This window comes from Pongo abelii, chromosome 5, assembly GCF_028885655.2.
Source record: "Pongo abelii isolate AG06213 chromosome 5, NHGRI_mPonAbe1-v2.0_pri, whole genome shotgun sequence".
NCBI lineage: Eukaryota > Metazoa > Chordata > Mammalia > Primates > Hominidae > Pongo > Pongo abelii.
In genome coordinates, this window is record NC_071990.2 from 10,666,227 (window position 1) to 10,780,181 (window position 113,955).

At 42.6% G+C, this 113,955-nt stretch overlaps 2 protein-coding genes and 1 long non-coding RNA gene across 20 annotated transcripts; 1 reads left to right on the plus strand and 2 right to left on the minus strand.

Moving 5' to 3' along the window:
* Window positions 1–14,764: 14,764 nt before the first annotated feature.
* LOC129059876 (uncharacterized) lies at window positions 14,765–16,045 on the minus strand. Its single transcript, XR_008525981.2, has 2 exons — window positions 15,787–16,045; window positions 14,765–15,555 (listed from the first exon to the last, which is right to left on the minus strand). It is a non-coding gene; the product is annotated as an uncharacterized LOC129059876 (long non-coding RNA).
* Window positions 16,046–16,067: 22 nt separating this feature from the next.
* Window positions 16,068–41,445, plus strand: TMEM14B (transmembrane protein 14B). Of its 7 annotated transcripts, XR_010140572.1 has the most exons (7): window positions 16,068–16,219; window positions 17,550–17,615; window positions 17,969–18,045; window positions 19,465–19,566; window positions 23,462–23,552; window positions 28,008–28,114; window positions 28,351–35,108. XR_010140572.1 is itself a non-coding variant. In XM_063725335.1 (6 exons), exons 2-6 carry the CDS (start codon window positions 17,593–17,595, stop codon window positions 41,337–41,339), a joined length of 315 nt encoding a protein of 104 aa, XP_063581405.1. In that variant the 5' UTR covers window positions 16,068–16,219; window positions 17,550–17,592; the 3' UTR covers window positions 41,340–41,445. The 7 variants fall into 7 exon arrangements, 6 of the variants coding, with proteins under 6 accessions (XP_063581405.1, XP_024103825.3, XP_054413153.1 ...); XM_063725335.1 differs by lacking the exons at window positions 28,008–28,114; window positions 28,351–35,108 and adding an exon at window positions 41,318–41,445; XM_024248057.3 differs by lacking the exons at window positions 28,008–28,114; window positions 28,351–35,108 and adding an exon at window positions 24,791–25,306.
* MAK (male germ cell associated kinase) lies at window positions 35,435–109,191 on the minus strand. Of its 12 annotated transcripts, none has more exons than XM_024248054.3 (15): window positions 109,065–109,174; window positions 101,064–101,393; window positions 89,259–89,313; window positions 88,226–88,347; window positions 83,997–84,076; window positions 79,221–79,353; window positions 74,112–74,283; window positions 72,281–72,448; window positions 66,446–66,757; window positions 62,064–62,236; window positions 55,664–55,812; window positions 46,559–46,690; window positions 44,304–44,378; window positions 41,352–41,471; window positions 35,435–35,845 (listed from the first exon to the last, which is right to left on the minus strand). In XM_024248054.3, exons 2-15 carry the CDS (start codon window positions 101,162–101,164, stop codon window positions 35,691–35,693), a joined length of 1,947 nt encoding a protein of 648 aa, XP_024103822.3. In that variant the 5' UTR covers window positions 101,165–101,393; window positions 109,065–109,174; the 3' UTR covers window positions 35,435–35,690. The 12 variants fall into 12 exon arrangements, with proteins under 12 accessions (XP_024103822.3, XP_054413154.2, XP_054413155.2 ...); XM_054557179.2 differs by having other exon boundaries at window positions 108,904–109,070; XM_054557180.2 differs by lacking the exon at window positions 44,304–44,378 and having other exon boundaries at window positions 109,065–109,150.
* Window positions 109,192–113,955: the final 4,764 nt, after the last annotated feature.

A 113,955-nucleotide genomic window follows, 5' to 3' on the forward strand; every position in this document is an offset into this window, starting at 1 on the left:
CGGCAGCCACTGAGGATTTCTAAGGTTAGGACTGTGGGCTGGGCACGGTGGCTCATGCCTGTAATCCCCACACTTTGGGAAGCCGAGGCAGGTGGGTCACAAGGTCAGGAGTTCGAGACCAGCATGGCCAATGTGCTAAAACCCCATCTCTACTAAAAATACAAAAATTAGCCAGGTGTGGTGGTGGGCGCCTGTAGTCCCAGCTACCGGAGAGGCTGAGACAGGAGAATCACTTGAACCCGGGAGGCGGAGGTTACAGAGAGCCAAGACCGCACCACTGCACTCCAGCCTGGGCGACGAGACTCTGTCCCAAAAAAAAAAAAAAAAAAACATTAGGACTGTGTACCAAAATTAAAAGGTGATTTTTTGTGTTGTAATTAGTTCATACATAAATGTGAAACTAGAATACCCATCTAGAGCTTGAATCACCTAGTTTGGTGTCTTCGTTGGACACATTAACTGGATACTGGTACTGTTTAAACACGAAGAATTAACTCAATCTGGTAGCCCTTGCTTTAGTTTTCATTCCCTCTTTAAAAAGGAAAACATACCATGTTCTCTACCCTGTTACTGCTTTAGAGTTTAATTCAGGCACTTTATGTATTTGCATAAGCCCCTTGAAAGTGGTCCTAGTTTTCCATCCTTTTTTATAGGACACTCGACAACTAAAGGCACTTGTGTTGCAGTGGTGGAGACATCAGAAAGCCATAGAGCATCCAAACCTACCATCCTCCCAGGCTTCCATAGCTAAGAGTTTGAATCACGATGTTGGCCCTGTCATGTGTCATGCAGTGTTGCCAAAGGGCACACATTTTTGCCACCGTCAGTCCTAGAGGAGGACCTGGCTCCTGAATGACAGGGTTCCCCTGAAGGTGGGATTAGTTTAGGTGCCAAGTAGACTGTGTGACTATTTGGTCCCCAGCAATCAACCTGGAAAATTCTAAGGCTGCCCACAGATGAGAGGCAAGAGGTCTTCATAGCTCTTGCCAAGTCCCCTTGTCCTTGCTTCTCTGCAAAAATCCCTGAATATTTACTATTGTAAGGGTTGTGCTGGGTCCTAGTGTGTCCGAAATTGGTTCCTTCCAGTAGGCTCTTGGTGTCGCCAACTTCAAGAATGAAGCCTTAGACCCTCGAAGTTAAGTGTTACAGTTCCTAAAAGATTGTGAGTCCGGAGTTTGTTCCTTCAGATGTTCAGATGTGTCCGGAGTTTCTTCCTTTTGGTGGGTTCGTGGTCTCGCTGATTTCAGGAGTGAAGCTGCAGACCTTCGCAGTGAGTGTTACAGCTTTTAAACGTGGCGCGACCGGAGTTGTTCATTACTCCCTGGCGGTTTTGTAGTCTCGCTGACTTAAGGAGTGAAGCCGCAAACCTTCAGTGTTACAGCTCTTAAAGGTGGCGTGCCCAGAGTTGTTCGTTCCTCCCAGTGGGTTCGTGGTCTTGCTGACTTCGGGAGTGAAGCCAGACCTTCGCACGGAGTGTTACAACTCTTAAAAGTGGCACGTCTAGAATTGTTTGTTCCTCCCCATGGGTGCGTGGTCTTGCTAACTTCAGGGGTAAAACCACAGGCTTATACGGTGAGTGTTACAGCTCATAAACATAGAGCAGATAAAAAAACTGAGCAACAGCAAGATTTATTACAAAGACCAAAGTCCCCACAGGCAGGGAAGAGTACCCAAGCTGCTGTTGGCTACGGTGACCAGATTTTATTCCCTAATTTGGCCCTGCCCGCCTGCTGCCGATTGGTCCATTTTGCAGAGTGCTGATTGGTCCATTTTTACAGAGTGCTGATCCGTGCGTTTACAAACCTTTAGCTAGACACAGAGTGCTGATTGGTGCGTTTACAAACCTTTAGCTAGGCACAGAGCACTGATTGGGTGTTTACAATGCTTTAGCTAGAGAGAAAAGTTCTGCAAGTCCCCACCAGACCCGGAGACCAGCCGGCTTCACCTCTCACTAGCAGTGCAAAGAACAAGCCATGGTGCTTGCCCTTCTGGAGTCTAGTGGAGGAGGCGGACATCTAAACAAAGGCAGTATAGAAATAAGTGTATAATGGAGGTAGATCCATATTACTGTGGGGATACAAGAAGTGGGCATTTCTGTTTAGGGAGTCAAGGTAGGCTTCACAAAGGAAGCAACAGTTAAACTGAGTCTTGTCAGTTGATTCACGAGTCAGTTGACGTGCACTCCTTTTGTGAGTTGTCTGTGAGGAATTCATAGACAAGGACAGGGCAAATGTCTCAGGTAGAGGGAGCAATATATACTGTGCCTCAAAGGTATGAAACTATATATTACAAATGGGTTCAACCCTTTCCTTAGAGATCTAATTCTTTTTAATGGCTTTTAAGTTGTATGGATGTTTACTATTTAGTTTACCATTCCCCTACTCATAGAAATATGTCTTATTTAATGCCTCTGATAGCCGGGCTCGGTGGCTCATGCCTGTAATCCCAGCACTTTGGGAGGCCGAGGTGGGTGGATCACGAGGTCAAGAGATCGAGACCATCCTGGCCAATATGGTGAAACCCCGTCTCTACTAAAAATACAAAAATTAGCTGGGCGTGGTGGCGTGCACCTGTAGTCCCAGCTACTGGGGAGGCTGAGGCAGGAGAATAACTTGAACCCAGGTGGTGGAGGTTGCAGTGAGAGGAGATCGCGCCACTGCACTCCAGCCTGGTGACAGAGCAAGACTCCATCTCAAAACAAACAAAAAAAAAAACCAGCCGGACACATTGGCTCATGCCTGTAATCCCAGCACTTTGGGAGGCTGAGGAGGGCAGATCACAAGGTTAAGAGATCAAGATCATCCTGGCTAATATGGTGAAATCCCATCTCTACTAAAAATACAAAAAATTAGCCGGGTGTGGTGGCAAGCCCCTGTAGTCCCAGCCACTTGGGAGGCTGAGGCAGGAGAATCGCTTGAACCCTGGAGGCGGAGGTTGCAGTGAGCCAAGATGGCACCACTGCACTCCAGCCTGGGAGACAGAGCGAGACTCCGTGTCAAAAAAAACAAAAAAAAACAAAAAAAACAGATGGTTTGCCAAGGAATATCTTTGGAAATCCCCGTGAACATGTGCAAAGGAATCTGTAGGTTACATTCCTAAATGCTGAGTCAGAGCATCTCAGCAGTTCAAATTGTGATTGCCCTCAGAAGAAAATGCACCAATTTACCCTCCTTCCAGTGGTGGCTAACTTTGTGGAATTGGACTTTTTAAAAATCTTTGACACATGAAGCTAGGAGTCTGCAAACTTTTTCTGTAAAGGGCCAGATATGAATATTTTAGGCTTCGCAGGCCATCTCTGTCCCAGCTGCTCATCTCTGCCTTTGTAGAATGAAAGCGGCCATAGCCAATAGGTAAACAAATAAGGGTGACTGTTCCAATAAAACTGTACTTATGGGCCTTGAAATCTGGATTTCATATGATTTCTACATATTACAAAATAGTAATCTTATTTTTATTTTCTTCATTTAAAAATGCAAAACCGTTCTTAGCTTGCTGTCTGCACAAAAACAGGCAATGGACTAGAGTTGGCTCACTGACCATAGTCATACCACCCCCTGATCGACCCAAAAAATGTTATCTAATGGTTTCAGTGATTTAGTTATGAATTATTACATCTTTCATACATTTATTGACCAGTTATATTTTTTCTGTGAGCAGTCTTTCATCCCTTTTGTCCATGTTTTTGGTTTTTTTATTTTTTAATTGAAAATATTGGATAGTCTGAGACTTTCTATGTAGTATAAAAATGTGTTCCCTATCATATGTATTGAAAATATTTTCCTCTCACTTGTTATTTGTGTCTTGATTTTGTTTATGTGGTTTTTTTTGCTGTTGTACAGAAAGTAAACATTTATGAAACCAAATTTATTATATTTTCTTTACGGTTTTCAGATTGAAACCACTATTGCAATTTTTTTTTTTTTTTTTTTTTTTTTGAGACGGAGTCTTGCTCTGATGCCTAGGCAGGAGTGCAGTGGCGCCATCTCGGCTCACTGCAACCTCTGCCTCCCAGGTTCAAGCAATTCTTCTGCCTCAGCCTCCTGAGTAGCTGGGACTACAGGCATGTGCCACCACGCCTGGCTAATTTTTTGTATTTTTAGTAGAGATGGAGTTTCACCATGTTAGCCAGGATGGTCTCGATCTCCTGACCTTGTGATCCGCCCCGCTCGGCCTCCCAAAGTGCTGGGATTACAGGTGTGAGCCACCGCGCCTAGCCACCATTGCAAAATTATAACTGAGACAGTGAAAGAGATCTGACCTAACCAACGCCATCTTGCTTCTACCGTCCAAGCTGTCCTTGTTCATTCTGGTGTGGGCTGAACTAACTGTGGGAAGAACTTAGTTTATAGTTTATTTATTCATTTTTTTCTGAGTTGGAGTCTTGCTCCATTGCCCAGGCTGGAGTGCAGTGGCACGATCTCAGCTCACTGCAACCTCTGTGTCCTGGGTTCAAGGGATTCGCCTGCTTCAGCCTCCCAAGTAGCTGGGATTACAGGCACATGCCACCATGCCTGGTTAATTTTGTATTTTTAATAAAGATGGGGGTTTCACCATGTTGGCCAGGCTTGTCTTGAACTCTTGACTTCAAGTGGTCCACTCGCCTCGGCCTCCCAAAGTGATGGGATTACAGGCATGAACCACCATACCTGGCCTGAAATTATCTTATTTTCTTCCAACACTTTTATAGTTTTATCTTTTAGGTTTCTATTTTTTAAATTTTTTAATTAACAAATAATTGTCCATATTATGGGGTACAATGTGATGTGATGTTTTAATCTCTGTATGTATTATAGAAAGATTCAATCAAGTTAAGCTGTCATATTACCAAATTACCATTTCTTGTGTGGTGAGAGCACTTCTATTTTTAATGCTACTTTAGAATTTATTTTTGTGTGCGATGGTGCAAATTAGGGATCTGATTATTTTCTCCAAAATATAGCCATTACCTTAATATTATTTATTGAAAAATGTTAATTCCTCATTGCTTTGGAATGCCACTTTTACCATGTGCTGAATTTCTGTATTTGGAATTGATTCTGGGTTTTCTAGCCTCTTCCAGGGATTTCTTTATTTTCTGTCCCAGTGCCAAATTGTATTAACTACTGTAGCTTTGTACCATATGCTGATATTTAGTCGGACAAGTCTGTCGTTGCTTTTCAGATTTTTTCTGACACAGTAACTTTACAAGATAAATCTAGAATTAGCCTTTCTGCTTGTTTGTTTGTTTGTTTGTTTTTCCTTTTTTGTTAGAATTAGCCTTTGAATTTTTAAATTTTACTTGGGATTTTATTATGACACATTGATAGATAATGAAGGAGATTGAAAGCTTTAAAATATTTCCTCTTATCCAGGAACATTGTATGTTCCTTCATTTAATTCAGGTGCTTTGTTTGTTTGTTTGTTTGTTTGTTTGTTTTGAGACAGAGTCTTGGTCTGTTGCCCAGGCTGGAGTGCAGTAGCGTGATCTTGGCTCACTGCAACCTCCGCCTCCTGGGTTCAAGTGATTCTCCTCCCTCAGCCTCCCAAGTAGCTGGGATTACAGGCGTGCACCACCACAGCCAGCTAACTTTTGTATTTTTAGTAGAGACGGGGTTTCACCATGTTGGCCAGGCTGGTCTTGAACTCCCAACCTCAGGCGATCCACCTGCCTCAGCCTCCCAAAGTGCTGGGATTACAGGTGTGAGCCACTGCACCCAGACTTTTTTTTTTTTTTTTTTTTTTGAGACAGTGTCTTGCTCTATCGCCCAGGCTAGAGTGCAGTGGCATGATCTCAGCTCACTGCAACTTCTGCCTCCCAGGTTCAAGCAATTGTCCTGCCTCAGCCTCCCAAATAGCTGGGATTACAGGAGCCTGCCACCACACCTGACTAATTTTTGTGTTTTTAGTAGAGGCAGCATTTCGCCATGTTGGCCAGGCTGGTCTTGAACTCCTGACCTCAGGTGATCTACCCACCTCAGCTGGCAAATGGATTACAGGCGTGAGCCACCACACCCGGCAAGTTCAGGTTTTTTAAAAGATGTCCTAAAACAATATTTTAGAGTTTTATTCACATAGTACTTTACATTTTTAGTAAGATCATGGATTATTTTATAGTTTTGTGGTATTTTGAATTTTTTGTATTATGTAGTATTTTATAGTTTTGTTATTATGAGTGGGTACTTTTTCATGTATTTTCTAACTAGATATCAATCTGAACAAAATGAATTCCTGACATTAATGTTACTGCTTCTGTCACCTCACTCAAGCATATTACTTGCTTTCGGTTTTTATTAGCTACTCTTTATCTGATTCTATGGCTTTATGTTAAAGTTAGAAATAATAGGATGTTTACTATCACTGGCAACATTCAACATAGTTCTAGAGAAATTAGACAAATCAATAAAAAAGATAATTTGAGAGGTATAAATTAATAGTAGAAAATAACTTAAACATTTTTAACAGCTGATAATTATCTATCTGGAAAATCCACGACAAGCAACTAAAAACAGATTGGAACTAACAGAGATCTTTAAAGCAGCAAGAAACAAGATCAACACTGAAAACGAATAGCTTTCTATCAATAGCCATAATCCATTCTCTCCCATACTATTGCTAATATCCAAGTCCAACCCTTTCTTTTACCTGATTATTTAAATAATTTTCTGTAAGGAATACTTCTTTTCATGCTATGGCCCTACAAGTCATTCTTTACCCAGCAGGCAGAGGCATAGCTCAAGTATAATTAGACTCCTAGACTTAAAACTACTCAATGGTCCCTGACTACATTTATATTTCTCTTTTAGCTTTCTATAACATCCTGTTCTTTTTCTTAATAGGACTCATCATAATTTGCAAAGATACATGTTTTTGTGTGTTTATTGAATATCTGCCTCTAGAATAAATGTTGTATAAAGGCAGAAAAACAACACTTTTGTTACTACCATATATACTTAGAACACGGTAGGGAATTTAGTAAGTCTTTGCTGAATACATTGATCAAATCTACTGGGTGTTTGTTTGTTTGTTTGTTTGTTTGTTTGTTTTGAGTCAGAGTCTTGCCCTGTTGCCCAGACTGGGGTGCGATGGCATGATCTTGGCTCCCTGCAACCTCCACCTCCCAGGTTCAAGTGATTCTCGTGCCTCAGCCTCCCAAGTAGCTGAGATTATAGGCACCTGCCACCATGCCTGGCTAATTTTTGTATTTTTAGTAGAGACGGGGTTTCACCATGTTGGCCAGGCTGGTCTTGAACTCCTGACTTCAGGTAATCTGCCCACCTTGGCCTCCCAAAGTGCTGGGATTACAGGCATGAGCCACCGTGCCTGGCCAATGGTAAGTATTGGAACATCTAAACATAATTAAGCACAGAAAAGGGACAGTAAAAATATGGTTTTAAAATCTTATGGTATTCGCATCATAAACGTGGTCTCTCATTGACCAAAAACATAGTTATGTGGCACATGACTATATATTGAGTGATTTCTATTGAATTCTGGACACATTTGTGTTATGTTATGAGACACTGGCTCTTATTTATTTATTTTTTAAGACAGAGTCTCGGCCGGGCGCAGTGGCTCACGCCTCTAATCCCAGCACTTTGGGAGGCCGAGGCAGGCAGATCACGAGGTCAGGAGATCAAGACCATCCTGGCTAACACAGTGAAACTCCGTCTCTACTAAAAATACAAAAAATTAGCCAGGCGTGGTGGCAGGCGCCTGTAGTCCCAGCTACTCCAGGCTGAGGCGGGAGAATGGTGTGAACCTGGGAGGCAGAGCTTGAAGTGAGCCAAGATCGTGCCACTGCACTCCAGCCTGGGCAACAGAGTGAGACTCCATCTCAAAAATAAAAATAAAAAGAGTCTCTCTTTGTCTCCCGGTTTGGAGTGCAGCAGTGTGATCTGGGCACACTGCAACCTCTGCCTCCTGGGTTCAAGCGATTCTTGTGCCTCAGCCTCCCAAGTAACTGGAATTACAGGCGCACACCACCACGCCTAATTTTTGTATTTTTAGTAAAGACGAGGTTTCACCATGTTTACCAGGCTCGTTTCGAACCAACCTCAAGTGATCCGCCTGCCTCGCCTTCCCGAAGTTCTGGGATTACAGGCGTGAGCCCCGGCCTCTGGCTCTTATTTAAACCTTTTGTTTTAACTGATTTTCTCTGACACTGCTGGGGGAAGGGAAGAAGGATGCTACTGCCAGATGGAAGTAGGTGACTTTTGGTGACACACGAGGTTCTCTGCTTGGCCTCCAGTGACACCCAAAGAGTGGGGGCTTATTATTAGTGCCAGGTGGTCTGGGAGCTGTGGCTTTCCCTGTGGTCTCTATTGGCTCCACAATGGGAAGGGGACTTGATACCAGCCACTGGGAATAAAACAACCAGCTCCCTACTTAGTGTCCTGTGGGTATGGTCAGAGTGGGGCTTCAGTTTGATGTGTGGTTTGGCTGCAGCAGAGTGGTCACTGCCTGAAAGTATTGCTAGGCTGCTCCTTGTGTGGTCCTTTGGCTAGAAAGAGCAGGATTTTTGTTCATGCACTTTTTTTAAAATTATTATTTGGTCCATGCCTGTCCATTCTGCTAGGTTTTCTTTTTTTCTTTTTTTTTTCCTTTGAGACTGAGTTTAGCTTTTGTTGTGCAGTGGTGTGATCTCAGCTTACTGCAACCTCTGCCTCCCGGGTTCAAGTGATTCTCTTGCCTCAGCCTCCCGAGTAGCTGGGATTACAGAGGCCCACCACCATGCCCAGCTATTTTTTGTATTTTTAGTAGAGACGGGGTTTCACCATGTTGGCCAGGATGGTCTTGAACTCCTGACCTCAGGTGATCCACGCGCCTCAGCCTCCCAAAGTGCTGGGATTACAGGCATGAGCCACCACGCCTGGCTGGCCATTCTGCTAGGTTTTCATTTTCATTTTTTTTTAAGGCTTTGTCTCGCTGTGTCACCCAGGCTGGAGTGCAGCGGCGTTATCTCTGCTCACTGCAACCTCTGCCTCCCGAGTTCAAGCCATTCTCCTGCCTCAGCCTCCCAGGTAGCTGGGATTACAGGCACCCACCACCATGCCCAGCAAATTTTTTGTATTTTCAGTAGAGACAGGGTTTCACCACATTGAAGTCTTGAACTCCTGACCTCAGGTGATCCACCTGCCTCAGCCTCCCAAAGTGCTGGGATTACAGGCGTGAGCCACTGTGCCCTGTTGGTTTTCACATTTAAGTCTGGGATATATAAGGGAAACAATTTTAGGGAACTTACCATGGCATTCCTGAGTCCCAAGATCCCTGACTGGTCAGACTTTTCTCCACCTTTCAGAGCCTTCTTATGTGTCATCTATATATGATGTCCAGGGTTTTTAGTTGCACTTAGTGAGAGAGGAAAGTAGGTCTACTCTATCATCCCAGAAAAGTAAGTTTCTGAATATGATTTTTAGATGGAATAAAAATGGATACAAATGTAATTCCTCTTATGCCATTCTCCCTAGAATCAATGTAGGATCACCTTATGATAATGAAGTTACTTGAGGCTGGGTGCAGTGGCTCACACCTATAATCCCAGCGCTTTGGGAGGCAGAGGGAGGCGGATCACCTGAGGTCAGAAGTTCAAGACCAGCCTGGTCAACATGGTGAAACCTGGTGTCTACTAAAGATAAACAAAATTAGCTGGTTGTGGTGGCTGGCGCCTGTAATCCCAGCTGCTTGGGAGGCTGAGGCAGGAGAATTACTTGAACCCGGGAGGCAGAGGTTGCAGTGGGCCAAGATGATGCCACTGTACTCCAGCCTGGGCAAGAGTGAGACTCTGTCTCAAAAAAAAAAAAAAAAAAAAAAAGGGACTTGATGAAGCTTCCATGTTATTTACTTCTAGTCAGTTCCTAGGGAATGCATATTACAGCAAGGTTGAGTATAATGCAGGTATTCCTGAGAGGTGAAGCCGGCTGGGCTTCTGGGTCGGGTGGGGACTTGGAGAACTTTTCTGTCTAGCTAAAGGATTATAAACACACCAATCAGCACTCTGTGTTTAGCTAAAGGTTTGCAAATGCACCAGTCAGCGCTCTGTGTCTAGCTAATCAGGTGGGGACTTGGAGAACTTTTGTGTCTAGCTAAAGGATTGTAAATGCATCGGTCAGCACTCTGTGTCTACCTAAAGGATTGTAAATGCACCAATCAGCCCTCTGTAAAACGGATCAATCAGCACTCTGTAAAATGGACCAATCAGCAGGATGAGGGTGGCGCCAAATAAGGGGATAAAAGCAGGCCACCCGACCCAGCAGTGGCAACTCTCCTGTCAGTCCTGTTCCATGGTGTGGCAGCTTTCTTCCTTTTGCACTTTGCAATAGATCTTACTGCTGGTTACTGTTTGGGTCCTCACTGCCTTTACGAGCTGTAGCACTCACCATAAAGGTCTGCAGGTTCACTCCTGACAACTAGCCTAAATGACAAGCCAAGTGGGAGGAACGAACAACTCTGGACGCGCCATCTTTAAGAGCCATAACACTCATTGCAAAGGTCTGCAGCTTCACTCCTGAAGCCAGCAAGACCATGAGCCCACAGGGAGGAATGAACAACTGGACGTTCCGCCTTATGAGCTATATAGCGCTGACTGCAAAGGTCTGCAGCTTCACTTCTGAAGCCAGTGGGACCATGAACCCACAAGGGAGGAATGAACAGCTCTGGATGCACCACCTTTAAAAGCTGTAACACTCAACGGCAAAGGTCTGTGGCTCCACTCCTGAGGCCCGTGCAGACCACTGAACCCAGCGGAAAGAAGAAACTCCAGACATGTCTGAACAGCTGAAGGAACAGACTCTGGACACACTGTTTTTAAGAACTTTAAACACCGCGAGGGTCCGTGGCTTCATTCTTGAAGTCAGCAAGACCAAGAACCCACCAGAAGGAACCAATGTTTGGACACATTCGTATCAGCTGTTTAAAATTCTTGGCGTGGGCGGGGAGCTGTGGCTTACACCTGTAATCCCAGTACTTTGGGAGGCTGAGGTAGGTGGATCACGAAGTCAGGAGTTTGAGAACAGCCTGGCCAACATGCTGAAACGCCTGTCTCTACTAAAAATAAGAAAATTAGAGCATGGTGGCATGTGCCTGTAATCCCAGCTACTAGGGAGGCTGAGGCAGGAGAATCACTTCAACCCGGGAGGCAGAGGTTTCCATGAACCAAGATCGCACCACTGCACTCCAGCGTGGGTGACAGAGCAACACTCAGTCTCAAAACAGAATTCTTCGTGGGACATTTAACTGAAAGGCTTAAACAGGCTGTTTAAGTCTATTTTAAGACACGGGGTCTCTGTCACCCTGTGCAGTGGCATGATTATAGCTCCCTGCAGCCTTGAACTCCTGGGCTCAAGCAATCCTCCTGCCTCAGCCTCCTGAGTAGCTGTGACTATAGGCATCCACCACCACACCCAGCTAATCTTATTTTTTTTGTAGAGTGGGTTTCACCATGTTGGTCAGGCTGGTCTCGAACTCCTGACCTCAAGTGATCTGCTTGCCCTGGCCTCCCAAAATGTTGGGATTACAGGCATGAGCCACTGCGCCCAGCCAGAGGATGTTTTTTTAATGTGGCATTTAAAAATAAAAAGTTGGAATATACATTTGTTTTTGGGAGTATTCAATACTATTAAAGAAGATTAATATGTTTGTGAAATACAGGCGAAAGCTTTTAGTACGAGTTAAGTATAGCAAAATCTTAGTTTTTAAAACATAGGCAGATTTTATTAGATGTGTTAAGTAGTTTGTAAGTAGAACATGTGTTAGATACAGAAAGGAATAGAAAGTCCGGGATACCTAACATTCCTAGCTACCAAGTATACGTGAGACACCTGAGCATGAAATATTTGATACATTAAATGTCCAAGAGGCACTAAATACAGTGCACAAAATATACATAAGCATGAAATAGTCATGCTATTCACTTCTGTGCCCAAGTGTCCTCTGTCCAAGAAACAGTAAAACCCATGGTTGCTCCACAGGCCAAAAGGCAAAGCTCAGCTCTTTGCCAGGCTTGCTTGTACCTGCATCTCGGAGGCACCTTGCCTCTTTGAGTCTCCTTGCTCAAACCTCTCGTCTTCAGCACCACCATCCACGGGAAAGTCAATATCACAGAGAGGGGTGGGAGGTTGGGGCAGGTGGGGGATGGTGGCCCCTAAACATTGTATGAGTTAGGCTTTAGGTAGCAGGCATCTTCCACCAGATTTGCACCGTCTCTTAACAGCGTTTATTTATCCCACCTCTTTCCTCTTGCTTTTCACTGTCTCTTTAAATTGATTTAAATAAACTAAGAGATTCAAGCATTTTAATTTGATCTGTGAGCTTTTCTGCTCACTGATCTCTGAGAAGTAGTATACCTGGAGGCCATCGCATTTCCCACATGAGAACAATTCATATCAAAATACGGAATCCATTTGGGGAGGTCAGGTTGATTGCTTCCCTTTTCCTCCTGAGAATGGATAGTCTGCATATAGTCTTAGCTGTCCATGTGTTGAATGATCAACTTTGCTATTTATGTAGAACAGGTTTTAATCACACATACACTCCTTCCTGATACAATTCCCCATGTGTAAGCATCCACCTCCACGTTCCCTGCTCCATTGTTTATCCGACAGCCATGTAGTGAGTGCTCACCATGTGTGCCAGGTGCTATCCTAGATTCTGAAGGCTAAAAGGAAAACCACAATCCCTTCTGAAAGACACAGCTTTGGTAAATAAATGAATGTATTGAATGCAATGGCCTGGGGCAGTCATGGGCAGCTTGACTGATAACTCTAGTGAAACGTTGAGTTTTTGAATGACACAGGGCACATGATGTTAACTCAATTTTTCATTTTTCTTTTTTTTTTTTGAAATGGATTCTCCCTCTGTCACCCAGGCTGGAGTGCAGTGGCGTGATCTCCGCTTACTACAACCTCTGCCTCCTAGGTTCAAGCGATTCTTCCATCTCAGCCTCCTGAGTAGCTGGGATTACGAGCGTGCACCACCACACCGGGCTATTTTTTTTTTTTTTTTTTTGTATTGTTAGTAGAGACAGTGTTTCACCATGTTGGCCAGGCTGGTCTCGAACTCCCGACCTCAGGTGATCCATGTGCCTCAGCCTCCCAAAGTGATGGGATTACAGGCGTGAGCCACCGCTCACAGCCTATCTCAGATTTTAAAAGACTCTTCACTGCAAGAAACAAATGCAACTCTGGATGTCCTAAACTTCAACAGAGGGCGTGGGGGTAAGTACATGAGAAGGACACAGGTGTATCTGGCTGAGGCCAAGGCAGGAAGAACCAGAGCCAGGGTACAGCCAGGGCAATCTGTACATGTGGCCTTTGTTTTCCTCTCTGCCGACCACCCCTCTCATTTCTCACTCCACATCTACTTGTCCATTCAACACATGTTTGCTGAGTACTGGTTATGGGCCGGGCACTGTGCTAAATGCTGCATAAATATCATCACTCCCATGAAACGAACATGCAAAAAAGGGGGAGGTAGGCTCTACAATGATTAAGCCAGTTACAGAGCAGGTTAGCAGGGAGTTGTCATAGAAGGAAAGAAGCTGTCAGGGGAAATGCAGATGAGTTGAAGTTTTAAATCAGGTGATCAGGGAAGGTGTCTCTGAGAAGTGACATTTGCGTAAAGACAGAAAGGAGGTGAGGGAGTAAACCGGGAGATTGTCTGGGGAGGGGTTCCAGGCAGATGAAGCAGCTGGGAGCAAGAAGGAAACACCAGTGAGGGGGAAAGAGAAGATGCTGATGTCAGGGAGGTGGATGTGTGGGGCTTTGCAAAGCACTGCCTGAGAAAAGGGGTACCACTGGAGGGTTTTGGGGAGAGAAATGGCACAGTCAGACTTATAACGCAAGTGCTCTGGTCACTGTGTTGAGAACAGACTAAGAGACAGAAAAAAGACTCTTCACTGCAAGAAAAAAATGCAGAGTTAGGACAGCTCTGCCATTTGCTGTGTGACCTTGTACTCTGTGCCTCAATTTCTTCCATGTGTAAAAGCAGGAGATAATCATAGTCCTCACTGCACAGAGTTGGTATGAAGTGTAAGTTAGTTAACATACGTAAAGCGCTTCCAACAGTGGCAGATAATAAGCACTGCATATGCTTTTGCTAATATTTTTATGGCTCCAATAAATATGATCTAGAAGTAGATGGCAGATGGGTTAGGTTAAGAAAACAGGCAATTTTTTTTATGATTTCATTTATTTCTTGGGGAAAGAGTTACTGACCTTGCTCTTCAACCAAACCTATAAAATACTCCCAACGATGTAGAAATTGGTATTGTAGACACTTGATAGACATGAATTACCTGGGCAGACTGCAACTTGGGATTTGTTTTTGACGTTTTTGTTCAGGGACTTGTTAATTTGTAAAGTCAACACATTCAGGCTCCAAAAATGATAAACTAATGCTTAAATTGAAGCTCAATTCCCTTTCTTCATGAGCTCTTGTGTTGTGGGAGATGAACTCTACTGCTCTTGCTGTGTGAGTACACACCTGTGTGTGTACCTGTGTTTGTCTACCAGACACAATTCTTACTCAAAGCTTCTTTGTGGGAAAAACAAAACAAAACACCCAAACCTACTGATAGGCCTCAGTGACCAAAGACTAAAAACTTAATGTTCCCTGACATAATCTTGATTACACCCTTTTGACACATTTGTGTTTCAGGGTTGCAATAACTCAGTGGGCCCCCAGTGAAGAGCTAAGCTATCTCCTAACAACGTTAATGCCAACTAGAAACATTCCCAAACACAAATCATTGATTTGATTTACTCTGGTACTAATTGAAATAGAGCAGAAACCAATTTCTTTAATTTATTTTATGACATGTTTTGATGGACTTTACCTACACAGAAGAGCTATGTGTTCTGGTTGAGGAACGACACTACAAGAAGCAGCATATGGTAGAATTAAGGATGCAGGCTTTGGCATTAGATCTTACTTTAAATAATAGCTCCATCAGTGACCAGGACTGTAGGTAATTTAATTCTCTGAGGTTCAGCCTCTTCAAGTATAAGGTGGGGAAGGGCTCGAGGATCATGGTGGATGATCCTAATTAAGGTTTGAGGCTTGCACCTGCATAGGGAAGAATGAGTCCCTAAAGCCATTCCCTGCTGGTTAAGACAAGTCTCATTAATTGTTCAGGAAAGTCTTCAATTAAATTGAAGGTCTGGCATACTGCAATTCCTGCAAGTTCTTAGTTATTATCAGCTTTGGCTGGTTAGAATCAGCTATGATAAACACGGGCTTCAATTTAGCTATCCGGAAGGTAGGCGCTGCTGCAAGTGGAAAGTTTGTCTTTAAGAATATGCGCTGCAATTTGCTTTATTCACTGATGATTATATTGATCGGAGTTGTCTATGTTGATACTTGTAGGGGATGAAGGAGAGGGAAAAGTCAACGATGACAGCAAATTTCAGTGTAGAGCAACTGAGCGAATGGTGGTGCAGGAAACACAGGGAAGAGGAGCGGCTCGGAAGTGGGAATGGAGATATCATACTGTGGACATTCGGAATCCACAGAGCTGCGTGGAAATCAGATTTAAGTTGCTCTCTCTCCACATTTAAGATGCTTCTCAAGTAGCCTCACTCCCTAAAACAAACGGATATTTGGCATTGAGCCACATTATTCTGCAGCCGCCATATTTTCTTGCAGGTGGAAGGCAGGCCCTTCCTGGTGTAAACAAACAAGATCGGGCTAGAGTAACAATCCTCCCTGATGGCCCGCATCTGGTTTATACCCTCTATTAATGAGGTCCTTCAAAATCCTCAGATGCCCTCCTCCCGCAGCGGTGGCCTCCACCTGCCGCCTGGCCCAGCTTACGTGGTCCAGCTTGTGCAAGACCCAATTCCAACTCCGGGTTTCCGGCTTTTGGCCACTCAGGATTGGACCTGGGATTGGAGCTGGTCGGCCCTGCAGGTGCTGGGCCTGGGGATTGAGGAAGCACAGAGATTCCCCGCCCTGTTCCCCGCCATCGGCGCTCGCCGCGATGCCCCGCCCCACTCCCCGCCCCACTCCCCGCCCCCGGGATGCAGGGCGCGTGCTGCTACTCGGCTGCTCAAGCCACGCCCCCACCGTCCCCATTCTCCGCTCATCCTTCTCCAAGGACACTGCGCACGCGCCACGACGCCTCGCCTTTCTCCCCGCCCTGCCGCGCCCCCGGGACGCAGCGCGCACGCAACCGCGTTTCCGGCGAGACCTGGGTGCTGTGTCCCGCGGCTTGCCCTCCATTGTGCACCCTGCGGGCCTTCGGGAGGTCGGTGCGGGTATTTGGGGAGTATTGTTATTATTTTCTGCCACTTTTAACTTTTAGGGATTATTTAGGAGTTTCACGGCCGTCTGCTTTTCGTTCCCCCGATTCAGCGGGCCTTTAGGCTGTGTGGTCGGTGCTTTTCTCGTTGGGTATTCTCTGCTTGTCTTAAAAGAGGCTGTGGATGCGCGGAGCCCCTGAGCTCCTGAGACAAAGGCTTACCCTTGTAGCATAGTGTTGCCTCGTTTCCTGGTGGTTTTGTTGCTCCAGCTCTTTAAAAGCCTCTCTTACTTAGTGCCGCCTCGAGTTAAGAACTGTGGGCAAGATCCCAAGCCCGCTGCCCTTCCCCGTTTTATGGGAAGTTAGTTCTTTCTTTTTTTGGGGGGTGGGGGTTTTCGCTGTGTCGCCCAGCCTGGAGTGCAGTAGCCTGAATATGTCTCATTGCAGCCTCTGCCTCCTGGGCTCAAGCCATCCTCCCACCTCAGCCTCCCAAGTAGCTGGGATTACAGGTGCATGCCACCGTGCCCGATTTGTGTGTGTGTGTGTGTGTGTGTGTGTGTGTGTGTTTTAATAGAATATGGGTTTCACCATGTTGACCAAGCTGTTCTCGAACTCCTAACCTCAGGTGATCCTTCTGCCTGGGCCTCCCAAAGTACTGGGATTAGAAGCGTGAGCCACTTGGCCTGGCCTAATTCTTTTAACAGAATAAACGGGGTATGCATTGCTTTCCATCTTGTTAGGCTCACTGCATACAGAATACTTTTCTGTAAGAAAATAGGAGCTGTTTTTCCGAGGGTGCAATGTCACATGTGATTCTGACTTGAGTTTCCGTGTATTTTACCCCCCCCTTCTGCCCTCCTAACGAGAACTGTGAGTTGGATGCAGAAGTTTCTAAAAAAAAAATTGAGTATTGAAACTGGCTGTTGCATCAGTGAAGAAAAGCAACATCCCTGCCTCCCCTCAAAAGAGACATTAAAGTAGTTGGATTAAGGGCACGGGAGTGTTTGCTTTCCAATTTAGTGATAATGTGAGTGCTTAATGAAGTGACTAACACATTCCCTGATTATAGAGCTGGTCATTGGATCTTGCTGAGTTTCCTGTGGACCTATGTGAAATGATCAGCATCTGTTCAGGGTTTACTATGTGCTAAGCACCTTTACATTGACATCCATTGAATGCTCATAACACCCCCAGGAAATTGGTACCAGTGTTATCCTCATGGTACGGTGAAGGATACTGAAACTTAGGTTGCATAGCCTGCAGGTTGAACACACTTCTTTCTGACTGCTGGGGAGCTGTGGTTTTAATCACCGCTGATCTGGCTTGTTTTCCCCAGATGCAGGCCTGGGTCGTCTCCTTTCTGGACTGAGAAGAGAAGAATGGAGAAGCCCCTCTTCCCATTGTGAGTGGACAGTAAATGGTTAGAGAGTAGCCAGGAGCTTCCAGAAACCAGAGTTCCTTTCCTCAGCCAACAAGAACCCTAAGAGTAGACTGCCTGGGATGGCGTGGGGGATGGGAGGATCACTGAACCTGTGGGCCAGAAACTTGGGTTTGAGTCCCAGCTCTAGCTTTGCTGAGTTGTGTGACTCTCAGAAAGTCATCCAACCTCTGTGGGCCTTATTTTCAGTGATAGTACCTGTGGGCAGATAGGACCTGTGGGGAATGATTACCTTTTAGTCCCATCCTATGACAATATGGTTTGTTTTTAAAGCCAGGTTAGCGCTGACTTCTCACTGACTTCTCTTGTGTTTTCAGAGTGCCTTTGCATTGGTTTGGCTTTGGCTACACAGCGCTGGTTGTTTCTGGTGGGATCGTTGGCTATGTAAAAACAGGTAGGGTTTTGTTGTTACTTAGCCTCTTAACATCTTCACGTTGTTCCAGTGAAATGTGAGTGTCCGTGTCCCTGAGAAGCAATCTCGTTTGACTCAGCTTTGCTGTAGGTCCCCAAGCTGGAGTGCAGGCTTCCTTGTCTGTCTTGCAGCTCCTGCCCTTGCCTTTTGGTTGTCTGGTGAAGCTGAGCCAGGCCTCTTGTGGAATTACTTAATTTTGCCTCTTTATCTAAAGGTAGGCAGGGGTGGTTGTAGTTTGTTATTATCATTGACTACCATTCATCAGCCATGACCCCCAAGTGCCATCTCTGGGCTTAAGTAGGAGGCAACCTCTGGCCTACACAGACTGGTATTTTGAAGTTTCCTCATTAGGCCAGGCAGGGGTGTGTAAGTGGCTGTGCTTGTTTTTGCCCCCTAGTCCTTGCCTGCATTCCCACCCCAATCCCTGCACCAGACTTCTTATTCTCCTGATCTTCTATTTTTTTTTAACTGCCTGACCCTATTTCCCTCTCCTTTTGTGATTTGCTGGAGGTCCTGCCTGTACACAATTCCAGCCCTTCATGGTTAATCAGGCCTGGTTAGAAAGTGTTGTACTTGAGCGAGTTAGAGAAAACACCACACTTTGAGATGAATTAAGAGTCTGTTTATTTAGCTGGGGGCTAAGAGATGGCTAACGCCCAAAGTTCTCTCAGCCTTGAAGAAGGGGCTAAATTTTCTTTTATAACTTTGGTTTAGAAAGGGGAGGGGGGGTGTAGTTAAAACAATTTTACTGAAGTAAAGTAGGCAAAAAAGTTAAAAGGATAAATGGTTACAGGAAAGTAAACAGTTCCAGGTGCAGGGGCTTTAAGACTATTACAAGGTGATAGACGCCAGGCTTTGGGCGTTATCAATCGGATGAATTCCTGGGAGCTGCAGATATAGCTCGCCACAGTGTCTTATCAGTTAATTGCATTCTTGAATGTGCTGGGAGTCAGCTTGCACAAGTTAAGTCCTTGAGGACGGGGCTGCCAGTGAAAGAGCCAAGATGGAGTCTGTCTGGCTCTCTTAGCTAAGGAAGAGTCAATTCACGTGGAAACAAGGCTAGGTGATTAAAGGAAAGGGAGAGTCTAAAAACAAGGTTAGGCATTACAAAAGAAGGCCTAGCCATAGTTCCGTCTAAGGAGGGAAAATGGCCCTCTTTCCTTTCCTTAGATGGAAGTGCCATGCCTATTAGAGGAGAGAAAAATGGAGTGGGAAGACCCTGACTTCTCTGAGAAGATAGCACACTCTCCGTAACGTCTTCCTGCTTGAGTCCACCTTGGCTATGAGCTGCGTTGAGAGTTCTCTGTGCTGTCCTCCTTTGTAGGGCAGGGGGTCTCGTGGATTCCGTTAGTGAAATAAGTGCCTGACATTACAATGCAAGCTGTGTTTGCTTCCCTCTAGGCAGCGTGCCGTCCCTGGCTGCAGGGCTGCTCTTCGGCAGTCTAGCCGGCCTGGGTGCTTACCAGCTGTCTCAGGATCCAAGGAACGTTTGGGGTTTCCTAGGTATGTCTGCTTCAGCATCTCCTTAGGGCAATCATGTATCTGGAATATTCTTTTCCAAAAGACCCTGGTTTGGTGGGATGGAGCGAGTTCTTCCCACTTAATTTACGACAGTTTCACTGCTTCTCCAAGTCCAAGTCCTCAAAGTTTTAAAATAGGAGAAGGGCGATGGGAATTGTCCTGGTTCCTGTTTATCGTTTATGTAGATAATATGGAAAGATTACCATACCTCGTGAATTGTGTGACTCTCAGAAAGTCATCCATCCTCTGTGGGCCTTGTTTTCAGTGTTTACCCAGTAGAATTAGCATCAAACTTGTATTACCCGTATTTACCCAGTAAAGTCAGCATTAAACTTGTATAAGACAAATATGTGTCAACCGTTGAGGTTTTCCACTGAAGACCATTGGCCTCAGCATCACTAAAATATCACATATCTGGGTTAGGTTTGCATCTGCGTTACGTTTTTCCCATTTGAAAATCACCTCTTTAGCAGTCAGCTAAATAAATACATAAGACGTAGGCCATGCTTTCAAGGAGCTTTCAACTGAGTTCACTGGGGAAGTAAGACATGAGCATAGAAGCAGGACTGGAAAGGTACCCTGTGAGCAGCACGGACAGTGAGGACAGTGAGTGGTGTGGGGGACATAAGAGTCCTCCTTATCAGAGTGGCTTTCAGTACATTTCTGTGGGGCTCCACCCATGTGTCAGACACTGCTAGGAGTGTGGGTTCCTTGCGGTCTCTACAAACCCCATGTGAGAATGAGTGCCACGTGGGAGGGAGAAGCTGTGTGATCTGTACACATCAGCTGGGGTTGGGAAGGGAGGTCCGTGATGGCTAATGGGGTGTGCGGGGGAAGGAGACGCGTCCAGGTCCCATCTCTGCCTAACAGCTCCCTCCCTCATGCTCCAGAATGACTTGAGCCTGCATTTTCCCTTTCTCTGATCCTACTCCACTCAGCAAATGACCTCACGCCTATCGTAGAGAAAAAACAGCAGCAATCAGGTGGGGACTCCTGGAGCCTTTAATCTCCAAGCCTCCCCTCGTCCTGTTTCCCTCCTCTCCAACACCAGTGTCTTCCTCTGGGCTTTGGGTGTCTTCTCCCTGACCTTCTCCAGACCTTTACACTGACCAGGATCTTGTATTTGTATTCCTCCTTTTAGGTGGATCCCCGCATTGATATTCAGATGTGCTTGTCTCCTTCCCCTTCATAAACTACTTTTTTTTTTTTTTTTTTTTTTTTTTTTTGAGACGGAGTCTCACTGTGTTGCCCAAGCTAGAGTGCAGTGGCGCGGTCTTGGCTCACTGCAACCTCTGCCTCTTGGATTCAAGCGATTCTCCTGCCTCAGCCTTCTAGGTAGCTGGGATTAAAGGTGTCTTCCACCATGTCAGGCTAATGTTTGCATTTTTAGCAGGTACAGGGGTTTCGCCATGTTGTCTGGGCTGGTTTGGAATGCCTGACCTCAGGTGATCTGCCCGCCTCGGACTCCCGAAGTGCTGGGATTACAGCCATGAGGCAGCACGCCTAGTCAAGAGGGAAAGAGGGAGGGAGTGGGAGGCCAAAAGCCTACAGCACCTGGTATTTCCCCGAAGGTGGGGTGGTAGTCTCCCATCCAAGTACCATGCAGGACCGGACCGACCCTGCTTAGCTTCTGGATCAGACAAGATCGAGCACATTCAGGGTGGTATGGCGGTAGACCACAAACTTCTTAAAGATCATTTATGCAGCTGGGCGCAGTGGCTCACGCCTATAATCCCGGCACTTTGGGAGACCGAGGCAGGCGGCTCACCTGAGGTCAGGAGTTCGAGATCAGTCTGACCAACTTGGAGAAAGCCCCGTCTTTACTAAAAATACAAAATTAGCCGGGCATGGTGGCTGTCACCTGTAATCCCAGCTACTCAGGAGGCTGAGGCAGGAGAATCGCTTGAACCCGGGAGGTGGAGGTTGCGGTGAGCCGAGATGACGCCACTGCACTCCAGCCTGGGCAATAAGAGCGAAACTCCGTTTCAAAAAATAAAGATCATTTATGCTTCCTCTCCCATCACACATGATCAGCCCATTTCAGTGTCCGTTTCTGTCCCTGTGTTTGTGGAATACCTCTCCCTGAGGCTGCCAGTGACCTGTGTTTGTACAAAATCCAATGTACATTTTTCAGTCCTCATTTTACTTGGCGATTTAGCAGTTCTCAGCACGGTTGACCAATCATTTTCCATTCTCCTGGTTTCCCTTTTTATCCTCTCATTCTCTTTTGGCAGCCCATTTTCCTTTTTGGCCACTAGATATTGAAGTTCTTCAGGCTCTTTTTATCTACTCACTTGACAGTTTCATTGAAGCTTATGCCTTTAATTTCCACCGATACACAAATGACACAAATTTCTCTCTCCTCCAGGCTGGACTCTCATGTATTCATCTGCCCACTTTCCTTCAGATGTCTCCAGGAATCTGCCCGAACCTAACCTCATGGCCACACACTCCCCCTGTCTTCCGTTCTCCATTCATTCAGTTCTTAATTGCTCTCTTTCCTTTCCACCACCCCCTTTCTGACTAATTCATCAGCAGGTCTTGTCGACACTACCTCCAGCCCTTATCCTGAGTTGTCCTCTTTTTCATCTTCACAGCCATCGTCCTAGTCCCAGTTATCCCCTCTTTCTTACCTGCATTCCCAAGGACGTTCCTTAGCTGGTATCCCCATGTACCCTCTAGTTTCCCTGAAGTTTGTTCTCTAAAGTATAGCTAGAATTATGCTTTCATAATGCAACTCTGGGCCGGGTGCGGTGGCTCCCGCCTGTAGTCCTAGCACTTTGGGAGGCCAAGGCAGGCGGATTGCCTGAGCTCAGGAGTTCGACACCACCCTGGGCAACATGGTGAAACCCTGTCTCTACTAAAATTAAAAAAGACTTGAGCATTGCTTGAACCCGGGAGGTAGAGGTTGTAGTGAGCTGAGATCATGCCACTGCACTCCAGCGTGTGTTGCAGAGTGAGACTCTGTGTCAAAAAATAATAATAATAATGCAACTCTGTTCATGCATCCCTCTGCTTAGTATCCTTTAATAGCTTCTCGTTGCTCTTATGATGAAAACCCAATCCTTAGTATGGCCTTGAAGGCTCCATGTGGTCTGGCCCCTCTTACTCACAAACTGCATCTTGACTTCTGTGCCACACTGCCCTTTTAGGGTGAATGTGCCATGCTCCCTGTCACCACAGGGCCTCTGCATATACTGTCCCCTCTGCCTGGAAAGGGCATTCCCATCCTTCAGCTTATTAACTCCTGCCGTAATTTCAGATCTCAGTCAGTCTTCACTTCCTTGGCTAAAAGCCTTGCATGATCTCCCTGAATAGGTTGATTGATCCCCCTCTTGAGCTTTTTTGTGTAGCATCAATTATACCTGAAGCACACATTGTACCTTGTTTTTCTTTGTGATTGTTTAAAGTCTGTCCCATCAGACCTGAAGCATTGTAAAAGGGCAAAGACAGTTATGATTACCTTTGTATTCTCCAGCTCCTAGCACAGCGCTTGCCATGTAGTAGGTGCTTTGACAGATACCCAGTGGGAATTGCGTGCAGGGTAGAGGAAATAGTGTCTGCAGGGCGTGAGAAACAACAGCATTTTGGAGAAAACTAACACATTGATGGCTAAAGTATGGGTTTTGCAGAAGACAAGTGGTAAGAGATGAGGCTGGAAGGGCAGGCAGGGCCCAGGCTGTGAAGGGCCCTATTTGGCCAGTATTGGTACTTGGACCCATAGGATGTGGGCAGCTAGTAATCTCCCCTACTTGGGGAAAGAGGAATAAGCATAGGATGAGGCGTGAGCCTTGAGAGATAGGTGGGGCTTGGTCTACTTCTGATTCCTCTGCGTAGAAGACTAATGAGTTTTGACCCTTCTTTGTATCTTTTTCAGCCGCTACATCTGTTACTTTTGTTGGTGTTATGGGAATGAGATCCTACTACTATGGAAAATTCATGCCTGTAGGTTTAATTGCAGGTGCCAGGTACTTTCATTATATTACTCTTCTTTACCATGTAGAGTTCAGTTTATTGCCCAGAATACTTTATGCATTCAAAACCTTACTTGTTTCAGAATATCTGATGCTATGCATCAACTGACGTTTGATTTATACACTAATAGGAGATGCTTCAAAAACAATAGTTGATTTAATGTCAAATGACATGAGTATATGTATTCACTGTGGAGATGGCTTTGTTCTCTGATCCTAGCTCCTTCCTATATGGTGGCAGAAGTTTTAGTGCGAAGCCATGACTGCAGCCTTTTGTGTGACTTGCGGAGGATGTGTGGGGGTCCCATATTTCTTAGATGTGTAGGTCTCTTTTATAGAAAATTTGCTAAAAGGGAATTTTGATTGAATCCTGTTTTCTAATTTTGATTATAATACCTAAACCAAATTGTGGTTTTTAAAAAATTTAGTTGTAGGCCAGGCACGGTGGCTCACACCTGTAATCCCAGCACAGTGGGAGGCCATGGTGGGCATATTACTTGAGGTCAGGAGTTTGAGACCAGCCTGGCCAACATGGTGAAACCCCTCTCTATGAAAAATACAAAAATTAGGTGGGTGCGGTGGTGGACACCTGTAATCCCAGCTACTTGGGAGGTTGAGACAGGAGACTAACTTGAACTGGGGAGGCGGAGGTTGCAGTAAGTTGAAATCGTGCCGCTGCACTGCAGCCTGGGCAACAGAGTGAGTGAAGAGTCCGTCTCAAAAAAAAAAAACTTCAGTTGTTAAGTATGATAAAGACATCCTTAAGGCAGGGGAATTTTAAAAAACCTGTTTTCGAGAAAGATTACATACTCTACTCTGATCATAGTCATGATGCTGCCAGTATAATATTTTATACCTGAAGCAAAAGAGTCAGTATGGAGCAAGGTCTAGAACAGTAAACTGAGAGGCTGGAGAGTCTACCATTAATCAGATCTGCGATGGTGGGGAGGCCTTGCTTTCTCCTGCCTCCATTTCTTCATCTCTTCAAATTATTGGCAGTTGGATTAGGATCCAGCTCATGTGTGCTATTTTAAGACCTCAGTGTGAGACTGTCCCTTGGCTTGCTTTTTCTCTGGTTCCTCCAGGGATGGAAATTTTACCTCTGACCACTCTTGCCTTAGTACCTTCTCCCCCATACAGTTGTGAGGAACCTGCAGAGTTTAGTTCCTTAAAAACATAGTTGCCTGTTCTGTCTTTTACCTGACGTTTTCTATCTTATTCGTTTTAAACAGTTTGCTGATGGCCGCCAAAGTTGGAGTTCGTATGTTGATGACATCTGATTAGCAGAAGTCATGTTCCAGCTTGGACTCATGAAGGATTAAAAATCTGCATCTTCCACTATTTTCAATGTATTAAGAGAAATAAGTGCAGCATTTTTGCATCTGACATTTTACCTAAAAAAAAAAGACACCAAATTTGGCGGAGGGGTGGAAAATCAGTTGTTACCATTATAACCCTACAGAGGTGGTGAGCATGTAACACGAGCTTATTGAGACCCTCATAGAGATCGATTCTTGTATATTGATTTTATCTCTTCTTTCTGTATCTATAGGTAAATCTCAAGGGTAAAATGTTAGGTGTTGACATTGAGAACACTGAAACCCCATTCCCTGCTCAGAGGAACAGTGTGAAAAAAATCTCTCGAGAGATTTAGAATATCTTTTCTTTTGCTCATCTTAGACCACAGACTGACTTTGAAATTATGTTAAGTGAAATATCAATGAAAATAAAGTTTACTATAAATAATATTTCTTATGGTGTCTTCATTGCCAGAGCTAGTCTAGTTCATAGAATGAGATGTTGCTAGATATAGAAACTTGAAAGTATTTTGTTAATATTTAGAAATTACCTATTTTGAGTAATTTAAGGACCAAGGAAAGTTGTTTGATTGTACATTGCATTGAAGCTTGTTTCAAAAATGATCTCTGAGGATTTTTTTTGTTTGCTTTTTAAGAGACAGGGTCTTTGTCACCTAGGCTGGAGGGCAGTGGTACAATCATATCTCACTGTAGCCTCAAACTCTTGGGTTCAGTCATCCCACTTCAGCCTCCTGAATAGCTGGTACTACTGGTGCATACCACCTTGCTAATTTATTTTATTTTTTTGTAGAGGTGCAGTCTTGCTCTGTTGCCCAGGCTGGTATCAAACTCCTGGTCTCATGCGATTCTCTCTCCTTGGCCTCCCAAAGTGCTGGGGTAATGAGCATGAGCCACTGTACCTGGCCACTGAGGATTTCTAAGATTTAGGACTGTGTAGCAAAAAAAGAAAAAAGTGGTTTTTTGGTTAATTAGTTCATACATAATTGTGAAACTAGAAGACCCATCTAGAGCTTGAATCACCTAGTTTGGTCTCTACATTGGACACATTTACTGGATACTGGTACGTTTTTAGTTCACTTTATTCATGTTTCAACATGAAGAATTAACTCAATCTGGTGCTCCTTGCTTTAGTTTTCATTCCCTCTTTAAAAAGGTAAGGAGCCGGGTGCAGTGGCTCACGCCTGTAATGCCAACACTTTGGGAGGCCGAGATGGGTGGATCACCTGAGGTCAGGAGTTTGAGACCAGCCTGGCCAACATGGTGAAACCCTGTCTCTACTAAAAATTCAAAAATTTGCTGGGTGTGGTGGCACATGCCTGTAATCCCAGCTACTCAGGAGGCTGAGGCAGGAGAATTGCTTGAACCCGGGAGGCGGTGGTTACAGCAAGCCGAGATCGCGCCACTGCACTCCAACCTGGGCGACAGGGTGAGCCTCCGTCTCAAGAAAAAAAATGATATTTGCTACTGACTTACCCTAACTGATATTGGTTGAGTTTAGAGTATAATTCAGACATTTTATGTATTTGCATAAGCCTCTTGATGGTGGTCCTAGTTTTCCATCCTTTTTTATAGGACTCTGGACAATTAAGGGCTCTTGTGTTGCAGTGGTAGAGGCATCAGAAGGCCACAGACCATCCAAAGCTACCATCCTCCCAGGCTTCCATAGCTAAGATTTTGAGTCTCAACGTTGGCCATTTTTTCATGTGTCATGGAGTGTTTACAAAGGGCACACATTTTTGCCACCTTCAGTCCTAGAGGAGGACCTGGCTCCTCATGAATGACAAGGTTCCCTGAACATGAGAATTAGTTTAGGTGCCAAGTAGGTCCCCATGTGACTATTTGGTCCCCAGCAATCAGCCTGGAAAATTCTAAGGCTGCCCACAGATGAGAGGCAGGAGGTCTTCATAGCCCTTGCCAAATCCTCTCATCCCTGCTTCTCTGCAAAGATCCCTGAGTACTGCCTAAGGGTTGTGCTGGGTCCTAGCAGTGCAAAGAACAAGCCATGGTGCTTGCCCTTCTGGAGTCTAGTGGAGGAGGTGGACATCTAAACAAAGACAGTATAGAAATAAGTGTATAATGGAGGTAGATCCATATTACTGTGGGGGCACAAGGAGGGGAGTGGGCATTTCTGTTTAGGGAGTCAAGGTAGGCTTCACAAAGGAACCAATAGTTAAGCTGAGTCTTGTCAGTTGATTCATGAGTCAGTTGACATGAACTCCTTTTGTGAGTTGTTTATGAGGAATTCATAGGTAAGGATGGGCAAATGTCTCGGAGCAATATATACAGTGCCTCAAAGGCATGAAACTATGTAGCATAACTGCGTTCAACCCTTTCCTTAGAGATCTAATTCTTTTTTTTGAGATGGAGTATGGCTCTTGTTGCCCAAGCTGGAGTGCAATGGTGCGATCTCAGCTCATTGCAACCTCCACCTCCCGGGTTCAAGTGATTCTCCTGCCTTAGCCTCCTGAGTAGCTGGGATTACAGGTGTGCACCACCACACCCGGCTAATTTTTTGTATTTTTAGTAGAGATGGGGTTTCACCATGTTGGCCAGGCTGGTCTTGAACTGACCTCAGGTGATCCACCCATCTTGCCTCCCAAAGTACTGGAATTACAGGCGTGAGCCACTGCACCAGGCCAAGATCTAATTCTTTTTAATGGCGTTTAAGTTGTACGGATGTTTACTATTTAGTTTACTATTCCGCTACTGATAGAAATATGTCTTGTTTAATGCCTTTGATAGCCGGGAGCAGTGGCTCATGCTTGTAATCCCAACACTTTGGGAGGCTGAGGTGGGCAGATCCCCTGAGGCCTTTGATATTACAAAGGATGGTGTACCAAGAAATATCCTCACGGAAATCCCCGTGAACATGTGCAAAGGAATCTGTAGGTTACATTCCTAAATGCTGAGTCAGAGCATCTCAGCATTTAAAATTGTGATTGCCCTCAGAAGAGGATGCACCAATTTACCCTCCCACTAGTAGTGGCTAACTTTGTGGAATTGGACTTTTTAAAAATCTTTGACACATTAAGCTGGAAGTCTGCAAACTTGTTCTGTAAAGGGCCAGATAGTGAATATTTTAGGCTTCGCAGGCCATCTGTGTCCCAGCTGTTCACCTCTGCCTTTGTAGAATGAAAGCAGCCACAGCCAATCGGTAAACGAGTGTGACTGTTCCAATAAAACTACGTATGGGCCCTGAAATCTGGATTTCATATGATTTCTACATATCACAAAATAGTAAGTCTTATTTTGATTTTTTCAACCATTTCAAAATGCAAATCTATTCTTAGCTTGCTGTCTGCACAAAAACAGGCAATGGACTAGAATCGGCTCACTGACCGTAGTCATACCTGTAAGTTAAAGAAAGAAGAAAGAAACATGAAACGCGGCTTTGCAGTCAAAGACAGGTTTTCTTTAGTTAAAACCTGAGAGGCCTCCTGGCTAATTTCAGTTAGGAGCACTTTCTCTTACAGACCCTATACTTGATGGATCACCTGGCACCGCCCAAATTGATAAACTGGCTCATCTGATCTTGTGGCCCCCACCCGGGAACTGACTCAGTGCAGGAGGACAGCTTGCACTCCCTATAACTTAATCTCCCACCGGACCAATCAGCACTCCTGACTCACTGGCTGCCCCGGCACACCAAGTTACCCTTAAACACTTCGGTCCTTGAATGCTCTGGGAGACTGATTTGAGTACCAGTAAAACTCCAGTCTCCTGCACAGCTGGCTCTGAGTGAATTACTTTCTCTATTGCAATTCCCTGTCTTGATAAATCGGCTCCGTCTAGGCAAAGGGCAAAGTGAACCCATTGGGCCATTACAAGATTTTTGTGTCTTTGGACAGCACTTCACATTTTTATTCTTTTTTTTTTTTTTTTTTTTTTTTTGAGATGGAGTCTTGCTTAGTCACCCAGGCTGGAGTGCAATGGCGCGATCTTGGCTCACCACAACCTCTGGCTCCCAGGTTCAAGCGATTCTCCTGCCTCAGCCTCCCGAGTAGCTGGGATTACAGGCATGTGCCACCACGCCCAGCTAATTTTGTATTTTTAATAGAGACAGGGCTTCTCCATGTTGGTGAGGCTGGTCTCGAACTCCTGACCTCAGGTCGGGACCGCTCGCCCAGACTGGAGTGCTGTGGCACGATCTGGGCTCACTGCAGCCTCCTTCTCCTGGGTTCAAGTGATTCTCCTGTCTCAGCCTCCCGAGTAGCTGGGACTACAGGTGTGTGCCACCACACCGGGCTAATTTTGTATTTTTAGCAGAGACGGTGTTTCACCATGTTGGTCAGGCTGGTCTCAACCTCCTGACCTCAGGTGATCCACCCACCTCGGCCTCTCAAAGTGCTGGGATTATAAGCTTGAGTCACTGCCACACCTGGCCATTCATGCATTCATTCATGCATTCATCTTAGTATGGACTCAATGGATATTTCTTTTTTCTTTGGGTTGTAATACTTATTAATTTTCTTTTTTTTTTTTTTTTTTTTTGAGATGGAGTCTCGCTCTGTCACCCAGGCTGGAGTACAGTGGCATGGTCTTGGCTCACTGCAACCTCCGCCTCCTGGGTTCATGCCATTCTCCTGCCTCAGCCTCCTGAGTAGCTGGGACTACAGGCGCCCGCCACCACGCCTGGCTAATTTTTTGTATTTTTAGTAGAGACAGGGTTTCACCATGTTAGCCAGGATGGTCTCGATCTCCTGACCTCATGAATCACCTGCCTCAGCCTCCCAAAGTGCTGGGATTACAGGCGTGAGCCACCGTGCCCGGCAATACTTAATTTTCTTGCTCAAAGTGTTGCAGCTTTGGCCATTGGAAACTCAGTTGACCTCTGTGTCCCTTTGGCTGTGTGTTTGTAGAACTTCCTTATTGGGCTGGTTTGTGTGTTCGTAGAACTTCCTTATTGTCTGGCACTATAAGACGTTCTAGGCTCATCTTGTATATTTCCTGTCCTAGTACTAGAATCAGCCACTTCTCCAAGTAGCCCTGGCTCCTTTTATTGAACAGTGGTACTGGATACCAATATCTGAGTGCTAGGTATGCTTATTGCTACTGGGCTGAAATCTACTTAAAATTTTTTTTTACGTTGTTATTCTTTTTCTAGCTTCCTAAATTAAATGCTCAAATTTAGCATATTTTCCATGCTCGTTTTTTTTTTTTTTTCCCACAAATAAACCATGTGCATAATTTATTTCTGAGATCTGTTTTGGCTGGATGTTACAAGTTTTAATATAGAGGTGTATTATTGTCCATTTCTAAAAGGTTTTTCATTTCAATTTTGATATTTCCTTTTTGAACATGTATTTATAACAATATTTTTGAATTCTTAAGTGGATAGATTTGGGGGCCATGGCTTTTTATTGTGATATTCCAATTTTATTACACTGTGGAAAGAGATTGTGGCTTGCATATTTCTACATTTGAGAATTTAAGATTTTCTTTGAGGCCTAACAATAGGGTTACATTTTTGTGAATGTTACATGTATTTAAGAAGAATGTGAAGATTTTCCTCGTTGGTCAAAGTTCTATATGCTATACTTTTGAAAAACTTAGTTTACTGTGTTATTATTTCTTTACTTATTTTAGGTCTCTAGATCTTTTTTCTGAGAAAAACCTCTGACTGATCATTTCTGTCTATATTTATAAATCTTTGCTTTATATGTTTATGTTGTTTTAACATTTTATTTTGAAAATTTTCGTATCTATAGGAAAGTTTCAATAATCTTCAGGAGAAGCCATATACCCTTCACCCAGTCTCACTGATTGACCAGTTGTTAGCATTAGGCACATTCTCTCTAAATACACACACAGACACACACACATGAACAGAAATGAAAAAGCCTCTAAAGTATCAGCAAATGAAGTCAAATAAGAAGAAGAGGAATCACACACCACAATCCAGTGGGATTTACATGCGAGGCTGAGTTAGTTGCAAGATTTGAAAATCAATTAATGTAACCATGACAGCCACAGGCTGATGAAGGAAAATCACATGATCACGTCAGTAAACGCAGAGAAAGGATTTGACAAAATCCAACATCCACGTGTAATAAAAACTTCCGGAAAACTAGAGAGAGGAGCTTTCTCAAATTGATAAAGCATATCTATTAAAAAACCCCTACAGCTAACATCATACGTAATAAGGGGAAAAACTAGATGTTTTCCCTTCTAAAACCAGAACAAGGTAAGGCTGTCTACTCTCACCACTCCAGTGTTGTACTGAAGTCCTAGCTAATGCAATAAGACAATAAAAGCAAGTAAAAGGTATACTGATTAGCAGGAGGAAATAAAACTGTTTTGCTTGCAGATGACATGATTGTCTGTACAAAGTCCCAAAGAATCAACAAAGAAACTCCTGGAACTAATAAGTGATTATAGCAGGTATGAGGATATAAGGTTAATATATGAGTAATTTGCTTTCTTATATACCAGCAATGAAAAATTGAAGTTTGAAATTAAAAATACAGTATTGGGGGAAGAAAAAAATTACAGTATAATTTACGTTAGCACCAAAAAACCCTCACATATTTAGCTATAAATCTCACAAAATATGTACAAGATCTATATGAGAAAAACTACAAAACCAATGAAAGACGTCAAAGAAGATACCAGTTCTCCCAGCTTGATCTAGATTCAATGTAATCCCAATCAAAATCCCGGTAAGTTACTTTGTGGATATCGACAGTCTGATTTTAGAGTTTATATGGAGGGGTAAAAGACCCTAATAGTCAACATAATATTGAAGGAGAGAGACAAATCGGAGGACTGACATTACCCAACTTCAAAACTTTTATAAAGCTAAAGTAAATAAGACAGTGTGGTATTGGGAAAGAATAGACAAATAGATCTAGAACAGAATAGAGGACCCAGAAAAAGACCCACGTAAATACAGTCAAATGATCTTTAACAAAGGGAGCAGAGGCAAGTCCATGAAGAAAAAAGGTAGTCTTTTCAACAAATGTGCCGGGCACAGTGGCTCATGCCTGTAATCCCAGCACTTTGGGAGGCTGAGGTGGGTGGATCACTTGAGGTCAGGTGTTCCAGACCAGCCTGGTCAATATGGTGAAACCCCATCTCTACCAAAAATACAAAAATTAGCCAGGCATGGTGGTGGGCACCTGTAATCCCAGCTACTCAGAAGGCTGAGGCAGGAGAATCGCTTGAATCTGGGAGGTGGAGGCTGCACTGAGCCGAGATCGTGCCACTGCACTCCAGCCTGGGTGTCAGAGCAAGACTCTGTCTCAAAAAAAAAAAAAAAAGTGCTGGAATGACAGGACATTAACATGAAAAAAAACTCAAGATACAGAACTTACATCTTTCACAAAAATTAACTGAAAAAGGATCACAGATCTAAATTTAAAATGCAAATTATGAAACTCCTATTAGCTGGTTGTGGTGGTCCATACCTGTAGTCCCAGCTACTTGGAAGGCTGAGGAGGGGAGGAAGCTTGATCCCAGTAAGCTATGATTGTGCCACTGCACTCCAACCTGGACAACAGAGTGAGACCCCATCTCTAAAAAAACTTTTTTTTTTTTTTTAAAGCCTCCTAGGAAATAACCGGATTGGGTTTGGTGATACCTTTTTAGATATGACATCATAAGCACCATTTATGCAAGAAAAAATTAAGTTAGGCTGCATTAAATTTAAAAACTCCTGCTCTTTGAAAGACATTGTCAAGAGAAAGAAAAGACAAGCCACAGATTGGGATAAAATATTTGCAAAAGACATATCCAATAAAGGAATGTTATCCAAAATAGACAAACTCTTAAAACTCAATAGTCAGAAAATAATCCAACTTAAAGGTGGGCAAAAGATCTGAATAGATACCTTACCAAAGAAGATAGACAGATGGCAATGCATATGAAAAGGTGCTCAACATCATGTCATTAGAGTGTGCAAAGTATAATAGCAGTGAGATACCACTACATATTATTATAATGACCAAAATCCAAAACACTGATGACACCAAACACTGGTGTGGATGTGGAGCAACAGGAGCTCTCATTCATTGCTGCAGGAAATACAAAATGGTACAGATACTCTGGAGGACAGTTTGGCAGTTTCTTTTATTTATTTATTTATTTATTTTTGGAGATGGAGTTTCGCTCTTGTTGCCCAGGCTGGAGTGCAATAGCACAATCTTGGCTCCCTGCAACCTCCACCTCCTGGGTTCAAGTGATTCTCCTGTCTCAGCCTCCCAAGTAGCTGGGATTACAGGCATGCACCACCATGGCCAGCTAATGTTTTTGTATTATTAGTGGAGACGGGGTTTCACCATGTTGGCCAGGCTGGTCTCCAACTCCTGACCCCAGGTAATTCTGGAAAAAGAAAAACTGTGGAGACAGTAACAAGGTCGATGGTGGCCAGAGGTTCAGGGCAAGATAGGGAAGGATGAATAGGGAGAGGACAGGATTTTGAGGGAGTAAAACGATTCTTATGAACTATTATGGTGGATACATGTCCTTAGACATTTTGTCAAAATCCATAGTGTACAACACAAGAGTGAACCCTAATATAAACTATGGACTTTAATTAATAACAATATCATTACTGGATTATCAGTTGTAATGAATTATCTACATGAATGCAAGATGTTGATAATAGGGAAAATCGGGGAGGGACAGATGAAGGGGCATATGGGAACTCTACTTTCTGATCAATATTTTCATAAACCTAAAACGGCTTTTTTATTTTTTTGAGACAGAGTCTCGCTCTGTCGCCCAGGCTGGAGTGCAGTGGCACGATCTCACTGCACTGCAACCTCTGCCTCCCAGGTTCAAGCAATTCTCCTACCTCAGCCGCCCAAGTAGCTGGGATTACAGGTGCCCACCACTGTGCCCAGCTAATTTTTGTGCATTTTTAGTAGAGACAGGGTTTCGCCACCTTGGCCAGGCTGGTCTTGAACTCTTGACCTCAAGTGATCCACCCACCTATGACTCCCAAAGTTCTGGGATTACAGGTGTGAGCCACTGTGCCTGGCCCTAAAACTGCTTTTTTAAAAGACTACTAATTAAAACAACAACAACAAATAGAATTCAGGATATAAGGTTTAAAAACATAATGAAAACACACTAGTTAACCATATTTATTTTAATGTCTATTCAGAGTTTAAAAGTTTCCCAGTAACAAAAGACTGCACAGCTTTGAGACATTAATTTAAACTGTACAAATACATATAACCATTATCACTAGGATAAATTACTCTTTAGATTTTAACATTTTTCAACATCTTACATCTGAACAGTTGAATCTTCTATACAAAAATATCATTATTATTTTATAATATGCCTTTGTATAAGCCCACAAGATGACACCTATTACAATAGCAGTTGTTACAAAGTCACAAAATACATAAAAATCTCAGCAGTTGATAACATTATTATTCTTTAAAAATAATTTACATTACTAAGGTCCAGTCCAGAAAGTGGCAAATTTAAAAAGAGTAGCCCAAAGTTCAAAGTGTCTATTTAAAATACCAGTTTGGAAATAAACTAAGAAAATAATATATGTACTATGTGATATCACTGCCCCAGCAGCTGAACGCACTTGCTTCAGAGCAAATGTGAAGGTCAGAGCTGAGTCAGTGGTCAGCAGCATGAGTTGGCTTGGGGGAACCAGCTGGCACGCTTCATCTTTGTGTCTGGTAGGGACACAGAAACAAAGCAATTTGAAAAGTCCAATGAACCAGCATCAAACACAGTTTCTAGAACTTTCTTAATGATGTCCAGCCAAGAGAACCTTGACTTGGTTAATATCGAAGTCATCAAGCCATCAGGCTTGACAGTCACCTTGAATTCATGGGAACTGTGCTGGTCAAGATCAAAACACAGGCTGTCTACTAAAATCAGGTGGCATAACTTTGATATTCTCTATGTTAAAGATAAATTTATTTCTAAAAAAAAAAAAAAAAAAAAAAAGCTGGGCACTCTGGCTCACACCTGTAAGCCCCACAATTTGGGAGGCCGAGGCAGGTGGATCACCTGAGGTCAGGAGTTCGAGACCAGCCTGAGCCTGACCAACATGGTGAAATCCTGTCTCTACTAATACTACAAAAATTAGCCGGGCATGGTGGCACACGCCTCTAATCCCAGCTACTCGGGAGGCTGAGGCAGGAGAATCACTTGAACCCAGGAGGTGGAGGCTGCAGTAAGCCAAGATGGTGCCACTGCCCTCCAGCCTGGACACAAGAGTGAAACATCGCCTCAAAAAAAAAAAAAAAAAAGACATCCTGCTCAAGATTGAAATTAGCATCGCTCCCATAGCTTCAAAGTAGAAAAACAAATAATTGCAATCTTTCTGTCATTGACAAAATGGCAGCGCAGAGCCTTAGTCAAATAAGAACCACAGCTGACAGCCAGCAGAAGTTGGCCCAACTGCTGTACAAAAACAAAAGACAAACCTCGTAAGCCAATCAAAGCAAAGTGAAGAACTACTAAACCATTTGGGCACATACAACAAATGAAAACTAAAACACTCTAAACATTTTCTGGAAGTTTTTTTTTTTTTTTTAAGGGTTCTTATTGGATTTACTATTTATTAAATTGTAGATCAAATACTTCATACTTTGGCAGATAGTTTATTCAATACTTTGTAACATCCTACCCATATATCAACACTGTGGGCAATGATGCTAAGAAAATGCATTTCTTGGAAATAAATAAAATAGGGGATGATTTTTGCTCTTCCAAGTACCCACTTTTGCATATGTCTTCCGGAACTCAGTAGAAATAGACATTTGTAGACATTTCCCAGGGTCAAGGAACTCGCACGTACTCTACGGAGCAATGCTGTGGGGTTTCCCACCACAGACTCCTACCGGTGGCCTCCATACTTGGCCACCCAGTCTGTCCTCCCGTGCACTGCGGGAATGGGCTGTGCACGGTTCACAATATTTAGGTTTTTTGCTGTAGGATTGTAAGTACGTCCTGAAAACTGCCCCCGACCAGTTTTTGTGTTCCAGGTATATTCTGAAAGAAATCAGATTCGGAAAATAGGGTTTTACTCATTTGCTTTTCAAACTCAAAATAAAGAAATTCATCCTCTCATTTGATGGGGAAAATCTGAATTTATATTTTAAAGATTAACTCAGTACTCTCTGAGGCTTCTTAAATGTTAAAACCAAAAATTCTAGTGTAGTATTATGTTGACATCAATTAGAATTTCCAGTAGCTGGTCGGGCGCAGTGGCTCATGCCTGTAATCCCAGCACTTTGGGAGGCTGTGGCGAGTGGATCACCTGAGGTCAGGAGTTCGAGACCAGCCTGGCCAACGTGGTGAAACCCTGTCTCTACTAAAAATATAAAAAAAATCAGCTGAGCGTGGTGGCGGGTGACTGTAATCCCAGCTACTCAGGAGGCTGAGGCAGGAGAATCATTTGAACCCGGGAGGCAGTGGTTGCAGTGAGCCGAGATCGTACCATTGCACACCAGCCTGGGTGACAAGAGTAAAACTCCATCTCAAAAAAAAAAAAAAGAAAAAAAGAATTTTCAGTAGCTGAAGAGCCAATATTCCTGGTTTATAGTACTGACACTGCTGCTATTTTCAATATTTTATGTTTAGATAGGCAACGCCAGGTAAGAAGACCAAGAAAATTTATTGGCTCAAATTCAATGGGTAACACCCACAGTGTTAGTGACTTTGTAATATCACACTGTAGTTACATCTAAATAATAGTGACACAGTATCACTACAGAAAAATGTATTTGGAATTGTGAATCTATAAAACTGTGGCTTCATGGAGAAACACACATGGGGTCCTATAATAGATTTCCTTTTAAACATTAAAATGTGGGTTTTAGAATGAAGTTTTTTTTTTTTTTATGAGGCGGAGTTTCGCCCTTGTTGCCCAGGCTGGAGTGCAATGGAGCGATCTCGGCTCACTGCAACCTCCACCTCCCGGGTTCAAGTGATTCTCCTGCCTCAGCCTTCTGAGCAGCTGGGATTACAGGGACGCATCAACACACCCAGCTAGTTTTTGTATTTTTAGTAGAGATGGGGTTTTGTCATGTTGTCCAGGCTGGTCTGGAACTCCTGACCTAAGGTGATCCACCCACCTCAGCCTTGCCAATGATCCACCCACCTCAGCCTCCCAAAGTGCTAGGATTACAGGTGTGAGCCATCGCACCCAGCCCATACTTCATTTCTCATTGGGAAAATCATGGGTGGGAACACAATTCCCTTAAATGGTAGGATCCTAAACTTTTAATCGCAAGGTTGTTTCATTCATATATCTGACTGTTTAAAAATTTGTGAAAAATTTAAAATTTCTTGAACATTTGTTATCTGAACAATTTATGAGCTAAAACTGCTTCAACATTTCAATGGACAAAGCAGGAGATCATTTTACAGACAACTTTTGATGCCTTCTTCAGTCCCTCCTTCATGCTTTCCTCACCTCGAACTGAGAGCTAAGGTATCACGGGTATTGTATCTGAGGAGGGATGTTTGCTTTTTCCATCTGGGGTTTAAATATCTCTTCACACTGTGTAGTAGCTGCCATTCTTGGATTAAACTCTAAGTGTTAATACCGAAATGAATCTGACCATTTTGTACCCCCCAGCCCTAGCTATCCTATATTTACTGGCATGGTTTGCACAGTTTTTCTTAAATTTTCACTGTAAAACTGGGAGGTAGGAGGGAATTCTGTGAGCACGTGGTCCTGACAAGCTACTGACTTCAGCATGGGTGAACAAGGTATTAAGTATGGACGCTCTGGGTAAGACAGCTGCCTGGCTGCGGTGTAGTTTGGTGGAGGCAGGGAGGCCAAGAACTCCCCACTCCATGGTTTGACAGGTCCTTTCATCCCACTCTTTTACTGGGCTTAAAATTCTCAAAGTCAAAGTCACTAAAAAGCTATCTAACAAAGTCAGGGACAATGTGTCTACAAGGGCCAGTTAGGGCACCATGTTTTCTAGGAAAAGCCCTTTAGTTATAGCTATTGGAATAGAAACGAGCATCTGTCTGCTAAATTAGTGAGCTCACCCATGTGGGCCACAGGTCAAATTGGTAGCAGGGGTAGAAGAGACAGCGTGGGAGGGGAGTAGAGAGCGGGGAGAGAGGCAATAGGCCCCGCTTATTCAGAGAGGGAAAAGGGAACATGGCATTAAGCTAATGGGTGAGGCTCTGAGGGTAAGAAGTGAGAGCTTTGGGGAGTAACAAAAAGAGAAGCCTTTTTCCAGGTCATGATATCACCTAAGTCAAGTCCTAAATGGTTTTAAATGAAATTGTGTCCAGGACAATATTTTGTAAAACTTTCTCAAGAGGGAATCATTTTGCTAAGAAGGGGGTAGTGTTGAGATTTAGGATTCCTTTCCTAGATATACTAGAATTTCAGGACTCAACTACCTTTGGTGAAGAACCTAACAGCTGAGAGGAGTCCAGATCTCGTGGCAGGGCAAGAAATGCTTTTGTGCCTTAGTGGGATCACCCCACACCTCACTGCCCTGCAAGAGTGGGATAGTGAGCCTTGCAATGCTTGTTCTGTGTTTAAAAACTGCATGTGTCCTATCAAGGACATTTAATTTCTTGTAGAAAATCTGTGCTAAAGGAAAGAAGTTTGCCTCTAGTTACGGATTTAATTGATGCCACTATGATATAACTTTTAGCAAGATATAAAATTTGTGTGAGATGCGGATCATAATAGTACCTCCTGGAATACAGCCCTGGGAGGATTAATGAGTTAATGTACACAGAGTGCTTAAAACAGGATCCCGCACTTCTAAAGTGATCCTAAAGGGTGCTGTGTAGAACAGAAGTCACTCCTCGAAGTCCTTGTTGTTAGTTTCAAGGCAGGGGATAAGGAAGTATTAGGGGAAGGAGAGATTACATGGGGAGGAAGACATTGATTTTCCTTCTCAAAACTTGAAGGGTAGAGGCCAGGCGTGGTGGCTCATGCCTGTAATCCCAGCACTTTGAGAGGTCGAGGCAGGCAGATCACAAGGTCAAGAGATTGAGATCATCCTGCCCCGTCTCTACTAAAAATACATAAATTAGCTGGGCGTGGTGGCACGCACCTGTAGTCCCAGCTACTCGGGAGGCTGAGGCAGGAGAATCGCTTGAACCCGGGTGGCAGAGGTTGCAGCAGGGAGCTGAGATCGCGCCACTGCACTCCAGCCTGGTGACAGAGCGAGACTTTGTCTCAAAAAACACAAAAAACAAAAAACAAAACAAAACCAAAAAACTTGAAGGGGAGAAAGAAGAGCAAAGACGAGACTATGCGAGAAGGGGGGAATAGTTGAGTAAATATGGTAATGACCTGGTTTTATTTTCTTGTGAGAAACTGTCACCCAACTGGCATGACTGGAAGACACATCTCTTACAGAACAGTGTTTTTTCTAAGGATTTGCATTGACCACTTGAGAGTGATTAATATTTACTTCATTTTTTACCTTTCCTCCTATCACCATCTGTAGAAAAATCTGATAAGCGGAGTAAAGAAATAAAAAGTTAAGAAAAAGCATTTACTTAAAAAAAATGAAAACAGGAATATGCATGCTAATTGGATAGAATAATTAATATATAAAGGCCTTCAATATCTTACAAAAATATTTTTTAAAAGACCCACTCTTGATTTATAAGAGTAGATACCTAGGTAACAAAATAATTTGAAACATTATGATTTTCTGCTTTTATATTAAAAATATAAAATGTAGCCGGGTGCAGTGGTTCATGCCTGTAATCCCAGCACTTGTGGGAGGCTGAGGCAGGTGGATCATTTGAGGTCAGGAGTTCAAGACCAGCCTGACCAACACAGTGAAACTGCGTCTCTACTAAAAATACAAAAAAAAATTAGCTGGGCATGGTGGTGCATGCCTGTAATCCCAGCTACTTGGGAGGCTGAGGCAGAAGAATCGTTTGAACCCGGGAGGTGGAGGTTGCAGTGAGCTGAGATCACACCACTGCACTCCAGCCTGGGCAACAGAGCAAGACTCCATCTCAAAATAAATAAATAAATAAAATTTTATATTTCATATAAATGAATGGCTCATAAGGCTGGCTTAAATATTTGAGGCTTTATAAAAATCACTGCTGTATATAAAATATTTACTTATTTTGTTTCAGCGAAAAGATAATGAAGCAATTCTTTTCACAGATAAGGTAACTGTAGTACTATTTAAGCAGTTCTATTGCGGCAAGAAATAAAAAAATAAAAAAGTCCAGGCTTTATACGTTTTTAGCTCCAATAGTGTGAACTTTAAAGACTGGCACATCTAATCGGGGTTTTAATATAAGATAGTGGTTAGGATAGGCTGTGAGCACACTTTCAGAGTCAACTTTTAAATGAAACCACAGGCCGGGCATAGTGGCTCACGCCTGTAATCCCAGAGTTGTGGGAGGCCAAGGTGGGAGGACTGCTTGCGTCCACGAGTCAAGATCCAGCTTGGGCAACATAGCAAGACCCTGTCCCTACAAAAAACGTTTTTTTGAATTAGCTGGGCACGGTCGTGTGTGCCTGTAGTCCCATCTACTCAGAAGGCTGAGGCAGGAGGATCACTTGAGCCCAGGAGTTCGAGGCTGCAGTGAACCATGATTGCATCCCTGCACTCCAGCCTGGGTGACAGAGCAAGGCTTTTTCTCTATAAAAAAGAATTAAAATAAATAAAGTAAACTACAATTAGGTATCTTATTAAAGTTTCTAATGATTGGCTTTAATGTTTATTTTTGGTGCTGAATTCAGGATATCTATTTCAGATTACAATGATTTGAAGACCATGGCCAAATCTGATTGGCTTAAGTACAGAATCATCACCCTCCATTTCAAGTGTGTATCCCCACATGTGGCTGTCACATGCCACACCACTGGGGAGCAAGCTTACCTCAGTTAGGCATAATGCTGGAGGGTAGAGGGATAAACCCTTCCCCACTGAATACTATTGCAAAGCAAAAGGCAGGGTGTGAAAGTCCTGCCACCGCTAATTTCTATGCCCTAAGATGGAACTGTAGAGACACAACTCATGTTAACTCATTCATAAATAGAGTGTCAGCATTTATTAAGCTTTCACCCTGTGCCAGGTCCTGGGCAGAGGGCTCTGGAAAAGGCATTTTCTCACATCTCTCTGTGCAGCACAGCACACTCTTTGGAAGTGGATTAAGTTGAGTTTCTATCCCAGCTCCACTAGCTGTGTGACCTCAGGTAAGTTACTTCACCTACATTTCATCATCTGTAAAGAAGAGATCTAGCTACATCATCAGGTTATCATGAGGATTAAATGATACAATCCCAGTAAGCCCTTTACACTGTGCCTGGCAGACAGTCACCACTTAATTAGAGGTAGCTCTTCTTATAATTATTAGACCCTCAAATCCACATTTTTGGAAGAAAAATAGGACATTTCGGTAAAAACAAAAAGAAATGCATTAATGAGGTGAGGCTGACTAAAAGTCTTCGCTTGGGAAAAGTGACTGCATAAACTTAAAAAGGAAAATGTTCCTTTCTGCTAGGAATCTAGAAAACTGTATCTGAAGTTGTTCCTACCTGAAGCCGTTGCATTGAGAGGTGCTAAGTGGATCCTCTGGCCAGCTGACTGCACTTCTTTTTTGAGAAAGGAAGGAATATATCCTGACTGATTGTAAGTAGCATAACTTCCAAGATTTCCTAGTGACATATCATAAAGTTTCCAATCAGAAGGTGAATATTTTAGGCACAGTAGAATAACATTGAATACTACCCCATTACTTCTAAATACTATTTTTCAGCATCTACTATGTTCTAGGCACTGTGCTGCGCTTGTTACAGATATTCTTATTCCATCCGTACAACAGCCTGCTTAGATCACATTATTATCCATATCCAACATCGTGATCCATATCGTGGCTCTCCGATGTTGAGTAACTTGCCTAACTTCTCACAGTTAGTAAGAGACTGAGCTGGGGTCTGAACTCAAGGCCCAGGGGTGTTCAGTTCACCCTGAACATGCCAGGCTTTCTCACGACCCCACTTCTTCACATAGGGGTGTATTTCCCGCTGCGAAGCCCCCATCTCTGAAGTGCTCTCTGTGTCTGTCTTCATTCTGTAAAATGGTTGTAAGTGGACCTATTCTCGTAGGGTTGTTGTAGGGATTGATGAGACTCTTCAGAGCATGTGGCATAGAATCTGTCCGCATTAAATGTCAGCTAGCATCATTGCCATCGTCATCACCATCATCATCATCACTATTGGTGAATGCTCAATCTGGTGTTAGCACAGGGATGCACTGATGAGGAAAAATCTAAAGTCTAGAGACCAGCCAGGAAGTCGCTGCTAAGAGCTGAAATGAGAGAGGATGAGGGTCTGAACCACAACAGTGGCAGAGGGTGAAGAAGAAGGGAACTAAGCAGGTTCACGGGGTGGAGGTGGTAGGGAAAGAGGGAAATATAAACTCCTAAGTTTGCAGCTCAGGTGACTGGGTGCATTGTCCATGAATAGCAACATAGGAGGAGAATCAGGATTGGGGGAAAGACATGGTACCCAGAAGACATTCAAGTTGTGGCAGGCAGAGGGCAAGTGGGCAGGCGTGGAGATTGGTAATGATCAGAGTGTGGTGGTTACAGAGTTGTGGGCTTGGAGGAGCCAGCTCAGAGGCACTGCGAATGTGCAGAGACCTGGAGTAGACCCCCAAGGAACACCAGCATTAAGGGACAGGAGAGAAAAGGAACCCGTAGAGGAAGAGAACAGGTAGAGAGGTGGATGGTAGGAGGAACAGGATATGGAAATCCAAGAGAATACACACTGAGTGTGGAAAAAAGGAATGGGAGATGAGGCAGAGAGCTCGGATAGGACCAGCACTGCTCCTGCACTGGATCTGGCCACTGGGATGTCAAGATGTAGCAGGAGCTGCTGCACTGGCAGGAAGCTGACTGAAGACAAACGACAATAGGAAGCGATAGGTGGAGCTAGCTCTGCAGGAAGGGAGACAGGTTTATCTCTAGAAGGCAAAATGGGGCTCTGATCACCCTCCTGGTTTCAAAGCACTGTTCAGTAAACAGAGTGTTTTCTCCACAGTGTTATCTGTTTACACGTCTCGACACTGGGCTCTGTGTCCCTGTTGTCTCTCACGGCATATCAGGCTTCAACAGATGTCTACTCTTGAAGCAACAAATGTCAAAGCGCAATATTATGTTATCAGCCCCTAAAGGATTGTATACAGTGAGCACATGCTCGCAGTCTATACATGTTTAACCCTACTGAATTTTGTGTAAGTTCAGCTGCCTACTTTAACCTTTTTCCCACCTCAGAAACTCATTCTGAAACAGTAATCAGTTCTTTACTTCAGAAAAATTTTTGGAAGGAAATTCAAAGCAGTGATTGCATTCACTAGCAGCTTCAGTCATGTCGCTTGCTCTCATCTTCATCAGCAGAGCAAACACTTATTAAATGCTTAGCATGTGACAAAATTCCAGGTAGGATTATGTAATACCTAAGGAAATTTCGTCCGTTTTATGGATGGGAAAGCTGGCTTAAACAACTTGTCCCAAACCACAAAAGCTGGTGAGTGACAAAATGGGGATATGTCAGACTCTAGGATTCATGCATTGAATACTTTTATGATGCTTCTTATTGGAGAAAGAAGTTGTTAGGGAAAAAACATGAACAGAAAATTAACTCTTCTTAAATTATTTTGGCTTATTATTTGAAGTACCTTGTATGCTGTGAATTTTCAGATTGGAGCCAGTTGTTAACACTGTTGAAACCAGTGACACTGAACCCCTAGGAAATCCACCATCTCTATTAACCCAGTTAACTTTTTTTTTTTTAATTTTTATTTATTTATTTATTTGAGATGGAGTCTCACTCTGTCGCCAGGCTGGAGTGCAGTGGCACAATCTTGGCTCACTGCAACCTCCTCCTCCTGGGTTCAAGCGATTCTTCTGCCTCAGCCTCCTGAGTAGCTGGGATTACAGGCGCCCGCCACCACACCTGGCTAATTTTTGTGTTTTTAGTAGAGACAGGGGTTTCATGATCTTGGCCAGGATGGTCTCGATCTCTTGATCTCATGATCTGCCCAGCTCGGCCTCCTGAAGTGCTGGGTTTACAGGTGTGAGCCAAGGCTCCTGGCCTAATCTTTTTAAAAAAGTGGTTGTTCATGCTTAAGAAATGAGTTTCAGAACTTTGAAAAAAAAATTCCAGGAATATAGATCACAAAATTAGAAAATACTCTTTTGATTCTTTTCATTAGAATTATTTGCTTGATTTCCTCTATAAATTTCCATAATTAATTTAAGAAGACCAGCATAGAACTTTTTGAGAGCATATTCATCTTAAAATCTCAATTACTGAAGGAAGATATTCTTGATGAGACAGAATGCTTTTCTTTATCCTAGTCCTGATCTGACTTCTAATAGCAGATCATCTTGGCCTTTTATGTCAGGATTAGGGGCAAATGTTGAGAAGAAAATTAGACAAGAGATTCAAAGAACAAATTGCATTCATCTGACACCCAGAAATTACCTTGTGGGTCCTCTAATTTTTCAGGAAAAGTTTCATTGCATGATAGTTTTTCGATTGGTTTAATTATGCTTTCTTCTAAAGAGAAGACAGATGGAAAGAAAGAATAATAGTAAGGAGAATGTTATAGGAAAAGCAGAGAAAAAATGGATTAGATGATTAATGAAAAGACCCAGAAAGAGCCCTTAAAAATTCAAAAATGTCCCCATGTGTTGTCACAACATTTATTTGATGCCAACTGTATATTCCCTTGAGACTCAAAGTTGTTCTACTGTCATTTAATTGAATTTGTGTAACTGGTTGGTTCAGTGAATATTAATTTTAATTATCTGAAGAAAAAAATAAGTAAATTACAGTGCTGCAGTGTATGACACCACAGCGACATTCAATGGATAAACTGAGTGTTTAAAGAATCTGGAAAACTTGTAAAAAGTCCAAATATATTGATGTCACATCAGAATATCTCACTAAACTACTCACTTATAATGGTAATTGTCAGTTTTTTTATCCAATATCACCTACATTACCTCTTCACACACTTTTAAGTTGATATTTAAAATTTTTAATCATAAGTTTAACAGTTGCAAAGGATGTTATTTCTGACATATTGTAACTATAGGCATTTAAAAAATAAAACTATTAGTGAATTTTTTTTTTTTTTTTTTGAGACAGAATCTCCCTCTGTCGCTCAGGCTGGAGTGCAGTGGCGTGATCTTGGCTCACTGCAACCTCCACTTCCTGGGTTCAAGCGATTCTCCTGCCTCAGTCTCCTGAGCAGCTGGGCTTATAGGCGCATGCCACCATGCCTGGATTTTTTTTTTTTTTTTTGTATTTTTAGTAGAGACGGGGTTTCACCATGTTGGTCAGGCTGGTCTCGAACTCCACACCTCATGATTCGCCCACCTTGGCCTCCCAAAGTGCTGGGATTACAGGAGTGGGCCACTGCGCCCGGCCAAAACTATTAGTGTTTTATGCTCTCCAATACTGACATAAAAATACATGAACAAGTTCCTTTTTGACACTTGGACATTTCACATTAATTCTTTTTTCCCTTAAAATGATATTTTTATTTATATCTCAGCTTCCAAATTTTATCCAAATGTAATCTTAGGCTTAAAAGTCTAGAATTGGTCACTCTAAAATATGTGTAAATTAAAACTTTTTAAAAATTTCTTGTAACCATAAGGATATTGACATACTGTACAAAGTTAGTTATGATTACAATGATTCATTGTATATAATTAATCAAAAAAGTTGAATATTATATATTTTGATTACTAAACACGAAAATTAAGTTTTTTGCAAACGCATCTCTTAATGAGAAAGGTGGGGCTATTTTCAAGTAGTTCATGTATCAACAAATGAATATTTATTGCTGGAATCACAGCATCAGGGCTATTTTCTCTCTCTTTTCTTTTTTCTTCCTTTTTGGAGACAGAAGCACTAAGAAATCTTGCTAATACAAATAGATAGTTGGGAACAAAAGGTGTTTTGTGATAGCTTTGCCACGGTATTCTTCAAACACTCTTCAAAATTATAGACCAAAATTCATATACTGATCTCATAAAAAAAATTAAAAAAACTTTTTAAATTACCTGTCAGCTAACAATTCAAGTAGGTCCTCCTTCAATTTTCTAAATGCTGAGAACTGTTAAGACTCCCTGACTTTAAAAAAGATGTTACTTTCTCAGCAGTGACATCAACATATCAGAATTTCCATTTCATTGGCACCCCAGATATTTTTACATTTTGGGGAAAAAGAAAACACACCACGGTAGCCAGTGAGAAGTCTTCTTTTCAGAATAGAAACTCCTTGCTAGGGCAGACCCATTTCAGGAAAGACGCCGATGGAGGCTGAGAATTCCCTTAAAACTAGCTGTACTCAAGAATTAGTGGGAAAACCTTTTTTTTATTATTGTACTTTTTAATATAGAGGCACAGTTCCGCCATGTTGGCCAGGTTGATCTCGAACTCCTAGACTCAAGGGACCTGCCCCTCTCCGCCTCCCAAAATGCTGGGATTACAGGCGTGAACCACCATGCTCATCCAGCTACAAACAGTTTTATTGAAGAGGCAGTGTTACAACTCCATGACTGCTCCAGCAGAGCAGGGCTACCCATAAGCAGAGTGTGGTGGAAAACCTCTGTGTATCTCCCAAGTGCACATGTATCTTGGTTGGAAGAGCACTGCAATATATTTAAAAGTAGACCTCTATAAAGGAAAACCCCGTACATGTACATTTTGTATTCTTGCGTTACCTGCATTGCTCCTTTTGAAAGCAAGTTCTGCCCCGACGGGTCCCAGTGACTTGGGGAATAACTGGTTGCTCCAAGTGTGGGGGTTTATTTCCTTTCCACTGGCTATCAAGGACACGTTCTTGGGATTCACACCTGAGAAGAACAAAGCAGCCACTTCAAAGGTTAGAGCAGATCATAAACTTAAAGGAAACTTATGTAATACATTCAAACAAAGACTAGAGATACCTTGGACAGGAGAATGGAAATAAATCTAGGTGAAAATGTAGCAGATACTTGCTTTCTGATGAACCCTAACATGATCCCAAGCCCTTAGCACAACCACCAGGAATGCTGACAGTGTACTTTATAGGCAGAAGATATTTTCTATAATATAATAATAACATTTGATGTTCTTGCTAAGGGTCTTGTAAAAATTGAGGTGGCACAAAATTTTTTCTTCAACAACACTTTTTTTATTTTTTTGAGACAGGGTTTCTCTCTGTCGTCCAGGTTGGAGTGCCGTGGTGTGATCTCAGCTCACTGCAGCCTCCACCTCCCAGGTTCAAGTGATTCTTGTGTCTCAGCCTCCCGAGTAGCTGGGATTACAGGCACCCACCACCATGCTTGGCTAATTTTTGTATTTTTAGTAGAGAGGGGATTTCACCATGTTGGCCAGGCTGGTCTCAAACTCCTGGCCTCAAGTGATCCGTTCACCTTGGCCTCCCAAAGTGCTGAGATTACAGGTGTGAGCCACCACACCTGACCCAACATGACATTTTCATGTCACTTGTTTTGAGCGTATATTCTTGGCCCAACCCTTGGTGTAGCAGGGAAAACAGACACATGGCTAAGAACTCAGGAAAACCTTTGAAGTTCAGAGGTATGAAGCTCCACCTGAAACACTTATTTGTATATGAGATACAGTAAAATGGAAACAGTTTATCCCCTGTGCGCCAGAAAGAAGGCATTTGAAATGTACTTGGAGAAAGGACAGTTTAAATTACTTATGATTTTCTGAAATCTGTGAAATGTCCATTCAGCCTTGGGCCGTGATACTAGTGGTCACAGGGAGTTGTTTCAACCTGTTCTTAAGAGACTTGAAAACTTCTTGAGCTTGTTTTCTTTTCACTGATAATTAAATTAGAGTGAACTTGCGCAGTCTATGCCTTTAGGTCATTCACGGAGAATTTTCTTTATCGAGTGTAGAAATCATCACTGAGGACTCCACTGATTTAGGAAGTCAGAACTGTCTCCAGGCAGTTGAGCTTTTGCTTTTCACAAGCTGAATTCCTTAGAAAGGTTTCATATTTATGACATATATAATAGTATCCCTTATTTTGAAACCAGAGATACTGAGCCTCAAAAGTTACCCATTATCAGTTCTCTAAGGAAACACTTCATTAGGCAAGTAATTTCCCTTTCTTTATAGGATACAACTTCCCTAATAAAACACCTACAAATCGAACTATAATAGGCAACTACCAGCCGGGCGCGGTGGCTCATGCCTGTAATCCCAGCACTTTGGGAGGCCAAGGCGGGTGGATCATGAGGTCAGGAGTTTGAGACCAGCTTGGCCAACATAGTGAAACCCCATCTCTACTAAAAACACAAAAATTAGCTGGGCATGAGGCAGGAGAATCGCTTGAACCCGGGAGGCAGAGGTTGTGGTGAGCCGAGATCGCACCACTGCACTCTAGCCTAGACAACAGAGTGAGACTCCGTCTCAAAAAAAAAAAAAAAACAAGGCAACTACCTGACCATAAAGATGCACTTGGTGACAATTACTCGTATTAAAAACATCTTTAGGCCAGGCATGGTGGCTCATGCCTGTAATCTCAGCACTTTGGGAGGCTGAGGGAGGTGGATCACCCGAGGTCAGGAGTTCGAGACCAGCCTGGCCAACATGGCGAGACCCCATCTCCACTAAAAGAATACAAAAAAAATTAGCTGGGTGTGGTGGTTCCTGCCTATAATTCCAGCTACTTGGGAGGCTGAGGCACGAGAATCACTTGAACCCAAGAGGTAGAAGTTGCAATGAGCTGAGATTGTGCCACTGCATCCAGCCTGGTCTACTGAGCAAGGCTCTGTCACAAAAAACAAAACAAAACAAAAAAAACTTTACCCAAAAAGGAAGTGCAAGGTAGAGGTAAAACATTAAAAATCTGTGTGAACACAGTTCTCATAACTATGGTTCAACAAAGAATAAGTTCTGAATATTTAAATGATGTTGTTAATCCAGTTGGCCTTGGTGATGTTCCTAAATACGCTTTTTTTTTTTTTAAAGTAAGTATTTTAAAGTAAAAGGTAAGTAACTTATTGAAGATAACTAGTTTAATTCAAGGTCTTTTTTTTTTTTTTTTTTGAGACAGAGTTTTGCTATTGTTGCCCAGGCTGGAGTGCAATGGCACGATCTCAGCTCAACAAAACCTCCGCCTCCCAGGTTCAAGTAATTCTCTTGCCTCAGCCTCCTGAGTAGCTGGGATTACAGGCATGTGCCATCACGCCCAGCTAATTTTGTATTTTTAGTAGAGATGGGGTTTCTCCATGTTGGTCAGGCTGGTCTCGAACTCCCGACCTCAGGTGATCTGCCCACCTCAGCCTCCCAAAGTGCTGGGATTACAGGTGTGGGCCACCACGCCTGGCCTCAAGGTCTATTTAAGATAAAGATTCCAATTTTGTTGGAAATAGATATATCCTAGAATTTTGTTATTTATTTGTTTATAAGTTTTCACTGGGTACCTCCTACACACCAAACGCTGTTAGGAAGAAGCATAAATTAATATAATTTGATATTATAATGATAGATATCATTATATGATGATAATCACTTGCCTAAAGGACATAAAAAAGTTAGCAAATATTTACTGAGCACCTACCAGTGCCAGGCAGTGCGTGGCATCGGAGAAAAAGTGCTAAACAAAATAGACCAGTTTCTACTCTTTGGCTCTTAGAATCTAACGAGAAGGGAGACAGTTTTAGTTATAACTAAGTAAATACATAATAAGCAGTGTGCATAACATTTAGAAGAATCTGGGGTGGAGGGGGCAAATAACAGAAGCAACTCAGCCAGTCTTTCTTTCAAATAAGCAATTTCAAGCTGAAAATGTGAATCATGATTAACCCCCATTTATGCCTGAGGTTGCAATTTTTTGAAATTTTGCAATCAGACCTTGGCGATGACCTTGAGCAGTAGGATATAACTGCCACATGCTTAGCGTTCCAATAATGGAACACTAGGCATAAATGTGTTTTAAGGGGTGGGGAGGTGCGATCCTTGAAGAGGCAACAGTTTGGGCAGAGGACCTGAGATGGGAAAGAACTCAGAGATGGCCAGTAAGGGTGCAGCAAGAAGAACACGGTGTGGTATAAAATGAGTGTGGAGAGGGAGGAGGAGCAGGCCACATAGGATTTTGTGTGCCAAGTTAAGAGTGAAAAAGCTGTAGCAGAGACTAATGTAGAAATGACACAGGATTTTGAATAAACAGGGTGGAAGGAAAGATGGTGAATAATGAATGTGAAGAGAGAAGGATCCACAGATCAGTTTCATAAGTGCTATGGAGGCCAGATGCGGTGGCTCATGCCTATAATCCCAGCACTTTGGGAGGCTGAGGGGGGCAGATCACTTGAGGTCAGGAGCTTGTGATCAGCCTGGCCAACATGGTGAAAACCCATCTCTACTAAAAATACAAAAATTAGCTAGGCATGGTGGCGTGTGCCTGTAGTCCCAGCTACTTGGGAGTCTGAGGCAGGAGAATCACCTGAACCCAGGAGGTGGAGGTTGCAGTGAGCCGAGATGGTACCACTGCACTCCAGCCTGGGCAACAGAGCAACACTTCATCTCAAAAAAAAAAAAAAAAAAAAAGAAGTGCTATGGAGTGAGCTGTTCTTCTGGCCAGCAGTGGTGGCATCGATTCATGCCCAGAGTCCTGGCTCTAGGAGCAGGTGGTGAGACCAGAGGGCACTGCTGAGAGATTAGCATTTCCATTGCATACTGTATTTGCAACTATCTTGTGATAATTAAAGTACCTAAGGCTTACAGAGTGAGCTGACAGATGGTGCAGTCCCATTGTAAGTTACAGAAAACAGAATCTTGCTCCAAGTACACAGCTGGTTAGTAGTAGCAGGTCAGTAACTATGACTCTTGCGTCTCTTTCCCTGAAGGCCAGTGTCACAGATTTGCCAATCCTTGTAGTATAATGTCATGCTGCCCTGCAATTATACAGTACATTTCTAGAGCTCCCATAATCCTAAAAGTTGATGCTTAATAAGACCTTTTATACTTGGCTTTAGGGTAAAGAGGGGGCCCCAAGAGATATTAGTATTTTTTATTCCTGAAGATACTGAATTACAAAAATAACTATGGATCATAAATAAATGTCACGGATTGCCTCTTTTTTTAATTTTTTTTATTTTTTGAGACAGAGTTTCGCTCTTGTTGCCCAGGCTGGAGTGCAATGGCACGATCTTGGCTCACTGCAACCTCTGCCTTCTGGATTCAAGTGATTCTCCTGCCTCAGCCTCCTGTGTAGCTGGGATTACTGGCACCTGCCACCATGCCTGGCTAATTTTTTTGTATTTTTAGTAGAGATGGGTTTCATTATGTTGGCCAGACTGGTCTCGAATTCCTGACCTCAGGTGATCCACCGGCTTTGGCCTCCCAAAGTGCTGGGATTACAGGCATGAGCCACCGCACCCGGCCAAAGATTGCTTCTTATTCAGGTTTCTATCCTCTGCATAGTTGCTGGTTCACAATAGGTGCTCAATAAATGTCTGTCCAGGTGACTGAACTGAGCCTGATTCTAGTTTTAAATTTCATCCAGCTCCAGAGGGGTCATCTTCAAAACCATAAATGCCAATAGGTGACAGTAAGGCTCAAGTTTACATTCCAAACAATTCTTTGTAATTGAGTTTACTTTTTAAATCTCAATTATAGCCATACTTCTGATCCCAAGTAATTTGCAGACTTTGTTAGATTTCTAGTTAAAAAGGAAATGATCAAACAGGTCTCAGATACCCTGAAATAAATTTTTGAAAACCACATTAGGAAGCAGAACTATGAAAACAGGGTGCTTTGGCTCAAAGGATAAGTATCCTTTGACAAAAGTTTGCAGTAGTCTTTCCTACCACTCACTTCTGTAAGTCAGAAGATACTGATTTGCAATATTTCAGACAGTGAAATGTACTGGGTTTTTTTTTTGTTTTTTTTTTTTGAGACAGAGTCTTGTTCTGTTGCCAGGCTGGAGTGCAGTGGGGCGATCTCAGCTCACTGCAACCTCCGCCTCCAGGGTTCAAGCAATTCTCCTGCCTCAGCCTCCTGAGTAGCTGGGATTGCAGGCATGCACCACTACGCCCAGCTAATTTTTGTATTTTTAGTAGAGACGGAATTTCACCATGTTGGCCAGGATGGTCTCAATCTCTTGATCTCGTGATCCACCCGTCTTGGCCTCCCAAAGTGCCAGGATTATAGGCGACAGCACCCGGCAAAATGTACCAATTTAAAAAAAAAACACACAGTGAAAACTATCTTTCATGAACCTATGTTTTGGAAACTTTCTTCCATCCTTGCTTTTGCAGTCAGATTAAAACTCTCTCAGAATTTCTTTATTTTTTCTCTCTCTCTCTCACGATTTCAACACCAAAATTTACACACAGGTATCTAAAGATTACAATAACAAGGATTTCTGCTGCTTTCAAAAGTGTGCCCCAACCCTGGTCTTGATCCCAACTCCTCTCCCACCTTCCTAAGGTCTTCAGTCCCTCACTCATCCTCCTTCACCTCCTGTGTTACCAGTTCCTCCTCTGTAAGGGATCCTGCTCCTCTACACGCAAACCTGCTCAGAGCACTGCTGAAATGCTTCATTCCATTTCTAAGCTCCTCTTCATAGCCATCTAAGATGAAGCAGCCGAAATGAGGCCTGCCATGTTTACAGTCTGATTGTCAAGAAATATGGGCAGATTTCTCATTCTGTGTCATGATACGACAACTTCCTATACAAAAATGTTAGAATAACTTATTTTCTCTCACTTTCAAGAATCAAAGCATAATGTCACAAATAGAACAGTTTTCAAACTGTAGGTGAAACTATAGTCAGGAAAATTTGACCTCATGAGGAAGAAAGAATACAGACTTTAAGGTCAAAAGTAGATTTTTTTTTTTTTTTTTTTTTTTTTTTGAGAGAGAGTCTCACTCTGTCACCCAGGCTGGAGTGCAATGTCACAATCTTGGCTCACTGCAACCTCTGCCTCCTGGGTTCAAGTGATTCTCCTGCCTCACCCTCCTGAGTAGCTGGGATTACAGGCACCTGACACCACGCCCAGCTAATTACTGTATTTTTAGTAGAGAGGGGGTTTTGCCATGTTGGACAGGCTGGTCTCGAACTCCTGACTTCAAGTGATCTGCCTGCCCCAGCCTCCCAAAGTGCTGGGATTACAGGCATGAGCCACTGTGCCTGGCCTCATTAACTATTTTAATAAGATACTTGTAAATTCATTTGGCATATGCTACCAATAAGATACGTATACATTTTTTCATCTGTTTCTCTATCCAGACATACACAAACAAGACCCAGGTTTTTTCAGGCCCACTTCCCATGTCTCACTCTGGTGCCATAGAGCCTAAAAACGTGCTTACATCAACAACGACAAAAAATATTATAGGGCTGGGTGTTGTGGTTCACGCCTGTAATCCCACCACTTTGGGAGCAAGGTGGGTGGATCACCTGAGGTCAGGAGTTCAAGACCAGCCTGGCCAATATGGTGAAACCCTGTCTCTACTAAAAAATATAAAAATTAGCCGGATGTGGTGGTGAGCGCCTGTAATTCTAGCTACTTGGGAGGCTGAGGCAGGAGAATCGCTTCAACCCAGGAGGATGAGGTTGCAGTGAGCCAAGATCGCGCCACTACACTCCAGCCTGGGCAACAAGAGCGAAACTCTGTCTCACACACACACACACACACACACACACACAACAAAACTATTTAACCTATTTAGATCTCCAAATACCCAGGGTTATAAAGTTTTTGCTCTGTTCTTGATGGCTTCATGCCAGTTTCTTCAACCTCTCAAATACTTGTCTTCCTCCTTACAAATCAGCACAGGACTGCAGTCCTAAAGCCTCAATTCACCCCCTGTAAGTTTATATCAACTTATTCAACACCTGTGGCTAAACCTATACACCCACTATACCTTCTGTTTTCTATCCCATTCATTTCTAAACCCTCTACTTGGTTTCATTTTTTTTCTTTTCCCCAATTACTAACAGCAAGAGAGGGTCCCAACTGGATTCTTTTTTTTTTTGGACACAGTCTTGCTCTGTCGCCCATGCTGGAGTGCAGCGGCGCCATCTCGGCTCACTGCAACCTCTGCCTCCCAGGTTCAAGCAATTCTCCTGCCTCAGCCTCCCGAGTAGCTGGGATTACAGGTGCCCACCACCACGTCCGGCTAATTTTTGTATTTTTAGTAGAGACGGGGTTTCACCATGTTGGTCAGGCTGGTCTCAAACTCCTGAACTCAGGTGATCCGCCTGCCTCGGCCTCCCAAAGTGCTGGGATTACAGGTGTGAGCCACTGTGCCCAGCCCCAGCTGGATTCTTAGAGCTGAAATTTCTATGTTTGCCTAAAAGGTACACAGGGAAGTGTGTTACAGATCCATCTTTTGCTGGCAATCCAGTCTCAACCTTTTCTCTTGTTTACCGTGCCCCATCTTCCCAAACAAGCTTCTGGGAAATGGAGACTGTGTCTTGCTTCAGGAGGCTTAGATGTGAAAGCAAATCTTCCTCAGATAAACACAGTGGCCCACTCGTGTTTAGAAAGTTATAAATGACCATACCTACAAAAACACAAAAGAAAAAGATCATCTTCTCCCTCACTGGATTAAAGATGTATCTGCGTAGATACACGATGATTTAAAAATGGATTATCTTTTAGATTAAATTGAATGGAAACATTTCCTTTTTATTTGGATTTAGAGGAGAAAATGCTATTTGCAGGCACATGATAAACTCCCCACTGTCTGTCCAGATCTTTCTCCCAAGCTCCAGATTCATACACCCAAGCGCCCATTAGATGGATCAGTTCAGATGTATAACAGGCTTCCCGCACTCAGCTCTCCATTCTCTACCTCCACAATCTTCTCCTCTTCTAATCTTTCCTTTCTCACCTAAAGTCACCACCGTTCACCCAGTTCCCAAGTCAAAACCTCAGATGCTGCCACTAATTCTTTCCACCAATCTACCCACAAGTCCTATTGGTTCCACTACCAAAACATGTCTAGATTTTGCCCACTTGTACCTCTGCCACTTCCACTCTGGAACCAGCCATTTACATTACCCCATCCCATCTGGACATAAGCAGTGGCCTCTTAACCAGTGTCCTTGCCTCTCTTGAGTTCCCAGCATGCTCTTCCGAGCAGGCAGAATCTTTTAAAAGTGTACACCAGATTGGCTGGGCACAGTGGCTCACGCCTGTAATCTCAGCACTTTGGGAGGCCAAGGCGGGTGGATCACAAGGTCAGGAGATCGAGACCATCCTGGCTAACATGGTGAAACACCATCTCTACTAAAAATGCAAAAATTAGCCAGCCGTGGTGGCTGGCACCTGTAGTCCCAGCTACTCGGGAGGCTGAGGCAAGGAGAATTGCTTAAACCTGGGAGGTGGAGGTTGCAGTGAGCTGAGATCACGCCACTGCACTCCAGCCTGGGCGACAGAGCGAGAGTCTCTCTCAAAAACAAAACAAAACAAAAACAAAAACAAAAAAATGTACACCAGATCATTTAGGAAAGAGTATTTGAAAATCTACATTTTATAAAAAGTAATGGGGACACAGAATTGGTTTAATAAAATTCAGGATTTACTGAATGCATAGCTTTGGTGTGGGGTGGGGGTTGGTGTTTTCTGGAAGCATATTCATCATCTTGATTTTTGCTCCTAAGCATTTCTTGAGCAGAATTCTGCTAGTGGTAGAAACAGGAGGTCCAGAAAAGTCCTTGGCGACAGACTGAGCTACCAAAGAGCTCTGTGATTAGATTTTTTACTTCACTGCTGCCCTTTCTTCGGAGATTCCAAGACACTTGAACCTGACCTATCTATACTCTAGTTAGCAGCAAACATTTTCTTTGCTCTACTTACCTGGAAGATATCTTGATTGTTTCAAGTAGTACTGTTTAGAGGTTGGAGCAGTTGACAATTCGGAATCAGATTTTAGGGAAATAACAGCAGGTAAGCTCTTGTTTTCCCCTGTCGAGTGGTTGGAGCCTGAGGGTACTGGCTCTGGAAGCCTTGAAAGCCAATGCAAGGTAGCATTACAGCACGAACAACGAGAAGATCTCACCCACCCTCTGCACATCCTCCTAAGCCAGTCAATCTGACCTCACTTAAATGGTTTCCATCAGTCTTTTGGCTAAATGACAACTTCCCCTCCACCCGCGTAGATATTGGGTTGTGCACAGACTCATTTCTGATACCAGACAGTATGTGACAGGAAGCTTTATAACTGAGCAGCAATTTACTTGTGTGTAACATGTTTCTATCTGTCCTGCAACTGCTGCAGCTGGATTCATAACGTGGGAAACTGGTGTGTTGAGAGGGAAAGAACAGCCATCTTCACCTGTTGACTAAAATAATTTACAATCAATGAGGTTGTTTGGGGCATGGTTTGGATGGCCTAAAAAACTGAAGTGGGGAAAGAAGTGCTAGAAAAACTCCCATATACAATTTCCGGTCACCCTAGTGTCAGGCACAGAAAATAGGTATGTGTGGAGACATGCCTGTGTCTCAGTAGCCAGAACAGACTTGTGCAGTGGCTAAGCACCTAGCTAGCTGTTTGGTGGTGTTAGTATTAAGACTGACTCTCTGCCCGTTGGTCCCTAACTCCCACAGTCCTGTTTCTGTGTAGGGACTGAGGACTTTCTGCTTCGAGGCTTAGTTCTGTCTCATTCCCGAGGCCTGTCCCTGAGGCCTGTTTGACCAGGCAGCAGTGTGTGAGGCAGCCATTGCTTTGTTTTGCTGCCCATCCCTCTGTGTGCTGTAATGAGCCCTCCACGACCAACCTTCTCCCCACCACCCTTCTCCCCACCACCCTCCGACTGGGCTCCTTCTTTGCTGGGGCCTGAATATACTGCCCAATTTCCATCACTTGTTAACTCCAAGCATCCATGGTTTCCACCTAGAAATTCATGCTACCAAACCCTACTCACCGAGTCGGCTCCCTTGGAAATGGACACTCACTTGGGTGGCCCTTTGAACTGCTGGCCACCTGCTTGGGGGCAGTTCTAGGCACAGGTGCGTCTGCTTCAGTGGGAATAGTCCCGCCATTTCTGGCAACTTTCCCTTCCCCTGAGCCCACTGCTGTTATATCACTAACTGAAATTCTACCCATTCCCAAAACTACTCACTCTAAAAAGACTTTTCTCTCCTCATCAGAGGGATCTCTGCCCATAGACAGAACTCCCAGAGCTCCTTGCAGCTGTCACTAGTGGCACTAAATACACACACTTGTCATGTGTTATAGTCCTCTGGAGGTCTTATTTCCGTTGCTATATATTTGATGAGTTGAGGAGAGGCTTAATTCCAACTAGGTATTTAGTAAACATCTACTGAATATAAATACAAGTATAAATGTAAATATAAATATCTTGCTTTTTGTTCACTTTTAAGAGGACAACCAGGCCGGGTGCAGTGGCTCACACCTGTAATTCTAGCACTTTGAGAGGCCAAGGCGGGTGGATCACCTGAGGTCAGGAGTTTGAGACCAGCCTGGCCAACATGGTGAAACCATGTCTCTATTAAAAATACAAAAATTAGCTGGGCATGGTGGTGGCCATCTGTAATCCCAGCTACTTGGGAGGCTGAGACAGGAGGATCGCTTGAACCCGGGAGGCAGAGGTTGCAGTGAGCCAAGATTGCACCATTGCACTCAGCCTGGGCGACAAGAGCAAAGCTCCATCTCAATAATAATAATAATTAAAAAAATAAGACAACATTTAAATAAAAGATATACATGTTAGTATTTGGTACCTGTATTCTTTATGGGGAGGCCCTGGCTGCCTGAGAGACCAAGCAGAGGATGGCAGGGTCTGTTCAATTCACCAATTCACCTCCTATTCACCAATCCACTAATTCACAAATTCACCAATTCACCAATTCAGCTCCTATTGCTAAAGAAGCAGTGTGGGGTAGAAGAGAGAAAGACCTAGATTTGAATTAATCCTCACCTGATCTTGGGCAAGAAACCCAGCCTATCCGAGTCTCAGCATCCTAGTCTGCAAATATTTTTACTGAAGTATGAAAATTATAAAGTTTAGGCAGGAGCTTAACAGATGGTAGCATATTAATAATAATGATGATCATAATAATAACCATATGCCTAGAATTGTACAGGACCGTTGAAAGATACCAAAAAATAAAAATGTAGAAGAAATGGCTGGGCGTGGTGGCTCATGCCTGTAATCCCAGCACTTTGGGAGGCCAAGGCAGGTGGATCACGAGGTTGGGAGATCGAGACCATCCTGGCTAACATGGTGAAACCCTGTCTCTACTAAAAAAAATACAAAAAATTAGCTGAGTGTGGTGGTGGGCGCCTGCAGTCCCAGCTACTCGGGAGGCTGAGGCAGGAGAATGGTGTGAACCCAGGAGGCAGAGCTTACAGTAAGCCGAGATCGCACCATTGCACTCCAGCCTGGGCGACAGAGCGAGACTCCATCTCAAAAAAAAAAAAAAAAAAAAATGTAGAAGAAACACCCACATGAAAAAGTCACTGTCATACAGTTTTTCTAAAGAATTTCAAGAGAAAAGGGATAATTAATGTTGAAGAAATTTACTAATTGTTCCCTTCCTAGAAACAGGTATATAGACCACAACCTTGATCTTTTTTTGATTTTTTGAGACAGTGTCTCGCTCTGTTGCCCAGGCTGGGGTGCAGTGGCTTGGCCATCCAAGCTCAAGCAATCCTCTCACCTCAGCCTCCTGAGTAGCTCGAACTACAGGTGTGGGCTACCACATCTGGCTAATTTTTGTATTTTTTTGTAGAGATGGAGTTTTGCCATATTGCCCAGGCTGGTCTCAAACTCCTAAGCTCAGGCAACCCACCCACCTTGGCCTCCTAAAGTGCTAGGTTTATAAACGTAAGCCACCATGAACAGCCACAACCTTGATCTTAACTATAGGTTTTGATTCAAACCTCTACCATCCTCAAAAATATATGACTAAAATTTATGAATAAATTATGAATAATTATAAATAATTATGAATAAAATTTAGCTGAAATCAGAATGACATGGGTTTTAAAAAATGTTTTCAAGTCGCCAGGCGCGGTGGCTCATGCCTGTAATCCCAACACTTTGGGAGGCCGAGGCAGGTGGATCACCTGAGGTCAGGAGTTTGAGACCAGCCTGGCCAACATGGTGAAACACTGTCTCTATTAAAAATACAAAAAATTAGCCAGTCATGGTGGCACACACCTATAACAACCTGAGCTACTAAGGAGGCTGAGGCAGGAGAATTGCTTGAACCCTGGAGGCAGAGGTTGCCGTGAGCCGAGATCACATCACTGCACTCCAGCCTGGGCAATGAAGCGACATTCCGTCTCAAAAAGAAAAAAAATGTTTCAAGTCTCCTATATACTACATCAGTGGTCTTCAAACTCTTCTGTTCCTAGACCCAAATAATTGTTTTTTAAACTATGTAACTCCCTGCACATCTTTAAATAGACATCTATAATTTTTCATCATAAATTTATTCCTTATTTCTTGTTAACAGCACATAGAAACAGTATTTTATAAGATGAAATATTGTGAGAATTGACTACAATTGGAGTATTTCATGGTATGGCTTGATAAAATAAGTTTTAACTACCTTATCCATAATACACTCTGATCCTCAAAAAAATAAGTAAAGTTTTAATCCATGTGTTTTGAAAACACATGGATTAAACACACGGATTAGGAAAGAGTACCTATGGAATGTGAAGACCTGGAAATGGGTTGCCTAAGAGTTATCCAAGCAAAAAAGAAAAAAAAAAAAAAAAGAATTATCCAAGCATATGCACTCCTTAGAGATTCCTCGTGCCCCAAAGTGAAGACTTCCATACTATACCATGCCAAAGAGCTACTGGATAAGTTTTCCTGACTCATAACACAACTGTTCTTCCTATTCTTCTGTTTCAAAGAGGAAACAGAGCATTTTAGTATATTTGAAAGAATACACATCACTAACGCCTGGTGCTTCAGTGTTTCCAAATCACCATGCTTTCCAACATGGGCTAAAATACAGTAGCTCCCATTACGTGTGGGGGATATGTTCTAAGACCCCCAGAGGATGCCTGAAACCACAGATAGTACCAAACCCTATACAGCCCATCTTTTCCTATATGTATGTGCATACATACCTATGAAGAAGTTTAATTTATAAGTTGGGCACAGCAAGAGATTAATATTAATAACTAATACTAAAATAGAACAATTACAACAATATATTGTAATAAAAGTTACGTGAATGAGCTCTCAAAAATATATCTTTTTTTTTTTTTTTTTGAGACGGAGTCTCACTCTCACCCAGGCTGGAGTGCAGTGGCGCGATCTCAGCTCACCACAACCTCTGCCTCCTGGGTTCAAGCGATTCTCCTGCCTCAGCCTCCTGAGTAGCTGGGATTACAGGCGCCCGCCACCACACCCAGCTAATGTTTGTATATTTATTTAGTAAAGACGAGGTTTCACCATGTTGGCCAGGCTGGTCTCAATCTCCTGAACTCAGGTGATCCACCTGCCTCAGTCTCCCAGAGTGCTTGGATTACAGGCGTTGAGCCACTGCACCCAGCCCAAAATATCTTATTGCACTGTACTGCAGGTAAATGAAACCATGGAAAGCGAAACTGCAGATTAGGGAGACTACTGTACCCGGTTTCTAAAGACAAGAACCAACAGAAAGCCAGTTTTCTGATTTGTCCCTTTATTTAGTAACCCTATGCCGTGTAAGAGTTGAAATAACTGAGAGGTGTGACTTTCTTGCCTAAAGTGGAAGAGGACTTGAGTGGGCTTTTCCTCAAGTTCATGTATTTTTAGGAAAGAGTACCTATGGAATGTGAAGACCTGGAAACAGATTGCATAAGAGTTATCCAAGCAAAAAAGAAAAAAAAAAAAGAATTATCCAAGCATATGTACTCCTTAGAGATTCCTCATGCTCCAAAGTGAAGACTTCCATACTATACCACGCCAAATAGCTACTGGATAAGTTTTCCTGACTCATAACACACTTGTTCTTTCTATTCTTCCGTTTCAAAGTGGAAAAGAAAAGAAAGCATCTTTCCAAAATATTCACCAAAACTTAACCCATCCTAACTTCAAAGTTGAATAATGCACTAAGGATGACCTCACTTATAAAAAGAAAAGGAACTTCTAGAGATATTAAACTTCCAGAAAAGGCTCAGAAAACGATTGAAAAAAGTTTAGAATAGCGAGGAGGCAGATAGTGAAATCTTAACACCATCAGAAGAAGCCGTTAACTTGGCAAGTGGTGCTCTACTTCCTGCAATGAGGCATGCCAATTTCAAATGGGAATAATGATTGCCATTCACAAGAGCATCGTAAAAATGAAACAAGATCCCCTCTGATACGTTTTGGACATCTGTCCTCTCTAAATCTCATGTTGAAATGTAATCCCCAATTTTGAGGTGGGGCCTGGGGAGGTGTTTGGATCATGGGAGCAGATCCCTCACGAATGGCTTGGTACTATCCTTGCAGTAATGAGTGAATTCTCACTCTGAGTTCACGCAAGACTTGATCGTTTAAAAGAGTCTGGGACCTCCTCCCTCTCTCTCTTGCTCCCTCTTTTGCCACGTGACAGGCTGGATCCTCTGCCACCTTCCGCCATGATTCTAAGTTTCTAGAAGCCCTCACCAGAAGCACATGCTGGCACTATGCTTCCTGTACAACCTGCAGAACTATAGGCCAACACATTCTTTATAGCAATGCAAAAACGGACTGACACACTCCCTACACACACACACACACGCACACCCCACTCATCTGTTAATACTGAGAACTGTTACTGTGAGAAGAGTCTTACCTTTTCAGAAGTATGTGGAAAGATTTGTGTTTTGTGGAAGGCACCAATATTAAGCAAATTTTTTTCTTTTTTTTTTTTTCAAGACACAGTCTCACTTTGTTACCCAGGCTGGATTGCAATGGCACAATCTTGGCTCACTGCAACATTCACCTCCCAAGTTCAAGAAATTCTCATGTTTCGGCTTCCCTAGTAGCTGAGATTACAGGTGCGCACCACCACACCCAGCTCATTTTTGTATTTTTAGTAGAGACGGGGTTTCACCTGTCGGCCAGGCTAGTTTCAAACTCCTGGCCTCAAGTGATCAACCCGCCTCGGCCTCCCAAAGTGCTGGGATTACAGGCCTGAGCCACTGCGCCTGGCCTATTAAGCAAACTTTTCTTCTTTTAGGGTCTACATGCATTTATATTTAATGAGTAAAATAAAGTTAATGCATGGCAAAAATATTTTTCTGAGGAATTTGAAATCTTACCGAAATGGAGAATCTTTTTTCCTTTTTTCTTTAAAAACACCCATGCTTGGCTTCTTGGAATGGGAGGCTCCGAAATCATAGTCCTCCAACTCTTCCCAGCTATCTCCAGACTTGAAGATAGTCTGACCCCAACGCCTCCTACCACTTTTATGACTCAGTGTGCCATGTGGCTTCTGTGGTGGAAAATCAGTCGTCATAATCTTTAATCATGTACTGAATGCCTTTCACGCACAAGCTACTATCCACGTAAGACACTAACAGTCCCCATTCTCAAGGAGCGTTCCATACACTTAAGGGCATAACATATATACACATTTAAAAGCATGAACAAAAATGGGCAGTACATGCCAAAAATATGATAGGTGTTCAGAGGTGAGACCTCTGTGAACTAGGTTGGTGGGAGGACTTGAATATTTAGGATCTGAGTTGACTCTTCACTGACAGGAAGGATCTGGAAACCTGAGACTTGACTGTCTCTTTGAGCAAGTGACTTAACTTCTCAAAGCCTTAGTGTCCTCCTTAAGTGGGGACAGCCTTAATGAGAAGGACACTAAGGCTGGCATGTGCCAGCATCTTTTACTCTTCCCCCTCCTTGAATGCAGACACGACATCCAAAGGAACACCAGTCATCCTGTGGCCACAGGAATGAAAGCCACCTGCTCAGGGTGGTGGGGTGGGAAGCCAGCAGCAGCCTGCCTCCTCTGCAAGCTTCATGAACTCCAGCTGCCCACCAGATCTCTTGTTATCTGAGAACAACCACCCCTATTGTTTAAGCCACAGTGGTCGAGTTTTTGTCATAAGTCCCTGAATGTAATCCTAACGGAAACAGAGAGGGAAGGATGAGTCTGACTGTCACAGAATGGAGGCATCATTAACAGAAATAAGGAACGGGAAAGAAGTCCTGGCTTGGAGCACACAATGAATTGGTTTTATACAAATTTACAGAAAGTGGTTTGGGGGCACATAAACAGGAAAATCCAAAAGGCAACTCAAAACTAGGGAATAGAGCATGGAAAATTTTCAGAAAATACAGCTATGTTGGGTGCAGGGAGATGCTTAAGAGAATGGACATGCTATTGCTTGAAACTGATGGTGTCACAGTGATAGTGATGGATGATAACAAAAAGCAGTATTTGCCAGCTTCTACACTATTATTTTCTCTGCCAGGCACAACAATCTCCAGAATAAAGAGAATAAAAAAATGTTAAGCTCCAGATGAGTAGGGTTAATAAAAGGTTACCCTTAGCTGAGTTTGAGTCTCCCTTCTGTTGAATTGTATTTTAGGGTACTGATGCTGAACACTGCTGAACAATGTCAGTGATATCCAAGAATCCAGTATGGCTGAGAAGACTGGAAAGGGGCAAATATAATACTTTTAATAAAGTAGATTTATTTTTGCAAACTCCACATCAGTAAGTTTGGTAGAGGATGAGGGCAGAGATTCTAAAATCAATTATTAAAGGGGATGTTTGTGAGCACTAAGGAAAAACAGTGATAGCTCATATAGACCACACTTTTTCATAAAAGGCAAATGATGAACTCATTCAATGTAGTGTGTGTGGACTTCAGCCCAGTGGGTGAAGGCAGCAAAGGAGATCAGCACATAGTTGAAGAACTTGACCAAGAGTACTGACAAACAGATCAATGTCAATCTAGAGGAAGGTTCTAGTGGCCTGCCCAAGATCTCACGGTCGTTCTATTCATCATGAAGATTCAGGAGCAAATCAAACAACTAAACAAATACATGGCTGGCAACAAGCTGGGCAGAATGGGTAAACTGAGAAGAAAAAATACAGATTCAAAAATAATTAGAAATTGGAGATGTAAAAGGTCTTGCAACTTTTTGAATCCTAGAGATGAAATACACAAGTCAGAGGTACAGAATATGCAATTTAGGAGAAGCATTTATGAAAAAATGGGTATACTTAGAAATTTTAGTTGACACAATACTTAGTCCCAGCTCTGGAACTTACCTATATAAAAATGTGTGTGTGTGTGTGCATGTGGCGGGGCTGGGGGCTAGGTTATTCTCTTTAACTTAGAGAATGCACACAGGGTCCCTAGCATATGCATGGCACTTAGTAGCTACTCAATAAATATTAACTTCCTTTCCCTCCCTCACAGTAAGAATCAACAATTGATGCATCTTCCAAGGGGTCATGGGGAGGACTGTCATCATTGGTGGCACGAGTGCACATATGGTTGGAGGTGATTCGTCCTGCTCTATATTCCCTGCCTGCTGTCTGCCTCCAGCTCTGGCAGTCTCATTCTAAGTGGGAAGCAGGATGAGAGGGGACTTAAAGACACATTCACAATAGGAACTGAGAGTTATCCGTCATTGGTGAATGGTGTTATATGCAGAGCCCTTAAGGTAATTGGAGATGTTTCTCTAGAGAAAAGGGCAGATAATATAAGGGCTATTTTCAAATATCTAAAAGGCTGCCTTTCTAGAAAAGTGGTTAGCCTTCATTAAAAGCTAGAAAACCAGATTTTACCCGGTATTAAGGAAGAACTTTCTAATATTCAGAACTGTTCCAAAGATAAAAGTGGACTCCCCAGGACCCCAGAGGTGGTTTACAAGTCGTGTGGGCAATTATTCATTCCTTCATTCACTGAACAAATATTTACTGAGAATCTACCATGTGGCAGGCACTGGTCGGGGTGCTGAGACTGTACTGATAGACAAACATTCCTGACCTCACTAAGCTTGCTGCATTCCAAAGGAAGAGACAAATAAACAATAAATGTAAGAAATAAGTAATTAACTGTATGTTAGAATGTGATTAGTGCTATTGGGGGACGAGGAGGCCTTGCTTATCTAGGTTGGTGGGGCAGTTGGGGACTGGATAAGGAAATAGATACAGTACTGTATAAGACTGATTTCCATCCTAAAATGCCATAATGCAAACACATTTGGGAGTGTATACCCAGTGGGACAGCTAAAATACTACAGCAACTGAAGAGCTCCCGAAGCTGAACAAAAGATGGAAGAAAAAGTTTTATACTATGACTGACACTTTAAAAACCTATTCTGGCCAGGTGCGGTGGCTCAGGCCTGTAATCCGAGCACTTTGGGAGGTCAAGGAGGGTGGATCACCTGAGGTCAGGAGTTCGAGACCAGCCTGACCAACATGGAGAAACCCCATCTCTACTAAAAATACAAAATTAGCCGGGCGTGGTGGCACATGCCTGTAATCCCAGCTACTCAGGAGGCTGAGGCAGGAGAATTGCTTGAACCTGGGAGGTGGAGGTTGTGGTGAGCCGAGATCATGCCATTGCACTCCAGCCTGGGCAACAAGAGCAAAACTCTGTCTCAAAATAATAATAATAATAATAATAATAATAATAATAATAATAATAATAATAATAAAAAATAAAAACCCATTCTCTCCATGTTCCTTAGCATTTAAGAACACTGTAAAATGAAAGTAGTTAAAAATTCTTAAGATTTAGGATCAGTACTCTGGAGTACCCGATTCTTTTAAATTCTTTCTTTGAATTCTTCTGCATTGAAAGAACTTTAGGCTGGGCTTGGTGGCTCACGCCTATAATCCCAGCACTTTGGGAGGCCGAGATGGGTGGATCACCTGAGGTCAGGAGTTCGAGACCAGCCTGGCCAACATGGTCTCCACTAAAAATACAAAAATTAGCTGGGTGTGGTGGTGGGTGCCTATAATCCCAGCCACTCAGGAAGCTGAGGCAAGAGAACTGCTTGAACCTGGGAGGTGGAGGTTGCAGTGAGCCGAGATCGCGCCATTGCACTCCAGCCTGGGCAAACAGAGTGAAACTCCATCTCAAGAAAAAAAAAAAAAAAAAGAAAAGCCCAGGCGCAGTGGCTCACGCCTGTAATCCCAGAACTTTGGGAGGCCAAGGCGGGTGGATCACTTGCAGTCAGGAATTCAAGACCAGCCTGGACAACATGGTCAAACCCCATCTCTACTAAAAATACAAACAATTATCCGGGCGTGGTGGTGGGCGTCTGTAATCCCAGCTACTTGGGAGGCTGAGGCAGGAGAATTGCTTGAATCCAGGAGTCAGAGATTGCAGTGAGCTAAGGTCGTGCCACTGCACTCCAGCCTAGGCAACAAGAGCGAATCTCCGTCTCAAAAAAAAAAAAAAGAAAAAGAAAAAGAAAAAGAAAAAAGATAGACTGAAGACTGTAGCATGTAAACTTGGTTACTTTTATCCTGAAAGTTTTTCTTTTTATAAACCATATTAGAATTTTAAGTGATCTCATGTCAAGCTCCAACCAGAGGACTCAGGGTCTTTAACAAAGAAAAATCTTTTATATCTTTTCCAACATTATTAGAAATGCCTCGAAACAAAATCTTAATTGCATGAGTCAAACTATTTCATTGCAAGCGTCATGATTGGCTACTCACAGTTGGCATGTTTTTGATGATGCTCGGGAATAGCGTTTGTGGCGGTTTCTCCTGACTCTGTTGCTTTGAAGGTTGCTGGACGCTCAGGTTCTGTGGCGGCTGAATGGGCTGCAGTGGCTGCTGGCTAGTTTTTGGCTGGGGTTCTCCAATAGCCTGATCAATTATATCCGGCAGAGGCTTAGGCTCTACCTCAACTAAAGATGGCTTTGATTCTAATGGTTGCAGCTGCTTATTTAAAGACTGTTTTGATTCCAGAGGATTTGAGGAAGGGCCTAATACCTGACCAACTTGAAAATATGGGTGTTTCAATGCCTATAAAAACACAGAAAAAACAACAAATGGAAAACGGTTCCACCTAAATGTACTGCACATAAACTATAATTGGCCCTGTGCAAGGCATTTATCATTAGCCCACATGAGCTTCAAAGATTTAGAAAGCAGCCATCATTCCCTATACAGTACCTCTTTTAAAAGATAACCAGAAAAAAATGATTTGAGAAATAAATTGCATTAAAAAATTAAAAGTGGCTGGGCATGGTGGCTCACGCCTGTAATCCTAGCACTTTGGGAGGACGAGGCAGGAGGATCACTTGCGGTCAGGAGTTCAACATGGTGAAACCCAGTCTCTACTAAAAATACAAAAATTAGCCAGGCATGTTGGTGGGTGCCTGTAACCCCAGTTATACGGGAGGGTGAGGCATGAGAATCACTTGAACCTGGGAGGAGGAGATTGTAGTGAGCCAAGATTGTGCCACTGCACTTCAACCTAGGCAACAGAGCGAGACTCCATCTCAAAAAAAAAAAGTACAAATAGGAAAAAATAGAAAGCTCACTTGTTACTATAACATCTAAGCAAAACAACTGTTCTATTTATTTAAAGATTTGTTAGTGAAAAGAAAATCTAATTTATAGGCATTGGCTAAATTAATGTGATTACTTCAAGCTAAAATACTACACACCAATAATGGTTTAGAGTACATTCAAAGACATTCAAAAGTGAATTAAGAAAATCTTCCATATAGATTATTTGAAATGATTAACCAGAGCTGTATATAAAATTCTGGGTTACACTCAGCCTGAGTACGACAATATACCTACTAGTAATAAAAAAAAAAATCTAAAAAGGGGACAGCAAACACATACTGTTGAAGTTTATTTCATCAGTATACCAGCAAAGAGAAGACATTTATGGGAAGAAAATATAAAAATATTATGAAAAATGATGACTGTTTGATTTTTATCTAGATCAGTCACCTGACTGCTTGCATGAGAGGGAAGGGACCCCCTGGTGTATGGGTGGCACCGTCTAGAGCAGTGCTTCCCAAATGGAGGCAAGTTTGTCCCTTGGAAGATATCTGGCAATGTCTGGAGACATTTCTTATTATAATGACAGGGGTTGGGGGACGCTACTGGTGTCTAGTGTCTAGAGGGCCAGGGACATTGCTAAATATCCTATAATGCACAGAATAGCACCCCACAGCAAAGAGTTATCTGGTTCACATGTCAGTAAGGCTAAAACTGAAAAAATATTCTACAGAATGTCTAAAGCCTGTGTAGCTCAGCTATGGAAAAATTCCCTTATTGGCATTAAATACCTGGGCAAAGTAGCCGTTCATTTTTGGGGGCATGGGTTCCTTAGGATGGTCAAGCTGTGTTCCCCTGAACCTCCTACCTTTAGCCAGTCCCCACATAGGTGGGAACATAGCCCTGACCAACAGTTAACTCCTCCCATGTATACAGGCAGTTTTTAGAGGAACAGAAGGCAGCTTGGTACTTTAAATGGTCTTCATATTCTACAACTTAACCAACCTCTCTCCCTAATTAGGTCTTTCCACTTCCACTAAAAAGCAGGGCTGTGAAACAGAGCACAAGAAAGAGTTCGTTAAGGGTTACTTGCATTCTCAGGGGAATACACAAATATACATAATTTGAATACTTCAATGCCTAGCACACTGAAGGTACTCAAATTCTGAATTAAGTCACATTAAGTAATTAGTATGTCAATATTCCTAAATTAATGATGCATATTTTGGAGCTAGAAACTTTGAGGATGTGTTTTGTAATTTCAAGGTTTTATTTATAACAACTCTTCCCTTTTTTTTTTGAGATGGAGTCTCACTCTGTTGCCCAGGCTGGAGTGCAGTGGCATGATCTTGGCTCACTGCATCCGCCTCCTGGGTTCAAGCAATTCTCCTGCCTCAGCCTCCCGAGTAGCTGGGATTACAGGCACACGCCACCATGCCCAGCTAATTTTTGTATTTTTAATAAAGACGGGGTTTCACTATGTTGGTCAGGCCGGTCTCGAACTCCTGACCTCGTGATCCGCCCACCTTGGCCTCCCAAAGTGCTAGGATTACAGGTGTGAGCCACTGTGCCCGGCCAACTCTTCCCTTTTAAGATACTTTAAGATACCAGTTACTATCCTTCAAGAAGAGGGAAAACTTTAAAAATTAATAGCATTTATTTTTTCCTATTTACTTAAGGGAAGCAGTGATCATTGTAGAGAATGAGAAACGTGTAGAGTTCTCAAGACGAAAATAAAAATTTAACACCCAGAGACAACCAAGACTAACATTTTTTATACTTTTCAGTATTTTTTCTCATCATATAAAATGTATTTTTCAAAAACAAAATCATATTATTTGTATAATAGTATTTTAGCATGAGATTTCTCCCAAATTGTTTAAAAATTTTATTTTACAAATTCACTGTTAATGCTGGCAGTATATTCCAAATTAAAGACGTACATAACCTAAGTTTAGAAACATTATTTATTTATTTATTTGTTTATTTATTTATGTATTTATTTTTGAGACAGAGTCTCACTCTGTCACCCAGGCTGGAGTGCAGTGGCACGATATTGGCTCATTGCAACCTCCGCCTCCTGGGTTCAAGCTATTCTCCTGCCTCAGCCTCCCAAGTAGCTGAGATTACAGGTGTGTGTCACCACGCCCAGCTAATTTTTTGTATTTTTGGTAGAGACGGGGTTCTGCCACGTTGGCCAGGCTGATCTCGAACTCCTGACCTCAAGTGATCTGCCCGCCTCGGAAAGTGCTGGGATTACAGGTATGCGGCACTGCAAAGCCACCGCACATGGTTGGAAACATTTTGATTAACTTTCAATGGACAGTTTTCTATTGGAATTGAACATCTTTGAGCATAACTTCTGATTGTCTTCAAGGCTCTTTTTATATACTACAAAATTACTTTCTCTTACTAAGAGAGATGAAAAACGGTGTCTCATTTCTACTTGCATTTATGATAGTAAACAAAGACTGAACATTTAAAAAATATTTTTGGTAATCTGCATTTCTTTTCCTGTGTTTCTTTTTCATGTCCCATTACTACTTTTCTTTTTAAAATACATTTGAAAAACATATTATGTCTTTATTATGAAGGTAATGAATGTTTAGAAAAATTAGAAAATATGGGCCAGGTGTGGTGGCTCACGCCTGTATTATTCCAGCACTTTGGGAGGCCAAGGCAGGAGAACTGCATGAGGCCAGGAGTTTGAGACCAGTCAGGACAACATAGTAAGACCTCATCTTTAAAGAAACAAAACTTTCAAAAAATTTTAAAAAAAGAAAAATTAGAAAGTACACTTAAATGGCTGGGCACAGTGGTTCATGCCTGTAATCCCAGCACTTTGGGAGGCCAAGGCAGGTAGATCACCTGAGGTCAGGAGATCAACAGCAGCCTGGCCAACATGGTAAAACTCTGTCTCTGGCCAGGCACAGTGGCTCATGCCTGTAATCCCAGAACTTAGGGAGGCCGAGGTGGGTGGATCACCTGAGGTCAGGAGTTCAAGATCAGCCTGACCAACAAGGTGAAACCCCATCTCTACTAAAAATACAAAAATTAGCCAGGTGTGGTGGCAGGCACCTGTAGTCCCAGCTACTAGGGAGGCTGAGACAGAAGAATTGCTTGAACCTGGGAGGCGGAGGGTGTAGTGAACCGAGATCATGCTATTGCACTCCAGCCTGGGCGATGGAGCGAGACTCCGTTTCAAAAAACAAACAAACAAACAAACAAAAAAAAACCCTCTGTCTCTACAAAAATACAAAAATTAGCCAAGTGTGGTGGCGGGCACCTGCAATCCCAGCGACTCGGGAGGCTGAGGCAGGAGAATTGCCTGAACCCAGGAGGCGGAGGTTGCAGTGAGTCGAGATCATGCTACTACACTCCAGCCTGGGCAACAGAGACTCCATCTCAAAAAAAAAAAAAGGAAATACACATTTCAGTATTTTTCTTGTGTTTCTGTAGGAGTATCATATTAAGAATTAAAAATAATTTTCTCTGTCTTATCTTTCCATTTTAAGATTTTTACATAGAGAAAAATTTTACTTTTTATGTAATCAAATCGTTTGAGTTTTTCTTTTGTGGTTTCTTCTATTATTTTTATGCCCATGTTTTTTCACCTTGAGATCAAATACATATGTATGTTTTCCTTTTGTTTCTAACAGTTTAGGGTGCTTTTTTTTTACACTTTGAAAATGTAATTCTGGTCGAGCATGGTGGCTCACACCTGTAATCCCAGCACTTTGGGAGGCGAGGGCAGATCACCTGAGGTCGGGAGTTCAAGACCAGCCTCACCAACATGGAGAAACCCTGTCTCTACTAAAAATACAAAATTAGCCGGGCGTGGTGGCACACGCCTGTAATCCCACCTACTCAGGAGGCTGAGGCGGGAGAATCGCTTGAACCCGGGAGGTAGAGGTGACAGTGAGCTGAGATCACTCCATTGCACTCCAGCCTGGGCAACAAGAGTGAAACTCCATCTCAACAACAACGACAACAAAATGTAATCTTTCTGTGAGTTGTAAAGTATTGTGAGCAGTAAGGACCTCAATTTATTTTTTTCCCTAAGAGCTAATGAATTTTCCCAGTATCACCCACTGAGCCGTCCTCCCCTCTTTGTTATGCCATGTTTGTTTACCTTATGCTGACTCATACGTTCTGCAACATTCAGCTATTTGTCAATTCTTATGCCAGTACTTCCACTGTTACCATCATCAATTTAAAGATTACTTTAATATCTGATGGGGCAAGCTGTCCATCCCCATCGCCGCTCTCTAATTACTTATTCTTGTTTTAACTTGTCTTGACTATCCTTTCCCATTTGTTCTTCCAGATGACATTTAGAAAACATTTTCTCAAGATTAATTTTAAAAAAAGCAAAATAAATTTTTGTTATTTTCACATAGAATTTATATTTAAATGATGAGAATACAATAAAGCTTATTATTGCCTTTTTATTGAAGCCTTGCAGACAAAAGCACTGGGTTTAAAGGCCCTAGACTTGGAATACATCTGTAGATATGTCAGGTGTAGTCACAAAGGAACAAAGCCTGGGTGCCACAATGCTGCCCTCTTGTGGCAGCCAGAGGCTGCACACTCCAGTCCCAGCAAGGGATGATACTGTTGTATAAAGTGAACCAGAATCCCACCCCTAAACTGTAAAGGCAGCATAGGAAAGTCTACTATGTGGAATGATTCATGAGATGCCTTTTTGCTTCCATGACAGATTCCTTCATAACTAGCCTGTCACACGTCTGAATTTTTATCATTGCAGATTGATTCCTTGTTGCAACCTCAGGGTTCTTCATTTGAACCACAAAACTCAGAAAATCATTGGTGTGGCTATTTCTGCATTTCTCCCAATGATACTATATGCCTAGAAATTAATTTATTACATACGCTGGATGCCAAGGACTTTGTGTTTAATTCTCTTAGTAAAATCCTGGTTGAGAATAGACCTGCCTTTGTAAATGAAAACATCCCTGATATTAAAAAACCTAAACATTTTAAAAGGCCTAACAGGAAGACTCGTCTTACCTGGCTTGCTGTTGGTCGTTTCTTTGGATCCCAATTCAACATTTCAGTCATGAGCTGAATAGCTTCATTACTGGCATTGGGAATAAGAGTTTTTAAGTTTATAGGAACACACTGGGGAAAACGGAAGTTCATAGAGGATGCCAGCTGGTATCCTTCTGGCCAGTCACTCTGTTTCAGGAATATATAAGTTCGGGTGGGGAGGGCAAAACAAATTGTTTTTAGTAATCCATTTAAAAAACACAGCAGTAATATAAACACCATTTATGTTTGAACATTTTCATGTTGATCCATATAAATAAACATGAGAATGAAACACCAGACCATGTCTACAGTTTAGTGCTACAACAGTATAGAAAGAACATTAAGCTGAGAGTTAGGAAACAACGCGAAAAGGACTTTTATAACTTTTTTTTTTTTTTGAGACAGGATCTGGCTCTGTTATCCAGGCTGGAGTGCAGTAGAGCAATCATGGCTCACTACAGCCTCACCCTCCCAGGCTCAAGAGATCCTCCTACCTCAGCCTCCTGAGTAGCTGGGACTACAGGTGTGCATCATCACACCTAATTTTTTTTGTATTTTTTTTTGTGGAGACGGGGTTTCACTATGTTGCCCAGGCTGGTCTTGAATTCCTGGGCTCAAGTGATCCTCCTGCCTGGGCTTCCCAAAGTGCTGGGATTACAGGCATGAGCCACCACGCCCGCCTTTATAAATTTCGCAATATTAAGCTCTTGTCTGGTTTTAGATCCTGATGGTGATGTTGCTGTGATAATATCTGGGTTAACTCTGAACAAATAAGGAAAAGTGCTTTACAAAGAGGCTGACTGAGAACAAAGATCCTTGTCGTATACATTACCCATCGCATCCAATGTTAAAAATGCACATATCTGGGAAATGACAATTACATTAAAGCTTTAATATCTACATTTACTTGCGTAATGTTAACTACAAGGCACATACTAATTTAATTAGGATGCCATTATATACACACTTATAAAGCACATTTCAGAAAGAAAGGTATAGATGAAATATAATTATAGTTCATTGAAAAGCACTCAGTTCAAGAAGTCAAATATCCGCAGGAGAGATATAAAAAAGGAAACAAGAAAGGGTTAAGAAAAAACAAGGTTCAAGACACCAGGGGTTAACAGTTGATGCCAATGGCCAGCCACAGAGTGAGCAGGAAAGAGCTCAAGCAAGGCTGTCTGTACAGTGTCAGCTGGGCATCACCCCCAAGTTACACTCTAAACACACAGAATTTTTCCTGAAGTTCTTAAGGAAAAGCAAGCACCTGTTTTTCTTCAGCTAGTGGGATTCTGGCTTCTTGCAATCCTTAACCCACTCCGATTAAAAAAATAAGGATTACAGCCAGGCGCGGTGGCTCACACCAAGTAATCCCAGCACTTTGGGAGGCTGGGGTGGGCAGATCGCAGGTCGCTCAAGCTCAAGAGTTCAAGACCAGCCTGGCCAACATGGTGAAATCTCCTCTCTACTAACAATAGAAAAATTGACCAGGCGTGGTGGTGCACACCTGTAATCCCAGCTACTTGGGAGGCTGAGGCATGAGAATTGCTTAAACCTGGGAGGTGGAGGTTGCAGTGAGCTGAGATTGAGCCACTGCACTCCAACCTGGGCAACAGAGCAAGATTCCATCTCAAAAAAAAAAAAAAAAGAATTATAAGAAAATTAATCATTAAAGTATGAGCCTATTTCAAAATGAAAATATCAGATATCTAGGCAAAAGTTGTAAATAATCAAAATTATAAAATTAAAAGCAAAGTAGCAAGATAGAAATAATCAAAAGATATAGCAACTTAGGGACAAGAGTACTTACTTTTTTGGGAGTCCCTAAAACTTGGCAAATTTTAAAGATTTCATCGACCTCACTTGTCCCTGGGAAAAGTGGCCTTAACATATAGAGTTCAGCCATGATACTTCCAACAGCCCACACATCAATGGGAGAACTATACACTGAAGATCTCAGTAAAACTTCAGGGGCACGATACCTATGAGAATAGAAAACAAAAGAGGTGTTTTTTTGTTTTGCAATTTCAAAGGTGGATGGGCAGTAGCACTCTATGCTGTGTGGTCACGCATTTCCATCAAGGAACAGGTATTCAGACCCCGTTCCATCTGTGTGTCAGGCATTTGTACAATGTTCTGGGGATAATAGGACACAACACATGTTCCCTGATCACAGACAATGAGTGGGGCTGGAGACAAATGTCTATGAAATGTCCATCAAGCCTAAGACAGGAACTCAACTGAATAGATACGAAATAAGTGTCATCTGATATATTAAGAAAAAAAGTAGAAAAACCGTGTTACAAAGCATTATATTCAGCATCTATTCACAAGGAAGCACAGAAAAAAAAAGATGAACAAGGATTATCCCTGAGTAGCGGAGTTTTTTTATCAGTTTGAAAGTACTGATATCCTCAACTGACTCCTCTTCTGGAGTCAACTATATTTACTGAGTGGAGTTTTGCTCTTTTTGCCCAGGCTGGAGTGCAATGGCACAGTCCCGGCTCACTGCAACCTCCGCCTCCTGGGTTCAAGTGATTCTCCTGCCTCAGCCTCCCGAGCAGCTGGGATTACAGGGGCGCACCACCATGCCCGGCTAATTGTATTTTTAGTAGAGATGGGATTTCCCCATGTTGGCCAGGCTGGTCTCGAACTCCTGACCTCCCTCAGGTGATCAGCCTGCCTCAGCCTCCCGAAGTGCTGAGATTACAGGCATGAGCCACTGCACCCAGCCTAACAATATTTTTAATTGAGAAAAATACTCAATTTACAAGAGCAAAGTGAGCTAGTGAGTCCAACACAAAGTCTGCTAAATGGAAGACACTCTCAATTATCTTTTTTTCCAACCAAAATGTGTAAATATTTCAGTCCAAATGTTTGGCATACTGTCTTTCTGCTTTCATTGAGAATACTGCAAGCCCTCAAATAAACTAGTTTTGTTCAATGTTGTTTTTGCTCAATGTTGTTTCATTGTAATGTTGATGAGAAAGAAAAAGAAAGGCATTTCTGGCTGGGCCACTGTGTGGGGTTTGCACGTTCTCCCCAAGTCTACAGTTTTCTCCAGGACTCCAGCTTCCTCCCATATCCCAGATATGTGCATGCCAGGTGAACTGGGGTGCCTGTGTGGCCCCAGGATGAGTGTGTGCATGTGTGTGTCGGTGGGGTGGGGAGGGGGCGTGCTGTCATGGGAGGCTGTCCCGTCCATGGTTGGTGCTCACCTTGCACCCTGAGCTTCCAGGACACGCTGTAGCCACCTGTGACCCTGAACTAGAATAACTGGGCAAATAATTATCTTCCTTGTTTTTATTAATCTTTCTCAAATGTATGTGTAGCTCACATGTATTTCAATGTTCAATATCAGTGTTTTGGTCACTATTTAAAAGTTTGGTGGCCAGGCGCAGTGGCTCACACCTGTAATTCCAGCACTTTGGGAGACCAAGGCGGGCGAATCATGAGGTCAGGGGTTCGAGACCAGCCTGGCCAACATGGTGAAACCCCGTCTCTACTAAAAATACAAAAACTTAGCTGGGTGTAGTGGTGGGTGTCTGTAATCTCAGCTACTCGAGAGGCTGAGGCAGGAGAATCACTTGAACTCGGGAGGCAGAGGTTGCAGTGAGCCGAGATCGTGCCACTGCACTACAGCCTGGGTGACAGGAAAAAAAAAAAAAAAAAAAAAAAAGAAGTTTGGTGATGTTTTTGTGACCAGAAGTGTGCCATAAAATTGTTTATTTTAATTAGCCTATGGTCGAATTGGTTTTATCATACGTTGTTTCACTTAAAGTTTCCAAGAACCTATTGATGATGTTAAGTGAGAACTTACTATACTTTGACGAATATTTTTACAAGCTTTATTGATATATAATTCACATCATATACAGTTGATCCATTTAAAGTGTACATCACACTGTTTTCTCCCGAGGTGCCTTCACGTGTCTTCCCTCTTCCATCTCTGTGTCTGCCTTCTTCTTATAAGGACATCAGTCTTATTGGATTAAGACCAGCCATGCTGTGGTCTGACCTCATCTTAGTCTGATTACATCTGCAAAGACCCTATTTCAAAATAAGGTCACATTCGCAGGTAACCAGGGCAGATTCCTCATGTAAGGCTTGGTGCTGTTCTCACGTAGTGAATGAGTTCTTTTTCAGGCAAGATGAAATTAGTTCCTGAGAGAGTGGGTTGCTCCACGGCAAGCTTCCTCCTCTTGTTTGTTCCCTTCTTGCACGTGCCCATTTCCCCTTTGACCTTCACCCTGCCACCTTTTCTTTTTTTTTTGAGACAGAGTTTTGCTCTTGTTGCCCAGGCTGGAGTGCAGTGGCGCGATCTTGGGTCACTGCAACCTCCGCCTCCCGGGTTCAAGTGATTCTCCTGCCTCAGCCTCCCAAGTAACTGGGATTACAAGCATGTGCCACCACGCCTGGCTAATTTTGTTTTGTTTTTGTTTTTTGGTTTTGAGTCAGAGTCTCACTCTGTCACCCAGGCTGGAGTGCAGTGGCGCGATCGTGGCTCACTGCAAGCTCCACCTCCCGGGTTAACGCCATTCTCCTGCCTCAGCCTCCCAAGTAGCTGGGACTACAGGCGACCACCACCATGCCCAGTTAATTTTTTTTTTTTTTTTTTTTTTTTTTATATTTTAGTAGAGACGGGGTTTCACCATGTTAGCCAAAATGGTCTTGATCTCCTGACCTCGTGATCCGCCTGCCTCGGCTTCCCAAAGTGCTGGGATTACAGGCGTGAGCCACTGTGCCCAGCCTAATTTTTGTATTTTTAGTAGAGACGGGGTTTCACCACGTTGGCCAGGCTGGTCTCGAACTCCTGACCTCAGGTGATCCACCCGCCTTGGCCTACCAAAGTGCTGGGATTCAGGTGTGAGCCACCACGCCCGGCCTGACCTTCTCCACCATGTTTTGATGCAGCATAAAAACCCTTACCAGAAGCCAAGTGGATGCCAGTGCCATGCTTCTTGTACAGCCTGCAGAACCGGGAGCCAAATAAACCTCCTTTCTTTATCAACTTCCCAGCCTCAAGTGTTCCTTTACAGCAACACAAAACACACTAAGACACGGACTCCTTTCTTTCAGCCCTCACATCTGATTCATCACAAAACATACCCAGAATTCCACACTTCTCACTACCTGCATGGACAGCAGGACCAAGTCACTATCATTTCTGGCCACTCTACAAACTCTGCCCTTGTTTCCTATGACTGCCCTCCTTATTCATTCTGCACTGTGCAGAATTCACGTGCGGCGTGCACCTGTCTCAAGGCTTTTACTCTGCCTAAAGATATTCCTGCTGGCCCTGGCATCTCCATCAGGGCCACTCTCAGTGAGACCCTCCATGTAAAATAGCAACATTCCTTTCTCTCCCCATCTCCCCCAACTCCCTGCCCCCTTTCATATTTTATTTTTCTTTATAATAATGTATCAACATCTGATACATATATATTCCCTTTTTTTTTTTTTTTTTTGAGAAACAGTCTTGCTCTGTTGCCCAGGCTGGAGTTCAGTGGCGCAATCTCGGCTCACTGCAACCTCTGCCCCCGAGGTTCAAGTGATTCTCATGCCTCAGCCTCCCAAGTAACTGGCACCAAGGCGCACGACACCACACCCGGCTAATTTTGTATTTTTAGTAGAAACGGGGTTTAGTCATGTTGGCCAGGCTGGTCTCGAACTCCTGGTCTCAAGTGATCCCCCACCTCGGCCTCACAAAGTGCTGGGATTACAGGCGTGAGCCACCATGCCCGGCCTGATACACATATGTTCTTGTTTTCACTGGAGTGTAATATTCACACAGGCAGAGGCATGTGTTGTAAGAATAGAGCTTGATGAATTTTCACAAATACAACACATCCATGGACCCAGCACCCAGATCAAGAAAGACATGTTATCGGCCGGGCCTGGTGGCTCACGCCTGTAATCCCAGCACTATGCATAGGAGGCCAAGGTGGGCGGATCACCTGAGGTTAGGAATTTGAGACCAGCCTGGCTAACATGGTGAAACTGCGTCTCTACTAAAAATACAAAAATTAGCTGGGCATGGTGATGGGTGCCTGTAATCCCAGCTACTTGGGAGTGTGAGGCAGGAGAATCACTTGAACACGGGAGGCAGAGGTTGCAGTGAGCCGAGATCACGCCATTGCACTCCAGCCTGGGCGAGAGAGCAAGACTCCATCTCAAAAAAAAAAAAAGAAAGACATGCTATCAGCACCCAGAAGGCCCCTTGTGCACTAGTCCAGGCACTACACACATCCCCACTCCATGGAACTGCTTGCTATCCTGACTTTTATAGCAGATTAGTTTTCTCTGTTTCTGTACTTTGCATAAACGAAATCATACAGTATGTGCTCTTTTTCTGTTTGGGCTCTTGCTCTCAACATTGTCTAAGATTCGTCCACATTGCTGCATGCAGTCATAGACCCTTCGTTCTCATTGTTGCAAAGCATTCCACTGGGTGAGTATACGATGCTACTGTTCATGGACGTTTGGGTGGCGTGCAGTTGAGAGGATTCATGTCTTCTGGTGAACACGTGTATGTCTTTCTGTTGGTGATCCATAATATTTTTAACTTGTTTTTCTATCTATTGGCTGTCATGTAAGCAGCATAAGGCAGAGATTTTTCTTTTATTTTTTTATTTCACTGCTGTGTTCTCTGTGCCTAAAATGACATCTGGCACATAGTAGGTGTTCAATAAATATTTGTCAAATGAATGAATGAGTGAATAAATGAAATTCTTTTTCCTTGTTTTTTTCAGTGATCAGAATAGCAATAAACCAATTCTTCGCTTTCTTTAAAGAATATAAAATTCAATTCCACGTTTTAAATATGCAATATGGAACTTCCAGAAATATGTAACAATCCATCGTAGGAAAATTTCACCATAGGCTTATGCCTCAGGAGGGCTGCATAACCCCTACTCACCATCTGGTAGAGACATAATCAGTGTATGGTGGCTGCGACCTTAATTCTCTTGCAAGTCCAAAATCAGCAATTTTCACAAGCTCTGGACCCATACAAAGCAAGTTTTCTGGTTTCATGTCCCTATGAAAAAAGCCTTGATGATATATGGAGAAAAAAAATACGATAAATCATTACGTTTAAACATAGCTTTATTTGATTTATAAACAAAATATAAATGAACCCCCTCTTTTATAATTCGAAACATCATCTTAGGAAAAAAGTAAACCATATTTATTGTCTAAGAAGTAAATGGGATGTAGGGACCCTGCTTTTAAAATGCTTTGGCAAGAAAGTTCACACAGTGTATGAGATAATTAAAAATAACCACCCATTTAACATTTATTTTTATTTGTGACTCCAGTGGGTGTTCAGGCACTGGGCTAGGTATTACTACACTATGATTATCTCCATTCGTTTGCACAACCTTAAGGAGGTACTGTTAGCACTATTGTGCAATAGAGGAGGAGGTTGAGGACCAGAGTGAAGTCACCTAATTAACGTGTGAGAAGTGTTTTTGTTTTTGAGACAGGTCTTGCTCTGTTGTCCAGGCCAGAGCGTAGTGGCTCGATCTCAGCTCAAGCAATCCTCTCGGCCCGCTAAGTAGCTGGGATCACAGGTACATGCCACCACTCCCACCTAATTTTTTGTATTTTTGATAGAGACAGGGTTTTGCCACATCACCCAGGCTGAGAAGAGCACTTTTTAATCAGGCTTAAGTCAGTGCAGCTGACTCCTTGAGAAAAATCACTTGTTTAAAAAGTCCATTCAATAAAAATGGAACTCCACACATCAGAACTAATTTCTTCATTTAAAATTATTTTATCTAACGTTCAGTTTTCCTCAATAGCTGTGTCGTTGCAAAATCCCAATAATTATAATGTTTATATTAGCAATTCAATCTATAAAATAAATGGTTAGGAAGCTAATAGGGAAACCAAAGAAAATGAGGCAGAAAGCCTAGGGGGGGCCGGGCGCGGTAGCTCATGCCTATAATCCCAGCACTTTGGGAGGCCGAGGTAGGCGGATCATGAGGTCAGGAGTTTGAGACCAGCCTGGCCAATATGATGAAACCCCGTCTATACTAAAAATACCAAAATTAGCCGGGCATGGTGGTGCGCGCCTGTAGTCCCAGCTACTCGGGAGGCTGAGGCATAAGAATCACTTGTACCTGGGAGGCTGAGGTTGCAGTGAGCCGAGATCAGCCTGGGCAACAGAGCAAGACTCTGTCTCAAAAAAAAAAAAAAAAAAAGGAAAAGAAAAAGAAAACCTTGGGGGAAAAGAACAAACATTAAAGCCCTCCTGGCAGATGAGATTTGTCTTAAGGGAGGCTTTTTCTAAGGGCAGTCTAAAGCATTCTGGTTATAGCCAAATGCCTTGGGTTCCAAAGGCCTTGGGAAGCAGGGAGACTGCAGGTGATCACTTGAAGAGGGTTTTCATGTAGCTTTGGAGCTGGGAAGACTTTCTTTTATCTTTTTCTTGTTTTTTTGTTTTGAGACGGAGTCTTGCTCTGTCACCCAGGCTGGAGTGTAGTGGCACGATCTGGGCTCACTGTAACCTCCGCCTCCCGGGTTCAAGCGATTCTCCTGCCTCAGCCTCTGGAATAGCTGGGATTACAGGCGTCTGCCACCACACTGGGCTAATTTTTTGTATTTTTAGTAGAAACCGGGTTTTGCCATGTTGGCCAGGCTGGTCTCAAACTCCTGACCTTGTGATCCACCTGCTTCACCCTCCCAAAGTGCTGGGATTACAGGTGTGAGCCACCGCATCCAGCTGGGGTTGGGAAGCCTTTTTAGGCCTAAATGTTTTTAATCACTTCAAAGCCAGAGTGGGCTCTGTTTGTGACATCTGTTTAACAGTTTTGTAATCTGAGTTTATCCAGTACTTCTTACTCTAAATAGTCGGTAACATCCATTTCACTATGTCCAAGAGACATTCAGGTACTTTTGTAATGTAACGACAGGGATGGGACCATGTGATGCAGAGCAGAGCGACACTAATCCATAAGGTCTTAGAGAACTAAACCAATTACATATTTATACAGCTGAGGTTTTCCCCATCCTAACATACATATATTGGTAATTCAGTCCTATTTGAACTAAATATTTTCATTTTTTTGACAGCAACTATTTTATTTTATTTATTTATTTTTTGAGACAGAGTCTTGCTCTGTCACCCAGGCTGGAGTGCAGTGGCATGATCTCAGCTCACTGTAACCTCCGCCTCCCGGGTTCAAGCAATTCTCCTGCCTCAGCCTCCCAAGTAGCTGGGATTACAGGCATGTGCCATGACGCCGAGCTAATTTTTGTATTTTTAGTAGAGATAGGTTTTCATCATGTTGGCCAGGCTGGTCTCGAACTCCTCACCTCAAGTGATCCGCCTGCCTTGGCCTCCCAAAGTGCTGGGATTACAGGCGTGAGCCACCATGCCCGGCCAAACAACTATTTTAAAATATCTATTTCTTGAAGTATTACATCTGAGATGCTTAGCAGCAAGAATTATGTGGCTTTCGTATAAACGTCTAATCGTCCTTACAGCCTGGTTTCCCAAATTACTATGTAGCCAAGTCTATAGTCACCTCTTGATTATTCATGTTATTTCATTTAGTCACAATTTTAAAATTGTAATCGAACTTCCTCCTTCAATCCCTTATGCTTTAGATGTTGCTGACAGCATAAATCAACCCAGGCAAATATCAAGTGCTACCATGTTGACCAGAGTTTAAAACAATTAAAAATCAGGAATCCATTATGAATAATTAAAATAGCAGATGTCTCTTATTTCCATATAATTAATACATTACTGTTCTTTGCCAGTAAAGTGTAGTATATCATTACAGGATTTAGACTTTTAAAAGACCCCAATAGTTTACATATGGTACAAATAAAAAGTTTGTTTAATGTTCTTAAAACATTCTAAACATATCCTTTTTATAAGTTTAAGAAGTGTTCTTAAAATATTTATATGGAATCCTACATAGTATTTTTGGAAGGTAAATAATTCCTGTAGCAGTTAAGAAAATAAGAAAATATATATAAACTACAGGAGGAGGGTGGGCGTGATGGCTCCTGCCTGTAATCCTAGCACTTTGGGAGGCTGAGGCTGGAGGATCACTTGAGTCCAGGAGTTCAAGACCAGCCTGGGAAAAATGGCGAAAACTCATTTCTACAAAAAAGAAAAAAATTAGCCGGGTGTGGAAGCGTGCAGTCCCAGCTACTAGGGAGGCTGAGGTAGGAGGATCACCTGAGCCCAGGAAGTCGAGGCTGCAGTGAGCCATGATGGCACCACTGCACTCCAGCCTGGGCATCAGAGTGAGATCCTGTCTCAAATAATAATAATAATAATAACAATAAAATAAAATACAGGATGGGACATGAAGGGAAACTAATGGTGATTTTCAAGTACCTATGTTCAGAACACAGCAATGGTACGGGACAAACTTTTCTAATTTAATATCTAAACATCCAGTGATTCTAAACAAATGTTTTTAAAAAATAATCATATTAACTTTTTGGACTAATAATTATTTTGGTTTGATAGATACAAAAAACCTATATTAATCAAAGTACATAATTCATAGAAAATAGAACAAGTATTAATACTTGCTTTAATTTCATTCACAGAATAGAAACAACTAAATATAAAAACTAAGGAAAACTATAAAACACTGCTCCATGGGCACTACAAACTATTTAAATGTTAATAATTGGTCATGCTAGATCAAAATAGTCTAATCTTTTCCAAAAGAAGGTCCTTTGTTTTTTTTTCATTTCCACGATAAAATCAGGGAGAATGAGCTTGCAAGATGGGTATATGATGACTGAGACTAAAGGCTGATGATGATTAAACTGTTAAAAAATTCTGCTATGGTGGAAGATAATTATAGATTATAGAAATTCTATTTATTTATTTATTTATTTTTTGAGATGGAGTTTTATTCTTTTTGCCCAGGCTGGAGTGCAATGGCGCAATATCAGCTCACTGCAATCTCCGCCTCCTGCGTTCAAGTGATTCTCCTGCCTCAGACTCTCAAGTAGCTGGGATTATAGGCGCGCGCCACCAAGCCTGGCTAATTTTTTATATTTTTAGTAGAGACGGGGTTTCACCATGTTGGCCAGGCTGGTTTCGAACTCCTGACCTAAAGTGATCCCCCCGCCTCGGCCTCCCAAAGTGCTGGGATTACAGGTGTGAGTCCAGCCTGCTATGTATATATGTATGTTTTATATATATATATATATATATTTTTTTTTTTTTTTTTTTGAGATGGAGTCTCACTCTGTTGCCCAGGCTGGAGTGCAATGGCGTGATCTCAGCTCACTGCAACCTCCACCTCCCGGGTTCAAGCAATTCTCCTGCCTCAGCCTTCTGAGTAGCTGGGATTACAGGTGCCCGCCACCACGCCCAGCTAATTTTTGTATTTTTTTTTTTAACAGAGACAGGGTTTCACCATGTTGGCCAGGCTGGTCTCAAACTCGTTTGACCTCAGGTGATCCGCCTGCCTTGGCCTCCCAAAGTGCTGAGATTACAGACGTGAGCCACCGTGCCCAGCCAGAAATTCCATTTTATACAGAATCACAGAAATTGGTAAAGTTTTTAAATAAAAATGTCAGTGTGTATAGGCACATACCCCAGATTTGCAGTTATCCAATATAACAGTTATTTAACAGTTTAATAAATTTCTATGCACAATCTTGACAGTAATCTAAAGAGGTAGGAAAATGAAACTTTAAAGAAACCTACCATGTTTATGGATAAAAGCCAGCCCTTGCAATATTTGATACATAATATTTCTGATGACTGACTCAGGGAACAACTTGTTTCTGTAAAGAAATGAATAGTCACGTAATTCTGTTAAGCAACCAGCCAACCAATCCAAAGAAGGTTTATATTCCCCCTGCCTTGGAGCCTCTACTGGCCTCATGATACTGGTTAAACCAATGATTTATAGATTTATAGTCTTAAAGCTCACACATTTAAAACATGAAAATTAGATTTTTTTTGTTTTGATGTGAGGTAAAAACTCAAATCCACAACTGAATATATTGCACACACATCAAATAGCTAATTTTTTTTTTTTTTTTTTTTTTTTGAGACAAGAGTTTCGCTCTTTGTTGCCCAGGCTGGAGTGCAATGGCGCAATCTCGGCTCACTGAAACCTCCACCTCCCGGGTTCAAGCGATTCTCCTGCCTCAGCCTCCTGAGTAGCTGGGATTATAGGCATGCACCACAATGCCTGGCTAATTTTGTATTTTTAGTAGAGACAGGGTTTCGCCATGTTGGTCAGGCTGGTCTTGAACTCCTGACCTCAGGCGATCTGCCCACCTCGGCCTCCCAAAGTGCTGGGATTACAGGCATGAGCCACCACACCTGGCCTAAATAGCTAAATTTTAAAGTGTCCCAGGAAGAGCAAAGCTAGTTGAAAAACTGAATTACTAACAGATAAGCCAAGCACGCAAATCCGTATTATGCAGGCTTGAAGAATTTTAGAGATGGCTGGATGTGGTGGCTCATGCCTATAATCCCAGCACTTTGGGAGGCCAAGGCGGGAGGATCGCTTAAGCCCAAGAGTTCAAGACCAGCCTGGGCAACATGGTGAAACCTTGTGTCTACAAAAAATACAAAAATTAGCCAGGTGTGGTAGCGCATGCCTGTAGTCCAGCTGCTGGAGAGGCTGAGGTGGGAGGATCACTTGAGCCTGGGAATTCGAGGCTGCAGTGAGCTGTGACTGTGCCACTCCACTCCAGCCTGGTGACACAGTGAGATCCTGCCTCCAAAAAAAGGGAAAAAAATAAATAAATTTAGAGATATAAATAAATGCTTCAGTTCTATTCTGCATATTGGTGTTGTCCAATAAAAATGTAAGAGCCGGCTGGGCATGGTGGTTCATGCCTGTAATCCCAGCACTTTGGGAGGCCAAGGTGGGTGGATTACCTGAGGTCAGGAGTTCGAGAGCAGCCTCGCCAACATGTTGAAACCCCGACTCTACTAAAAATATAAAAATTAGCTGGCGTGATGTCACATGCCTGTAATCCCAGCTCCTCAGGAGACTGAGGCAGAATTGTTTGAACCTAGGGGGCGGAGGTTACAGTGAGCTGAGATCGCACCACTTCACTCCAGCCTGGGTGAAAGAGCGAGACTCCGTCTCAAAAAAAAAAAAAAAAAAAAAGAAAGAAAGAAATATATATGAGAGCCACTTGTGTACTTAACATCATTTTTCTAGCAGTCATGTTAAAAGAAATCAAACAGGTAAAATTAATTTTTAACAATATATTTAATTTAACCTAATATATGCCAAATATTATTTCAACATGTAATCAATATAAAAATGAGCTGACTGCACCACTGTACTCCAGCTTGGGTGACACAGCAAGACTATGCCTCTAAAAAAAATGTTTTTTAATTATTTATTTTTAAAATTTTACCTTTTTAATTTTTATTTTTTGAAAAAGAGATGCGGGCTGGGTGTGGTGGCTCCCCCCTGTAATCCCAGCACTCTGGGAGGCCAAGGCAGGTGGATCCCTTGAGTTCAGGAGTTCAAGACCAGCCTGGGCATCATGGTGAGACCCTGTCTCTACTAAAAATACAAAAATTAGCCAGGCATGGTGGCGTGTGCCTGCAGTCCCAGCTACTTGGGGCGCTGAGGCAGGGGAATTGCTGGAGCCCGAGAGGTCGAGGCTACAGTGAGCCATGTTTGCACCACTGCACTCTGGCCCTCCAGCCAAGGTGAAAGAGCAAGACCCTGTCTCTGAAAAAAAAGAGAGACACATGGTCTCGCTATGTTGCCTAGGCTGGTCTCAAAGTCCTGGAGCTCAAGCAATCCTCCCGCCTTGGCCTCTCAAAGTGCTGAGATTACAAGCATGAACCATCAAGCTTGCAGTAAAAAATATAAAAATTATTAATAAATGTGTTTTGTACCAAGTTTTCAAAATCTGATGTGTAATTTATTTTACATTGACAACACTCTTCAATGCAAACATTTCAGGAGTTCAATAGCCACATCTGACTAATGACTACTGTATTAGTGTAGCTTTATACAGTATAGATATATATATATGTATGTATTTTTTCTTTTTTGTTTGAGACGGAGTCTTCCTCTGTCGCCCAGGCTGCAGTGCAGTGGTGCGATCTCAGCTCACTGCAACCTCTGCCTCCTGGCCGACACAGTGAAACCCCATCTCTACTAAAAATACAAAAATTAGCTGGCCTCCTGGGTTCAAGCAATTCTTCTGTCTCACCTTCCCAAGTGGCTGGGATTATGGGTGGCCTCAACCTCCTGGGCTCAAGCAATCTTCTCACCTCAGCCTCCAAGTAGCTAGGACTACAGGTGTGTGCCACCACGCCTGGCTAATTTTTTAATTTTTTTGTAGAGATGGAGTCTCACTATGTTGCCCAGGCTGGTCTCAAATTCCTGGGCTCAAGTGATCCTCCCACCTCAGCCTCGCAAAGTACTGGATTAAAGGCAGGCACTACCACATCCATCCAGATTTATATATATTTCAAAAATAGATGAAAATTTAATATTTCATGAATTTACATGTATTTCATTTTTTTCAACAAGGGTATATTGATATTTCATGTATGTATATATCATTTCAATATTTTAAAGGACAAAATTTATTAGAGGCTGAAAATTAAGATTACCCATAATCCCACCACCTGATTAAGAAACTTGTAATTTTTCAGTATTCTAATCCAGTCCTAATCCATTTGCATGCATAGCTTTTATATTAGGAATGAACGTCACATACACACAATTTGGTTTGTTTTTTCCACTTACAAGCGTTTTCATAACCCTTATAATTATCACCTTTGATGGTAATAATTCCATCAATATTATATACAATAATTACCAACCTATTTTCACACTAATTATTTATTTTAAATAGTTCAAAAAATGAAGCTTAGTATAGCCATTTAACAGAATATATTATTTATAGTAACTATAAAGACTAAGTATCCACATAAAAAATACTCGTAAGTCAATTAATCCAATAAAAAATTTTGTCTCACTAAAATTACAACTAAGTAAAAAGGCGTGCATGTCTATATACAAGGCCTAGAAGGGACTCTGGAAAAGTAAAAACTGATTTAAGGGGCAGAAATTTACTTTTATTTTAATTGATATTAATGTTATGATGATTTCGGCCTGGAACATAAGAGGCATTCAATAAATATGTTTTGAGAAAGGGAAAAATATGATTAAAGAAGAATTCACATAACATCCTCAGACCTTGAGTTAGTGAGTGTGTGTGTGTGTGTGTGTGTGTGTGTGTAAGAATCAAAGAGAAATCAACATCATTACTTCGGAAAATTATTTCTAAGTATTTCAGAGTTTTTTGTTGAACATTTCTCACTTTAAAAGCAGGCAAAATGGATGTTAATCTCCCCGATGTGATCAGAATAACCACCAAAACATTATCTCCCCAAGCCCAGGGCGGAAGACCGAAGCTCTCCCTTTACAGATTCTGCCCAAACATATTTAAAAATTGTGAATTTCCTTGAGACTGGTAACACATCAAGTCTTATCATTGACTTGTGCATTCTAATGACTGAACTTTTTAGATCCTTTCTTGAAAGCAACTTCGTTACTTTCTCCATTCTTTCATTAACCTTCACAAGATGCTTGGGAGAGCAACCAAGATAATTTTCTCAATAGTGCCCAAGGCCAGCTTTATTACTGAGTACTAAACTATACATAAATTTGTATTTTTAAAAGCATAAATAGATAGTATGTGTATTGATATGAGATACTGGCCTTCACTTTCAAGGATTTACAACAGAAAAATGCTGGCTATGTCACAGCTGGTTCTTCGGTGTTAAATGTTACCCTTTGATAAAGGCAACAGAACTAGTTAATTTAAATTTACCTTTTGGAGTGATCACTCTTTATCTCATAAAGTATGACATATTGAAAGGATCCAAAGAACTCATGGAGAGAATAACAGGGAAAAACGTGAATAAAAACATACCTGTCTTTCATTAATTGATAGAGGTTTTCTTTCATATATTCAAATATAAAATAAAGATGGTCATTTTCTCTGATAACTTCTTTCAATTTAATAACATTGGCATGATTAAGTTTCTTCAGAGACTGAAAAATAACAAATACGCATTAAAATTTCTTTAAAAAAACTTGTAGAATTTGGCAAAATTGCGTCAATGCTAAGTATGATAATTACCTTATGTAATTTTCCATTTCTCCTGGGTTCATTAATTAATGACATTTTAATATCTACATAATTGCTTTAAATAATGAACGTTAAGTGCAAACAATAAATCAAGCCAACAATAGCTATTAAACATTTCAATCTGTTACATTTTTCCCTTGGTTTATAAATAGGTCGAACTTTTGTCTGACTTAACCATGCAAAGGTATCCAAAATTGTATCCAAGTCTTTAAGCATAAAATCTAAGGAAATGGTATGTAGTAATTTAAAAAGTTGTCTTTGGTGGCTGAGCGTGGTGGCTCACGCCTGCTATCCCAGCACTTTGGGAGGCTGAGGTGGGCGGATCACCTGAGGTCAGGAGCTCGAGACCAGCCTGGCCAACATGGTGAAACCTTGTCTCCACTAAAAATATAAAAATTAGCTGGGCATGGTGACACACACCTGTAGTCCTAGCTACTTGGGAAGCTGAGGCAGGAGAATCGCTTGAACCCAGGAGGTGGAGGTTGCAGTGAGTCGAGATCACGCCACCGCATTCCATCCTGGGTGACAGAGTAAGACTCTGTCTCAAAAAACAAAAAAAAGTTGTCTTTGCATAATATGATTTTAAGATGCTCTTTTAAAAGTGAAAGTGAACTTTCAAATGTGAGGATATAATTATATGCTGTTCTCCACTGACATCAGAACCAGAAGAAATGAGAAACTAATTTAGGAATACAAAGGAAAAACAAACACAATTATCTTCAGAATGCTTCCCACAGAGAATAAAATAATCTTAACTACTGTCCTCAGGTAGTGTTAAGGCCTTCTCAGGTTCTTTTCATCTTTAGGATTTTACCTTAACTTCTCTCAAGTTCATGCATTCATCCCAAGAATAGAACTTTCTCTTCATCCTAAAATAAATTAGGGAAAGTTTAGTGTTCAGGGATTGAGGATTCAAAGACACACATTACACTGTTGGCTTCCTTACTCCAGTATTGGTTCACTTTGGGCGAGCTATCTCTCTCTTTCCTTATCCTTACAAGGAAATCACCTCCTCTACCTCAAGGCTACTTGGTAGGCCTGCGTCGCATCCAAAATTCAGCTTTAACACAAAAGTGAAAAAATTACCATTAATCTTCTTTTCTGGGTGAGCTCTTAACATTTCTCTATCAGTTTAATTGTGCCTTTCTTAAAGGGTCCTTTTCAAGTTTCTCTCTTTTTAGAACTTTAGAGATAAATATAAAACACTATACTTCAGAGGGAGTTAGGGAAAGAAATCACAAATTTTGAGCAAATTTAGTCAAATAATTTGATCTGATAACTTGCATATCATTACATCAGCTTTAGACAAGAGGCCCATAAAGTTAAAGGTCTCCCTACTTAAATTATTTTAGTCGGTAAAAATTCAGAAGTAACTATAAACGTTAGAAATGGCTTTCTTGGCCGGGAGCAGTGGCTCACGCCTGTAATCCCAGCACTTTGGGAAGCCAAGGAGGGCGGATCACAAGGTCAGGAGTTCAAGACCATCCTGGGTAACATGGTGAAACCCCATCTCTACTAAAAATACAAAAAAATTAGCTGGGCGGGGTGGCAGGCGCCTGCAGTCCCAGCTACTTGGGAGGCTGAGGCAGGAGAATCGCTTGAACCCAGGAGGCAGATGTTGTAGTGAGCCGAGATTGCGCCACTGCACTCCAGCCTGGGTGACAGATGAGAAATGGCTTTCTTGAATTTTGTTATTTGCTTCCCCTCTTTCATCCCAATATTGGTTTCTATTAGAGATAAATATACCAAAAGTGTATTTCGGGTAAAAAGTATTTCCACTATATACACCAATTAGTTGTTGTGTTTTTATATGAACATGTGTTTTTACATGAACAGATTTTTAGTCACAATACAAAACAAGGGATAAAAAACAGGATTCATGGCCAGGTGCGGTAGCTCACGCCTGTAATCCCAGCACTTTGGGAGGCCGAGGCGGGTGGATCACGAGATCAGGAGATCGAGACCATCCTGGCTAACACAGTGAAACCCTGTCTCTACTAAAAATACAAAAAATTAGCCGGGCGTGGTGGCGGGCGTCTGTAGTCCCAGCTACTCGGGAGGCTGAGGCAGGAGAATGGCGTGAACCCGGGGGGCGGAGCTTGCAGTGAGCCCAGATCGCGACACTGCACTCCAGCCTGGGCGACAGAGCGAGACTCCGTCTCAAAAAAAAACAGGATTCATATTCTAAAAAATGTTTCTTCAGGTATGGGAATTATAAGGCTGGGCTGTGAAAAAGAAAAACCAAATATGCCATGCTGCTTTCATTTAGTATTATAATCTCCTATCGAGACGTTCCAGAAGATCCTTGGGAAGCTTAACGTTGTCTTTATTAATTACAATAATCCTTATGATCCAGAGGCTCTATGGGGGTATAATACACAGGTGAGGAAATGAGTAAAAATTGGCAGCACAACATCACAGCCAAGAACAGAGGCTGTGGAACCACACTGCCTGGATTCAAATCCTTGCCCAGTCACTCACCGTATGACTTTGGACAAGTCACCTAATGACCTGTCCGTGCCTCAAATTCCTTAGCTAGCCATACAGTAGAAACTACTGCATAAGAAAAGCGTCTTGCAAACTGCTTAGTTCAGCACTCGATAACTACTAGATGTTTTCATGTTTACAAATATCTATGATTGACTATAAGACGAAATACAGGACATCACTGAGATGACATAAAGGGCATCAACTGCTATTATTTCTAAAATATCCTTAGTGAATCAGAATTTCATTTGCAGTTACTCAGGTACTAGATATTTATGAAGAAGTGTGATGAAATGCGGGTTTACTAGCTTATTAAAAGATACTTTTCAGTGCTATATAGATTTATAAAATGTCTTGCTAAAATGTAAAATGTAAATCTAGCACAATGATGAATTTAAAATAAAACAGAAGCCAATTCAAATACAGCTATAAAAGAAAAGTTGATTAATGAAATGATCACATCCATGTGAAACTGCACATATAATCTGCTATGATTCTTTTTTTTTTTTTTTTTTTTTTTTGAGACATGGTCTCATTCTGTCACCCGGATTGGAGTGCAGTGGCCTGATCATGGCTCACTGTAGCCTTGACCTCCTGGGCTCAGGTGATCCTCCCACCTCTGCCTCCTGGGTAGCTGGGACTATAGGTACATGCCACCACGCTCAGCAAATTTTTGTATTTTTTGTAGAGATGGGGTTTCACCATGTTGCTCATGCTAGTCTCAAACTCCTGGGCTCAAGCAATCCGCCCACCTCGGCCTCACAAAGTGCTGGGATTACAAGCGTGAGCCACCACACCCAGCCTGCTATGATTCTTGAAACGTAATTTCAGAATTTTATTTTATTTTTGAGATGGAGTCTCGCTCCGTCACCCAGGCTGGAGTGCAATGGCGTGATCTCGGCTTACTGCAACCTCTGCCTCCCAGGTTCAAGCGATTCTCCTATCTCAGCCTCCCAAGTAGCTGGGATGACAGGTGTGTGCCACCATGTCCGGTTAATTTTTGTATTTTTAGTACAGATGCAGTTTTGCCATGTTGGCCAGGCTGGTCTCAAATTCCTGACCTCAGGTAATCCGCCCACCTCGACCTCCCAAAGTGCTGGGATTACAGGCATGAGCCACCACTCCAGGTCCAGAATTTTAAAAGTATCCAATCTTTTAGAAGCCAAATAAAAATATGTTCAAGTTACTTTTCAAGGTTCAGTGATAACTGAAACTTTCATTCTACCTGTAAAATCTGCACTCTCACTGGGCATGCTGGTGTGCACCTGTAGTCCCAGCTACTACAGAGGCTGAGGCAGGCGGACTGCTTGAGCTCAAAAGTTAGAGGCTGCAGTGTGCTATAACCGAGCCTGTGAATAGCCACTGCACTCCAGCCTGGGCAACACAGGGAGACTTTGTCTCTAAAAAAAAAAATCTGAGGCCGGGCGCAGTGGCTCACACCTGTAATCCCAGCACTTTGGGAGGTCAAGACGGGTGGATCACGAGGTCAGGAGATGGAGACCCTCCTGGGTAACAGGGTGAAACCCCGTCTCTACTGAAAATACAAAAAATTAGCCAGGCATGGTGGCGAGCGCCTGTAGTCCCAGCTACTTAGGAGGCTGAGGCAGGAGAATGGCGTGAACTCGGGAGGCGGAGCTTGCAGTGAGCTGAGATCGTGCCACTGTACTCCAGCCTGGGCAACAGAGCGAGACTCCATCTCAAAAAAGAAGCTGGCCGGGCGCGGTGGCTCACACCTGTAATTGCAGCACTTTGGGAAGCTGAGGTGGGTGGATCACCTGAGGCCGGGAGTTCAAGACCAGCCTGACCAACATGGAGAAACCCCGTCTCTACTAAAAATACAAAAATTAGCTGGGCGTGGTAGCACATGCCTATAATCCCAGCTACTTGGGAGACTGAGGCAAGAGAATCGCTTGAACCTGGGAGGCAGAAGTTGCAGTGAGCTGAGATTTTGCCATTGCACTCCAGCCTGGGCAACAAGAGCGAAACTCTGCCTCAAAAAAAAAAAAAAAAAATCTGTATTCTCTTCATCCATCCAGATGTACTCTCTTCATGTCTTCTTCTTTTCAGCAATTACCACTTCTCAACAGTACTTCCCTAAGGCAATGCATGTATCTATCTACAATAAATACAGAAGTTTCCTTGCAAAATGATTATCCCAAAGGTAAAACAATTTCTTAGAATAGCTAAGAAAAGGCATTTCCTTTTAGGTTCCTTGCCATCTTTTGTCATTTATTAATTCGTCAACAACCACTCCATGCCAGGGCAATGAACAATCAGAGATGGTACCATGGTGTTCCCAACTGACACGGGAAATCAACTTCAGAAATGGAACTACCTCTCAAGTTCTTAAAGGGCAGAGGGCTTAATACATATTTATTAACTTCATGAAGTGAGGGAATCTTTCTACCATCCTCTAACATAAAGTATATAACTTAAAAAAAAATGGCAGCAGAAAAGACAAGATTTCAGTGATCTAAATTAAAACTCCCCAAAGGAAACATTCAAAAAGGAACCTCTTGTTTTGTTCAGTGTAGTGTTCTCCCAGCTTCTAACCATTCCCCCTCCAACATATCCTAACCAGTTTTGACTGCATTTCTAGACCGCTCAAAAGGTTTGCCTGCTGAATTAAGCACAGACTTTCTCCTCCATGTTTGCATTAGCAGATTACACCACCCTATCCGTCATCTACCAACTGCCACACCATGCCCTTGCTTCTTCAGGCCAGCTCCAGAAAAGCAGAGGGCTAGCATTCAGCTTCTTCTCTGCTTCTCAATGTAATTCTGAACTTGTTTAATTCCTACTTGTTAAATTCCATATGGAACTTCTTAAATTCCACATCTGATAACACATGGAACTTGTTAAATTCCATAGCTGAACTTGTCTAATCCCAACAGAAATCCCCACTCCCAGCCCCCAACACCGGCTCTTTTGTTTAAAAGGTTTTTAGAATGAAAACACCTTCTTGCAGGTAATCAATTTCCCTTCAAGGGCAGGGACATGTTTACTGCCCATTCTGAAAATTAAGAATAAGCAGCTCTTCTTCAGCTACTCCACAAAATGTATTCAATGTAGAATTTGTTTATTATTTATTTATTTATTTTGAGACAGAGTCTCACTGTGTTGCCCGGGCTGGAGTGCAGTGGTGTGATCTCGGCTCACTGCAACCTCCACCTCTCCTGGGTTCAAGTGATGATCCTGCCTCAGCCTCCTGAGTTGCTGGGATTACAGGCACACGCCACCACACCTGGCTAATTTTTGTATTTTTAGTAGAGATGGGGTTTCACCATGTTGGCCAGGCTGGTCTCGAACTCCTGACCTCAAGTGATCCGCCCGACTTGGCCTCCCAAAGTGCTAGGATTACAGGTGTCAGCCACCACACCCAGCCTGGAATTTATTTTTAATTTTAGGGGAAAAGTATCGATGGATCTTAAAGTGTTACCTAACCAGTTATACCTAGAATATTTATGGCCTAAATTGGAAATGCCTAGAATTTTATATCACCAAGCAAAAGTTTGATTGGATATTATGGGATGTGAATTGTTTTGGTAACAAACAAACAAAAAAAAAATGAGAACGGAGAATGAGGACTCTAATATCTGTAATTTTCAGGTAAAATTTATTCCTGTTTATCAGGCTTTAAAGAGATGGCAAAGCCTGCTTATATGACTCTTGTAGATAACATAACTATCTCGTTCAGACTTGAGGAGTAACGGCTATAGTGAATATTCAGTGTAGGTGAAACTGATAACCCTGCCAGTAGCCTGGCTTCACAGTTGCTTAACTCCTAAGAGATGTTCACCTCTGTCCTGCCACAGTTACTCATAAACTCCTTGTTATGATGAATGGTCCTACCGTCCAAGACCTAACAACCTTTCCAACTTCAGACTCTTGATTATAACCTCCTATCCTTTTCACCATCGCTACCCTCAAAACTTCTTTATATAACCTCTTTCTTGTTCAACTTGTGGCTATTCCTACAACCACCTGTGTGGCGTGGTTTGCCTCCTCATCCAGCTTGGCCCCACCATCAGCCTTTCACCCACTATACTCTCAAGATCACACACACTTTCTGAACATCCCCTTCTCCCACCATTCCACTGCTCCTGCCTTGTCATCCTCCAGTCTCCCCTCTCCTGCCTCGTCATCCTCCAGTCTCCCCTCTCCATACAGATGGGTGAAGGTGGAAAGAAAAGTCATGAAAATGCTCCCAGCGGCTCCACTTTCACATTCATCCCATGTAATTTCAGGCGGACTCTTCCTGACACTGGGAAACCCCTTTGTGGCTTTCTTAGCAACTCAGTAACTCATCCTTCACAACTCTCCAAAGCTCCATGCCTCCACTGGCGTACTTCCCACTGCTCCTTGTCCCACTGCAGTCTGGCTTCCACTATTCCACTGGAACAATGCTCACCATGGCTGCCAGTTATGTTATATTCCCCAAACCCAAGGAACACCACGGCAGATGATATTGTTGAAATATCACAAGGCCATTTCCAGCCCCTTTCCTTCTGCCTCCTGATACAGAGACTGGAAGAGTAAATACCCACACTCTCAGCCTCCTTCGGAAGTGAGAGAGACCACGTGACCCACTACTAGCTGGTAAGATGTAAAGGGATGTCCTTGAGGACTTCTGGGGAAGAATTATTACTAGCTGATAAGATGAGAAGAGTTTGCTGGTATTATTCTCCCTTCTTCCTTCCTTGAACATGGATGTAATGCCTGGAGGTGAAGTAGCCATAAGGTGGTCATTAGATGACACATTTGAGGACAAAAACAATGCTAACCACTCAGCATGAAAATCACAGAAAACATCTGAATTTCTTGGGTACAATGTTGAGCCGTTGAAAGAGCTCTGGAATCATCACACTCCAGACTTCCTGATACACGCTTCTGCTTCTTTAGATCTTTCCCTTGCTTTCAGATATTTTCTACATTCTCCTGGTTTCTACCGTATTTCTCTGGTGGCTCCTCAGAATTTTTTGTAAGATCCTATTCCAGGGCCCATCCTTTATATGCCATGGTTTCTCAGTGCTCTAAATGAGGACCTCTTTTCTTCTCCCTCTAAAGAGTTTCAATTGCCATCTGTAGACTAACCATTCCAAATCATCAGGCTGCACCTCTGTTTTGAGATTTAAATGCAAATATTCAATTGACTAAAAGTCATCTTAAAGTCATTATGCCCCAAACTGAATTCAGCTTTACCCCTAAGCCTGTGATTTCCTCCTCCTTGACATGGTACATGGCACCACCACTATACATTTAAGCCAGAATCCCAGGGGTTAGCCTGGACTCTTCCCCATTTTTTACTCCTCCCTCCACCCTCATGCCCAGTCACCAGTTTCTATAGAGCCTGCTTCCTAAATGTCCCTTGACTGTATCCACTTACATCCATCCCCAAAGCTATTTTCCTGTCAGGCCACCACCACTTCTAACCAAGATGACTGCACTGACCTTCTAACCTCTAACCAAGATGACTGTATTGACGTTCTAACTGGCCAACCTGTGTCCAGTCTTGACCTCTTCAATCGTCTCCACTCTTCTACTAACCAGCCAGTTCTAAAAATTTGATTACATCAACAACTCTGCTTAAAATCCTTCATGACCTTCTAGTCCTCAAGATATACAAACTCCTTCATCTGGCTTCACGACTTCACCTGCTAGCCTCACGTCCCTCCTCTGCCCCACTCGTAATCCACGCTCCAGCCACCTACACTTCTTTCAGTTACTCAGCCCCAGTTAGGCCCTCACACACTCTCTCTCGCCTCCAGGGCTTCATACATACTATTTCTTACTCCCTGGAGCATTTCCCCCGACCCCCCTTTTTAAAAAAATAATTTTCTCTCATTCTTGAGGTCTCAATGACTTGGGAAGCCTTTTGTGATACTTCTCCAGTGTGGCTTATCTAGGCTCCCACAGGACCCAATATTCCCCCATCATAGGACTTAGCATACTTGATGTTGTAAATTCTTGAATCTGCTGGTCTTCCTGAGTATATTGTAAGACATCTATTTTGTCCCGATCATGAAATACAATAGGAGTTTAACAATTTTGTGCTAAATGAATTTTTCAATTTTCTTCAAGTCTTCCATGGGACTTCTCATTCATTTTTGCTCCATCTTTGCCTAAGGTGGAGCACTGCCCAGCACGCAGTAGATACTGCATGTGGCAGACACACGGTAAGCTGAGTAGCCGAAAGCCCTCCTTCTCTTCCTCTTCATTCAGAGAGTCAGCTTTTACACAGGGATATAAAATGCTCAGCTAAGTAATCAGTTTCCCAGCCTCCCTGCAGCTAGGGGTGCCATGTGGTACACTTCTGATCAACGAGAGGAAACCCGATGCATTCTGGATGGGATGTGAGAAAGCTTCTGTTTTCCCAATTAAAAAAGAGTACAGTAGGCCGGGCACAGTGGCTCACGCCTGTAATCCCAGCACTTTGGGAGGCTGAAGCTGGTGGATCACCTGAGGTCGGGAGTTCAAGACCAGCCCGACCAACATGGAGAAACCCCCTCTCTACTAAAAATGCAAAATTAGCCAGGCGTGGTGACACGTGCTTGTAATCACAGCTACTCGGGAGGCTGAGGCAGGAGAATTGCTTGAACCCGGGAGGCAGAGGTTGTGGTGAGCTGAGATAGCGCCACTGTACTCCAGCCTGGCAACAGAGCAAGACTGTCTCAAAACAAAACAAAACAAAAAAAATGCCGTATTTTTGAAGGATAAAACAAACACCATATTTTTGCCACTCAGAAAAAAATGATGAACATTTTGTCATATAAAACTAGACAGTAATAACCATCTGTGGGACTGTACCCAAGACCCAACACCCCTTCTGATTCGCCTACCCTCCTCCCCAGAAGCCACGGTTATCATGGATTTTGGGTGTATCTTTCCAGGCCTTTAAAAATATTTTTATATATGAATGTATTTGTGTATAATAAAGTATTTCTTTGTGTGAATTTACATAATAATTTAATCTACAAATGAGGGCTATTTCAGCTCATTTTGTCTAATAACACTCATTTCTTAGGTTTCTGTCTTACTGAAGTAGTATCCCCAATGCAATCCTAATCAGCAGGACTGCTAGCAGGCATTTGGGGTTTTCAAATGAATTGTACTGATATTACTTCTGATATTTCACATTAATATGAATTATATAGGTTTTCATATTAATTCACATTAATATGAATTATATAGGTTTTCATATTAATTCACATTAATATGAATTATATAGGTTAGGGAAGTTTCTTTTTATTCCTATTTGCTAAGAGTTTTTTTGTTTGTTTGTTTGTTTGTTTTAGATAGGGTCTCACTAGGTCACCTAGGCTGAAGTGCAGTAGTGGTGGCACTATCTTGGCTCACTGCAGCCTCGACCTCCTGGGCTCAAGCAATCCTCCCACCTCAGCCTCCCGAGTAGCTGGGACTACAGGTGTGCACCACCATGCCCAATTAATTTTTGTATTTTCTGTAGAGGCGAGGTTTCGCCATGTTGCCAAGCTGGTCTCAAACTCCTGGGCTCAAGCAATCCTCCTGCCTTGCCCTCCCAAAGTGCTGGGATTATAGGTGTGAGCCACTGAGTTCAGCCAAGAGGCTTTATCATAAGTTTTTTAAGAAATCAATGTTTTTTTTTTAATTAGTCAAATCACAAATGAGTATTCAATTTTATTAAGCCTATTCCATTTATTTTTCATTTCCATTATTGTATATTATATATTTACTTATCTGATGATGACTGTTTAAAAATATTTTATGAAGTTATTTCCTTGTACATGTAATGGTTTAGATCATAATATTTTAAAACATTTGCTAAAGTATTTAAATTTTAGATTGTCATAATTTGGTTGATGTGGTAATGTGGAGATGCGTATCCAATGAGTACGGGACTGGTTCTAGTGGAAGCCAACTGCCCTGTCCCGAGGCTATTCAAACAACCCTCTGGAAAGGCCCAAGGAAGGAGCCTCTGTAAAAGGGAACTGAGGTACCTCTTGCCAACAGCCGGCACAAATATGCCAACCCTGTGAGTGAGTGTGATGGGTTGAACTGTGTCCTCCAAAACTCCTATATTGAAGTCCTAGCCCCCAGACTTTCACAGTGTGACAGTATCTGAAGATAGGGTCTTTAAAAAGGTAATTAAGGTTAAGTGAGGTCTTTCAGATAGGCCCAAATCTGACATGACTGGTGTCCTTATAAGAGGAGCCTGGGCAACATGGCAAGACCCCATCACTCCAAAAAAATTTTTAAAAAATTAGCCAGGTGTGGTGGTACATGCCTATAGTCCCAACTACTCTGGAGGCTGAGGCAGGAGGATGGTTCAAGCCCAGGAGGCTGAGGCTATAGTGAGCTATGTTTGTACCACTGTACCTCAGCCTGGGGGACAGAGTGAAACCCTGTCTTGAAAAGAAAGAGGCGGGAAATGTGGACACAGACATGCACAACGAGAAGATCATATAAAGACCTAGAGAGGATATGGCTGTCTACAAGCCAAGGAGAGAGGCCTCAGAAGAAACCAACCTGCAGATACCTTGATCTTGCACTTCTTGCCTCCAGAACTGTGAGGAAATACATCTCTGTTGTTTAAGCCACCCAGTCTGTGGTACTTTGTTACAGCAGCCCTAGCAAACCAAGAGTGAGCCACCTTGGCAGCAGATCCTCCAGCCCCAGTCAAGCCTTCGGATGACTGCAACTTTGGCCAATTACCTGACTGCCATGAGAGAACCCAAGCCAGAACTACCCAGCTAAGCTACTTCTAAATTCTTGACCCACAGAAACTATGTGAATTAATAAATGTTTCTTCTTATTTTAAATCACTAAGCTTTGGGGGTATTTTGTTATGCAGCAATAGATAAACACAGTGGATTAAAAACAAACAAATTAACAACAATTCTATTTCATAAGTTCAGGAATATATCATTCAGCACTCAATTTGACATTATGAATACCATCTGATTTTGAGACCTTGTTTTAAAGAAATAATAAGCCCTACTCTGCACTCAACTTTAAATGTGAAAAACAGGTCAGCAATGGTGGCTCACACCTGTAATTCCAGCACTTTGGGAGGCCAAGGTGGGTAGCTTGCTTGAGCCTGGTAGGTCAGGACTGCAGTGAGCCATGATCACACCACTGCACCCCAGCCTGGGCAACAGAGTGAGACCCCCATCTCAAAAAACACAAACAAAAACGAAAACCAACAAATAAATTTGGAAGAACATTCCAAAGACCACCTGTAGTTTTGGTCCAAATGTATTATACATATAAAAAAGGAGGCACTCATATTTTTTGGTTTATCAGTGTAGCTGGACAAGCCAGACAATTAAAGTAATATACACGAAAAACAGCAGAATTCCTCTTTGGCAATGTTCTTTTCCAAGAATGACATTCCACATGAGCCAAATGCTATTTGGTCTAAACTAGACCTCTTTCTGTGCTTGTATATATTCTTTTTTTTTTTTTTTTGAGATGGAGTCTCCTTCTGTCACCCAGGCTGGAGTGCAGTGGTGCAATCTCAGCTCACTGCAACCTCTGCCTCCCAGGTTGAAGTGATTCTCATGCCTCAGCCTCCTGAGTAGCTGGGATTACACGTGTGCACCACCATGCCTGGCTAATTTTTGTATTTTTAGGAGAGACAGGGTTTCACCATGTTGGCCAAGCTGGTCTCGAACTCCTGACCTCAACCCAAAGTGCTGGGATTACAGGCATGAGCCACCGCACGCAGCCTGTGCGCACGTGTGTGTGTGTGTGTGTGTGTGTGTGTGTGCGTATATATATATTTTTTTTTAGACGGAGTCTTCCTGTATCACCCAGGCTGGAGTGCAGTGGCGCGATCTCAGCTTACTGAAACTTCCATCTCCTGGGTTCAAGCAATTCTCCTGCCTCAGCCTCCTGAATAGCTGGGATTACAGGCGCATGCCACCATGCCTGGCTAAGTTTTGTATTTTTAGTAGAGACAGGGTTTCACCATGTTGGCCAGGCTGGTCTCAAACTCCTAACCTCATGATCTGCCCACCTCAGCCTCCCAAAGTGCTGGGATTACAGGCAAGAGCCACCACGCCAGCCTGTGCTGGTATATATTCTTAAGCGAGGACAGGAAAATAAAGAGCAGAGTTTTCAAAGGTGAAGTTGGCAGTGTCACATACAGTACCTTTTGATGGCCACCAGCTCCCCGGATTCATTACTCTTGCCCATAAGCACACTCCCATACGTGCCGTCCCCCAACTGTCTCATGGTTGTGTATCGGTTCATCTTGGAAAAATAATGCAGCAGAAGTTGTTGATTGAAATGACTTCCTTGTTGAATATAAATTTGAATGCTTCTTAATTTTTATTTGTTTTTGTCCTCACACTGTTGTTGCTACACTGGTGGCAGGTTTGTCATCATTAAATATAGGCTCTTCCCCAAGATTACAGAGGTTCATGAGATATAGCATGAAGGAATCTGGCAAGGAAACAGCACTTCCATTCTTATAAACACCCTAAAGAAAGAAAACAAGGATATCATGAATTTTCATTAACAAGTCTCTTCAAAAATTGTACTGGCAACTTAGAGCAAAGGGAAAAATTATAAATAATATAAATACTATTGTGTTAAATATTTGTCAGTAAGTCATTTGTCTATGTAAAATGAAGTTCACATATAACTCACTGGTAATACTTACTTGGTAAATGCCTCATTTACATGGTACTGTGCTATTTATGTTCAATAATGGCATAATGGCTTGTATGATTCCTTTTTTACTAAATATAATCTATATTATTCCAAATCAGACCTTGGAAAATTGATGTCTGTATTATATCCATTCTTTGAATCAATTTTTGTATCGTATTTAATTTGGCATATTGTTTAAAACTGTACTACTTCTAAATTTTCTGTGGAATATAAGTACCCTAATTGGGTAAGGTAAGTATAAAGCAAACTTTTGTTTCATATGAAAGGAATGGCATTATTTTAAAATTTCGTATTCTATTTAAATAACATGCTACTTTATTTTACATCAAACTAAGAAAAATTTAAATACTAATTAGGATTTAGTGTCACACTAGATTCATACAAAGAAATAAGAAACATAGCCGGGCATGGTGGCTGATGCCTGTAATCCCAGTAATTTGGGAGGCCAAGGCAGGAGGATTGTAGAGGCCAGGAGTTCGAGACCAGCCTGGGCACCATATCATACCCTTCTTTACAAAATCTAAAAAATTAGCTGGGCTTGGTGGCACACTTATAGTTCCAGCTACTTGGGAGGCTGAGGCACGAGGATTGCTTGAGCCCAGGAGTTCAAGGTTACAGTGAGCTATGATCACACCACTAAACTCCATCCTGGGTGACAGAGTAAGACTCTCTCTAAAGAAAAAAAATTTTTTTAATAAATAAAAAAGGGAAGTACAGCCTGAGGATGTGACCGAAATGTTGTAATCTCATAATCAAACTTGAATGAATGAGCAATTGTTTCTTATGGATGAACAAAGAAAATGTTTTATTGAGATGGAATCTACTTCTGGTAGAGATGCTATTAACACTGCTGAAAAGACAAAAAAGAATTTTTTTTTTTTTTTTTTTTTTGAGACAGAGTGAGACTCTGGTTGGAGTGCAGTGGCACAATCTTGGCTCACTGCAACCTCCGCCTCCCAGGTTCAAGTGATTTTTGTCCCTCGGTCCTCACCCCTGTCACCATCACTCCTCCAGTAGCTGTGATTGCAGGTGCCCACCCCGACCCCCAGTAGCTGGGATTACAGGTGCACACCACCACACCTGGCTAATTTTTGTATTTTTAGTAGAGATGGGGTTTCGCCATGTTGGCCAAGCTGGTCTCGAACTCCTGGCCTCAGCGATCTGCCCGCCTCGGCCTCCCAAAGTGCTGGGATTACAGGCATGAACTAGTGCCCAGTCAAGAACAAAGGATTTAGAATATTACATAAACTGAGTTGACAAAGCAGTTGCAGGATTTGAGAAGACTGACTTCAATTTTGAAAGAAGTTCTACTGTAGGTAAAATGCTATCAAACAGTCTCACATATTACAGAGAAATCTTTTGTAAAAAGTCTGTCAGTGTAGCAAATATCATTGTTGTCTCATTTTGAGAAATGGTCACAGCCATCTCAACCTTCAGCAGCCACCACCCTGATCAGTCAGCAGCCATCAACATAGAGGCAAAGCCCTCCACCAGCAAAAAGATTATGACTCACTGAAGGCTCAGATAATCAGCATTTTTTAGCAATAAGATTTTTTTTTTTTTTTTGACAGCCTCCCAAGTAGCTGGGACTATAGGCGCAAGCTACCACGCCCAGCTGTTTTTTGTATTTTTAGTAGAAACAGGGTTTCACCATGTTGGCCAGGCTGGTCTCAAACTCCTGACCTCAAGTGATCCACCTGCCTCCACCTCCCGATGTGTTGGGATTACAGATGTGAGCTACTGTGCCCGGCCACAACAAGATATTTTTAAATTAAGGTATGTATGTTATTTTTTCTAGACAAAATGCTATTGTATACTAAATAGACTACAGTATAATGTAAACATAATCTGCATATGTACTTTGAAAACCAGAAACATGTGTGACTTGCTTTATTGCAATATTCACTTTATTGCCGTGGTCTGGAGCTAAACCCACAGTATCTCCGAGGTGTGTCTGTAGTTTGTTTTAAAGTGCCTTTTATAACTTAGTTCTTCATGCAAAGAATATTTGTCTCTCACTGGAGCACTTTCATTTAAATCACAGAAATTGCTCCTCTATTATATGCAGGAATTTAAGACCAACAAGGACATGTTATAGTTGTCAAAATACTTAAGATTTCCCAAAACAGGCTTTCCGGGAAAAGAAACATAAACATGAGCAGACATAAACGTGCAGAGTAGCACAGTAAAGCTATGTTGTTTCCTATTTACAGGAAGGTATCTGTTCACAGAAAACTTGAGAAGAATCCTGGGGGGCTTTTAATAATAGGGAGTGTGGGCCGGGTGCCATGGCTCATGCCTGTAATCCCAACACTTTGGGAGGCCAAGGCGGGTGGATCACCTGAGGTCAGGTGTTTGAGACCAGTCTGGCCAACATGGTGAAAAGTCATCTCTACTGAAAAAACAAAAATTAGCCGGGTGTGGTGGCGCAGGCCTATAGCCCCAGTTACCAAGGAGGCCGAGGCAGGAGAATTACTTGAACCCGGGAGGCAGAGGTTGCAGTGAGCCAAGATTGCACCACTGCACTCCAGCTTGGGCAACAGAGCGAGACTCTGTCTCAAAATAATAATAATAATAGGGAGTATGTATTTAACATTTATCTTACTTCATGTAGGTAACAATCCCTTCAAAGGCACATATAAAATAATTTAGGCTATGCTAACTCCATGGCCAGGATCTTGAAAAAGAGACCATGACAGCAGATTCCATTTCTATTTAGGGGTTTCTTCATTTTTGTCAGATTAAGCCCAAGCTAATAATCATAAGTACCAGCAAATGGTTCCCCATTTGCCTGAAAAAGAATAGTTTTGTAAGTCATTGTCACCTTATTCATAGACACTGATTCCAAATATTAAGGTATTAATATAGAGAAAGGCAGTATCTCTCTCTACACAGTGCCTAATCAAAACATGAATTTGCTTTTCTTCATTTTGCCTTTATCTGTATAAGCAAATATAATTTGGAAAAATCTTTTGGGTTGTTTTGTTTTGTACTACGTTAAACAAAACATGGACTGAAATATATTTCTTCTCATTTAGTATTTTATTAAATCAGTATTTTGCAATTTATCACCAGCATATTAAATTGCTGTACACTCTTTTCTAGCTAGCCTATTTAAGGTGACATATATCGATCTCTTTTAGGAAATATGTTATCTCTAGGTTTACTGATTTTTTCTGATTAAGCATAAAGAGAATATATTTGCACAAAAGGCCGTCATGTTCCTTATGACAGTAAGATCGTAAAATAAAAACATGGAAGGATTAAATGACCTGTCAAGGATCAACTAAAGAATTAACGATGGAGTCAATCCAATAGGCGCATTTGGCTTGACGCTGTTGGTTTTTCAGGGTCGTCTCCAACTTCTAAACAAGCCATTCTTATGAACTGGTGCCAGCTCTTACTATCCCTAATGAGGCTAAAGAAATCCTCTTTGCTCCAACACCACTCAGACTAAGCTCCACAACTCAAGCCACCTACCCCAATCTCCATCTTAAGATTCCTAATGCAGCTCCTCACTCAAACACTAAGATATTGCCAACTAACTGGAAAGTGAAGTGGGACTACTCCATATCCTGACTAAACCCTAAGGCTACATCTGGGTCATTCAGACCAGTGAAAAATAATAGAAACAGTGAAGGGAAAGAGTGAGACCTTAGAACTTGAATGGTTAAGGGAGAAAGAATCTAGGTGGAGCTCCTCTCATGAAAATTTATTATTATTATTATTATTATTATTATTATTATTATTTGAGACAGAGTCTCACTCTGTGCCGGGTCCGACCCACAGACCATGGCTGAATGACAGATCAAAGAATGCACTCAGACACAGGTATCCAGTGAAAGAGTGGGCTAGGGGATCGGGCAGCACACAGACCCCAGGAGGGTACTGTAAACCATGGCCCTGACCAGCTGGCGCTGTGGGCATTTATTCAGCACAGATTTAATGACAAAGGCTTTGAGTTAACACACTTGTGAGTAATTAACATGGTTGCACCGCTCCCCCGCCCCACGCAGTCCTGCGCCTGGATGATTAAAGGCCAGGTTCTGAGGCCTAAGTAAACTAACTTATCTAGATTAGTTTCTTTACATCCCCTTGTTATCTAACCTAAGCTCTTAAGAGAATTTAGCTGCCTTCAGCCAAATTTTCTTTTGAAGCTTTGCAAACCACTGGCCTTCCAAGAAGGTTTGCATCTTTCTACGATTTTTCCCGCCACCCTGACCAATCTCCTACAGCTCTGCTGCCCACGCTGGAGTGCAGTGGCGCTATCTTGGCTCACTGCAACCTCCGCCTCCCGGGTTCAAGCGACTCTCCTGCCTCAGCCTCCTGAGTAGCTGGGATTACAGGCACGTGCCACCATGCCCGGCTAATTTCTGTATTTTTAGTAGAGACGTGGTTTCACCACGTTGGCCAGGATGGTCTTGAACTCCTGACCTCTTGTGATCCACCTGCCTCGGCCTCCCAAAGTGCTGGGATTTATAGGCATGAGCCACTGCGCCTGGCCATGAAAATTATGTAATTCAGAAACATAATGGTATGATAGCATCATCTTTTCTTTTAACCAAATTATTTTCATGTTGACACCTAACCAAGGACAAGCATTTGAGGGTCTAAAAGGTAGAAAAGTAATACAGACAATTCTGAAAAAGGACATATTACTTGAGAAGGGAATGGAAGAGGGAGCTGCCTCTAGTTGCTTGGTAATGATGGTAGCGAGTGTTATTCATGAAGTGGAAACAGAAAGAGTGACAAAAAAATTACCTTCATTGGCCCAACAATCTAAAAATTAAGAATTAATTACACCTCTATCTTCCACTATTAGGGCCATCAGCCACCCCCATCACCACCGCCCTGGGGTGGGAGGGTGACCTGAAGCTGCACCAGCACTATCAGCACAATAGAGCATTCAGTCACTGCTGACTTTCGACCCAGGCCTGTACACACAGTCTCTTTGTGAGCGGCTATTGTGGCAACTTCATTCCAAGGCTAACCAATCAACTTCTGAATAAACACCAGCAACACCAATTGTCTTTCAACTGATGATGGCTATAGGATAGGGTGTACTTATACTGAGGGAAGAATAAGCAAGGAACACGACCATTTCCCAGCTCCTTTCTGTTTGAGGGGTGGAGTGGTGAGGATTATGGACGTGACATAGATTTTTAAAAGGTCAGATTAGTGGTTCTGTGAGGATCTGTCCCATTTAAACCCTATGTAACCTTTAAGTAAAACAAGTTTACATACTGCGCTCCCTAAGAAAAATATTTGGAAAGACTTCTTTTGAACTATATTAATTACAAAATCAACAGCTGCCCAGGGTGAGAAGCTGATCATTGCAACTGTTCCTTCTATCCCCTGAACATACAAGGACAATGGTCTAATGTAGAGACATAGATATCAAGGTAAAGCTTTTAAAAAATCATTATTTCCATGTCCCTGCTCCCGGATAGCACATAATCAACTACTTTTATTAATGTGGCATAGCAACTACTGATTACTAATCAAAAAGCAGTCTATGTTCCTTAAACACAGGCTTCCCATGGTTCTCCAGTTCACGCACAATAATATTTCTCTACAAGATACATATATTCTTCTCTGTTGACCTATGGAAAACTAATTCTACAAAATAGGAATATATTAACACAGTTTCTTATGTACATGAATATATATAGATATGATACATATGCAAAACAAAACCCAAGTAAATATAACTATCACCCTCAATTTAACAGAATTGTTAAAAACTTGGAATTTTCTACAGTCAAGCTACAATATTTATTGACTTTCCTATGGGTTAAAGAAAAAGATGCTTATTTAGAGGCTTAATTATAGACCTACACAAAAATAAATGCCCTTATAATTTATCTCTCATTCTAGTTTTCAACTTTTTAATCTAAGTTCATAATTACCGTTTATCTAAGTGCACAATTGTTGTAAATATGGCTTTTATTCTCAACAGCTTTTGCCAGCTAATAAGAGATTTAGATAGGATTAAAGAAGATTAGCAAAGAGGGCAAATGAAGGGTAAAACTAGTGTCCGCCAATCACTGAAGAGATAAGGCTTGGATGTCTTCAACGTGGCTTTCTAGAACATACTATAATTATGTCACTCCGAGGCTGGTAATAACGCTTCTAATACATAACAAAAGAGTAATTAACGTTTTAAAAGTCACCAAATTCTTTAAAAAGCAACGCAGGAAAAAAGATCCCAAACTAACCAAGTCGAAGGTTTAAGAAATTAAATAAGGAGCTATTACAATGGGAAAACAAAGACTGTATCTTAAAATATAAAAGCACAGTTCTCTGTGCTCATATTCACAAATTATTTCAAAGCTTACACACAAATAAACAAAGTCCACCCCGACGAAGAGATTAAACGTCCTGCCCGGCGCCTGCAGTGGAAGCAGGCGGTGGCGCGGTTGGGGGAACTTTCTCACTCCCGGTCAAGCCTCGGGAATCGAAGGGCCGGGGAGGCGGGGCCCGACCGAAAAGCTGGAAAGTCACTTTTGTTTTCACCATTATTTCACTCAGTGGGTTGTGTTTCTGAATAAATTAAGTCAGATAACTTTGGCTTCCCTCTTTAAGAATTCCGTTATCATTAGAACAAATGTCTGTTTCTTTTCAACGATTACCTAAACACAATTGCATACAGAGCTCTTTCCTTGTAAGATTGAGATTACTAAACATTAAAAACCAGTTTTATTGCTCTCGACACCGCACTCTTGAACTGTCCCTAAATTAAAACGTATTACTTGCAGAAAAGGGACAGTTTTCGTCACACGCTTTCTGATCCAACTCTTCAAACCAGGGCCCTTAAAAGGCTCCGGGGACCGCGTGGTGGAAGGAGGCGTCCCCGGGCGCCGGGAGTCCGGCGCCGTGGGGGGGACGCGGGTGTGCGGAATTCTACTTTCACCTGAGCGTCCTTCGGATGCACCAGCGAGGGCTGGAGTCCGACCTAGTTCTTGTTTTTCTCCCTCCTTTTAGATTTTGCAACAGTTCTGAACTCAGTTCCGCTGCCTCCGTGAGACCCAATCCTGCCTGTCTGTCCTAAAAGCAGTTTCCACCGCCAGCCCAAGCAGCAGGTGAGCGGAGGAGGGCGCAGAGGTGGGAGACTCCGGAGGAGAGTTTAGGGGCGGGGGTCTCTCAGACTAAGGTACGCCCCGCCGTCATCCTCCCACGCCAGGCTGGCCCCCGCGGTCCAGGAGGCGGGAAAGTGGTCAAGAGGTCTGGCAGACACCGACCGCCTTCCCTCGAGCGGACCACTCCCTCCCGCTCCGCCCCTCCGGGGACCCTCCTCCCTCCGGTCCTTCCCCTACCGGCGTCAGGGACGCGTCTCCCGGCGGAGATTGGCCCTGGTAGCACAGGGCGCCGAGGGGACATGCCCGGCCAGCCTCGCAGGTCGGGCTCGGGCTGGGTCGGACAGAGGGTGGTGGCCCCGCAGCCCGCTGAGGATTACCTGCCAGTGCCTGCCGCTTACCTCGTTCGCTCTCTTGTGAAGCTCCGCCGTCTTGTGTGTTTCATCTCCTAGGAAACGGGGGCGGCGGGGGGCGGGGGGCAGCAGGCGGGCCTAAGGCCCGCCCACGGCCCGCCCAGAGAGGGCGTGGTCTCGCGGGAAATCCGCGCCAATCCCGCAGGCCCCGCTTTCCCCCGGGCGGGGCTTCAGGTCAGGGAGCCGGGGGACTGTAGGCTGAGCTGCAGCAAGTGTGCCATTTAGACTTGGGGTTTAGGGGAGTTGATCACCTTTTCAGTCAGTTCTTTCTCAGAAGTTGGTTTGTTTGCCTTTTATTTTGTTTTGGTTTTGTTCCGATTCATTCTACAAAGTCTTGATTAATTAAAATATGGTTCCCAGACCGGGCAGAGCAAGAGAAGGACGTCTGTTTGCCTCATACTTGCACTTGTTTACTTGTGCCTGGGGAAAAACTGTTCTTGTATGCAGTTCCTTATATTGGTCAATTCCTTGGGTATTTATTACCTCTTGAGCTGCACTTCTAAGTTCGTTTGCATTTATTCATTCAGAGAACCTGCCTAGTATCAGCCACAGGGTTAGATAGTGGTAATTCCAAGAAAAATGAATGAATGTGTGAATAAATGGGTAAATTGTAACTAGTCTAGAATTTAGAGAGGAAGGCACACTTGTGTTACTGCAAATAGTTCAGATTGGCTGGCAAAAAGGGTGTACGAAACAGAAACATAAGTGATGAAGCAGTGGTGCGGCCAGTTAGTAATTATTAGGTGTCAGGATGTGGGCTTGGGACCGAGAATAGTGCCAAGGTAGACACGACAGAGATGTCTGTGGCCCTCACAGCTTAAAGTGAAGTAGGCTTTCACGCGTATGTTTATGGCCGCACAATTCACAATTGCAAAGATGTGGAACCAACCTAAGTGCCCATTGACTACTGAGTGGATAAAGAAAATGTGGTATATATACACCATAGGATGCTACTCAGCCACAAAAAAAGAATGAAATAATGTCTTTTGCAACAACTTGGAAGAGTGGGAGGTCATTATTCTATGCGAAGTAATACAGGAGTGGAAAACCAAAACCTATATGTTCTCACAAGCAAAAGCTAAGCTATGAGTATGCAAAGGCATACACAGTGAAATAATGGACTTCGGAGACTCAGAAAGGGGAGGATGGGAGAGAGGCTAGGGATAAAAAAAACTATGCACTAGGTACCATATACACTACTTGGATGATGTGTGCACTAAAATCTCAGAATTCACCACTATATAATTCATCTATGTAACAAAAAACCACTTGTACCCCAAGAGCTATTGAAATAAACATTTAAAAACAGACGGCTCAGTGGCTCATGCCTGTAATCCCAGCACTTTGGGAAGCCGAGGTGGGTGGATCACCTGAGGTCAGGAGTTCAAGACCAGCCTGGCCAACATGGTGAAACCTCATCTCTACTAAAAATACAAAAAAACATCTGGGTGTGGTGGCACGTGCCTGTAATCCCAGCTACTCGGGAGGCTGAGGCAGGAGAATCACTTGAACCCAGGAGGCGGAGGTTGCAGTGAGCTGAGATTGTGCCACTGCACTCCAGCCTGGGTGACTGAGCAAGACTCTGTCTCAAAATAATAATAATAATAATAATAATAATAATAATAATAATAATAAATGGCCAGGCGCGGTGGCTCATGCCTGTAATCCTAGCACTTTGGGAGGCCAAGGTGGGCAGATCACCTGAGGTTGGGAGTTTGAGACCAGTCTGACCAACCTGGAGAAACCCCATCTCTACTAAAAATACAAAAAATTAGCCAGGGGTGGTGGCGCATGCCTGTAATCCCAGCTACTCGGGAGGCTGAGGTAGGAGAATAGCTTGAACCCAGGAGGCAGAGGTTGCCGTGAGCTGAGATTACACCATTGAACTCCAGCCTGGGCAGCAAAAGCAAAACTCCATCTCAAAAATAATAATAATAAATAAAAGATTCATTGCTCTCCAATAAATAAGTGAAGTAGGCAGGCAAAGTAAAAAGCATAAGTTAGATAGGTCATAGCGGCTTTATATACCCAGTTATGAAGCCTAAGCTTTAACATGTGTCAATGAGGAAGACCAGTGAAGAATCTCCCACAGAAGAGTGACATGTTCACATTTGCATTTTAGAAAGATCCCAAGAGCAGCAGTGGGTAGGGTGGATTTGAGCTGCAAGTCCGGAGGCAAGAGAAAGATTGGGAGTCTTTCTCCCAACTGACTTGGAAGAAGTGATAAGAATCCAACTCTAGCAGTGATGATGGAAATAGGACAGAGAAAGACAGAATTCAACGGATGTTTAGGAATTAAAATCGGCAGGACCATCAGGCTTAGATGAGTGGTGGATAGTGGTATCCATGACCAAGTTGGAAAATAATAGAGGAGGAGCTGATTTAGGGATGGAGGATGTCAGAGATAACAAGCCCAGTTTTGAAATTTTTGAATTGAGGAAAATCCTTATGCAGATTACAAGAAGGGAGTTTGTAATATAGATCTGCAACTTAGGGTTCTTTTAGAGCTAGAAATACAGATATATTGGGATACTGTGGATTAAATCATGGATATAGATGAAATAAACATTAAGAAGAAAAAAGGGATGGGATTCTGGAAAACTCCATCCTCTAAAGAGTGGAGAAAGAAAGAGTAGAGGTGAGGAAGAGACAGACTGAAAAAAGAAAAGTCAGGGAAGCAGTAGGAGATCCCTCAGAAAAATGATATTTCAGAACGAGGAAAGGTAGGTTTCCCAAAAGAAAGAGAAAGAGAAAGGAAGGAAGGAAAGAGAGAGAAAACAAAAAGAGGACAAACGGCATTTATTCTGTCTGAAGAACTCTTCTGTTTCAAAACGAGTAGAGCATGCACAAAACATATTTTTTTGTCACGGTTCACAATAGAAGAATAGAAATTCTCCAAGCACTCCTAACCCCTTCTAAAAAGTACCTAATATCTGAGCAGAGCAGTGAACGCACCTGAAAGGCAAAGGTGGCCCAAAGACAAATCCCATTTCAGCATTTCGACCAGCTGACGAAGCCTTGGACCCGTGGCAATAGGGCTGAGCTGGACCAGGGACTAGAAAATCAACCAGGGGAGCTTAGAAGGGGTCAAAGTGGTCCCAGGTCAGGAGCATCATCTGGATCCCAAAGGAAACAAACACAATCATCTCTGAAGAAGGCATCCTCAACTTAGGCCTCTAGGTTTTTCAAAAAATATGAGCTCATGACCACAGAGGAATGAACACTGTCAAATGAGAATCTAGAAAAAGCAACAATTATTCAGACTTTCCAGGATTTCTGAAACTGGAAAAATCAGCTTGAATACAAAATAGCTATGTATGAAATATATACAGAAATAGAAGAAGGAATAGCAAAAATGAACAGAAATCAATCAGGAATATTAGAAAAAGAATTAAATAAACTGTTAGAAAGAAACGTAACTATTGAAACTTTAAAAATGAGTTACATGTTATATTAGAACAAAAGAAAGAATTAGGGAATTGGCACAAAATCTGCAGAAAGTACCTAGAATATAGCATATAAAAGATAAGAAGATGAGAAATACTCATGAGAAATTAAGAGATATGATGGATAAAATAAAGTCTAACATGGGTCTAAATAAATTCTAAGAAGCAGATTTGTTGTTGATAATGCATTGCTACAGTAGTTCTTTTTTTTTTTTTTTGAGATGGGGTGTCACTCTGTCGCCCAGGCTGGAGTGCAGTGGCGTGATCTCGGCTCTCTGCAACCTCCACCTCCCGAGTTCAAGCAATTCTCCTGCCTCAGCCTCCCGAGGAGCTGGGACTACAGGCACACACCACCGCACCCATCTAATTTTTGTATTTTTAGTAGAGATGGGGTTTCACCATATTGGTCAGGTTGATCTTGAACTCCTGACCTCAGCTGATCCACCTGCCTGGGCCTCCCAAAGTGCTGGGATTACAGGCATGAGCCACCGTGCCTGGCCAGCTGCAGTTCTAATAAAATTTATCTATATGGTAGAATCAAGCAAATATTGATACTGTTGAAAATCAGAGTTCTTATTTGGGAGAAGAGAGATAAAGATATAGAATGGAGAAAGAAGAGGAAGAATCTGTGGTGTCAGTTTTGACTTGGAGGTAGCAAGATGAACACATGACTTACTGAAAATTACTTCCTAGCTCTGTTCACTGAAAGGATCTAGAAACAATGACACTACAGTAACAGTGAACAGATTAACACCCAAGTCCTGGTTTTGTAATACTATTATTTACTTAAAGGAAACAGGACTCCTTGGAGAAGTGGCTGATTCCGTGACTGGGGCAAGGAAAGTCCAAGGTAGTCTTAAAATGTATCATGCACACCCAGCAAAGGTTAAAGATCCTATTTCACCAAGCCACCGAGCACTACAAGGACTGTATAATTCTTTAATTCAGATTACCCATTCAATTTATGTGCTAATGTCCTCTAATATTTTAGTTTATATTTATAACCCTATAGATTGGTCTGTTATTTTACAGAGTATTTGTACATTGATACATGTGATGATTTCTTTGCTCATCTTATCTTTTTGTACCTCAGACCTTCCTCCTGGGATTACCTACCTTCATCCTAAAGTATAGCCTTCAGAAGTTCCTTTACAGTAGGTCTGTTGGTGGTAAAATGTTGCAGTTGCTTTTTGTTTTTGTTTTAATTTATTTTTTTTGACGGAGTCTTGCTGTGTCGCCCAGGCTGGAGTACAGTGGTACAATCTCAGCTCACTGCAAGCTCGGTCTCCTGGGTTCACACCATTCTCCTGCCTCAGCCTCCCAAGTAGCTGGGACTACAGGCGCCTGCCACCACGCCCAGCTAATTTTTTGTATTTTTAGTAGAGACGGGGTTTCACTGTGTTAGCCAGGATGGTCTCGATCTCCTGACCTCA

Excerpts from the sequence above, each read along its gene's own strand:
- TMEM14B (XM_002816419.6), top strand. The coding sequence starts at position 17,593 with ATGGAGAAGCCCCTCTTCCCATT. Across the intron at positions 17,616-17,968 it reads GAGAAGCCCCTCTTCCCATT|AGTGCCTTTGCATTGGTTTG; the intron begins GTGAGTGGACAG and ends TTGTGTTTTCAG. Across the intron at positions 18,046-19,464 it reads CGTTGGCTATGTAAAAACAG|GCAGCGTGCCGTCCCTGGCT; the intron begins GTAGGGTTTTGT and ends GCTTCCCTCTAG.
- MAK (XM_024248054.3), bottom strand. The coding sequence starts at position 101,164 with ATGAACCGATACACAACCATGAGACAGTTGGGGGACGGCACGTATGGG. Across the intron at positions 74,284-79,220 it reads GATTATGTCTCTACCAGATG|GTATCGTGCCCCTGAAGTTT; the intron begins GTGAGTAGGGGT and ends CTATTCTCATAG. Across the intron at positions 72,449-74,111 it reads TTTTAGGGACTCCCAAAAAA|AGTGACTGGCCAGAAGGATA; the intron begins GTAAGTACTCTT and ends TTCCTGAAACAG.